The 138640-nt window shown below is 35.6% G+C and overlaps 2 protein-coding genes across 2 annotated transcripts; both read right to left on the reverse strand.

Annotated features, from left to right (window-relative positions):
* Positions 1–62019: 62019 nt before the first annotated feature.
* Positions 62020–80060, reverse strand: LOC137397087 (ryncolin-1-like). Its single transcript, XM_068083372.1, has 6 exons — positions 79922–80060; positions 72642–72887; positions 70814–71032; positions 69941–70077; positions 68332–68458; positions 62020–62153 (listed from the first exon to the last, which is right to left on the reverse strand). Exons 1-6 carry the CDS (start codon positions 80058–80060, stop codon positions 62020–62022), a joined length of 1002 nt encoding a protein of 333 aa, XP_067939473.1.
* A 613-nt stretch (positions 80061–80673) lies between these two features.
* LOC137397088 (uncharacterized) lies at positions 80674–105089 on the reverse strand. The gene is made up of 11 exons (XM_068083373.1): positions 104771–105089; positions 102168–102386; positions 101294–101430; positions 99640–99766; positions 97395–97517; positions 89528–89800; positions 87136–87354; positions 83980–83990; positions 82552–82678; positions 81172–81294; positions 80674–80837 (listed from the first exon to the last, which is right to left on the reverse strand). Exons 1-11 carry the CDS (start codon positions 105087–105089, stop codon positions 80674–80676), a joined length of 1842 nt encoding a protein of 613 aa, XP_067939474.1.
* Between the last annotated feature and the right edge of the window lie 33551 nt (positions 105090–138640).

A 138640-nucleotide genomic window follows, 5' to 3' on the forward strand; every position in this document is an offset into this window, starting at 1 on the left:
CGTGAGTAGCCGTAGTCAAAGCCAATGTAAGAGGTGCTAAAATACTCCCCATTTAAAGTACAACGGAATGAATGATTCTTTTCTGGCTATATTTAAAAACGTATCTTCGTTTAGCGAGTCTTCCAGACTTGTTGTTTAGATCATCTTCAGTTTTTATTTGAGGGACTACCAGTCGTTCTTTCTACATGTCTATACTCGATGTAGTATCTACAGTTTCTTCGGGATGTAATGTTACATTTTTCTCTGTCATTTTATTATACAAAAAAATATGAGACTATAGCCTTTGAATAAAAGGTAACTTGATGTTAAAAAGAACATTATTCCTAACAGATGAAATATTACATCGATCGTTTATTTAGATACCGATACTCTCCGGAATCGACATTGATAAACAACGTGATGTCATTAACCAAACCTTGTTTTATTTCGTCTTGTGCTTCTCGATGTATCACATCATTTCCGCTCATTAACAGTTCAAAGACTTTTTGCAAGTATTTTTAGTCACCAGAGTCTAATGTACTTTTTCTCTAAAATCTTTGGGTGCTGATATGTTGCGCTGCGTCAGATTGGTGTGCCCACCAGAAAATGCAATCTTGCTGAGTGATGTACTGATGTAGTGATGTTTGCTTAAATTATTTTCGGCACTACAATCATCAATAATAATTAAAGACTTTTTGCCACTGAGATCTCCTCCGCTCGAATGTCTTTTGATCAAGTTTTCTAGATTTTTGAATAGACTACCGTCAGTGATGACCTTGCATTTGTTAAACCAAAGATTGCAATTAGAGTCATAAGTTTTGTTGTCTCTAAAGGTAGAACAGATGATGAATATGTAATCTAAGTTGGATAAATACAATTCTTTTACAATGTTAAGAATGTGATAAGTTTTGCCAGAATTGGTTCTACCGTAATTATCACGTTTTGAGGATGTTTTAGTAGTTGTTTATTTATTTATTAAACTCGCGAATTTAATAAATTTATTGATCAATTTGACTTAGTTATTTCTTGACAAATGCTATTATTTTGTTGTTAGCTAAAAACACAAAGGCTTTGCAATCAGCAGTCGTAACCTTTTTGCTAATCTTTAGCTTGATGTAATCTTTAATTTCACGGCCAAACCCATCATCGATAGTTCTTAGGTCTATGACTAAACAATATTTTTCATCGCAAAAAGGTCTCTTGGTTTATTTGAATCTCAACACAACTGTCACTTACCTTAAAATACTTTTTAGCATTCTGATATGAATAAGGAGCTAGATAATCGGAAGTAAACAGCTGATAAGTCGCGTCGTCTATATCTATTTTGATTTTTTTATATTCAGATACTGATAATCGACGCTAAAAATGCTATGCTCTCAGACTATAAGAATGCTCTCAGACTCTCAAACGTCGCGACAACATTAATCTCTAATCTGATTCTTCTTTTGTTACATCTTTAGTCGTATGTGCTTTATAGTCGTTAATAATACGCCAGTAGTTTATGTATATTTGCGTGATACTCACGGCTATACTACACGGAAGAATATAGTCGTATTCCAAACAATTGTTTTAAGTTTGTATGTTCTACTAGCGAGCTTGAGGTGAAATTCTATATCATTATGAATAGCTTGCGGAGTAAAAGCTGCTTCAGTCAAGAAAGGTCTTAAAGGAAATGCATATCTCTCACTGTGAATTGATCCGAGAGTGTCAGTGGCAGCCTCAAGAATACTTTGACTCTTCTTTTTAGTAGCTACCAATTGGATACCTTTTATTGTTAACTCTTTGCTGTACTTGTTTTTAGGATACCAAAACTCGCGATATATAGCCAAATGATTATATTTACTAGTGTTCGTAATAGTGGTTCCATTTATGATCATTTTATTGTTTTCTATTATAGCTGATGTGAGATGATTGGAGATGCTGGTTTCATCTTTACCAGCATCAAATGTGAAACTATAAGTCAGGCCTAGTGATTGGGGATAAATGACGCTGTTCTGCGTTAGTTTTGGCATTTTAACAACCAGCTCATCGCCAGGACTCACTTCCGCTAGATTATGGTTTACTCTAGCATGTACTTTATGCTCTTTTATACCATGTCAATTTCTCGTAGACACTTGGTGATTTAACTCTCCTTCATGCATTCATTATATAATAAATATGGAAGCAGAAGGCAGAGTTTGATAAGGAAGAAATACCCAAAATGTCCGTTGCGCAACAGACGTTTAATAATTTGGCATTCGAATTGCCCGTAAACTTAGCCAATGATCTGGTAAATCTGGAAATCTGGTAGATCTGGAAAATAATGCCACTTCTATTTTAAAAGAAGCTGGATTGCCAGAATTAGACACCATTATTCCTGCAAAATATAATGGTAGAGTGAGTCTAGAATTCCAACGTTTGCTTTTGAACATAATCGTTGATGGAAAATCAAAAACAGAGGAAGAATTAAATCAAGCCATACAGCGAGCAGTTTCCGCTGTGAGATTACAACTTCCATTTCCTTCTAGATACGATCCTGCCAAAGATATGACTAAAAATCAAAGAATAGATTTAACGGCAGTTTATTATTATTCGCAAGAATTTGATCGCGTACCGTCGAAAGTTAGTCACGAAAAATGGAAGATGGAAAATGGTCATCTAAAATACTTGAGCAGTGATGGCAGCTGGAAAGATCTAATCAACAAGTGTGACCTTGAAAAGTTTGTTAAACCTAACATGTCCAAACTTAGGACTCAAGACCAACACGATTTAGGTTTGTTTAAACCGGTAACTAGTCAGCCAGAAAGCATTGAAATTGCCATTCTAGAAGGAGATTCCTTACAACAACTGCCTCCAATTACGGAAACGAATGTCGATGATATTGCAACGAGTTTAGACAATCAATCTAATACCATATCAAACTTCTACTAATCAGGAACTTTGGAGAGTGAGATACAAAGATTAGATCAAGTGGCGCAAACTCTTCGTGGAACCATCGCCATTCAGACATCAAAACTCCTAACGGTAGAGCCAGGCATTGAAGCAGAAAAACAAAAACTCAAACAAGATCCTGCAAACGCTGACGCCCGAGCTATGATCGAAAGAAAGGAAGAAGAAAAAACTGCAATTTTAAATAGTTTAAACGCCCTACCAGAGCAGGCAAATGGTCAAATCGAATCCATCAAAGAATCTATTTACAAGCTCAAAGATGATAGACTAACGATTTGGGAAAAGATTAAACTATTGTTTTCCGAGCAAAGGCTAAACATTGCCACGTTAGTAACAGCTATAGGTTTATTGATTGGATTAATAGTCAAACCTGGATGTAGTTCTGGTAGTGGTAGAGATGGTGGTGGAGATGGTGGTGGTAGAAATGACAACGTACTAAAATATTATTTGAAAAAAATGGCATATTTCTTAAAGGGATTGGCGGAAAAAGCAGCAGCAGTGTTACCTGGTATAATAGGGTCATTAGTATCAACTTTACTAAAAACTGGAAAGGAGGTAGTCTCATTCTTTGCTAGACACATCTGGGTTTTAAGGATGGGTATAGGATTAATAGTTTATCAAACATATATTAACTAGTGTTAAATATGTAAAAATGTTTTTTACATAAAAGCTGCAATCGCGCCAGCAACGCTAGCTGCTGTTCCCACTCCAACAAACACGATTTCATACTTTTGCTGTTCATCGCTAGGTGTATAATCTAATATCAGTTCTTTTAAATTTGGATGTGGAAGTTCTGTAGGTTTTTGTCTGTATAATTTTAGATATAGTCCAAAAGCCGAGTTTACCGAATATATCTCATTGTCGGCCTCTTGTTTTCTAGATAATTGGGTATTTAACCAATCCTGATTTTTAGCTCTTTTGATGTTGTAATCAGCTGGTACTTTATTGAGTTTTTATAGCGGCATTGTGTCTTTTTGCTTCTTTTTGGGCACTACTACTATCAATCGGGAAAAATAAGTAGTTGCGACCCGCAAAAGCGAGAGCGTTTATAATCGCCCCACTTATCATCATAACTATGGTTGCCATTTATATTGAATAAAATATAATGACTGTAGTCAAATTTGAACTCCCCACATAGCAAGGCGTCATCCCTGACACCATCAACTCAATAGAGTGTAGCTTGTTTGTCATTAATCTAGTTCGCCTGAGCATGAAATTAGAATCCTCATCAAAAAACTCAATTTCAAGGCTTTCACCATTTTGATATGGTCTATAAAATAACACATATTCTATTAGAGCATTTTTGGGAAAAACGGGAATAAACAAAATTTTACAAGATTGTTCTATAAACCTATTGATCTCCATTTTATACACAATTTTATGGTTACAATGGTGATGTTAATCCATTTATAATATCGAATTAGTTACGATACTGATATTAAAAGTAGCGTCTTTTTAAAGGAGGACCAAGTTCACCGGGTTCTATTTTTATTACATCATTAGGATGTATTATTATATGTAAATTTCATTTTGTGGCTCATATAGTAACTTTTACATCAAATCCCAACAAAGGATTAGTCTGTACATTTTTTTCTAATCTGCACAACAATGTGGTATGTGCCACGCTTGATCCTACATATTTGATTGTTCCCGCTATGGTACCGGAATTATCCACAAATATACCATCAGTTTCAATAATATGGAAAGTTTTTGGATCTTTTTCTAAAGTTCCCGTTATTGTTGCTAGCATACTGACTTTGTTACAATCGTGATGTCCGTTCATTTATTGTAATAAAATTTCTGCTACAAATTTGCCGAGATAATCATGACCCCATTCATCTTTTATAAAGATATTTAGTTATTGTATCATTGTACATACTTTTGCTATTGCAATCAGGGAGATATTTGAATATTTTACCCAAGCTCATTTTACCTACAGGAATTATTGATAACAAATTACTCTGTTTTCCATCTAGTAGGTTTTTGAAGTATCGATTCCATTTACGTACATATACAAAGTCAATGGAGTTGGATAAATAAAGTCATTTTTGATCAATTTGGTCAACCCACCAGTCAGAGATCTTCATATGTAACCTTCAAAGTGTTTGGATCAATTTTCAATTTACCATTCATAAGTCCTTTAAGATTTTGATAATTACAATATCTAGCTGGTATCATAATTTGGTTTCCGCTGACAGGTTCAAATTCTGTAGCCTCCATAATATTGTAGACATTGTGAGACAAATTAATGCTTCTTAAACTTATTTCACACGCATTTAAAGGGACATCCATCTCTAGTAGACCAGTTTTATGTAAAGATAGTGTCTTCATTTATTAAATAAATGAGACAATCTAGCAATTATCCTATTCATGTGTATGATTTGAGTATTGTCACAATGATTGATAAAAACAATAAAATATCTTATAGCTTTACAAGAAAATCTCTAGACATTACTTCGAGGCCCTTGTCTATAAAAGGTCTTGATGATGTTGATAAATGGTACAACGATAACATGTTATACTACTTTCAACAATACAAGTTTGTGTTATATTGCGCTACAGCTTTGTGTGGAGTGAGCAAAGATCAATTAACTAGAGGTTTAGATTTAACCAAAGCGGTCATGAACTTTCATGTCATGTACCAAACTAAAAAGATGTTGACACAAATGGAAATTAGAAATCCTGGTGACAATAATTTTGATCCTTATAAAAATCCTTACAATAAAACTGAATATTAAAACTTATTAAACTAGTTTAATGTTAGAGCTCAAGATTTTCCCGAGATTGATCAAACCGCCAGAGGTCTCAGATTTATCATCTTAGACGATGGTAGTAAACTAGGCTCTCTACAAAAACAACTGGCTGATTTTAGCCAGAGCCACAAACAGTATCCAAAATATCCATCTTGCAGTAAAGATAAAACAGATATAGATGTGCAAAGGAGTGGGGTGCATGGGGTAATTTTATCAGTTTCCGGAGTAGAATTCGAGTGTGGGTACTCAAATGGTTTCGGTAACTCAAGACCTATTAGATTATAACTGAGTTGTACCAGACCATAGTAAGTCATTTACATCACCCGGAATAGTTAGACTTAATGATACTATAAGAGCTTGCATTTATTGTTTATTGGGTGCGCAGGTACAGGCTAGACAAGCCAGTTCAGCTCTGGAATTGCAGAAAGAGTATTTAACATTGGTCAACAATCTCGTTCATTTACGAAAATCAGTCGATTCAATAAAAAACTTTGAAGATGCTTTGAGTAAAACGAGATCAAAAATTAAATATGTTATTGCTAAAGGCTTGTACATGATACCTTCTGATATGAATTTGAATTTGCTTGGCAACAGCGGGTTTTAATGATAAATTTCAAATAGTTAAATACTTTGATGGGATTGGTAGAAAACCTGATCCTTCGGCACCAAAACCCCAAGTTGTGGCTTTGAAACCCCAAGTTGTAGTTTCAAAACCTCAAGTTGTAGCAGCATAACCCTGAGTTGTAGCTCAAAAAGCTCAAGTTGTAGCTGCACCATGAAAATAAAAAGTTATTACTCATTAGGGGAATTGTGGCGGCTGGTATCGCCTACTCGATGTTAGCATAGTTTTATAATTTTTTAATTTTAAAACTACATTTTACCTGCAGCTATTAAAAAGTTCTTCCTCCTTTTTTTTGAAATACTGTATCTCTAGGTAATGCATTTTTACTAGCTTCTTTAATAAACTGATGTACTGCGTCTCTATCTTTCATAATCTCCGCAAATTCTTTTTCACTTATAACCCCATCATTTATAGCGCTAAAAACCCTAGAAAGCACTGAATTATATATAGCACTTGTTCCTTGATAGATGGCCAAATGTTTGTCTCATTTTTTTACCTTCTTTTTTGGGATTTCCATAGCTGCAGTTCCAGTCGCACATATAGCCCATACAATACCTAAGGGTATACCGGGTAATATCCCTATACCTGTACTGGCTAAAACAATACCAGCTGTTTAACTGCCTACAGATATTATACTAGATACAGTTGTAATTTCTCTAGATGCGTTGACCGCTTTGATATATTTTTTGTATGAAAACCTTCTCTCATTCGTTATAGTTTTTAATTCTCTTCGAAACGCTACTATTTCGTCCATTCTAAAGACGAGTGGGTCCGAAGGAGCCGTTCTTTGTAGAGTAGAATATAATTTATTTACCGCTTCTACCATTTATTATACATCCGCATCCACTCCCAACTCGCTCGAAAAGTTCACTTAGAGTTTCTTTTTTATGCATTAGCAAATGCGTTGTTATTAGCGCAAGTATCATCATTTATTATATTCCGCAACGTTCGTGAGCCCAACTGTTTATTCAGTCTGTATAATATATTTTATCCTCAAAGGCTGACACAGTCATTTTCGTTATAGTTTTGGTCGCAATAGAATGTAGTTTTTGTTGTATTAAAGTTATACAAGAGGAGCTACTGGGCATTCCAGAAACTAGGCAATCTTTATATTTGTTTAATTTCCAATTTTTGACAATGTACTTTTTTACTCCTTTATCCTTTTTATGTCTTGATCCCCATACTATTACGAATCTGTCGGTATCCGTATACAACAGGCTTGCTTTTGGATATCGCTTTTGAATATTGTTATAAAAATAATCGTACATTTACATTAGAGTTTTTGAAATGTGTAAGATTGCCTGACCAACGTATGCAGGCTTGTCTAATACTACAACAGATTATGTTGAGTAGTACAGATGTTAGTTTGTCATTAGCCTCATTGGTGCACTTGAACCGAGGGTTTTTAATCCATTTTTCTTTTTGTTTGATATCAGTCTCCAACTTTATCTCTATTCTCTTTCTAATATTTTCCTTAGATGTACCAAATACCGAATTATTCTTCAATTTAAAATAACCTTTTCAAAATCTGACTTGGCTTCTTTTCTAAGGTCTGTATTAAGTTTGATATATGGTTCCATCCACACCGATTCTTTCTTTAAACTTTAGTATTTTATGTATTTTTGTTATTTTAAACCCATGTCTGAATATGTTCTGAGAGCCTCGGGGTGTACCACATAATTATTTTTATTTGCTAGATTGGGTATAAGCTTTTTAATTTTACCCATTGGAATTTTATATTTTTCAGCTAGTGACATCATATAATTGGAATACTCTGGGGTAATGATCGTTTTGGGAGCCGCTGAAAAGTCAATGTGTTCATCGTGTAATTTTTTTGGATACTCCAAATCTACTTCAATGACATAACTTTCATCATCACCCATTTTTTCTAGTGACTCGAAGTATTTTAGACATTGCCCACTTGTACAAGCTGTTCATATCTTCGTACATTATATAGCTGTTCAACTGTGTTGTGTCATAGTCTTTAAGATAGGGATTATTGGCTTTGGCATATCTCAGAGATCCACAAGTTGATGCCCCTCCTTTAATACCCAAATCAAAAAAGTTGCACATCATTCAATTGCTCTAGTCGAATGCCAGTCCTTTTTAACAAAGCATCCCAGCTAATAAAAAGAGATGTAATGGAAAAAGTCAAATTTATAATTGTCTAATGCTAGCTTTTGAACGCTTTCAAACACATCTGTAAGCAACTATACGTCAGTTTTTAAATACAAGTCGTGATAATCACCCAAATCTTTAGCCTATAATTGTTGTCATACTTTTTAAGCGTGTTTATAATTGGATTGTTTAACGTCGGCGTATCCGTTGAGAGAGATTTAAAAGCTTTTTTTGGGAGATAGAGATGTTTATTTAAATCTATCAAAAGAGTTCATATACTTGTATGGATAAACACTTTTTCTAAATAAAAGCTCATGATCATCTGAATAAGCCGGTTTCAAATGGGGCAAGTCATTGAGATTAGCTACCAATCCTTCAAGACTATTGTTTAAAAATTTTAGTGAGTCGATAAACTTAAATATCTTACATGTATTAATAGTCATTGAGATATATTTTTCATCCGCATTGGCTATGATATCTACAGCCACTTTTCCATTATAACCTTTGATTATGAGATGAGAATCATAGCCTCTAAAAATGTGAAATACAACTACAATTTTATTCAAAATTCTAAGTTCCAGATTACATTTGGAATGAGCCGGGCCTCGGTACAGACCAGACACATGATCATGGTCTCTAACCTTATTAGCCTCATCTTTGTCAAAAAATGTTCTACATATCCAACACCGTGTAGCTTTTTGAAATAATTGTTCTTTTTGCCGAGTTATGATAATAAGTTTTTCTGGCATGGATTTTACTTGACGATCAACTTCATTTAGTTCTTTATAAAATTGTTCCATACAGTCTTTCCCTCTGTAAAGTTGAAATCTCAAAGGTTTACCTTGTGAGTTTACCAAGTGAGTCGCAAACCCGCAAGGTACGATAGCATCATCTTCTATAATACACTCAAAATCTGAATATACTACATAGGGAACTTTTTCCATGTTTTTATAATTTGAAATATTTGATATGGAATTTATTGGTGGCATTTTAGTTTTGCATTTACCGTCGTGTAGCTGTAAACATTTTGTTATACGATCTTGTAATGTTCTGTCACAAGTAAAGTGGTTTAAACATCTCAAACAGGAATATTGTTTTGCTTTGTGATTAGTTTTATTATAAAACAATGCTGATATCCTTTTAATCCACATACATGTATAATGCTCTCTATGCCATAAATGATTTACAACCGGTGATTCTACTTTATAAAGCTTTCTGTCAATATGCAAAACATTCAGTTCATTGTTTTCAGTCCACTCAAAGACATTTATAACTAAACCATTTGGTCTGAAAATCTTTGTATTTTATTAATTCCAAAGGGATATTCCAACTCTGGGAGATTTAAACTAGTTTTATAAAGTTTATATTTACTCACATGAGTATGATTGTCTTTTATACTATCGTGATACAAACATGATAATACAGCCCACAAAAAGCATTTGTTATCATCATTGTGTACCACATTTTACTAGCTAGTATTTCGGGTTTCGGAACATAAGAAGCATCTTTGAGAGGTTGATAATTATAAAATTCCATATGGATTTTCAAAATCTGTAAGATAGCCCAACCAAAGCCATTATTTGCATATGTGTCTACTTTGCGCTTAATCGAGTCTAATTGACAAATTATAAGCAAATTAATATCTAAATATTTTGGTAAGATTACTTCGGGACCTCCATTTATACCTCAAAAGTTCTAACCACTTTATGAACATTTTCTCAAATAGATTTGATTTCCATACTCATCCTAAAGTTTTTGCCTATGTCTATCCAATCTATTATAGTCATGATGAGTTGTGAGCGTATCGATTGTATTCATACATCAATGTCACTCGTACGAAAAGATCTCACATCTAGTGTTAACTTTGTACCGATATCTAATAACTTTCATTAATAACTACTCACTGTGGGTCTTAATAAAAACTATCAGTTGTTTGCAGAATAGCTTTTATTAACTCTTCTTTATTAATTTTATGTGGTTTGATATCAAAATCGCTAGCTATCAATTTTAACTCACGGACTGTTTTCTTTCTAATGTCGGAGGTACAAAATTATTATTAACAGTATCTTGTAGTTCAGCTTTCTTTAATCCACTGTATCCACGGATGCCCAAACTTTTATCCCTTTTCAGTAAATCTCTCGTGAGTACCATTGCATTGAATGCTGCCATTTATATAAGAGATTTATTTAATACACTAAAAATCACTTTTAGAAATTTTATATTTACCTCACTTTGAAGGCTTGTGGTGACAAAGGTAGCTAGTTTAGGAGTGAGTAACGAAAACATTAATCACAACACTCTAAACTGACCATCTCGGTACACCATGCTATCAAGCCGTCACTAGAGTTTGTAAAACTATTTTATAGAGCCGTTACAAAATGTCGTTTGCAACAAATCTAAATCTCGCGAAATGAGATTTTCAACAAATCTAAATCTCGCGAAGCGAGAATTTCAATATAGAATTAACGTGTCTATGTTTAATCTTTATTTGGTTTGTAGGATTAGTTCAGCGGTCATAAAAAGAAGCCAAGCCTGTGATCTAATCTGTGTTTATATAATCGATGCTTATCATATGACGTTTGTTTTTATATAAATGCAAGGCTAATTTGACAGGGCTCAGTCTTGAAGGTTATTATATCTGCGGATTGAAAATTATTGATCAGGTCATGAAGGTCATTGAATCGACCATTCTTCCATTCTACCTGTCAAGGACTAGCCACTAGACTACATATAAAGTGGATGTATTAAGTTTAAACAGTATCAGTTATCAGCGTACACATTGCTATGGTTATTGTAGCAATGCGATACCCTACGCAGGGACTTCATAATAAGATTGAACTAAACTAGTTGCTTACATATAATAATGCCCAGCTTATTTATCATTCATATTCAGCCCACAGTACGGAGTAATAGGTATCTCCACTGTTATGAGATTTTTATTGCAGCCGTTGTATACAAATCTCTTGCCAGACGTAGCGTTATCGGCTATATATATATTTTGGCATAAAAACTTTTAGTTCTTCATTAGTATCATCATTACAAATTGTGAATATATACGAGTTGTATTTAGTTGCCTTGGGGTTGACTGATACGATGCTATAAGGAGCTGTTTGATTTAATGTAGCTAGTTTGCTTATTGACTCGGTGGTTGCTTTAAATTCTGTACCATTTACAGTCTTTCTATCCATGCTTATTTATTACAAGATTCCTTTAATATAAAAATTAACTAGAGTAGTACATGCTATGTGGGGGTTGCTTACATTGCGGTTGGACCTCCATCTCGTATATCCCATATTTTATATTTCGTAACTTATATTTCAAACTTATAATTCAAACATATATTTCAAACTTTTATATTTCAATCTTTTATAAGTTTGAGGGTCAATGAGTGCAAAGGTCATGGAGTGCAAATTGCGCCAGAACCCCTACATAGCATACTACTCGAGAGGTGCTAGCAGAAGCTATATTACAATTAAAAATTTTGATCATCAAAAAGAATGTTTGTTTTTTACTTGAAGCTTCAAGATTAAAGATTATAATTTGCTTTGCGAATATAACCTAATCTTTGTAGAAAATTTTTTGGACAACACTTTCAACGTTTTACAAACACCAATGATTGTTGGTGTTTCTAAATATTAATGATTTGTTGTCACAAATCATTAATATTCAGTTACTACTCAAACACATTAAGTTTTGCAAAAATGCAATTACAACAGTCGATCAAAGTATTTGAATAAACTTGCGTAGAGAAGTGAAAGGTTTAATTTTATAAAAGTAACCCTCCCAATGTTGGTCTGCCATTTTGTAGCTGATTTTTCTCGGCAACGCATCTGCTGCTTTAAAACCTCATTGAAAAAACGCCATAACCAACACTAGTTTGTGGTTGTTAATACTAGTGTGACATTACCCATACTACATTTGAGGAAAGCTTGTAAGGGATAAGTTGATGGTGATTACATATAGGGGTGTGAGCTTGTGTGTGTGTGCGTGCGTGCGTGCATGCATGCAGTAAAGGTATGATTTGTTGTGTTGTGGTGTGATCGTGAGTGTGTGTGTGTGTGTGTGTGAGCGGGTGTGCGGATGTGTGAGTGCGCAACTGCGAAGGTGGATGGTTGCGCGAGTGCACGGGTGCACGGGTGCACGGGTGCACGGGTGCACGGCTGCGTGGGTTTACCCGGCGCATGGGTGTGCGAGTGTGTGTGCATGTGTATATGCGTGAGTGTGTGTGTGTGCATGTGTGTGTGCGTGCCTGTGTGTGTGCGTGTGTGTGTTTGTGTGCGTGTGTGCGTGTATGTGTGCATGTGCGTAAGTGTGCATGCGTGTGTGTGCATATGTGTATGTATATTTGCGTACATGGGTGTGTAGATGTAATGTGATGAGAAGTCTATGTGCATGTGTGTGTGTCTGTGTGTGTGCGTGTCTGTGTGTGTGCGTGTGTATGCGTGCGTATGTGTGTGTTTGTGTGTTTGAACACAAACACTTACCCACAAACACATGTGTATATGTTTTTTTGTTGTGTATGTGTGCATGTGCGTATGCAAGCATGCAATCTGCATTTATGAATGTCTGCATGTGTGAGCGTGTGTGAACATGTCAGCGCGTGTGAGTTTGCAAAAATGCTTTAAAAAAGTGTTAAAAATTTGAAACAAAAAAGTTCTCCAAACTTGTAACAGATTAAATTTAGTTTCTTTATTAAAATTGGAAAGCAATTTCAGTTTTAAAAAAGTCACATTTTCACCGACATCCTTGAATGTATTATAAGTAAAAACTATGGTTCAACCTTTTATCCAAAAAGAGTTTTTATTTACTTAGATTACTTATTTTAGATATTAATCAGAAAAGGCAGCAAGGAATGGTCATAAACTCATAAAGCCTGACAATGTTTATTTCTTTAATAGTTGATGTTTATGATGATACAAGTGTTGACGACTCATTATGGAGTATAACTCTGTATTATTGTGGTGGACGCCGGGCCATGGCATTGTAATTCCTGTAGGTATTTGTATATGTTATATCTTGCATGCTGTGTTGTTCGTTTTATTATTATATCATTATTAATTGGTCCATATACTATATCGCCATAATGTCTTTGTTTATTGCTGTATTATAACCATGCCAACGGATTAGTGATTCTGTTTATTAATAATTTTATACGGTTTTTGCTCGGTTCCGTTAACCGGAACGGGCGAGTTTATTGTATATAAAAGAGCCCGCTCATTCAGTTGGGCAGATCAGATAATCATATGCTCCTCGGCTAGTGGGATTTCCTTCTATAACAAAAACTGAAATGAAATCACACGCATTTTATTTCTTTATGAAATAGTCTAGACCGTGCCAAGTAAAAGCCAGCAAATTCTTTTACACTGGTGGCAACGGTGGAATTGGGCCAAACCCGGCAGGCACCATCTATAAATTAGAAAATCAAACCCCGGAAGACCTCCTGCTTTGCTTGCAAAAGCAGCCTCAGCAGAGGAAAACCGGAGTAGTACGGCAAACACCGGGGTTCCGAATCTGGCCAAGATAGCTGTACGGCTATCCCCCACATTTGTAGAAAAACCTGGTGTTTTAGAATTAGCAAGTTATCCAGCACTCCAGAGAATAGTTGATGACTGGCACTACGCCAACCACCCACCACTTTGTAAGGCGCTCAATACTGCCAAAAAGGCTTAGGCACTCTAAGTCAGGCCACGATCGTCTATAACGGTCCCACTGACTCGAAGAGAAGCTCAAGTTATGTCTCAAAGGATGGCAAGGAGTGTAGACCAGGACACGCATCGACTAGCTGAAGCCATTGGGCAACTTGTCAGATTAAGTCGGAACCCAGAATCGGCCTCCAAGTTCAAAACGCCCGAGTATAATGGCGTTGAAGACCCAGAATACTTTATTACCAGATTTAGAGAAATCGCAGCTGCAAATAGGTGGGCCGAGGAGGCCAGCACACTGCTCCTCAAAGAGGCTTTGAAGGGAAAAACAGTCCTGCGGAAGGGCAGTTGGGGTGGCAACCATCTTTGAAGCCATCCAAGCCCAATTTAGACTATCTCCCCAACAAGCCAGAGCAGAGTTGAGAAGTTTAAAAAAAGAAGCTCCTATCTCCCTGCAAGAGCACGCAACGGAAATTGAATGACTAGTCTAACTAGCCTACGCTGAACTGCCCAAACCATTCAGAAATAACATGACAAAGGAGTATTTCTCAAACTCCCTAAACCATACCACCGTACAGCGCCACCTCCTAGCGGTACCCACAAATACTCTCGCACATGCAGTACAGGCTGGAGGAGAACTTTTCCAGATCAATCTGGAGAATCGACTCTGGGCAGAGCCGTTTAGACTGTAGAAGACTCGAAGGCCTATACAGGACATGGTGCAGTATGAAGTGTCAAACAGGATACCTTGAATGTACTGCTATTCACAGTAAAGCAGCTGGCAGAGCAGGTCAAGCAGCTGCAAAACAAGCCAACAGAGCCTTCAGAAACTAGGCTTGTCATTTGTTGGTGATGTGGAGGATTGGGACATCTCTGAAAGGAGTGCCCCAGTCAAAAGAAAAAGGACTCGGGAAATGAAAGAAGGCTGCAGCAGTAGCACCCACTACTAGCCGCAATAAGGCCCCTTTGGAAACCAGGAAAAAAACAAAGTACCGATTCAGCCAAGGCTTCACCCGGATGGGCCTATCCAAGAAAGTCAGGCCAACTTGAAATTCTACCTCAAGCAACCCCCACAGCTACCCAGAACACGTTCCAACCACTAAACCTAGAAGAGTCAGGCATTAGTCCTTTTGAACTAAGCACTATGCCTTCCTCTCAGGTAAGTTGGTGCCCGGTCTTGCAGAAGACAGCTCCCCGCCATCCGCCTCCCCGGTTTACGGGTGCAACCCCCTGTTTCCACTGAAACAGTTAAGGTCAACCCAGGACCGGTCGAGGCTATTTTGGGATTCCCTGACATTGAGCGGGTGATGGCTTGAAGCAATACTAGTCACCACCAGTAACCACGTAAGATCTGGGCAGAGGTCACCAAGAACGCGCGTGAGATGACCGACTATACGGGTCGGCACCCTGCCTCCACGAGGCATGGGCTAGCTCGAGGTCGGTCGAGGCCATCCTGAGACCTGAGGCATCAGCTCAGCTAACTAACCAGTTAGCTCGGCTGCAGAGCGAGAGCAAAAGTGCCGTAACCATAATATACCGAGCACTTCGAAACCGCACTGAAGTGCTTTCAGAACAGTTGGAGTTGGAGAGTCAGGAACTCAGGGTCTTGCATCGCAAGAAGGAATCTCTGACAATCAGGCAGGATGGCGTGCTGAAAGCCAGAGTGGCCCCTCATGGTCAAACCCGGTGGTGTGTCGTGCACCCCCGGTCATGAGAGAGCCAGTTATCTCGCAGACACATGTCATGACCTACTCCAGGGTGAGGAGGACAGTAAGCCGCCTCTAGCTTACTTGGTACTGGCCCGGACTGACCGCCATTTCGAAGGCCACAGCTCCAGTGGGGGCCAGTGCTCTTGATGAAAAAGTGTTCTGCTACCTGGGGCTTCCAGAGCAAATCTATATAGACCAATGCGCTCAATTTGAAAGCTAATTGATGGAGCAACTCTGTCAGCTCTAGAAGGTGAGCAAGACACGGTCTACTCCTTACCATCCTTAGGCCAATGGGATTGTAGTGAAAAGCAATCAAGGCCTGGGCGACTCTATGAGGGTTATGTTGTTGGAACGAAGCCAAGAGAAATGGGATGAGCTTCTGCCCCCAGCTCATGCAAGCGCATCTAGGCACCCCCCACACCATGACAGGCGAGACAGTCAACTTTATGATGTTTGGCAAGGAGTTGCATCTGCCTGACCAGTTAGAATGTCACCCCTTTCCACGGAGATGCAATCTGCCACCAATTAGGTGCTGCGGAGACAGCAGAGGCTGGAAGAAGCGCATGAGGCCCTCAGGGAGGCCAAGAAGAGCTAGGCAGACCAAAAAGAGCCACCGCTCTTCGCACTTGGGGGTTGGATGTGGTTAGTAAACAGGTGGCGGCAAAGGGGGGCAAATGCTAAGCTACAAGCTAAGTTCGTGGGCCCCTACTAAGTCACAACTGCCTAGCCCAACTACACCTATGTGGTGGAAAGACAGAGCCAAACCTCGACTCGACACGAGTCCAGGTTGAAACCTTATCATGCCTGCCCAGGGAGCTCTGGCCGTGCTCTGGCCGTGCTCCGGCATTGCTTGAGCCTCGAAGAGAGCCAAATATGAAAGGAGCCAGGAGGGCTCGACCCTCACAAAGAAACTGCCCACAACCTGATAAAGAATTGATGTAGTTTACTTCCCAAATGAGTCCAGCTGATAAGCTTGACGAAATGGGAAAGGCGACTCTACAGACCAATGCCGAAAAAGAAAACTTGCACAAGGGTTCGGTACTCTGAACCTCGTGCAGCACCTCCCAAAAGCGAAGTTAGAAAGGAAATAAACCCTCCCTCTCTAAAAAGCCCCAATGATTTAGCTATGAACCTGGACTCCAGACACCTGGCGATGTCCCCCAGGCCATGGAAAACCCCATCACCGCTACAGAAGATCTAAGTCATCGTTCGTCCTGTACTAGAAAAAAGTCGGAATGATACGGTGATTGGATCTATCAGAAAAGGAGAGGATACAACAACCAAGCCACAAACCAGATGACCCGGAAGCATAGTTTAGACCGCCGGACTACTCTATTAAGACAGCCTCCAGCTGGTCACCCATATTCAGGCCATGCCGCTATAACTTCAAGAAGAAAAAAAAGTTCTAAAAGGCAGCCCACAGTACAAGAAAGAGGATACGCCAGCTACTGACGACACACATTTGATTGATCAAGAAATTCGCCGCCTTAAACACCATTTTAAGCGGCTAGAGACGTTGGCTCGGCTGGTTTCTTCCCCCTTTTTGTAGTAGCTAGACACGGTCTTTAATAGAGGGGAGTGTGTGGTAGATGCCGGGCCATGACATTTTAATTCGTGTAGGTATTTGTATATGCTATATCTTGCATGCTGTGTTGTTTGTTTTATTATTATATTGGTAGTAATTTGTCCATATATTATATCGCTATTATGTCTTTGTTTATAACTGTATTATCACCTGCCAGCGGACTAACGATTCTGTTTATTACTAGTGTTATACGGTTTTGGCTCGGTTCCGTTAGCCATAACGGGCAAGTTTATTGTATATAAAGGAGCGCGCTCACTCAGTTGGGCAGAGCAGATAGCTGTACGCTCTTTGGCTGGTGGAACTTCCTTTTATGATAAAAACTGGAACGAAATCACATGCATTTTATTTCTTTATGAAATAGTCTAGATCGTGCCAAATAAAGGCCGGCAAATTCCTTTACGTTGTCACATATAATAGCAACTGTCAGTGAAAAAGCTGCTGAAAAAAAAAACAAATTACATGTCTCCCTTTTTTAACAGCCATGCAGTTTGCTTTTACACCATATCGATAGCAGCAAGGCCCATTTTTGGGTGAAACCATCAAAGTGGATGATGTGCCATAGACCTTATTACGTGTAGTCATGGTGACGCATGACTACACTCCTGCTCTAGGACTGAATAAAGCAGATATTAAGACCAACAACATTTTTATCCGTTTCCTAATTTAAAAAATCTAGAAGTCTAGCGTGTACACTTCTATTCATTTGACACACTGAAATGAAACAAACAAAAGGATGACAACTCTTGTAAATCATCAGTAACTTTACAAGATTACGCAATCAACTCTTGTGTATGTGAGTAAATTATTTGTATCAGCTACCAGTTTAAAGTTATTTGATGAGTTCATGATTTGATACATCTGTTCATATCTGCTGGTTCTGCTGACCTTCTTACACTCATGTGTTGATGGTAATTCAATTATTATGATTATTACTCAAAGTCTTGTTATTATTATAATTATTACGATCTTTATTAATAATCATACCATTCCAAAAACTTTATTGCCAATTTTAACAAGGCCATGCTTCGCAAAAAGTACTAATTATAAAAGAAAATCAAAACTCCAAGAAGCAAAATACTAAAAGTGTAAATATAAATTTTTTAAATTTTCAAGTTGAAAATACACAATTTGTGTATCAAATGTAAAAATACTGAAGAGAATTATTACACAAAAGAGTTTATATTTACTTAATCATTCTAGTTTCTACTGACTCTCATAACTGTCTCTGTTAAATCATTTGAGAACTCATACCATTTTATTCCTGGCTCGCCACTCTCACCATACTTCCCATTAAGGTTGGACCAGTAACAGGACCTGTACCACCAAGCACCTGCAAAATATGTTCTAGTACAATTAGGTAGTAAATTGGCAAACAATTTTGCATAATTATCACACTGATCTAAGCTGTGGTAATTACCTCAAGAAAAGTCTAAATTTTATTAAAGGAAAAAACATTTTGAGCTTTCCAAAACTTATTTGAACTATTTTTAAACTAGTTTAAAAACCCAAAGTTGATGGTTTATTGGTATAGGTGCTTGTTGTAATTATTATTAAAAAAAAGGCAAAAAAATGATACAAAATATTTGAAAATGATGCTTTAGGTTGTCTGGAGCAATTTCAAATAAGGTATGTAGCAAAAAATTGTTTGCATACTTTCAAAAAACTTCTAAAATATGAATTTATGAAACTTCTGTGTTAAATAAATTGTTAATGAGTTGGTTATAAGCTTTATGACAAGCAAAGAACAAACGCCAATCAGCAACTCTAATCTCTTTAATCCATTACATCTGCATCTCAGTGATATAAGTTGGACACTTTTAAAATTAATAGTTCTTCGTGTTCTTGGTGAACCTTTAATTTTCAAAGAGTATAATACCAGATGCAAAATACTTTTTTGTAAGGGTGTTCCTTTGACCAGCATGAAATTTAATTTATTACCAAGTACAACATCAATTATTCACATTAGAAGTCTGCTATAAATGTATTATGTAGTTACAGTAACATAGATATTGTAAGTTTACAAAATAATCATAGCATTCATTAGCCTCTTGAAATTCTTATCATTACATGAAATAACTTGAAATATTGCTCTCGAAGCTTTTACTAAAAGGTAGAAGTTGATGGCTTTGATTTCTCCATAGATCAAACTGTTTACACTACCAGTTGTATGTAATCACATTCTTTACACTACCAGTTGTATGTAATCACATTCTTTACACGACCAGTTGTATGTGATCACATTCTTTACACGACCAGCTGTATGTAATCACATTCTTTACACCACCAGTTGTATGTAATCACATACTTTATACTATCAGTTGCATGTTGTCACATTCTATTGTGTTCACTATTCATTATAGACAGTTTATAGAAAGTTATAAATTTTAGAAGCTTATGCTCACCATGATACTTTACTGCGCAGTTTAGGCCGCTGGCATCATTGTCTTTGTCTTTAGTAGTGAATGTCGTGCCATTATGGTAAGAGAAAGAATAGTTGGGTAATGTTCCATTGTAGCCTGCATCGTCAACCTAACAAATATTGCTTCAATGTTTAAATAGTTAGTGGCTCTAAATAGTTGATCAAACACATGCTCACAACATTGCTTTAGTTACCATTTTAACTAAAACATTCCTATGTCATCCAAATACTTTCTGTCCTAACCTTTATATGGAGGGAGCAACATTTTTGTCATTTTGCGAAATTAAGCATAGTGGGTTTAGCCACAAAATTGTTGTTTCTAAGGGAGTCGTTTTGTAAGGAAGGCTGACTATGATTGATCGATTGTCCTTATCCGTTTGCATTTACATTTACAACCAATAGTAACATCTGATATGCTGGGTCTCAAAAAATGAAAATTTGAAAGATTATCATAAACATTCGGTTTAAATGTTTATGATTACCAAAAGCTCCAAATTTTTTCTTGTCATCAAACTTGAATAACTTTCTTTTAATACAAAAGTCTTTTTTTTGTCATAATTTGTGCTAAAGTTAGTATTTTTTGTTTTCTGATTGTGGTGTAGGACTTTTCAAAGAAAAATGATTCCAAAGGCATTTTACATAATGTGAAGAAAATCGAACTAACATTGGTTCTAGCACGACTACATTTGCAAATACTGTAATATACTGTATTTTAGAAACAGAATACTTGCAAATAAATTATTCAAAATGAAGGGTTTTAAAAATACCATCTAATAATGAACTAACTCACCTGGTAGCCTGAAATAGCCTAAAAAATTCACTTGCAAAGGGGACAAATTTAAAATCATTATGTTTTTATACAGGCATAAAGTTAGGCCACAATAAAAAATTATTTGAATTTTAGCATGAATTTGAATTTTATTAAGAATGTATTATTATTTATTATTAAAAACGTTTAAAAAATTATTATGGAAAATTTTTGAACAATAAATAATAATTTTAATAATTTTAATAATTTATAATAATAAATACTTTTTCTCAATAATGCAAAGTGAAAATTTTCAAATGTTTAAAGATGAAATTTTAGTAGATTGTGTCAATAGGTACCGGATTCTTTTACTTTTTGTTCTTTTTTTGTGTTTGAGGTGATCTGAATTCTTAAAAAAATGATGGTGATGCTTCATAAAAAATTGACAAAACTTCATCGTGATTAAACCACTCAGAAAAAATAGGTGCATAATGACATCACAAGTTGCTAGGGTTGATATCAGCTATTGTGTTCAAGTTGCGGCATTACGAGTCTCTATTCTGTCAGTCTCTGAGCAACTGTAGATATCATAATTGCACTTTCGCTAAACCTGAGTGTTTTAACCCTAATCAAACTTTGCTTATGTTAATTGTAAAACATCCTGGCAGTCAGATCATCCCAAACACCAAAAAATTGAAAGTGATAGAAAAACTACTGATACTTTTTGATAAAATTTACTTAAATTGTGTGCAAGTTTATTATTAAGCCAAATGGTTTGAGAATCAATATTTATATAATCACATTTTTATCAAAATGTGCCTTTTTATAAGCAAACTTGAGAGTCATCATTAAATATGTAAGACTTACAGTCAGGGTGTAGTTGTCTGTCTCATTACTAATTAAAAATGTTTGCCAAGTACCAGACTCGGTAGAGCCTTTAGAATTCTTTACGTAGATGTTCAGTAGTTGGTTTGATCTGGTCAGAGCATGAATCTTGTCAAGACCTGCATAATAAAAACACATTATAATAGATGTACTTTTGCTCTGTGTGAAGTTCGCAGGTTGAACAAACTTTCCTTGGAAGTACATTTCTTTGTATTACAAGCAAGTACATACAATGTATTATATTACAAGTTTCATATTAAAAGCAAATACAAAAATTTTCAACTAATCATCTTTACTGTTTATGGTTGAGTGACAAGAATCCTTCAAGCTGAAAATGCTATAAAAAGTAAATACAGCACTTTTTAGAACATATAAAATAAATAATTCATTCCAGCAGCCTTTCTAAGATCTTCTTAAAACCACTCCTTTGGCTCTTCCAAATGAAGAAACCTAAGCTCAAATTTTTTAGTTTAATGTACAGGAAATGCAGTATTATTGTTTTGTATCAGCACGTTTTTTAATTTTTCTTATCAATTTATGGTTGTGTTGTAAAACTTAATTTACTCGTTAACTTATCGCAGAATAAGGTAATTTTACAATAAGTTAACGAGAGCTCACACTTTCAATGGCAATTTACCTAAGTTGTTTTTGTTTTTTAAAGAACGTTGTCTATTCTCCAAAGGAAAACTGTTACAAAATATGATATATTTTTAAAATAAAGTAAAATAAAATGACAGCTTTACAATATAAATTATTGTCTGTCTATCAACCTCTCTTCTATTACTACTCGCATTAGGGTTTAAATGATATCCCACATTTTCATTTAATGAGCTCAGCCCAACTTACCTAGCCAATACTCTTTTGCTGCATTCCCAAATCCTGACTGATACTCTGCCCAGTTGCGGTAAAAGTCTAATGAACCATCGAATCTCTTTTGAAAGACAGTCCAGCCGTGGCCACCAAAAAAGTCACACCAGACAGGAAACGGCTGCATTTCTTGAGGAAGAGGGTCAATAGAGTATACACCAGAGACCCGCTCTCCACTTTCATAAAACTCCTGACAATCTAAAGAATATGAAGTTGTGCTGCCATACATTAAAATATCTTCTGATGATTCAACACTGTCTCTGATGACATTGTTTTTTAAGATGAAAATACACAAAACTTTAGTATGTTTTATCAGTAGTTTTCAAGTTTTATTAATTAAGATTGTTTTTGGTGTTTGGGATGATCTGACTGCCTGCCAGGATGTTTCAAAATTAAACTAAACACAACCTGATTGTAGTTTAAGAGCTCCAAAAAGAAATACATGGGAAATGATGTCACTAGTTGTTATAGTTGTTATCAGCTAATGAGTTCAAGTTGCACTTTTACACACCTCTATACTATTAGTCTGTTCACAACTATAGATGTGAAAATTGCATTTTCACTTGATTTGAGCATTTCACTGTGTTCAATTTTTGTTAATTTTAATCTTGAGACATCTTGGTAAACAGATAACCTCAAACATAAAAACATTCACAAATGATAGAAAAATACCCGATACTTCCTGACAAAATCTACTAAAATTTTTTGTAAAGTAGCTCTCACCTATATCCTAAAAATTGCATGCTATACAGCTTTTGGATAGCAAAAGAAGTCAGCCAAGTCTATTTGAACTATTATATACTTCATTCATATATTTTTTGCCATAAAACCTGTTTTTAATCTTTACCATGTTAAGAGCCCATCCATCTGTTCAAAGCATTGACCCGAATTTGGAAAAAAATTGCTTTGTTTTGGAAATTGACTGGATTCACAGCCTGAAACTTGTGCTATTGATCAGCCTTTAAGCATCTCAGATTATTTGTGCACACATTTATTATCTGTGCTTTATTGGCACACCTAATGACCTCTCTCAACACACTAGACTACCTGTTGTTATAATAACTTATAATGACATGTGATTTCATGTGTCCTTTTATGTCCTTGTCCTGTTTATCCTTTGCCTGTACTTATTGACCTATGAGTTAAGCCTTACTGTCTGAGTTCCCTTCGTGACGTTATGTTATGCCTTATGTTATGCTAGTCAGTCAGTTGTTCAGAATACAGTCAAACATGGATAACTCGGCCACGGATAGCTCGAAAACATGGTTAATTCGAACGGTTTCTTTGGTCCGTTCCCACGTAATGATAAATTGCTATAGATAACTCGAACTCAACACTGTTAATTCGAACTGTTTTTTTGCCCAACGGCTACCGAAACGGTTGTTATCGCTTTAGAAAATCACTTTATTCAAAGCCATAGAGGTAAACCTCATATTTTCGTAATTCATAAGCGTCGTTATTACCACAATCGGCAAAATAATTTTGTCAACGACTTTTCTAAAGGTTTGGTCAAATTTTATTTATACTGCTATACGATTAATAGCACGGGCTTGCCGGGTCACGCGCGCAAGGATTTTCGCCACGCACATACAAAACAAAAACAGCATGTTGTTTTGTATGTGCGTGGCGAAAATCCTTGAGTGCGTGACCCGGCTAGCCCGTGACGAATAGTTTTCCGACGTTGATTCCGTGTTGAATCAACGTCGGAATGTTGAATGTTTAAAACGTCTTAAAAATTGCTTTTATTAAACGTATACGTTGTCTTAGCTAAAAAAACTATTCATTGTTTGACCTAAACACAGAATACGTGTGCACATTCAATAAGTATCCATTCAAAAAGCGTGAGTGATATACAATGTACCGTTAAACCTCGTAAAACTTTTAATTGAACTGCCTCGGAGTGTTGCTCTTAACGAATCCCAGGTAAAGTAAGGGATTTTTCTTTGGTAACCTTTTCTTGAAGTTGCATAAACTTCAAGAAAAATTGGCAAAATTGATCGTGGGTAAAACGCTCAAAAGAAAAATATGTCTTTTCTTTTGAGCATTTCAACAACGATCAAGTTTTTCCAATGTCAATCTAAAAAAACGTCCTGGCAATAACATCACCTCAAACAACAAACCAATCTCAAGTGATAGAAAAATCTCAATACTTTTTCATGAAAACGTTTTAAACTTAACATTAGAAGCATTTAATTTGAAACAAGCCATTTGTGCTTTTGATTTATATTATAGTTTGTATATGTACATGTATCTACTAATAAATAAGTAAATATATGGACTTGTGACAGTGCTCTGATAACTTGAATGCTCTGATAATCCGAACACTTTTGCTCGGTCCCTTGAAGTTCGAGTTATCCATGTTTGACTGTATATGCAAGCAGCAACAACACAGTGCACTGAATTCACGTTTAAACACTACCAGAGTTCTAGTAATTTATAGCAGGTAGTGGAAGACTGATAGTGTAATATATTCCAAAAAGCTTTTCTGTTCTACCATCTTTTATAATATGTATTTGATAATATGTAGCTAATGTAACAGATTTAAGTAGCCGGGACTTGAAATAAACCTCGCCATATTTAAAACTTCCATTCTACTAGTTGGTACATACAATTCTGCTATAAATCTGTCAAAATCAATCAGAAATGGTTAGTTGCGCATTTTACAAAACTTTAGTCATTTTATGCCGAAATGAAAAAGAGTATATACTGATAGGCATAATTTATATATGTTTATATAAATCTCAAAGTTTATCAGTCGTCTTTCAAACTATAGCAATTTAAATCTAACGATTAAAAATATGTATTACAGAAGATTTGATCTCGGTACCTTCTGTTCACAAGGCAACAAGCTAACCCTTTAAGCTACAGGAATGCAATGGATTCATTGGGTAATGTGAGTAATTATCTGAGTTAAAACAGGTATGGTGACTCTGCTATACTGCAACCTCACCAAATCTTGCTCTCAGCTTTTATTAGTAAAGTCATCAATACGAATACTATCTTATTCTAATTACGCAAGTGCAACTACATTAGCTGCCACTGTTTATAAGCTGTTTTTAGTACCCATGCAACCCGAGAACTTGGCTAGTATTTACTATAATAAATTCTGTGTCTGTCAATCAAAAGTAACGTTAGGAATGTTAGAAAAAAAGATTGCTTTATATGCGAATCAAAATCACAGCTTCAATTTCCATCTAGGCGCTCTATCATTTTGCCACCCAATCACACTTCCAAATGCCAAAGTAATTGTGCCCATAGCTATAACACATGATGATCTTTTATGACCCTAGGACTGTCAAGGTGCTAAAAATCATAAAATGGTGATTTATAAACATCTTGCAAGTATACCTTGCAAGCGAGAATATAATCAAGTTTTATAACTGAGATTCAGCCATTTCTCAAGTCAAATTTACCAGTTTCTTTAGCAATATCGATAAGCAATAATGGTTGCTTTTTAATTTCACTTTTATTTAAGTGCTTTTAGAAGATTTATTCAAATTATTTCAATTTAAGCAGAAAAATCGAAGGGGTACTACGCCGTCTAGATTTTTTCTAAACAAATGGCCAAAGTTTTTGAAAGTGAGTTTGTTATGATATTGCTTGACATGCTTATGTGTACTATCAGTCTGCTAGTACACTAGTTGCTTTATCTGAAAGTAACTTAAGTATGCTCATGTGCAGTAATATGTTTTATATGAGTTATATGTCGAGTAAAATAGTCAACTTAGTTGATACAGTCAAACAGCCATGTATAACTAGTCAATTCATTCAGCATGTATAATAATCACTCTGGCATGGTGCAACTTAAGCTTCCAATATTAGAAACAATTAATACAGCAAACTTACTAAATAACACCAAAATTTAAAATTGTTCAAACGAAATTGGTTTCTTAAGCGCTGTATCGTGAGCTTCCATTACCTTTGGGTACGCTGGAGGAAACTGTGGTAGGTTTTTTTTCTGCACTCGTCTGTGATTCTCTGAGACGACATTTTCTTAGAGTTTCCATTAGATTGTCATAAACGATCTTCGTCACCTCTAAAGACATTGCTGTATCATCAGCAACTTGTCGCTTTGACCTGAGCAGGTCAGGACATTCTTTTTGTAGAAGGCGGTGGACGACAAAGATATGCTGTCGGTAAACGAATGATTCTTGTGCTTGATCGGCCGGACCAATAATGTCAGCATTTGTTACTGATATTAAAAATAAAAGCGCCGGTAGGAAAGAAAAATGTACCATGATGAAAGGGGACAGCATGAAATGACATACATGCTGGATTATTGAGTTATATACGGTGAGTAAGCAAGCACCACCCATCTGTAGCCTTAGTGATTATATACGGTTAGCAAGCGAGCAACACCCATTTATAGCCTTAGTGAGTATATACGATTAGCAAGCGAGCAACACCCATCTGTAGCCTTAGTGATTTAACTACTGATGCTTATCCAAGCTCTAGTTAGAATATTGGTTATTTATATCTAAGTTTTATTCCTAATTCAACTTTAGACAGTTGTTTACTTTGGTAGTTGTTTATCATGGGATTCTTTGTAGCTTCAGAATTCACCAATTAATACCTACTTGCTATTATGAGGCAGACAGGTATCATGAGCAATTAATGCATGAAATATTTAGGTACATAGGCTACATGGCTGACCAACTTTTCATCACGCCATATTCCATGTCCAATGAGACTTGAGAATCACAATAGCTATGGCCAAATCTAAAAATGTCTATGAGAATTGAGACAGGTGGTTGTTATCACTTATCAGCACTAACCTAAAAGCGTTGTGGGTGTTCAAATATTCCTTGTGTCAACATAAATTAACTTGTTATCTTTCAACAGAAATTGATTAGAGTTGCAAAAATTTTGCTGATGTAAAACCTTTCAAGGTCGCAACACACTAATTAGGAAGGTTTTCTATGGCAAAAACTAATCTATAATAACTATACAACACAGTACAAAATGTAATAAACATATAAGTTTAAATATTCATGCATGCTTCTATTATAGTTTTTATACAGGTCATAGACATTTATGTATAAATTGTTTTTGCACCCTTGTTAAACCAAATAGAGTGACAAGTTTGGGTCTCCTACCAGAAACTTGAGCAACCGAGCAGTTGCCTCAAGATATTCCTGTATTGGAAGCTCTGTAATTCTCCAGTAAAACTCAACAAAAGGTAACATATATGTTCTGGTCTTTTATCAATCTTAACACATTGTGCTGTCAAGCATATCAGTAAAATATACGTGTAAACTGACAGAACAGTTATAATTACAATAATTCTCCAAGTTTGATAAAAATAAAAAAGTTAATTTTTACTTGCAATAATTACTGGTCCTTTTAAAGTTTGATTTAATTAAGAAGACTGACTGACATCTACATGTACTTACTAAGGCTTGATTGCTTCAAAACTGAACAATGTGCGTAGGTTCCACTTTTCATCCTATTTTAGCATATTCTTGTTTCGATACAGACTTTCTATTCAAAATTTTGAGTTGCTGCACACAATGAAGTCCTTATCCAATAAAACTGCTTGCTAGCTTACTAGCAAATGGTGTTGCTAAGTGATGAGAACTCTGTCAATTGTAGATATGACTTGTGATAGATGTAGTGACGATTGTACGCTTTGTAATAGGTTACAGTGAACAAACTAAACAACGCCCATGTTTGCTTCGGGTAGTTAAAGTGGTAAGCCATCTGTTTGGCAACTGGGAGGTCCCGAGATCAAACTTCCTGAGATACCAATATTTTAATAGCTATTGCTGGGCAAACTAAACTACGCACGCATAGACTTTGAGATTTATATATATATAATGTATACATATATATTATATGTATATTATATGTATATTACATATTAGTATTTTAAGTATTGTTATGATTATTATAACATGTTTAGCTATTATCAGTGCCAGTTTTTAGACACTTCTATTGATCCCTTCCTGCTATGAATTTTTAAAAATCAAAGAATGTCAAAGTGGTTGCCAAATGGAAGTGGCGTTCAATTACAGGTGTGTTCCAATAAAGTTTTTACAGTAAATCTCTGTTCAAACCACAAATGCCTCAGGGCAACAACAAGCTACTGTAAGCGCACATCTGCAAATGCCCAGAGCAGCAACAGGCTCAGGAAATGCATATCAACAAATGACCAGGGCACTGACAAACTCATTGCCTAACTCATCCAAAGGAAAATTATTTAGTATACAATGGCCAATGGGTATATGTTTGCCTGACTTCTCAAAACTAGACAAGCGGTCACAGACGAACAATATTTGAGCCTCACACAAGATCCAACTGAGATGTGGCACCAAAATGGACTAAAGATGCTGTGTCATTGTCTGCAGAAAGCATGATTGACAAGAAAAGCCTATGATAGGCCCATCCAACAGGAATAGGTATAGAACTGCCACAAAAAGGACAGTTGATCCAGGCCAGTTCCACAAATGTAGGGCCGAAGTGCAAGCTTTGCCAACAAGCAATCTCTAATACATCTACAGGGTTGTAACAACTGCCAACCAAATTTGTAAATATGCCACAGGGATGGTACGATCGAGCTACATACTTTGTACAAGGAAAAAGAGGCATTATTCATTGAAATGCTATTAGACTGTACTTAGCTTGCATCATCATGATATACGCTCTTTGCATCAAGCATGTTGATGCCCGGGACTTTTAGCCAAATAGCCTGAAGCATACGTTTAGATTTTTATGCAATTTGCTAAACTGATTTTTTTGATGACAAGCTTCGAACACGATTGTATCGGGAGCATTGAAAGCATCCAGGAAAGATCAACGGATAGCATGATTAACATTGTATTTCTTTACGCATCGTGCTGTCAAACAAATTAGTAGAACATACATTGACAGAATTTTCAGATTTATAGGAGTTTCAGAAATTGACAAAACTAAGAAAATTTGTTTCAACTTCCAAACATTACCACTCATTTTAACTCCTTCGCAACCGACTAACTTTCATGCGATCTACCTCAAATACCACTCAATTTTTAGGAGAAAAAAATTCAATAATTTAACTTACTACTACAAGAAACTGAATTGAGATAAGTTACTCGTTCAATTTTCAAAATAATCAACTAAGTTTCCTCTTTCAAATGGTATAAATTTCAAATAAAGACTTCCTATTACTTACATGTAGACAGGTGTCTCAAAGAAAGTAGTTTTAGAAAATTTTTTGATTTTTAAAAACTTCACTCACTGAGACGAAGTTAGAATTTCACAATAAAAACTATAAAAATATGAGTAGTTTAGCTAAAATTATTGTTTGGCTACATAAAATACAGAGTTATAAACAATATTTTTATAAATCACAGTTAGTCATGAGCGTAAGGATCATGAAACTTTAATTTCGAACTTTTCCTCGCGAGTATCATCCTTCAAACCAATACAGAGCAAATCTACATGCCAATACAACACAAATAAACTGTCATCAACATTATCCAAATAATACAAAACATTCAATAACTCCATTCTTGACTTTTCAGACTTCATAGAACGCTCTAAGAATCAATATGATACTATCGAAAGTGAATGATAACTTTCGTTTGACTACGGCTAACTGCCTAAAACGGCATTTTTTTAGAGCATTATGCTTCAAATTGGCGAAGCTAAAAATTAATAAAAACTCTGAAACAATGAAAATAGTATTTTAATTTGATTTATGCAGTTTTTCACTGTCTTACCACCTCTGAGTCTGCATATTTTCTTTTTGAGTTGAAAGAAATTGATCGCGAATCATAAAATTTTCAGTGACAACGATAATTTCCGGTTTAGGTAAACGTCGATAAAAGTATAGTATTTTGGTTATAACATTTGCCAAATATATCTTTGAAACATATTTGTAAATTTTTCGGATTGGCTAAAAATTTCTTTTCCAAACCAGTCAAAAACTTTCTTCAATACCATAGAAACAACAGTAAATGGAGTGGTTAAAGTTCCAAGGCAAGATAACTCGCGTTCGTAGCCTAGCTTTGTTATAAATTCTCAAGTTTACTCACGATGGTTGCAAATGGGTTCAAGGTGATTTGCGCAAAAATTTTCCAGACTCCGATTGCGTTTATCTGAAAGCAGCTGTTGTTATAAGTTGGTAAAGGGAGCTTACAACATGGGTACAGCTTACAAGGGTAACAGCAGCTTACAACTTCTTGATTATTCAAAATCTTACATCATGTTTGTTTGATACGGCTTTCTCTACACAAATGCTTTTTATTTGCTTCACAATATGACAACGTCCTCCAATTCAACTTCCCTGCTCCCTGCACACAATAGAGTCCTTATCCAATCGGAATACTTGTTGGCCTCCAAATTAATGGTGTTGCTAGGAGATCAAATCTCATCAATTGTAGACATTGCCTGTGGTAGATGTAGTCAAAATAGTATGCTTTGTAATGGCTTAGAATGTGGTTTGCTAGATATTCGTTTATGTGAAAAACCGCAATATAAATTACAAGCTTGAAAATGATGGGCCATGTCTATTGCAAGAACAACAGTGTAGTAAGTCTAGCAAAGGGCAGTCAAAGATCATGGTGAACATAATGAAGGAATTGCTCTCAATACAACGCTGACGGAGTGCGACTGTGTCAATGTACTTGAAGGTGCCATTTTGGGTTTCCAATCGGATGGCAGTTCCCAAGGATAGACAGTTTTTAAGCCAAAATATTTTAGGGACGAGCAGAAGGCAGAACGTATGAGTGTGAAGTTTGAGTGAAATTGGCCTAAAATGTAGAAAAGCATAGCGCTTACGAAGACTAACAGACAGACAATGACAAATCAGGGGATATTAATAGAAATATTCTCTTGCCAAGTATTATAATGTGCAAACTATTGTCTTCGGACCAGGGATCGCTAAACATATTATGGAAATGTTTACTTTTCCATATCCATTTCCACAAACATAAATATTTAAATAATTTTAAAAAAATGGATATGGAAATTTTATTTCAGAAATTTGGAAATGTTATGGAAATGAAAATAATATGAAAATGAATTATGGAAATGTTATGGAAATGGAAATAATATGGAAATGAATTATGGAAATGTTATGGAAATGGAAATAATATGGAAATAAATCATGGAAATGGAAATAATATGGAAATAAATTATGGAAATGGGAATAATATGGAAATGAATTATGGAAATGTTATGGAAATAGAAATAATATGGAAACGAATTATAGAAATTTTATAGAAATGGAAATTGTGACATACACGTAATCCATGCTTCGGACTCGCCATGTCTATCATTTAGCAGTCTAACGTGTTGGTACGACTTGAATAAGCTTTCAACGTACCAATTTTTTTCAACTGGAAGCACACCACACCGGATAGAGGTGTCAGAAATTGATGACTTTTTAGTCAGTGCAAGTATCACCCCTTCAGGTACTGTGATGGAAACTTAGACTTTCTGTGTAATTTTCTGTTATGAAGGCCTCTTTTGTACATATACCATATCCAAAGCAGAGGTCATTTGATAGGTGATGATCTCTAATATAATTGGCAATGACTTCTAATATAACTATTGTTGAGGTGGATAATACACAATAAGCACAGTGACGCAATGTCTGCCAGTAAGTATCATCCTTCCCAATGTGACAAGGCCTGTAATACTGTTCACTCTACTTATTAACCTGCAAGAGTCATAAGTTGACACCTGTGCTGTAACCTGATTGGTCGTGGCTATTTCCATGAGCATGGATAGAAGGGCGTTTCCAAGAGTTCAAAGATCATATATTCTGATAAGGCCCCTGGCTACGATTGCTAATTCAGTCATGTAGTCAAAAATGACCAGCAATGCATCCAATCAGCTGTAACCTGTGTACGTGATGTACACGGCAAGCTGTTTTGAAGTCCACTTTCCCAAAAAAAAAAGTTAAATGTTGATGCTTCGGCGCTACTTTGGTGTGAGATCTAACATCATATGCAACCTAGACGGGTGCAGCCAGAGGTCTATCGTGTTACCCGCACTCGCGTCTCATACATACTGTGTCAACCACCCATCAAACAAGTGACCTGGTCATATAAAATGAAGTAAACAGATCTCATAAATTTAATTCTTCCTTGCCCTGAAATAGTTACCATCCATTGATGGTACTTCAAAATATATATGAAATATTTTTATATAGTGCATGTATAATACTTATACATGTACATGTATACATTAAATTCTTATGTCATATATGTTGTTATATATAAAATATACATAATATATATTATATATTTACTATATTTAATTTATGTAAAGAATAAATTTAGGAAAATGTCTGTATGTCTTTGAAAGAGGGATAAGACAGAGGAAAGTATCAATCACGCTAATGTGCTGCTAGGAGGTAGGTCCCATGCTAAAGGGATGCTGGGAGATAGATCTCACTCTAAAGTGCAACAGACCTTGCGCTAGAGTCCTGCCAAAACTTCTACAGAAAAACTGATGAGGATACAGGTAGCACTTGAAATAAGAGATTTTTCCTATACAGATTGTCTTTAGACTTGTAGTTAACAACCCTACTCTACATACAATGCATACATTCTAACAGATAACAAACATGCAGACCTCATTGTAACTTTTATTGGTGCTTTGCTAGACTAGATAATCGAAGAACACCTCACAATCATAGTGAATGTGTACTAAGTATAACAATAGCATTTATTAATGCTAGGATAGGAGAGGCTGATAAATTTGAGTGTTATCTAAGCATTTCATTTTTAATTAAAAACTTATTATACCTTTTAATAAAAGTGCAATCCAAATTTAAAACTGTCCAATTTTTCTAAACTTGGAACAGATTAAATTTTGTTTCTTTAAATATAATGGAAAAATAATTTTCAATTTTAAAAAAGTCACATTTTCTTTGACCTTCTTGAATATATTACAAGTAAAAACTCTTCTTTGACATTTTATTCAAAAAGGAATTTTATTCACTTTGTAGCAATTAGAAAAGGGAGCAAGGAATAGGTCACAAACCCACAACAGACAATGTTTATTAGTTCAATAGGCACCAGTTGATGTTTATGATGATACAGGTGTTGACGACTCCTCATAAAGTGTAAATCGGCATTGTCACATCTAATAGCTATTTTCAGTGAACAAGCTGCTGTTGAAGAACAAATTACTGAGGGAAAAGTAAAACAGATCCAAACAGAACAGAAAAATTCTTTATGGTGAAATATCTAACATAATTTTGCATTGTTGTATTTATAATTTTGTATGCTTGAAGAGCTTCCTCAAGTGCATCGGTGGACATTGTTTTAATTTTGTACTCCTGACTGCACTCAAATAATTGTGGAGTCAATCGGCTAAAAGAAGTTTATTTATATTAAAAAGATAAATTTCAAGAACATCATTCATTTACTGCATGTTAAGTCTGCTGGAATATTAAGTAATTTTACAAAACAGTACTAATGAAAGCTAACTTACCTCCACATTTGAAAGGTTCACTTTGATAGGAACTGAGATAGCAGCAGTGACCTATTTCTTTATTGGACAGTATTATTGTAGCAATAAAACACTAAAATAAAGTACACAATTCCTAATAATTGGATTGGCTTATGTATCTTATATGCCCATATATCCTACTTCTCCCCTAGTCTTTCGGGTTTAACAGCCATGCAGTTTGCTTTCACACCATATCGGAAGCGGCCAGGCTTATTCCAGGCGAGACCATAAAAGTGGATGATGTGCGATGAGACCTTATTACATGTCGTCATGATGACAGATGAAGTCTTCTGTTCTAAGACTGAATAATCAGAAGTTAAGGCCAGCAACAATTCTATTTGTTTCATTATTTAAAAAATTTTAAATTTACTGTGAACATTTTCATACATTTTACAGATTTCGTAAAATCAAAAAAGTTTTATTGCCAATGGTAAGTTTGACAATGCTATGGTTCGCAGAAGTACAAATTGTAAAAAAAAATTAAATTTCCAGGAAGCAGAATACAAAAAATGTAAAACAGCATTTTATTTGATTTTCATGCTAAAATTATACAATTCATGTATCAAATGTAATAATACTGAATATAATTATTACAAAAAAGAGTATATATTTACTCGATCATTTTAGTTTCTACTGACTCTCATAACAGTGTCTGTTAACTCATCTGAGAATCCAACCCATTGTATTCCTTGATCGCCACCCGTATTATACTTCCCATTAAGGTTGGACTTGTAACAGGATCTGTACCACCAAGCACCTGTAAGATATGTTATATGCAATTAGGGCATTAGTCAGTCAAATATTTCTGCATAATCATCAAACTGATTTAAGCTGTGGTAATTACCTCAACAAAAAGTCTACATTTTATTAAAGACAATAAACGTTTTGAGCTTTCCAAAACATATTAGAATGATTATTGTACAAATTTAAAAACAAAAACTTTATGGTTTATTAGTATAGGTGCTTGCTGTGAATATTATAAAGAAAAAGAGCAAGAATTTGACACAAAATATATTTAATTGCGCTTTAATCTGTTTGTAGCAATTTGAAATAAATAGCAAGACATTTTTTGAATAGCTTCTTAAAAGTTTCTAATATTTGAAATTATGAAGTATACAAATTAAGTAAATTTGTAATGAGTTTGTTGAAAGCTGTATGATGATCAAAGAACAAATTTCAGCTTTTAGATTGGAACCACCTCAGCAAGTCAGAGATATAACTTATAACTTTGGCACTCTTGAAATTAATAGCTCTTTATATTTTTGGTGAACCTTTAGTTTTCAAAAAAGTAAGACACCAGATGCAAAAATTAATTATTTAAGGGCATTCATTTGACCAGTATGAAACATAATTTATTACCAGGCACAACATCAGCTGTAGAGGTCTGCAATAAATGTATTAGGTCGTGTCACATAGTTAAAGTAGATTTATAAATTAAGCGAAGCGTTCACTTGCCTATCAAGTTTCTGATCTCTACTTCATGTAGTTTGAAAGATTGTTCTTGAAGCTTTAGCTAAAAGGTAGTAGTCGATGGCTATGATAATTTTTCATATATCGCACTCTTCACACCACCAGATGTATGTAATCACACTCTTTAGACAACCGGTTGTGGGTAATCACATTCTTTACACCACCAGCTACACGCAATCACGCTCTTTACCCAACCCGCTGTATGCAATCACACTATCTAAACAACTAGCTGTATGTAATCACACCTTTTACACAACCAGTTGTAAGTAATCACACTCTTTACCCAACCAGATGCACGCAAACACACCCTGTACACAACCAGCTGTACGTAATCACACTCTTTGCACAACCAGCTGTATGTAATCACATTCTTTACACCACCAGCTATATACGATCAAACTATTGGGTGTTCACTGTTCAGTATATACGAGTACATTATGTAGAAAATTAGAAATTTTAAAATCTTATGATTACCATGACTGTATATTGCACACTTGCTGCCATAGACATTATTGTCTTTGTCTTTAGTAGAGAACGGCATGCCATTATGGTAGGAGAACATAGAGCTGGCTAACATTCCATTGTAGCTTCCTTCGTTCACCTAATAAGTATTGTTTTAATGTGTAAATAGTTTCACTGAATAGGTAATCTTATCAAACACATTCTTGCAGCGTAGCTTTGCTCGCCACTTCACCTGCTCTTTTTATCAGATGTTGTTATACCATCCAAATAATTTCTATCTTAGCGTATTTAAAAAGGGAACAACAGATTGGTCATTTTGTGCAGTGGTCTCAAATGGGCAGTGAGTGCAAACTCAGAGAACATATTAGCATTTCTAAGGGCATAATAAAAAATTCTTTTAAGGCTAACTGTGGTGAATCCATTTTCTTCATTTGTTTGAGTTTGTAAAACTAACTGTGGTGGATCCATTGTCTTTATTTGTTTGAATTTGGAGGGCTAACTGTGGTGGATCAAATGTCTTTATTTGTTCGAGTTTGTAAGGCTAACTATGGTGAATCTATTTTCTTTATCTGTTTGAGTTTTTAAGGCTGAGGGTGGTGGATCCATTGTCTTTATTTGTTTGAATTTGTAGGGCTAACTGTGGTGGATCAAATGTATTTATTTAATCAAATTTGTAAGGCTAACTGTGGTGAATTTATTTTCTTAATTTGTTTGAGTTTTTAATGCTAACTGTAGTGGATCCATTTTTTATTTCTTTGAGTTTTTATTTAGTACTAACATCTAATATGTTGCCTTTCAAAAAATGCTAGTTTGGAAAGTTATCATGACGCTGAATATGCGGTTCGCCCGCTTATGATGCCCAAACGCTCTGCATTTTTGGTCACAAAACAAGACTACACTTCACTTGACAAAAAATTCGACTTTTCCGTCCACAGTTTTGGTACTATAGTCAGTATTTTTGTGTGCCCTGATTGCTGTGTGCCCTACAGGAAACGATAATTCTAAAACCATTATACATAAGGTAAAATTATTAAAGTAACATTGACCCTAGCATTCGACCCTAGCATTGATCCCTTCATTTGTAAATACGCTTTTGTAATGTGTTATATAATCATAGTACATACAATTAAATAAATTAACAAACATAAACCATTTTTAAATTTCATTTTAATGGATTAAGAACGACTGAAGCTTGTAGCCTGAATTAATCTAAAACCTCACCTGCAAAAGAGATAAATTCAAAATATATCATATTATTTTAGGAGTACAATTAAGTTACAATAGGAAAACATTTTTTCATTTTTGCGAGGGAGTATATATTTTTTTTTTAAGCAAATTTTTAAAAATTTTGAGGATTATTTCTCAACAATTCCAAGGGAAAATTCACAAAAACGTAAAGGTATGGCTTTGCTTAGTGACAGAATAATTCAATCAGTGATTACATTTCTTTTAGAGACAATACTCTACATACATGTACTTAAATTACCACCATAATTGAAAAGACTGCTTTCTCCACATTTAACAATATACCCTTTTGCCTATGCTCTCTTTTCAGAACAAATTTTCTCAAAAAGTTAAACTCACGCCATACTTGAAAGGATGTTGTATTTTTATTCCTATTTCTTTTTTTAAAGATGAACTCACATAATTTTAGTAGATTCCATTAAAAAGTATCAGTTTTATATTGTTTAGTGTTTATGAGTTGATCCGAATGTTAGGATATTTTTTTTAAATTGACTAAACTAGCTCAGGGTCAAATGCTCAGGTATGATGTTATGATCAACCTCAAAAATATCATGACGGTAAAATTTCTGTTTATCGAGATTTTTAAGATTCAATATTTATATATTCACGCTTTTACCTAAATGTGCTTTTTTACAAGCAGACTTGAGAGTGGCGCAATATTGTACAATACTTACTGTCAGGGTGTAGTTGTCTGTCTCATTACTAATAGAAAATTTTTGCCAAGTACCAGACCTGGTAGAGCCGTTTGAAGCCTTTACGTAGATGTTCAGTAGTTGGTTTGATCTGGTCAGAGCATGAATTTTGTCAAGTCTTGCATAGCATAAACAGGCTATATTTGTACTTTTGCTTTACATGTATGTGAAGTTATCAAGATGACAAAAATTTCTTTGGACGTACAAAGTACATTTCTTCGTATTAGAAGCAATATACAGTAGTCGCTCCTCTAACATATATTCCAGATGCCGTAAAAATTTGTGCGCAGTTTTTGTTTCGTACTTCGTAAAAAATTCTATATAATGTAAAGTTTTAACCCCATGAAAACACCCCAGTTAACATATCTTGCACACTTTAAACAAAAATGACATTTTGGTTTGCCATGATAGATTGTCAAGTGTGTCAACAAAACAGAGAGAATAAATACCTGCGCCATTGTCCATAATACCTAATACTTGTATCTTTTAAAAATGTGGTGAGATAAATTAACATTCCATTTGAATTTGAAAACTGGCCAATTTGACACTTAATGTTATATGAAAATTTTTACATAGTACGAAGGAACAACTTCATTAAAAATTTAAGTTATCTGGAATTCAGACAATTTTTTTTTAAATGTAGACGCTTCTATAATGTATACCTCATATAATGTAAATTCCATATAATTTAAAGAATTGTTATGAAGTTTATGCTTCCTAGTACATGAAAGATTCCATATAACGTAAAGTTTCAGGTCGGGTGAGTTCTCAGATTTGATTTGAGTGTTAGTTTATCTTGCCGCATTTGCGGAGAAAAAAATGCTGTGTGTTTATCATTATATTCATTATAAACAACTTTCGTGGTACTCTAGTTCATCATAACATATCATTAAATGTGTTGATAGAAAAATAATAGGAAAGCTGCGCAATTGTTCATAAATACTTAAAGGTGATTGATTAATGCAGGTCTCAGTCTACCATTCTGAATGTCTCGAGCTTGAGAATCGTTGAAAGTTTTCTTTTATCCTAACTTTGACCCCTAGATACAAATAGATGACAAATAGGTAGACGTTGTACTTTTTCAAGAAAAATATAGTTTGTCATGTTTTGTTGTAAACATATAAAATCTTTGTTATTAGTTTTATTTTGCAGAATAAACTCTGATTTCTAGGAAAATAAACAAATTGTAGTAAAGGGATGTCGAAGATGTGCACTTCTCATCCCCTTTTTGTAAAATTACATAGTCTATAAAATCAGTCTATAAAACCAGTGAGATTGAGCAGAAAAAGGAAACAAATTGTTGATGCAAACGAATAATACTGCAGCTACAGTACAGCACACCAGTTAAAACTTAAGTCTAGTTTTCCCCTTCTATATGCCCAAAGGATGAGTTCAGAAAAACCTTAGAACAGACTACGCGATTTACATGTATTTTACTGATCTTATACGGTAAAATCCCTATAACATAAACGTTCCTGGAACGAACTATTTACATTGTAGAAGTGTCTATTGTACAAAGGTTATTTAAATAACCATCCTCTCTGTTTATGGCTGGGTTATGGGAATCAATCAACTATGAAAATGCAATAAAAAATTTAAATACCATAGACGATCCTACAACAAAAATAGTCTGTTACAAAAGAATTTACGTTATAGGGAATTTGTTATACAAACAGTAAAGTACATGTAAATTGTCTAATTCGTTCTAATATTTGCCTAAGATCACTCTTTTAGCTCTTCCAAAGGGAACAAACTAAAGTTAATTTTTTTAATTTATAGACTATTCAGTTACTGCAGTATTATTGGTTTGTATACACACATGTAAGTTCTTTAACTTTCTTTTCAATTTCGTTCGATTCATGGTTCATGAACACAGTAATGTTACAATAAATTAAGAAAAGGGCACACTTTCAATGGCAATTCACGTCATTTCTTTTTTATTTTTTAGACAAAATGGTCTTTTTTGCAAAGGAAAAAAATGACAAAATGTTGTTTATTTCAAAACTAAAAAAAACAACAGTATGACTTTGAAACGTGTATTAAGAGAAATATTTGTCTGACCATTGCCGGGGTTTGAGGTTAGGAAAAAACATTTTTGGTGAGACAACAACTCAGTTTGGCATATCGACAATCCAAATCCTGCGCCAATAGATTAAGTTGAAGTATTTCAGAATAATTGCACTTGTTTTTGATGCTTTGTCGACGCCTAATGATCTCTAGATTGAATCAGATTGCCAAGGTATATAATAAAAAGAGAGCCACAAAGAAAGCCAGCAGCATTTTTCTCTCTCAAATGTGGCAAGAGAATTCAGGGCTAACTATAAAATTTTTGTTATTCAAATCAAATTTGAGAATACGTGCCGACTTGACACTTAATATTATATAGAATTTTTTACGGAGTATGATGCAAAAACTTTTCATAAATTGTTTACATTATGTAGAGTTTACGTTTTAGAAGTATCTGCTACCGTAAAACGCATAGAAAGCTCATGAATCACAAAATAATTTGATGTTTTTTCATCAGGTTTTATTATGACTTTGTGTAAGTTAAGGATTTATGTGTAAGTTGAAGATGTATGTGTAAGTTGAAGATGTATGTGTAAGTTGAAGATGTATATGTAAGTTAAAGATGTATGTGTAAGTTAAAGATATATGTGTAAGTTAAAGATGTATATGTAAGTTAAAGATGTATGTGTAAGTTAAAGATGTATATGTAAGTTAAAGATGTATGTGTAAGTTAAAGATGTATGTGTAAGTTGAAGATGTATGTGTAAGTTGAAGATGTATATGTAAGTTAAAGATGTATGTGTAAGTTAAAGATATATGTGTAAGTTAAAGATGTATATGTAAGTTAAAGATGTATGTGTAAGTTAAAGATGTATATGTAAGTTAAAGATGTATGTGTAAATTAAAGATGTATGTGTAAGTTAAAGATTTATGTGTAAGTTAAAGATGTATATGTAAGTTAAAGATGTATGTGTAAGTTAAAGATGTATATGTAAGTTAAAGATGTATGTGTAAGTTAAAGATGTATGTGTAAGTTAAAGATGTATGTGTAAGTTAAAGATGTATGTGTAAGTTAAAGATGTATGTGTAAGTTAAAGATGTATGTGTAAGTTAAAGATGTATGTGTAAGTTAAAGATGTATGTGTAAGTTAAAGATGTATATGTAAGTTAAAGATGTATGTGTAAGTTAAAGATGTATATGTAAGTTAAAGATGTATGTGTAAGTTAAAGATGTATGTGTAAGTTAAAGATGTATGTGTAAGTTAAAGATGTATGTGTAAGTTAAAGATGTATGTGTAAGTTAAAGATGTATGTGTAAGTTAAAGATGTATGTGTAAGTTAAAGATGTATGTGTAAGTTAAAGATGTATGTGTAAGTTAAAGATGTATGTGTAAGTTAAAGATGTATGTGTAAGTTAAAGATGTATGTGTAAGTTAAAGATGTATGTGTAAGTTAAAGATGTATGTGTAAGTTAAAGATGTTTGTGTAAGTTAAAGATGTATGTGTAAGTTAAAGATGTATGTGTAAGTTAAAGATATATGTGTAAGTTAAAGATGTATGTGTAAGTTAAAGATGTATGTGTAAGTTGAAGATGTATGTGTAAGTTAAAGATGTATGTGTAAGTTAAAGATGTATGTGTAAGTTAAAGATGTATGTGTAAGTTAAAGATGTTTGTGTAAGTTAAAGATGTATGTGTAAGTTAAAGATGTATGTGTAAGTTAAAGATATATGTGTAAGTTAAAGATGTATGTGTAAGTTAAAGATGTATGTGTAAGTTAAAGATGTATGTGTAAGTTAAAGATGTATGTGTAAGTTAAAGATGTATGTGTAAGTTAAAGATGTATGTGTAAGTTAAAGATGTATGTGTAAGTTAAAGATGTATGTGTAAGTTAAAGATGTTTGTGTAAGTTAAAGATGTATGTGTAAGTTAAAGATGTATGTGTAAGTTAAAGATGTATGTGTAAATTAAAGATGTATGTGTAAGTTAAAGATGTATGTGTAAGTTAAAGATGTATGTGTAAGTTAAAGATGTTTGTGTAAGTTAAAGATGTATGTGTAAGTTAAAGATGTATGTGTAAATTAAAGATGTATGTGTAAGTTAAAGATGTATGTGTAAATTAAAGATGTATGTGTAAGTTAAAGATGTATGTGTAAGTTGAAGATGTATGTGTAAGTTAAAGATTTATGTGTAAGTTAAAGATGTATGTGTAAGTTAAAGATGTATGTGTAAGTTAAAGATGTATATGTAAGTTAAAGATGTATGTGTAAGTTAAAGATGTATGTGTAAGTTAAAGATGTATGTGTAAGTTAAAGATGTATGTGTAAGTTAAAGATGTATGTGTAAGTTAAAGATGTATGTGTAAGTTAAAGATGTATGTGTAAGTTAAAGATGTATGTGTAAGTTAAAGATGTATGTGTAAGTTAAAGATGTTTGTGTAAGTTAAAGATGTATGTGTAAGTTAAAGATGTATGTGTAAGTTAAAGATATATGTGTAAGTTAAAGATGTATGTGTAAGTTAAAGATGTATGTGTAAGTTAAAGATGTATGTGTAAGTTGAAGAAGTATGTGTAAGTTAAAGATGTATGTGTAAGTTAAAGATGTATATGTAAGTTAAAGATGTATGTGTAAGTTAAAGATGTATGTGTAAGTTAAAGATGTATGTGTAAGTTAAAGATGTATATGTAAGTTAAAGATGTATGTGTAAGTTAAAGATGTATGTGTAAGTTAAAGATGTATGTGTAAGTTAAAGATGTATGTGTAAGTTAAAGATGTTTGTGTAAGTTAAAGATGTATGTGTAAGTTAAAGATGTATGTGTAAGTTAAAGATATATGTGTAAGTTAAAGATGTATGTGTAAGTTAAAGATGTATGTGTAAGTTAAAGATGTATGTGTAAGTTGAAGATGTATGTGTTAGTTAAAGATGTATGTGTAAGTTAAAGATGTATATGTAAGTTAAAGATGTATGTGTAAGTTAAAGATGTATGTGTAAGTTAAAGATGTATGTGTAAGTTAAAGATGTATATGTAAGTTAAAGATGTATGTGTAAGTTAAAGATGTATATGTAAGTTAAAGATGTATGTGTAAGTTAAAGATGTATGTGTAAGTTAAAGATGTATGTGTAAGTTAAAGATGTATGTGTAAGTTAAAGATGTATGTGTAAGTTAAAGATTTATGTGTAAGTTAAAGATGTATGTGTAAGTTAAAGATGTATGTGTAAGTTAAAGATGTATGTGTAAGTTAAAGATTTATGTGTAAGTTGAAGATGTATGTGTAAGTTAAAGATGTATGTGTAAGTTAAAAATAATTGTCAAAGTTGAACCTACACAAAATATCAGTAGATTTATAAAAAAGTACCTTTTCTATCATTTGTCATTTTTTTTATGTTTGAGATGATCTGACTGCCAGGATGTTTCAATATTAAAATGGACAAAACTTGATCACGGTTAAATTGGTCAGAAGAAAAAGACATGCAAAATGACATTCCTAGTTGTTATCCTTGCTATGGTTGATATCAGTTATTGTGGTCAACTTGTAGCATTATTCGTCTCTATAGATAGACATCATAATCACTTTTTCACTTGATCTGATTGTTTTAGATTCAATAATAATTAGTTGAGTTTAATTTACAAACCTATTGGTAGTCAGCTGACCTCAAACATCAAAAACTATTGCAAATGATAAAAAATACCGATACTTTGTGGTAAAATTTTGTGCAAGGTGATCTTTAGCTAAAATTCAGAGCGAGATAAGTCGCCGTGTGTAGCTTGTGTACTTGTTTTTTTTTCTCAGACGTTAATCATTTTCCTACACCTTCATTCTCATTTTTTTCAAATGTGTTTGACTAATTAAGAAATGCATTATTGCATTAAAATGCTGGCTGGCAAAAAATAACAACTTTTATGTATTGATGATAACAAAGAATCATAGCATCCAAGAAACTTTATCACAAAATATATTGCTAGCGAATAAACGAATTAACAAATAAAAGTAGTTTCATGCCATCACTCACTTTTTTTAATCGTAGTTGTCTCTGAATACCATTGAATAAATCCCACAGGAACAGTTTACTATATTTTATTACTTTATTGTTTTTGTTTGCATTAATTACGACCTAATCTAGAGTAATTATAAACATAGACACATGTGTTTCAAGTGCTCCTACATTGTTACTATGTACAAGAGTGTGTCTATAGTTTTCATTGAGCTTAGAACAAACTGGATAACTAATCGTATCACAAATCTCTCCATTAACAAAAATTCAAGTTTTCAAAAGATTTCTAAAACAAATTAACTCTGTAAACAATGGTAGCATTGTATTTTTCTTTTAAACTGATTTCGGGGAAAAATTACCAAGAATTTTTATGAATCAGTTTTTATTAATTTCAAATTGCATAATTTTGTTTCAAAATGCTGTTAATATCTAAAGATCTTTGCACAATATTTATATAAGCATATCTGTACTTGTGATTGAGATTGCCTATAGGCACCCTGTATCTTTGACTTCTTTTTGCTTTTGTGAACAATTTGATAAAAAATCTGTCAACAGTCATGAATTTTAGTAAATAGTGTTGCAGGATAGCTTTTATCCCCAGCTTGTTTTATTCATCTCCTGAGCAAAGCTCACCTTCCTAAAACCACTATTACCATGTATATTATGTGTTTAAATGATATCCCACAATTCCTTTAATAAGCTCAGCCCAACTTACCTAGCCAATACTCCTTAGCTGCATTCCCAAACCCTGACTGGTAATCTGCCCAGCTGCGGTAAAAGTCTAAGGAACCATCAAACCTCTTTTGAAAGACAGTCCAGCCATGGCCATCAAAAAAGTCACACCAGACAGGAAACGGCTGCATGCTTTGAGGAAGAGGGTCAATGGAGTATACACCAGAAACCCGCTTTCCACTTTCATAAAGCTGCTGACCATCTAAAAAACAGGAAGCTGCGCTGTCATACATTACAATATTCTCTGATCATTTATCAGCGTCTCTGATGACATGGTTATGTGGGAGACAAGAAAAAAGAGAAATTCGTGGAGCACGGCGTCACTAGTTGTTGTAGTTGTTATCAGCTGATGAGTTCAAGATGCACTGTTACACACCTCTATACTGTTGGTCTATTCACAACTATAGATGTGATAATCGCATTTTCACTTGATTTGAGCGTTTTAACCGCGATCAAGTTTTTAGTATTTTGTTCTTGAGACTTTCTAGCAACCAGATCACCTCAAATATATAAATATTTGCAAATGATAGAAAAATATGGGTACCTCCTTATAAAATCTACTAAAATTCTGAGTAACGTAACTTTTACTTATATTCTAAAAATAGTATGCTACACAGCATTTTGATAATAAAAGAAGTCAGCAGAGTTTACCTGAGCTATTTTATATTTCAATCATATATTATTAGCCAAAAAACTTTTTAGTAATCTTTACTATGTTAAAAGCCTCTCCTTCTGTATGAAACACGAACTCGAATTTAGAAAAAGATTGCATAGCGCTGGCTTTAAACTTGTAAAATTTGGCTTCACAGCCTTACGCTTGTGCTATTCACCCGCCTTCAAGCATCTCAGAATATTTGTGAACACAGTTATTCTCTGTGCTTTATTGGCACACCTAATGACTTCTCACAACACACTAGACTACTAGATTCCTAGTAATTTATAACATATAGTGGAAAACAGACAGTTTCCGTACTTTTCAGTCTGTTAGCCGCTACTTTTTTCCAATAATTTGAGCCATGCAGCTTATATTAGGATGCGGCTATTCTGTGGTTTTTTCTTTCATTGCTACGGCGCATTAACCAGAATCTCCGGTTAGTGTGTGTCTAGCAGTTAAAGAAAATACAAAACAATGCCTAACAGTACTGTTCCGTTAGGCACTAGGTTAAAAAGCGTTGGTTAATATGAAACAGTGTCACTAGACACTGTTCTGTTTTAAACCGGAAAGTTGCTGCCATGTTAAAAAGCACCGTCCTGAGTTCTGCGGCCTATTCAAAGGGGCGGGCTATGTATTGTTTTGTTACCATTTTTTGGAAAATAAAGCAGATGCGGCTTATATAGGGGTGCAGTTTATAGTCCGAAAAGTACAGTACTCTATTTTAGGCGCCATCTATATAAACCTAGGTAAAATATATTTATCTATTATAAACTGGATGTATAACATATTCCGAAACCAAGTTGTGTTCTATCATCTTTTATAACACATTGTAAGAGTGTAAGAGATTTTATCTAGGACATTCTGCCATTATTTCTTAATTTAAGTATTTTTCAAAATTGTATGTGTTTTTGCGAATAAATGGAAACTTAATCCTCAGTGCGCTAAAGTAGCATTTAATTCATGTGTGCAGTGTGTTAACCAATTTAAATTGTCAATATAAGCTCCTATTTGCTGACATTCGTTAAGAAAATGTCCTATGCGCTGATGAATTGCTGATTTTGCTGTAGGATAGGCTGCACTTTGATCCATTTAAAAAGATTATGCTGACTGCATATATCTGGAGTAATCAGGGCTTGCAAAGAATCTCGCCATATTTAGAACTCCCAGTTTACCAGTTATTATCTACAGCTCTGCTACAAATCTGTCAGAATCAGTCAAAATGATAAGTAGGTCATTTTAAAAGTTTTTAGTCACTTTGTGCTTAAATGAAACAGAATATAGGCTTATAATCTTAATCAAAATACATCTCAAAGTTTACCATTTGTCTCATCAGCTATAAAAATTGAAATCTAGCAATAAAGGATCCATATCGCAAAATAATTGGGTCTCGGAATATTTGATCTCAAAAGCTATTTTACAAGGCAACAAGCTAACCCATTAAATTACACGAGATGCAATGAATTCATTGGTCGATATGATTCATTATATGAGTTGAAGTAGGCATAGCCACTCTGCGTTATGCACAACCTCAACAAAGCATGTGCGCTCTCACAGCTTTTATAAGGTCAGCAATACGAATACTAGCTTATTCAAGTCAGCTAATTGCAACTATATTTTCCGCCACTGTTTATGAGCTGCGTTTTAATAGCATGCAACGCCGAGCATTTGACTAGTCTTTGCTATAATAAAAGTAGCCAATGTAGTCAAACAGTCAACAGTCGACGGTCAATGATCGATGGGCGACGATCAATGGCCATGTATAATAATCACTCAGGCGTGGTGCTACTTAAGCTTCCTACATTAGAGACAATCAATACAGGCAACTTACTAAATGACTAGCAGACTAAACTTATGTTGACTAGCAGTCTGCTCGTACACTAGTTGCTTTTCCGAAAGTAAATTGAGTTTGCTCATGAACAGTAATATCTTTTATATGAGTTATATCTCATGTAAAACAGCCAACGTCGATGCAGTCGACGCAGCCAACAGTTATGTACAATGTAGCCAATGCATTCAGCATGTATAATAGTTACTCAGGCATGGTACTACTTAAGCTTCCTACATTAGAGACAAACAATACAGTAAGCTTACTAAATGAAACAAAAATTTAAACTGGTTTTAACAAAATTTGATTCTTAATCCCTGTATCATAAGCTTCCATTACCTTTCAGTACGCTTGATGAAACCTCGATAGGTTTTTTCTCTGTACCCTTCTCTGATTCTCTTAGACGACATTTCTTTAGAGTTTCTATTAGATTGTCATAAACGATATTCATGACCTCTAAAGACATTCCGGTATCATCAGAAACTTCCCACTTTGACCTGGCCAAGTCTGGGTATTCATTTTGTAAAAGACGATGGATGGCAAATATTTGCTGTCGGTACATGAACAATTCTTGCACTTGATTGGCTGGACCAACAATGTCGGCGTTTTTTGCTGATATTAAAAATAAAAGTGCCAGTAGGAAAGAGAAATGTGTCATGATGAGAGTAGGCAGCATGAAATGACAGACATGTTGAACTGTTGAGTTATATATGGTAGCAAACAAGCTCCACCCTTTTGTAGACTTAGTGATGCAACTACCGATGTTTACCCAATTACTAGTTAGAATACTGGTTACTTCTATTTGAGTGTTATCCTTAATCCAACTTTGTACACAGACTTGTATTTGTTGTTTACCATGGAAATCTTTATAGCTTCCGAAGTGACAAATTAATACCTACGTGCAATGAAAAGGCAAAGACTGATATTGAGAGCAATTTATGCATGAAATATTTAGGTACGCGGGCTACATTGGCTATCATTTATTACCACCAACCTAAAAGCCTTTTGGCTGTTCAAATATTATTTGCGTCAACATAAACTAGTCTTATCATCTTTAAATAAAAATAGATTAGAATCGCAATATTTTGCTGATGTTAAACCTTTCAAGGTCGTAAGGCACTGATTCAGAAGTTTTCTCTAGTAAAAACTAATCTATAGTAATAATATAATATAGTACAAACATATAAACATGTAAATTTAAATATTTAATTTGACTTATTATATTATTTATACACGTTACAATTATTTTTTGTAGACGTATAAAATAAATGTAATTAGTTTTACCTTGAAAAATACACAATTCTGTTTAAATAGATAAACTAATCGGTTTTTTTAACGTCAAAAGTGTGCGCTTCACATCAACTTATTGTAGAAGCACCACAATTGCATTCTATAAAAACAAATGAGATTCATTATAAAAAACAGAAAAGTTGTCTGTGCAAACCATAGACCTATTAACTATACTATTAACTATATTAAATGTATACTTGCAACCAAATTCCGCATTATAGTTATTTGGTATCAAAAGATTCACCATGTCTTACTCTGCGGTGTTGTAAGTGCAAAATATGTGGAGATGTGATTTCAAACTCTTGAAAGCTCAAAAACGAACAACTGATCGCAGCCATCACAAGAACGCCGTAGATTGGAATCCAATTCCAAGACGGCTCAAATAGGACGTAGTGGAACACGATGGCTTCTGTTTACACTTTCATGCAACCTCATCCGTTGAATTATTTTCACAAATATACTTCACGCAATCAATAAAACCTCGTCTATTGTCCTTATGCATCTATTTAATCATCATTCTATTGCTGTCACTTTGAGCACTGATATCTCAAAACCTACTGCAAAAATCCAATTAATTTTTTAACCTTAGCTCGAATGAATGCATATCAGCCTCTGATAAACATGACAAGCTTGTTGATCAGTTGTGATAGTCACAAAATGCTGCAAAATATTTTCACACTGTGTGAATTTTGATGCAAGTCAACATTTAAGTATAGTTAATAGGTCTATGGTGCAAAGTAACACTGCTACAGTTACAATACAGCTCACAAATTAAAAAGGTTAAGTCAAATTTTCCTTTTTGCATTACCAAAGGGGTGAGTTTGGAAAGATCTCGGAACAAATTAGGCAACTTTAATGTATTTTACTGTTCTCATAATGACAAAACCCTAATAATGTAAACATTCCTTGAATGGATTATTCACATTGCAGGAGCGCGTACTGTACTTGGAACACATGCCTGATGTGTTAAACACTGTAGTTAGCTTTATGCGTAAATCAGTGGTTCCTAACTACCTTGGAGCCATGGACCCATTGGGCTCCTTATCCAAAAGTCATGGTCCCTTTTATAAACAACATAATATATGGTGTTTATAATAATGCATTGTGAATTGGCGTACATTATAAATTAGAATAATATAAGAGTCAGTAGATTTGACATGTTTCTATTCATTTACTTACATAAAGCAATGCTATACTAAATTGCTTTGACTTATAACTTTCAGTAGACAGTTTGTTGATGGGATGGAAATTGTGCTTCTTGTTTTTTACCAAATTCTCAATCTTTGGGAAAATTGTTGACAAAGCGCATCGCATGTCGTCTTCAAGCCCCAGTCAGTTTCGTTGTTTCAATTTGAGAACAACCATGGAGGAGAAAGCGGACTCGCATAAGTATGTAGAGTTGTAGACACAAATGGGAGTAGAGTTCAAAGGGCATGTTTGGCTGTCTGTGAATATAAATGAATCATGGAAGGTCAAAACTCTTCAATGGTTTTATCTTCATAAGCATCTTTGGCTGATGAGTCATTCTGCAAATCTATGACTTTTTTCTGCAGCTCATCAGGTACGCTTTTAGCAAAACAGCAGAAAATATTCCTGACATGGCTCAGTTCTGATTCACTCACCTCAGGAAAATAGTGCTGAAACTCTGACTCCAAAGAATCCAAGTAAGATATAGTATTACTTGGAATTATTCAGGCATTGAAATAGGCTCTTTATCTTTTGCTCTAGAATCAAGAAAAGCGATTCAAACATAGAAAAATTACCTTGTGCAACCTTTTTCTTCCATAATTCAAGTTTTCGTAGAAATGCTTTCAAAGCATCTGTGAACTTGACTATGTTTGTGTTTCTTCCTTGCATCTGACAATTAAGTTTGTTAATTGGGCCGAATATGTCTGCCAAGTAGGCCAGAACTTTTTTCTTTAGCTATGTTTCGAATTCTGCTTTGTTGTTCTGTTCACAAAGGATCTTAATTTCTTCTTGTAGTTTGAATGTCCTCGCAGTTACGTTTCCTTTGTTAAGCCAATTAACATTTGTGTGATATAAAAGAACTTCATGCTCTGCTTCCATATCTTCGCATCGTTCTTTAAACAATCTAGAATTCAGGGACCCACCTTTGATATAGTTTACTATGCGAATAACCTGATTGAGGATTGTTGAGAATGATTCAAGAAGGGTTTTAGCAGCCAAAACTTGTCTGTGTATCATACAATGTACGCTTTTGACATCTGAAACTAGCTGTTTCACTCTGGCTTGGAAGCCAGAGCTAGATCCTAACATTGATGGAACACCATCTGTGCAGCAGCCGCATAGGTTTCCTCATGATAGCTTTTCAGTCTCAAAGAATAGTGAAACCTTGCCAAGAATTTCAGAGGCTTGCGTAGTTGTTTTGAGTGCACTGCTTAAAAGAAACTCCTCTTTGATGTTTCCATTGTCAACTTATTTACATTAACAAAAGCCAACAACTGAGCACACGATTCCACATCTGTTGATTCATCAAGTTGAATAGAAAACAATCCAAAGGTGCATTTCAAATCTCCTCTTCCAACTGTTTTTTGATGTTTTTACTCATTTCAGTTACTCGCCTTTGAATAGTGTTATTTGACAATGATATCTCAGATATCATTCTTTCGGCCACTTTAACTAGCACAAGCTCCACCATCTGTTGAGCACAGTGCTTAATTAGCTGTTCCCCAAGTGTATAAGATTTTTTTTGGTTTTGCAATTTGTAATGCGACTGTATATGATGCTTCAACCACCTTTTCCCGGGCTACCTGAAAAGCTCCATCAGAAGAAAGTATCATCTTCTTCAAGGATGTTTCTTGTCGTTCAAAAAATGTTCTGCCATGATTTACTAAATCAGGGTGTTGGGAACTTAGATGTACTTTTAGCTTAGCAGACTTCATGGAATCGTTAGTCATCACCTTATGACCAATCACACTCTGAGGTTTCTCTTCTTTATCTTTTGTTGTTAAATCGGTGAAACTATGGCCTAAATATGAATTGTCATATTTTCTTTTCTTGCTGGCCATGCTAAAAATGTGTTAAAATCATATACATGTACATAGCAGCATAGAACAGCTTAAAATTTGAAATATCCATTATGCATTGCCATACTTTACTTACATTTACAGCTGAAACTGCCACTGTCTTTGTTCTCTCACTGCTTAGTAAAATTAAATTATAATTAAATTACCATAAGCTATTGATCACGTGATCAAAGTCAAAATAATTTTACAACTTTTACAATTTACAACTTTTTTGGACAATGGTGGTTATTTTACCGATCTGCTGGTTTCAATTTGTTGTCAAATAAATATAGTTGCCAAATATTGTCACAGTTAGGATTGGTCAGCTGCCATTAACAAGCATTCATGATATTAATTGTCGTCATTGTGAAATGATCCAAATTGGATTTTAGATTTAGATTTTCAGTATGAAAACTACACTGCACAGCTTTGCCCGCTGTCCCATTTTATTGGCCAGGTCGAACAAGGAGACAACAATGAAAGACTTTGTCGTTTTATATTAGACATGGAAAAATATTAATTAAAAACTAGGGAAAGAAGGCTGTTGTTCGGGTGGTTTCAGGTAAATTATATTTAACTTCAGGCATATACTAAGACCCGTGCCACTCTTAAAATTGGTAAAAATAGGTAAGTTGAAATGTTTTATTTTCCATGGATTTTAGAATATCACAGAAAATGAAGGAGAGAGAGAATTGTGTGTTTTCTGGTTACTGGTTTTGTAGTTTTGTACTACTAACTTGAAATCAGGTACTATCCAGCAATTGATGCACATACATGTAGGTGATAAAAGTGTAGACCCAAAAACCTAACAAGACAACGTGACCACCCCGCAGGATTTGCATTAGCCCTGAAACCCAGGCTAGCACAATCCCAACAGAGCTCGATCATTAAACCCCGCCCCTATGATAGCCGTCGCCTATCCTTTTAAGGTTTATATCATTGATCCAACCAGTATACTACAGAAATAGCTGTAAATAACTAGCTAGAAAAACCAATACTGGCACCAGCCTGTGGACCCCACAAAGCCTCCTGTGGACCCCTAGGAGTCTATGGACCACCGGTTGGGAACCACTAGTGTAAAGCTATACCAGAAGACGAATCTGTGAAGTCATACCAGAAGAAAAATGCATGCCCACAAAAGAAGAAAATTGCGTAAACTCATATGGCCAATAAGACTATTACAATCAGTATAGACCTGTAGCAGGAACTGAAGCCAGTACTGTATGAATTACACAAAAACCAGCACAGTAAACTAGAAATAAACCAACGATTTCATTTGAAAGTTAGAATGGTAAATTTTGATGTTGAATATGTTAATTATAAGTAAATTTTTTGTCCAATAACTTTTCTATGACCATCGCAACACCAGGAATCCAGCTTGTATAACTATAATGCTGAAATAGCCTCTCATGCTTAACAAGAAATGTTATATTCCTAGCTGTTGTCCATAAATAGGTTTCACTACATAAAGCAAGCCAGATTCATAGACATGGGTTGGCAAATTGTACAAACTAGTTTTTTGCCAACATCAACCAAGAGCCATAAAGCACATGGTATTTATCTCAACCTGAAAAAATTACCTATTGATATAGCTTCATGGTCGAGTGAATAATCCCTGATTAGCATCTATCTGCTCTTTCTGTAATAGCAGAAGATGCTGGTATGAATTATAGTAAATCACTATAGCTCAGGAATAGATCATACACATACATTCATTAGATTGCCAAGCTTGAAGTTCAGCACTTTTTTTGCAAGCTATCAATAAATACCAACACTTGAAAATAAGAAAGTGTTTAGCGTCCAATTCATTAATCTGTAGGAGTCATAATCCATAGAGTTTTGTTTCTATTATATCTATGACAGCAGGAGATTAACTCTGAAGTGTGGCTACCCGTCTAGATGAAATGACAAAACACTACTAGATGATGAACCTGCAGGCAAAATCTTCCTGAAATGCACTGTACAGGTGAAATTAAACATTTTCAAAACAGCATGGCAAGTGAACATTTTTATGCAATGATTTGCGATGCAGCTTCATGTAAACAGAAGCCGCCAAATCATCGCTGCAATTTTTTGCTGTGTGGGATCACTCCGGGATCTCGCCCTTAATTTGGGAATCAGGCTTAAGATTTTGCATGGACATACTAACCAATGCATGCAGGGTTGCCATACTGGAACCTTGAAGGAAGCCATGAAGATGCATTGTTGGAAGAAGCCACAGAAGTACACTAACAATATTTAATAGGACCTCAAAAGGTTGCTACAAGAACACAGCCGAGACATTAGGTGCTTGCTCAGTATTGCTAATAATTATTTCTATTTTCACAGTGATTGTGACTTGCACACCAAATGTAAAAGAAAACACTTCATAACTTTTCTCTAGAGCAGCATTTTTTTCTATCTGCTTTTACTTTTTATCTCACAGATAAATTTGTCTCAAATTGACACCCTGCTTCAGGAAACACAGTTATGAACTGTAAACCACACAGCCAGTTCATCAGGTCCCGCCCCGTCTCATAAAAAAACTTTAGTTCACAAAACAAATCATGTCCGAGGTTGTCTTGAAGCAGGCAAAATTAGTCCCCCTGCCCCAAATGTTTGAATCATATTTACCATAAAACTTCAATTTGAATGCCGATGAGGCTATATTTTTCAACCCAAAATGGCATTTTATTAGAGAAGACGTTCAAATGGAGAGTGGCATAGCATTTTTTGACGAGCTGATCAAAATTTGATTAGTTAAAAAGGATAAATTAATGCAGCGACGCTTGTCATTATTATGCAGTCTCTTTCAGGCAGAGCAACATAGACCAACATGCCCTGGGCCAAAGCGTTTTTTGTGAAATCATTTTTGATTTACAGTCAAACAGGGATAACTCGCCCACAGATAGCTCGAACACATGGTTAGCTTGAACGGATTTGTTTGGTCTGTTCTCACGCAATGATAAATTGCTTTAGATAACACAAACTCTGCATCATTGGGTCAAACAGTTTTTGCCCAATGGTTACCGAGACGATTGTTATCACTTTATTCCAAGCCATAAAGACAAACATCAACTTTTACTATTTCTTAGGCGTCATTATTACCACCATCGACAAAATAGTTCCGTTAATGACTTTTCTAAAGGTTTGCAATAAATAAAGTTTTACCAAACATCCACTTTTCGATAGCCCATCGAAAGCAAGGGAAAGCGTGGAAACCTCGGAGTAAACTTAAAGTAAAATCGGCAAAATTGACCTTGTTTAAATCGCTCAGAAGAGAAAGATGTATTTTTTCTCCGAGTGTTTTAACCGCGAGTAAGTTTTGCCAATTTTGTTCTTAAAACGTCCTGGCAGTCACAGCACCTAAAGCAACAAACAAATCTCAAGTGATAGAAAAATATCTATACTTTCTGATTAAAAATATTTAAAACTTCACACGAGAGACCCTTTAACTTGCAACAAGCAATCTATGCTTTTGATTGATATATAGTTTGCATATGTATACATATCTACTGATAAATACAAGCACTTGTGACAGTGCTCTGATAACTTGAATGATCTGATAACTTGAACACCTTTTCTTTGTCCTGTAAAATTTGACTTATGTTTGACTGTATGTCAACGTATCAGACCAATTTAAACAAGGAGCTAAATGTATATTAAATACTTTATAAAAGTTTTAAAGAAGCAACCATAAAGCTTTTACATAAAAAATGGACCTCTAACGTTGTTGCTGAAAAGCATTCTCATTGTTCATTAAAATGCTTTAAAGTCTTCATGACAGATTGTAAACCACATTATGAAGGAATCTTAATAAAATCTATTGGATTTAGACTTTTGGAATTTTGAACCAGAGTAAAGTTCTGTTGATTGTAACGTTTGGGTTTTTCAGGCACACGCCATTAAAACCGCGACGGCCACTACAACAACAACAAAAGATTTGTTATTGATGTAACATTATTAGTATTAGTAAAATTATTGTAAGTAGTGCTATTATTACAACATTATTAGTCATTATTAGTTCCATTTTGTGGATACTTTTCTACTGATCACTTTTTATTAGGTAATCGTAAAGATCAAAGAATATCAAAGTGGTTGCCAAATATAATTGGCATTCAATTACAGGGGGCGTTCAAATACTGTTTTTACTGTATCTCTCTGCTCAAACCACAAATGCCCAGGGCAACAACAAGCTACTATAAGCACAAAGCTGCGAATTCCGAAGGCATCAACAGGCTCAGAGCACATCTGCAAATTCCCAGGGCACTGACAAACTCATTGCCAAACTCATCCATAGAAAAATTACTTATTGTACAATAGCCAATGGGTATGTTTGCCTGGCTTACCAAAACTAGACAAGCGTTCAAACAAAAAACAATGCTTGAAGCTCACACAAGACCCAACTGAGATGCCGCACCTAAACAGACCAAAGATGTTGCTTCATTGTCTGCAGACAGCATGATTGGCAAGACAAGCCGTACAATAGTCCCATCTAGCAGGAAATGGTATAGAGTTATCATAACAAGGACAATTGATCAAGGCCAGCTCGACAAATGTGTGCCCAAAATGCAAGCTTTGCCAACAAGTGATGTCTAATACATGTAAAGGGTTGTAAAAACTGCCAACCTAGCTTTTAAAACATGCCACAGGTATATGGTTGGAACTAAATTAGTTGTATAAAAAACAGGATTTGGTCATTAAAATGCTATTAGGATATACTTTTTATTTGACATCATTATGATATACGCTACTAGCATTAGTCTGGGCTATGCCTGAGATTTTTAGCCAGATAGCCTGAAACACTTGAGTAGATTTTTTACGCAGTTTGCTAATCTGATTTTACGATGACAATCCATGAACACAGTTGTATTGGGAGCTCTGAAAAGTTCCAATAAATATCAACAGATAGCATGATCAAAGTAATATTACTCTATTAGGTATGATTAACTATGTATTTCTTTATGCATCATGCTGTCAGACAAATTAGTTGAACATACATTGACAGAATGTTTAGATTTATATGAGTTCTAAAATTTGACAGAACTAAGAAATATAGTTTAAACGTACAAAAGTTACTAGCCCTTTTAGAGTTGATTTGCGCAGGAAAGCACCAGACTAATCCGGTTGTGTTTATCTAAAAGCAATTGCTGGTAAAAGTTAGTAAAAGAAAACACAGAAAAATCGACAGCTTACAAATTCCTGATTATCTAAAATTTTATATCATGTTTGATCCATACAGGTTTCTCTACGCAAATACTTTTTGTTTGCTTTAGCTGATGATAATGTCTCACTATTCAAATCTTTGGCTCGCTGCGCATCATATAGTGTCCTCATCCAATCGGAATTCTCCCTAGCCTCCAAATTAACCGTGTTGCCATGCGAAGAAAAGCTCATCAATTGTAAATATCTCATGTGATAGATGTGGTCACATTCGTATGCTTTGTAATGGTTTAGAATGTGGTTTGCTAGGTAATTTTTAATGTGAAAAAACAGCGTGAAATACAATTTTGATAATGACGGTTATTGGCTAACACAAAAACAGCGGTGTAACATACTAAGAAAGTCCAGCAAAAAGCTGCGAAAGCCCGTGTTTGACATAATAAAGAAAATCCTTCCAAATCAAAGCTTGTGAAGGGCAACTGTTCTCAATGTATGTGAAGGTATTGTTGGGTCTCCAATCGGATGGCAGTTATTAAGAATAGAGAGATTTTTAAGTCAACTATTTTAGGGACAGGCAGAAGGTACCGAGCGTATGTGAGTGAAGTTTGGATGGAATTGGGCCTAAGATATAGAAAAGCACAGCATTTACGAAGACTAACAGACAGACAATGACAAATCAGGAGTTATTAATAGATATATTATCTTGTCAAGTATTATAATGTACAATTTATTGCCTTTAGACACTCTATTTCTATCATTTAGTAGTCTAACATGTTGGTACGACTCGGATAAGCTTTCAATGTACCAAATTTATTTCAACTGGAAACACACCACACCAGGAACAGATGTCAGAAATTGAAGACTTTTTCGTCAGTGCAAGTATCACCTCTTCAATTACTGTGATGGAAACTTAGGCTTCCTGCCAAATTTTCTGTCATGAAGGTCTTTTTTGTACATATACCATATTCAAAGCAGATTCCATTTGATGGACGATGACCCCTAATATAACTGGCAAGAATCTCTAATATAATTACTTTTGAAATCGATATTACACAAGAAGCGTGGTGACGCAATGCCTGCCTCAACGCCTGTCCCAAGGCCGTTCGTTACCCTACAGCAGGGGTAGGAACCTATGGCTCTCACTCAAGCCATATGTGGCTCTTTTGATGATTTTATCTGACTCTTTGATAAATCAGTGAAAAAAATAATCCATAATTTTGCTATTAATTTAAGTAACATAATAATAACTAGAAATTCCACTTTCATACAGCCCACGACCAAAGAGATATTGGAAAAAAAGAAAGGGTACTGATGGTTGAGAAATGCAATATTAGCAGTCAAATGGCACTGCAGTGCAATAGGATAACTGCAATGGTAGCTGTAATGTACTGGGTGTGGGTGTTATTATATACAACAAATAGCAATAATGAAAGGAAAAGACTATATGTTTATATCTCTCCCCCTGCAGTAGGAGAAATGCAATATTGGCCAATATTAGAAGTAAAATGCACTGATATTATTAGAATAACCTATATTATTAATATAGTAATAATATAAAACCAATACACAATTTTGTTTATATTTAAAAACGTCATAGTTTTTATAATCTCATAAGTATAATCTCATAATCTTAAAATCTCATAAGAATTGTTAGAAAAAAATATCATCGTCATTTCCTTTACTTACACTGCGTTGTACATCGGTTAGCATACCGAAGCACTCAAGATTCTAAAATGTCAGTTACTTAGAAATCGGCAAAAATGAAACGATTTCAGTACTCCCACGTTAATTACAGAAACCTTCGACAATGCTATAGACTGGTGAAATGTGCACGTTATTTTTTCGCGAAATGCGCACAACTTTATCGTTCTATTCACTGTCGCTCGGCGTTTCAATTTCCGGTCTTAACTTTTATTAAACCAAGCTTTTCAATTGTTTTGTGGCGATTTTCGTCCAAATTAATCTGTCTATTTGTGTATAATCCGATCAGATGGGTAAGTTTTAAGATAATGCCGACGGTTTAAAAAGACTTGGTAACATATTTAAATAGGCTTAAATGTGTTTTGTATCGTTATTATACTTTAACGACTCTACAAAACGATGGTAGAGTTTTTTGATGAAATTTTTAGACAAGGGTTCGTCTCATTGTTGATGAATAATTTTCGTAAGTTGTGTGCACATGCATTTATCATAAAAACTCCCAAACTTTGCATTCGCTCGTTTGGTCATATGAAAATAATGCTGAAATTACAGTAGCAATAGACAAGAAGAATTGTCTATTTAATCAAAATATTTTTTAATTTGCAACTTTTTGATGTGGCGCGGGCAACAAGGAGTTTCTAGTGCTTACTGTACTCTGCTGTATGTTTTTACCATGTTTGGTTCTACATATGCATGCGAGCAATCATCCTCACACATGAAGAACATTAAGATGAACCTGTGGCCACGTTTAACAGATGGAAGCGTAAATGCCTGCATAAAGCTGAACCTCACCCCGTATCAACCGGACTACAAAGCTACCAGTAAAAACATGCAGCATCAGAAGTCGCATTAATATTACAAAAGTAGTTTTCATAATACTTCTGTTATAACATTGTTGTTCAAAATAAATTCAGTATTCTTATACTCTAAAATTGCTCAAACATACTAAATTTGTAGGTCTATTTTCCATTTTATGTTTTCAAGATTTAAATTATACATATGGCTCTTCTAGAATTGAATTTCGAAAAATGTGGGTTTTGTGGCTTTCTCTTGATCAAAAAGGTTCCTGACCCCTGCTCTACAGGATGAAAATATTCGATAGATTTAATAATTCGCGAGTTCGCGTACAGTCAATTCCGCAAATTATTAAAACCCACGAACGATTAGCTTTATTTTTAACACAAGGGAGAACAACTGCTACCTCAAATTAAAAACAAGCTGCTAGGCAGAGATAGTAAACGTAGCTGAGTTCCAAAGTCTTTTGAAATCTTCGCCAGGGCTTTGAGTTAAGCCCATTTCCAATGCATCCCACTTCTTTACAAAAATTTTCTAAGTTACCAAAAGTTATTCAGAATTCGGCACGGCATCATCAAAAAAAATCTGCTGCAGTTCTTTACGTTGAAAAAACTCACAACCAACAACTTACAACAAGTGTTGGTTCACCAAAAGCCTCCAAATCGATGAACTTTCATGAAAACCTCTAGATGCAGCCAAAAAATAATAGCTTAGCATGATTGACATAAATCAAATTCTTAGTAAACAGAAACCTAAACACAGGGTATACGCACATGAAGGTTTTACTCTATTGCTAGCTGCTTTAACGGAATAACTTATTTGCGAATGCGTTCATCGGCAAACAATTTGGTCCGCGAATATGCTTGAAAAGACCGCTTTCGCGAAATTTATTTCTGCAAATAATTTCATCCTGCAGGGTATTACTGTTGGTCTACTTATCAACCTGCATGAGTCATGATTTGACACCTGTGCTGTAACCTGATTGGTTGTTTGCTATTTCTGCTTTTGTTTTACTCCGCTCCGTACTGCCAAAAGGTACGGCCACACTGATGATTTTTTTGCTGGTTTCGACCAAAATCACAAAATGAATGAAAAACAGAATTATTCAGCCAAAATTCACAGAATTGTCAGAGCTGTGCATTCACACCAAAATTGTCGACGAAACGCTTTTAATTGGCTAAACAAATGATTAGCGCGCACAATTTTAGCAGCTTTCGTGATTTATATAATCTGAGGCACATAACACAACACGCAAAAAAAATACTAAGGCAATTCACCATAGTAAATACATTGCAACTGACTTGATTGCGCTGATTATGGCAACTCTTTCTACAATGGTACGTTTGCTGCTAAAATTGAAATTATTCTTAAAAAAGAAACTATTCGTAGCCATGGTGCCCGAATGACACAAAACCAATAATAGTGCCATTTAGGCAGTTGCACCGTATGTACTATATCGAATTGCACTGGTACTTTTGTTGTGTGTCGTCATACGTGTCTTGGACTATAACAATTGCGGAAGATGCTAAAATCGCTCTCGCTAATAATTTTTTTAGCCAACTAAAAGCGTTTTGTCAACGATTTCAGTGTGCATGCAAAGCTCTGACAATTCTGTGAATTTCAGCCGAATCATTCTGTGTTTGTGTTCATTCCGTGATTTCAGTCGAAACCAACAAAAAAATTGGCCCACGTGGCTGCACCTTTATGCTGGTCTGGCAGTAACTAAGGTTCAAACTGACAAGTACTGAATAAAAAACTGAAAACTAACAACTGTTATCGGCTTTTATTGGTTTCACTGTCCGCAGTTGCTGCCAAACAAGCTTCTATAATGAAGGACTTTGATGCAGGTTGGAAGCCTGCACAGCAAACTCTTAAACCTATATCTGCTGTCTTGGGTCCCCCTTATCACTAGCGGTACTGATCGAGACTAACAAGGTCACTTGAACACTTTTAGCAAATATTAGGCAACGTAAACACTGGTTTTGCCTGTGTGAATTAGTGGGCACTTAACTACTATCCTTACTACCTAAAAGCATTAAAACACTGCTGGACATTACAGAAACAATGCCTTAGCCTTATAAATAACACATTTGGCAACACAGAAAACGAAAAAGACCAATTTGCAAAGTTTTCGGCAAAAACAACTTGAAAATCCAAATATAAACCAACATTAAATGCATTAACTTCTTGATTGTAACTTTAAACTTAAATACCAACTCATACAAACCTTACACAAAACCTAATAAGAATGTAAAATATGCTCACATGGGTGAGCAACCACCCAAGACACTGAGCAAGCCCTTGTGGGCACACATTGTGCCTTCTTTGTTTCTAATAATCACTATTATACCAAGTATTAATGCTCAATGAAACAAACAAACCAAAGGAAGACAACTCTTGTAAATCAGCAGTAGCTTTTCCAGATTACACAATCAACTTATGTTTATATTAGTAAATTATTAGTATGGCTACCAGTTTAAATTCATTTGATGAGTTCATGATTGTATACATCTGCGCATATCAGCTAGTTCTGCTGATCTTCGCAGGTGACTAATCTTACACTCATATGTTGATGATAATTAAATTATTATGATTATTACTCAATTTCTTCTTATTATTATTATAACTATCATTATTAATAATCCTACCACCTCAAAAACTTTATTGCCAACTGTAACTTTAGCAAAGTTATGCTTCGCAAAATTACTAATTATAAAACAAAATCAAAATTATAGTAAGCAAAAACCAAAGGTGTAAAATGGCATTTCTTTAGATTTTCAAGTTGAAAATACACAATTCATGTATCAAGTGTAGTAATAGCTAATAAAATTATTACACAAAATAGTTTATATTTACCCTAAGACACTTATATTTTGCTAGTATTTAGTTTCGATAGTAGCATACAGAGTAAAGTTTCGCTGCAACTTAATTTCGCAGCGCTGATGAGTGCAAAATTATAGTAATGTGAAAATAAATGCAGTGGAACAAACATAATTAGATTCCTCAGGTTCAGTTCACCGGTAAAAAAAATTTTCAGTTTGGGACTAGTTTGTAATTGTGAACCGCAGGTAGAATTGTGTGGCCGAGATCAATAATGCAATTTGACTGCTTGCTGCCATTTGTTTCTTGGACTATCAATGAACAAAGCTATTTTATTCCGTGTTTTCGCTCGTTCGCTATAATAGTTTAGTTTCACTCATGAAATTTTTGTGAGAGGATGACTCCGCAAAAAACGCAAAAGTCAGATGAAGCAAATATATAAGTGTCCTAGGGTAGTTAATCATTCTAGTTTCTACTGATTCTCATAACTGTCTCCATTAGCTCATCTGACAATCCAACCCATCGTATTCCTTGATCGTCATTTTTACCATACTCCCCATTAAGGTTGGACCTGTAACAGTCTGTGTACCACCAACCACCTGCAAGACATTTTATAGTACAATTAGGTAGTTATTTGGCCAAATTGATGCATAATTATTAGACTAATCTGAGCTGTGGTAATTACCGCAACAAAAATCAAAATTTTATTAGAAGGAAAACATTTTGAGCTTTCCAAAACATATTTGAAGTATTCTTAAACTAGTTTAAAAACACAAACTTGATAGTTTATTGGTATAAGTGCTTGTTGTAATTATTATAAAGAAAAAGAGCAAAAAATTGATACAAAATATTTTACAATTGCGCTTTAAATTGTTTGGAAAAATTTCAAATAAGGTTTGTAGCAAAACATTATTTGCATAAATTTTTGAAAAAAATTTTAATTTGAAGTTATGAAATTTGCGCTCCGAATAAATTTTTTGCCTGTTAAATAAAATTTTAATGAGTTTGTTAAAAGCTGAATGACGAGCAAAAAACAAATTTCAACCTATTGGATTCTTATGCTAGTTCAAAAATGCAAATTTGATAGTTTATTGGTAAACCATAATAATTTTTTATGCTTGTAAATAGCATTAGAAAGAGAGCAAAAATTTGATGATGAATATTTTTACTTGTGCTTTAAAACATTTGGAGCAATTTCAAATTAGGGTATGCAGAAAAACATTATTTGGAAAAAATTTTTAAAGTTTTAAAATTTGAAATTATGAAATACTTCGAATCAAGGAAATTTTATTGAGCTTTTGACAGATAAATGACAATCAAAAAACAAGTTCCAACTTATAGGTTGGTATTACGTCAGTGACTCAGCAATATATCTCATAACTTGGAGACTCTTGGAGTGCTTCAAGTTATAAGATGCTCCAAAAAATTTTAGAGTTTGAAGTTATGAAATTTGCTCGTAAACCAAACTTTTAGTAAGTTGGTTGAAATCTGTATGAAAAGCAAACAACAAACTCTAACCTATGGGTTGATATTACATCAGCAACTCAGAGATATAACTTATAACTTTGGGCGCTATAGAAATTAATAGCTCTGTATGTTCTCGGCGAACATATCATTTTCAAAGACTATACACCAGATGCAAAGTTATTATGTAACGGTGTTCATTTGACCAGTATAAAACATAATTTATTACCAGGTACCACGTCAGCTATTCACAATGGAGGCCTGCAATAGATGTATTATATCGTGTCATGTATAGTTATAGTCTATTTATATAATAAGCATAGCATTTTTTTGCTTATTAAATTTCTAATCTCTACTTGAAATCTTACTAATAATTTAAAAGATTGCTCTCAAAGGTTTTATTAAAGGTTGACTTGCAACAAAATTTACATTACAGTTATTTGGTATCAAAAGATTTGCCATGTCTTACTCTGTTGTGTGGTAGGTGCCAAATGTGTGGAAATGTGATTAAAAGCTCTTAAAAGCTCAAAAACAAAAAGCCGCCGTAGATTGGAATCTCTTGATTTCGATGACGTATCCGCGGATTTTGGTTATTGTCTTGTCACGTGATGTTCTCGCGTGAATTGAAAGGCCAATACAAAGCTCAATATCAAACTTACCGTAGCAATAGTTTATGACAAACACTTTGGGTTTTACCTAAGACCCCGTATCAAATATAGATGCTCGCTACTTTACAGTTTCAGCTTGGCCATTCCGTCCGACAATTCAACATACGTGTACATGTCCGAGTTGCGATCATAAAAAATTTTCAAATTCTGAAGAGTTAAGACCCTGGTGTTCGAGCCTGACGCTCTATCTGAAGAAGATCCTCAACAGAATCAAACCTCCCAGCAAGTAAGCACCGCCACTAGCCAGCTCTTATGTGCCAAGCTAGCTAGTAGTAATAGTTTTAGCTTGAGAGTGCTAGAACGAATATTATTATTATATACATGTATATGATTTTAATGATGATAATTATCGCTTCATATTGCGAAAAAATAATTACAGATTTTTCTCGAATGACAACATTAACAATTTTAATATTTAAATCTAGTGCTGCACTGGTATACTGTTGAACAACATCGACCTGATGTATTAGCTATGGTTGCACAGACATATCTGTTCATTTCTTTAGGAGCTAATACCACCGGCTACAGAGTGGTGTGTCTGCAAGCGCTGTCAAGACACGCCATCTCTTCCTGAATGTTTGTGCTGCCATGATGCTGAGTTTGCGCATCGTCTCTATGACCGCAGGGAGCATGAATGCCTGTGTATGCATCCTGGTGTGAACGAACTTGTGGTGCCTGCACCCCTTGAGTTGGGGTGGAATAATTACCTGCGATATCATAGTGAGTTGGATTTTCATTTAATGCCAATAACACCAAAGCTATGCTAATGTGTCATGTATTATCTACAATTCTTGTGTTACACATTTAATGCATCGGTTGAACACACATATTTTGAACTCGTGGAACACAAGGAGAATTGTTATATTTGGCTTGTACACTTACTACAGTAGAGAGTGTATTAGTTTTATGATTTTATTATATAAAGATCGAGATTATTTTGATGATCAGTAATTATTGTTTTTCAATAATTGTTTTGGTAGATAATCTATTCCCATTTGGAGAGCCATCGCCAAATGCTCGGAAAAGGTTGTGTGCATACCGCAATCTTGTGCTTTGGTTTATGCCGCAAATCTTGTTTGCAAGTCTGCAAACTCTTCTTCATCATCCGTTGGTGGAAAAAGAACCCGAATCTTAGACACCAAGCAGGCAGGTAGAGGCCGTCGCTCACCGCGACGAATTTGCGGCATAAGCCAAAACACAAGCTTGTGGTATGCACACAACCTTTGTAACAACATCCGTTGTAATGGACCTCACTCTCAGGCCGTGGGAAATTAGATCGGACTGGCATCGCTTGAAGCCTTCCAGCTCCATGGCGTTAGAGCTGGTGGTCTCCGTTGACTGCAGAGTAAAAAAATTACGACCAACAATCACTTTCACATTATTTGAATGAACTATTTAGCTAGATCAGCAACTTCATGTTTATGTATTAATAACTACTAAAAAATTTCGGTTTTTGTCAGGCTGTGAAGTAAAAACTGTCAAAGTTTTACCTTGACAAGATGGCTGCTGACTATTAAACCGCAGCTCTGATCCATCATAGTGTAGGCCCCGTATAGTGCGCAATGCCCCGGACTATCACATCTACTGTCACCTGCCAAATCAAGCTCCCAATCGATTGCTGCCGTCAGTCCCTCGTTATGCAGGGTGTACTGCTCAGCAATACACTGTAAAATATTGTAAAACTTCATTATACAGGATTAATTTGTATCATAATCATTAGTCTAAGAATGTAGAATCCTCTTCCCCCTTTATGTGTTATATTATGATGAAGAATCAGAATTTAAATTATAATATATTTCGCTTGAAGGATGACATATTTTCATTTCAAGAAAAAAATTGTTTCTAAATGTCGTTATTCAATTAGTGTGCCTAGCTTTTACTCACATTTTCCAATTTTATGGGTAAATATTAACACTCACACCATGTAAGTATTCTCTTTGTTGGTAGAGGCAAACGCTGTGGCTTGGTATCGCGATGTTCAGGAGCGACATAAAACGGAGGTTCTGCGTAAGGCATCCGCCAGAAAAGAGTGATGCAGCTGCCAGCAGGGGGTTGATGACGTGAGCTCTGTTCACCCTGGCAGTTGTTTCCCAAGTGTACGATTGGTGACAGGAGGCACATGTAACCTTGAACTCTACCCATCCGCCTTCTCGCACCATCGTGAATGAGCAGGGGAGGGCGCAGGCGTGACAGTGAAATAGTCGCTGTAGTGCTGTCAGACTTACTATTATTTTCTCCTTTTTGAAGGAGGATTCGGGTCTGAAATCACAACACAATAGTTGACTTGCAATGAGATTTGTACAACATCATTTCCTGTTATTATATCATATTTGCTTGATCAAAAAAAGAATGAATATATAGCCAAGCAATCATGACACAGATTTTACAAAACCTTATCAGAATCCATAATATTGTAAACATAAAAATGTGAGTAATAACTCTATGGATATTCTTTATATTTTGTCAAGTTTGGTTAAGTTCAGCTCTATCTTACATGTAATTGGAGAGTGTTTGACGCTGGCCAACATAGCGCTCAAACTCTTCCCAGTCTTCAGTGGTTGGCACAAACTCTTCATCATCTAATACTAATAATAATCGTCTAATATTACTAATATGCTATTAACGATGATACCAGAAAATGACAATAACTATTTTATATAACATATCTCTAAGTGAGTGGGGTTAACAAATTTGGCGAAATTAATCGTGAAACCTATAACAATATTTTATCAATTATAGATTAATATATTACGTTTTACAGATAGATATGCAGTATGAATTATTTTTGTTATTATAATAAAAATAATACACGTAATGAAAAAGATAAAATACTAATAATATTATATTACAATTAAATGACATTAATATTGTAATATTAAATATAGATTAATACAGTAGTATTAGGAGAATACTAGAAAATAACCCGAGTTACTACTACTAATACAAGTGGTTCATAAAATAAATTACTCACGTGCTTTGGTGGCATGTGGAGTATGCAAACAGGCTAGAAAACATGTCGTCTTTGAAATTGCGAAAACAAAGGTAAGAGTAAGCAGGCGAATAAATAAAGTTTGTCACATCCAGCTTCACCCAGTTGCTCCACGCCCGGTGAAGGTCTGGTCTTTTCTCTGCTCTTGGCTAAGAAAAAAGGTGCTTCTCAGCTTGCCAGCTGCACAAACACGATGTGGCGCGTTAGAGATTATGACGAATTGAAATTAACAAGTTTAATACGAGAAAGCGTATCTGTTATTTGCGATAGATCAAACTTGAACTGAAACTAACATTATCTGATCATGTGACTTACAATTCCCGCCATATGGCGCGAACAACTTCTACAGCATTTTTCGACCATCATAGCGGACCAAAAGGCTCATCATTTTTATCAGAAGATGATATGCAATCGTTCAAGCTAAGTTTAAAAAATTAAACATATTTTCGTGCTATATGTTTTGAGATATCAGTGCTCAAAGTTGCAGCATTACGATGCCGAAAAAATAGACGCGTAAGAACAATAGACATGGTTTTTATCGCAAGCATAAAGTATATTTGTGAAAATAGTTCGACAAATAAGGATGCATGAAAGTGTAAACATAAACCATCTCCCACACATACGTCACATTTTAGCCGTTTTGGAAAACGAATCCAAACTAGGGCGGTCTCGTGTCGCTGCGATTTTCTGTTCGTTTTTCAGCTTTAAAGAGCTTTTAATCACATTCCCACATATTTGGCACCTACTACACACCAGAGTAAGACATGGCAAATCTTTTGATACCAAATAACTGTAATGTGACTATTGTTGCAAGTCAACCTTTAAAATGTAGTAGTCATCGGCTATGAGGAGTTCTCCATAGACCACATACTTTGCACAACCAGTTGTATGTAATCACATACATGTACTTTACACAACCAATTGTATGTGATCACGTACTTTACACTACCAGTTGTATGTAATCACATACTTTACACCACCAGTTTTATGTAGTCACATACTTTACACTACTAGTTGTATGTAATCACATAATTTACACCACCAGTTGTATGTAATCACATACTTTACACTACCAGTTGTATGTAATCACATACTTTACACCACCAGTTGTATGTAATCACATACTTTACTCTACCAGTTGTATGTAATCACATACTTTACACCACCAGTTGTATGTAATCACATACTTTACACTACCAGTTGTATGTAATCATATACTTTACACTACCAGTTGTATGTAATCACATACTTTACACCACCAGTTGTATGTAATCACATATTTTACAGCACCAGTTACATGTAATCACATACATTATACCACCAGTTGTATGTAATCACGTACTTTATGCTACCAGCTGTATGTAATCACATACTTTACACCACCAGTTGTATGTAATCACATACTTTACTCTACCAGTTGTATGTAATCACATACTTTACACCACCAGCTGTGTGTAATCACATACTGTACACAACCAGCTGTATGTAATCCCACTCTTTACACCACCAGTTGCATGCAATCCCATTCTTTACACCACCAGTTGCATGTAATCACATAATTTACACCACCAGTTGCATGTAAGCACATTCTATTGTGTTCACTATTCAGTATAGACAGTTTATAGAAAGTTACAAATTTTACAAGCCTATGTTTACCATGATACTCTACTGCGCAGTTTCTGGCGTCGATATCGTTGTCTTTGTCTCTAGTAGAGAATGGCATGCCATTATGGTGAAAGAAAGAATAGCTGAGTAATGTTCCATTGTAGCCTGCATCATTGACCTAACAAATATTGCTTTAAAGTGTAAATAGTTAGTGGCTCTAAACAGTTAATCAAACACAGTCTTCCAACATCGCTTTAGTTACCATTTTAACTATTCATGTTGTCAGCTATTCCTACGTCATTCGAATAATTCCTGTCTTAACCAGTTTATGGGGAGAGCAGCATTTTTGTCATTTTGCGCATTTAAGCATAGTGGGTATATCCACAAAATTTTTAATTCTAAAGGAGTCGTTTTGTAAGGAAGGCTGACTATGATTAATTGATGGTCATTCGTTTGCATTTACATCCAATAGTAACATCTGATATGCTGGGTCTCGAAAAATGAAAATTTGAAAGATTATCATGATGGTAAATATTCGGTTTAAATGTTTATGATCACCAAAAGCTCCAAATTTTTTGTTGTCATATAAATTGAATAACTTTGTCGTAATACAAAAGTCCCTTTTTATCATAGTTTGTGTTAAAGTTAGTATTTTTTGTTCTCTGATTATGGTGTAAGACTTTGCAAGGAAAAATGCTTCCAAAGGCATTTTGCATCATGTGAAGAAAATCCAACTAACATTGATTCTAGCACGACCTCATTTGCAAATGCTGTAATATACTGTATCTTAGAAATACAATACATGCAAATGAATTATTCAAAATGAATAGTTTAAAAAAATACTATCTAATAATGAATTCTACCACGGCAGCCTAAAGTAGCCTTAAAAACTCACTTGCAAAGAGGATAAATTTAAACTTATTATATTGTAAAAAAGACATAAAATTAGGCCACAATAAAAAACTATTTTAATTTCAGCATGAATTTGAAATTTATTAAGGGATTATTATTATTCATTATTATAAATATTTAAAAAACTGTTATGGAAAGATTTTGAAAAATTATTCTCAATAATGCAAAGTTAAAAGTTCCAAAAGTTTGAAGATAAAATTTTAGTAGATTGCATCAAATGGTACCTAATTTTTTTCATTTTTTTGTTCTTTTTTTTGGTGTTTGAGGTTTTCTGACTTCCTAAAAATGATGGTGAGGCTTCTTTAAAATTTGACACTCCGAACAAATCAGAACACTCAAATCAGTTAAAACACTCAGAAAAAATATGTGCATAATGACATCACAAGTTGTTATGGTTGATATTGCTATTGTGTTCAAATTGCGGCATTACGAGTCTCAATTCTGTCAGTCTCTGAGCAACTGTAGACATCATAATTGCACTTTCACTAAACCTGAGTGTTTTAATCCCAATCAAACTTTGCTGTTGTTAATTGTAAAACATCTTGGCAGTCATATTATCCCAAACGCCAAAAAATTGAAAGTGATAGAAAAAATACTGATACTTTTTGATAGAATTTACTAAAGTTTTGTCCAGCTTAATTATAAAGCCAAATGATTTGAGATTCAATATTTATATATTCACATTTTTATCAAAATGAACCTTTTGATAAGCAAACTTGAGAGTTGTCTTAAAATATGTAAGACTTACAGTAAGGGTGTAGTTGTCTGTCTCATTTCTGATAAAAAATGTTTGCCAAGTACCAGACCTGGTAGCGCCGTTAGAAGCCTTTACGTAGATGTTCAGTAGTTGGTTTGATTTGGTCAGAGCATAAATCTTGTCAAGTCCTGCATAATAAAAACACACTATAGATGTACTTTTCCTCTGTGTGAAGTTCACAAGTTGACCAAACTTTCCTTGGAAGTACATTGTTTCACATTAAAAGCAAATACAAAAGTTTTCAACTAATCATCCTTCCTGTTTATGGTTGAGTGACAAGAATTATTCAAACTGAAAATGCTATAAAAAGTAAATACAACACTTTTTATAACATATAAAATAAATAATGCATTTCAGCAGCATTTACGTAACAGGGATTTTATGTTATACAAACAGTAAAGTATATGTTAATTGCCCAATCCTTTCTAAGATCTTCCTAAAACCACGCATTTGGCTCTTCCAAAAGAAAAAACCTAAGCTCAACTTTTTTAATTTAATGGACAGGAAATGCAGTATTATTGTTTTGTATCGGCAAGTTTTTTAATTTTCCTATCAATTTATGGTTGTGTTGTAAAACTTAATTTACTCGTTAACTTGTCGCAAAATAAGGTAATTTTACAACAGGTTAACGAGAGCTCGCACTTTCAATGGCAATTTACCTCACTTGGTTTTTTTTAAGAACGTTGTTTATTTTCCAAAGGAAAACTGTTACAAAATATGTTATATCTTTAAAATATAGTAAAATAAAATTACAGCTTTACAATATGTATTATTGTCTGTCTATCAACCTCTATTCTATTACCACGCCCATTAGGGTTTAAATGATATCCCACATTGTCATTTAATGAGCTCAGCCAAACTTACCTAGCCAGTACTCTTTTGCTGCATTCCCAAATCCTGACTGATACTCTGCCCAGTTGCGGTAAAAGTCTAATGAACCATCAAGCCTCTTTTGAAAGACAGTCCAGCCGTGGCCATCAAAAAAGTCACACCAGACAGAAAATGGCTGCATTTTTTCAGGAAAAGGGTCAATAGAGTATACACCAGAGACCCGCTCTCCACTTTCATAAAGCTGCTGGCAGTCTATAGAATAAAAAGCTGTGCTGCAATACATTAAAATATATTCTGATGATTCAACACTGTCTCTGATAACATTCTTTTAAAGATGAACTTACACAACATTTTAGTACATTTGTATGAGACTACCAGAGTTCTAGTAAATTATAGCAGGTAGTGGAAGACTGATAGTGTAATATATTCCAAAAAGCTTTTCTGTTCTACCATCTTTTGTAATATGCCGCTAATGTAACAGACTTACGTAGCTGGGGCATGAAAAAAACCTCGGCATATTTAAAACTTCCATTCTATTAGTTGGTACATACAATTCTGCTATAAATCCATCAAAATCAATCAAAAATGGTTAGTTGATCATCTTACAAATCTTTAGTCATTTTATACCGAAATGAAACAGAGTATATACCAATAAACATAATTTATATAAATGTTTATAGACTGTTTATAGAGAATGTTTATATAAATCTCAAAGTTTGTTAGTCGTCTTTCAGATGTGTATTGCAGCAGATTTGATCACAGAACCTTCTGTTCACAAGGCAACGAGCTAACCCTTTAAGCTACAGGGAATGCAATGGATTCATTGGGTGATGTGATTAATTATCTGAGTTAAAACAGGTACAGTGACTCTGCTATACTGCAACCGCACCAAATCTTGCTCTCAGCTTTTATTAGTATAGTCATCAATAGGATACTATCTTATTCTAATTACGCAAGTGCAACTACATTAGCAACCACTGTTTATAAGCTGTTTTTAGTACCCATGCAAACTGAGAACTTGGCTAGTATTTATTATAATAAAAACCGTGTCTGTCAATCAAAAGTAACGTTAAGAGTGTTAGGAAAAATATTGCTTCATATGCGAAGCAAAATAACAGCTTGAATTCCCATCTTGGCAATCTATCATTTTGCCACCCAATCACACTTCCAAATGCAAGAGTAATTGTGCCCATAGCTATAACACATGATGATCTTTTATGACCCCCTAGGACTGTCAAGGTGCTAATAATCATAAAATGGTGATTTATAAACATCTTGCAAGTATACCTTGCAAGCGAGAATATGTTCAAGTTTTATAACTGACATTCAGCCATTTCTCAAGTCACATGTTTTAGTTTCTTTAACAATGTCGATAAGCAATATTGATTGCTTTTTAATTTCACTTTTACTGAAATGCTTTTAGAAGATTAATTCAAATTATTTCAATTTAAGCAGAAAAATTGAAGGGATACTACGACGTCTAAATTTTTTCTAAACAAATGGCCAAAGTTTTTGAAAGTGAGTTTGTCATAATATTGCTTGACATGCTTATGTTGACTATCAGTCTGCTAGTACACTAGTTGCTTTACGTGAAAGTAACTTAAGTTTGCTAATGGACAGTAATATGTTTTATACGAGTTATATGTTGTGTAAAATAGTCAACTTAGTCGATGCAGTCAAACAGTCGTGTATAACTAGTCAGTTCATTCAGCATGTATAATAATAATCACGCTGGCATGGTGCAACTTAGGCTTCCAATATTAGAAACAATTAATACAGCAAACTTACTAAATAACACCAAAATTTAAAATTGTTTAAAAAAAATTTGGTTTTTAGGCGCTGTATCGTGAGCTTCCATTACCTTTGGGTACACTCGAGGAAAGTGTGGTAGGTGTTTTCTCTGTACTCTTCTGCGATTCTCTTAGACGACATTTTTTTAGAGTCTCCATTAGGTTGTCATAAACGGTCTTCATCACCTCTAAAGACATCGCTGTATCATCAGAAACTTGTCGCTTTGACCTGACAAGATCAGGACATTCATTTTGTAGAAAGCGGTGGATAACAAGGACTTGCTGTCGGTAAACGAATAATTCTTGCTCTTGATCGGCTGGACCAATAATGTCAGTTTTTGTTGCTGATATTAAAAATAAAATTGACAGTAGCAAAGAGAAATGTGCCATGATGAAAGTGGGCAGCATAAATTGACAGACATGTTGTACTATTGAGTTATATACGGTTAGCAAGCAAGCACCACCCATCTGTAGCCTTAGCGAGTATATACAATTAGCAAGCGAGCACCACCCATCCGTAGCCTTAGTGATTTGACTACTGATGTTTATTCAAGCTCTAGCTAGAATATTGGTTATTTATATCTAAGTTTTATCTTTAATTCAACTTCGGACAAAGACTTGTTTTAGTTGTTTATCATGGGATTCTTTGTAGCTTCAGAATTCACCAATTAATACCTACTTGCTATTACGAGGCAGGCAGGTATCATGAACAATTCAAGCATGAAATATTTAGGTACGTAGGCTACATGGGAAACAAACTTTTCATCACGCCACATTCTATGTCCAGTGAGACTTGAGAATCACCATAGCTATCGCCAAATTTGGAAATGCTTATGGGAACTGAGACAGGTGGGTGTTATCCCTTATCAGCACCAACCTAAAAGCATTTGGCTGTTCAAATATTCCTTGTGTCAACATAACCTAACTTCTTATCTTTAAACAGAAATAGATCACAGTTGCAAATATCTTGCTGATGTAAAACCTTTCAAGGTCGCGACGCACTAATTAGGAAAATTTTCTATGGTAAGAACCAATGTACATGTATAATAATTATACCATAGAGTACGAATATATAAACATCTAAGTTTAAATATTCAAGCATACTACTATTATAGTATTTATACTGACCATAGTCATTTATGCATAAATTGTTTCTACACCCTAGTTAAACCAAGTGCAGTGACAAGTTTGAACCTCTTACCAAAAACTTGAGCAACCGAGCAGTGGTCTCAAGATGTTACTGTATTGGAAGATCTGTCAGTCTCCAGTAAAACTCAAAATATGGTGAGATATATGTTCTGGTCTTTTATTAATCTAAACACATCGTGCTGTCAAACATATCAGTAGAATATACATGTAAACTGACAGAATAGTTAGAATTACAATAATTCATCAAGCTTGAAAAAAATATGAAAGTTAATTTTTACTTGCAAAAATTACTGGTCCTTTGAAAGTTTGATTTAATTAAGAAAACTGACTGACAACTACTTACTAAGGCTTAAATATTTAAAACTGAACAATGTGCGTATGTTGCACTTTTCATCCTACTTTAGCATATTCTTGTTTCGATACAGACTTTCTATTCAAACTTTTGAGTTGCTGCACACAATGAAGTCCTTATCCAACAAGACTGCTTGCTAGCCTTTAACTCAATGGGGTTGCTTGATGATGAGAACTACTTCAATTGTAGATATTACTCATGATAGGTGTAGTGACACTTTGTAATAGGTTACAGTGAACAAACTAAATAAAGCCCATGTTTGCTTCGCGTAGTTAAATTGGTAGCCATCGCGTAGCCATCTATTTGGCAAACGGGAAGTCCCAATGTCAAACTTCCTGAGATACCAATATTTTGATAGCTATAGCTGGACAAACTGAACTGCGTACACGTAGACTTTGAGATTTATATATATACTCGCTGTACTACCCGGCATTGCCTGGGTAATAAAAAAGTCTTTGAACAGAAAATTTATTTTTGTTTAACATTTACCATTCCAACTTTTAAACTTCATATCATGAGGAAATATTTTTGTGCAGTTCAAATGAATTAGGAGAAAAAAATAAACAACTCTAAAGATTTTCAAATTTTGTCAAACAACTCCAACTTTTAAATTTCGTATCATAAAAAAAATGCTTTGTTGTTGTCAAATGGAAGTGGCGTTCAATTACAGGCCGCGTTAAAATAAGGTTTTTACAGTAACTCTTTGTTCAAACCACAAATGCCCCAGGGCAACAACAAGCTACTGTAAGCGCACATCTGCAAATGCCCGAGAGCAGTAACAGGCTCAGGAAATGCACATCAGCAAATGACCAGGGTACTGACAAACTCATTGCCTAACTCATTCATAGGAAAATTACTTAGTGTACTAAATACTACTAATAGCCAATGAGTATGTTCTCCTGACTTCTCGAAACTAAACAAGCCCTCACACACGAGCAATGCTTGTGCTTCACACAACGTCCAACTGAGAAGCGATTAATACCAAAATGGACTAAAGATGCTGCTTCATTGTCTGCTGAAAGCATGATTGGCGAGAAAAATCTTATGATAGCCCCATCTAGCAGGAAAGGTATAGAACTGCCACAACAAGGACAGTTGACCCAGGCCAGTTGACAAATGCCCAAAGTGCCAGCTTTGCAAACAAGCAACTTTTAATACATTTCTAAGGTAGTAAAAACTGCCAACCGAGCTCCTAAATATGCCCCAGGGACGGTAGCAGCTACATACCTTGTATAAAAAAATGAGGCCTCAGTCCTTAAAATGCTATTGGAATGTACTTATCGTACATCATTATGATATACACTCCTAGCATCAGGCCTCAGCATGCGTTTAGATTTTTACGCAATTTGCTAAACTGCTCTTCCGATGACAAGTCTCGAACATGATTGTATCGGGAGCATTGAAGGCATCCAGTAAAGATCAACAGATAGCATGATTAACATTGTATTTATTTACGCATCGTGCTGTCAAACAAATTAGTAGAACATACATTGACAGAATTGTCAGATTTATATGAGTTCAAGTAATTGACAAATCTAAGAAAATTTGTTTCAATTTACAAACATTACCAGTCATTTTAACTCCTTCGCAACTGACTAACTTTCCTGCGATCTACTTCAAATAAAGTCAATTCTCAGAACAAAATGTTATAATTTAACTTACTACTACAAGAAACTGAATTGGGATAAGTTACTCGTTCAATTTTCAAAGTAACCATCCAAGCCTCTTCTTTCAAATAGTATAAAATTCAGATAAAGACTTTATATTACTTACATGTAGATAGGTGTCTTAAAGAAGGTAGTTTGATAAAATTTCTGGTTTTCAAACACCTCTACTCCCTGAGACGAAGTTAGAATTTCACAATCGAAACTTTAAAAATGTAAGTAGTTTAGGCAAAATTATTGTTTAGCTACAGTGTACATAAAATACAGTTATATATAATTTTTTAATAAATAACAGTTAGTCATGAAAATAAAAATCATGGAACTTTAATTTCTAACTTTTCCTCATGAGTATCATCCTTCAAACCAATACAGAGCAAATCTACATGCCAATACAACTCAAATAAACTGTCATCAACATGATCCAAATAATAAGAATATTTTCAACAACTCCGTTCTTGACTTTTCAGACTTCATAGACAGCTCTGTGAATCAATATGATTCTATTGAAAGTGAATGATAACTTTGGTTTGACTACGGCTGACTGCCTAAAAAGGCATTTTTTTAGAGCGTTATGCTTCAAATTGGCAAAGCTAAAAATTAATAAAACTCTGAAACAATAAAAATAGTATTTTAATTTGATTTATGCAGTTTTTCACTGTCTTACCACTTCTGAGTCTGCATATTTTCTTTTTGAGTTGAAAGAAATTGATCGCGAATCATAAAATTTTCAGTGACAACGATGATTTACGGTTTAGGTAAACGTCGATATAAGTCTAGTATTTTGGTTATAACTTTTGCCAAATATATCTTTGAAACATATTTGTAAATTTTTCGGATTGGCTAAAAAGTTCTCTTCCAAACCAGTCAAAAACTTTCTTCAATAACTTAGAAATAACAGTAAATGGATTGATTAAATTTCCAAGGCAAGATAACTTGCGTTCGTAGCCTAGTTTTGTTATAAATTCTCGAGTTTACTCACGATGGTTGCAAATGGGTTCAAGGTGAATTGCGCAAAAATTCACCGGACTACTCTGATTGTGTTTATCTGAAAGCAGCTGTTGTTAAAAGTTGGTAAAGGGAAAGACAGAAAATACAGCAGCTTACAACTTCTTGATTATTCAAAATCTTACATCATGTTTGTTTGATACGGCTTTCTCTACACAAATGCTTTTTATTTGTTTCACAATAATATTATGACAATGTCCTCTAATTCAACTTCCCTGCTCCCTGCACACAATAGAGTCCTTATCCAATCAGAATGCTTGCTGGCCTCCAAATTAATCGTGTTGCTAAGCGATCAAATCTCATCAATTGTAGACATTTCCCGTGGTAGATGTAGTCAGAATAGTACCCTTTGTAATGGCTTAGAATGTGGTTTGCTAGGCATTCGTTTATGTGAAAAACAACAATATAAGTTACAAGCTTGAAAATGATGGGCATTGTCTATTGCAAGAACAACAGTGTAGCAAGTTTAGCAAAGGGCAGTCAAAGTTCATGGTCAACATGATAAAGGAATTGCTCTCAATACAACGCTGACGGAGGGCAACTGTGTCAATGTACTTGAAGGTGCCATTTTGGGTCTCCAATCGGATGGCAGTTCCCAAGGATAGACAGTTTTTAAGCCAAAATATTTTAGAGACGGGCAGAAGGCAGAACATATGAGTGTGAAGTTTGAGTGAAATTGGCCTAAAATGTGGAAACACATAGCGCTTACGAAGACTAACAGACAGACAAGGACAAATCTGGGGATATTAATAGAAATATTCTCTTGCCAAGTATTATAATGTGCAAACTATTGTCTTCGGACCAGGGATCGCTAAACATATTATGGAAATGTTTACTTTTCCATATCCCTTTCCATGAACATAAATATTTTCATAATTTTAAGGAAACGGATATGGAAATTTTATTTCAGAAATTTGGAAATGTTATGGAAATGAAAATAATACGGAAATGAGTTATGGAAATGGTATGGAAATGAAAATAATATGGAAGTGAATTATGGAAATGTTATGGAAATGGGAATAATATGGAAATGAATTATGGATATGTTATGGAAATAGAAATAATATGGAAATGAATTATAGGAATTTTATAGAAATGGAAATTGTGACATACACTTAATCCATGCTTCGAACTCGCCATGTCTATCATTTAGCAGTCTAACGTGTTGGTACGACTTGAATAAGCTTTCAACGTACCAATTTTTTTCAACTGGAAGCACACCACACCAGATAGAGGTGTCAGAAATTGATGACTTTTTAGTCAGTGTAGGTATCACCCCTTCAGATACTGTGATGGAAACTTAGACTTTCTGTGTAATTTTCTGTTATGAAGGCCTCTTTTGTACATATACCATATCCAAAGCAGAGGTCATTTGATATGTGATGATCTCTAATATAATTGGCAATGACTTCTAATATAACTATTGTTGAGATGGATAATACACAATAAGCATGTGACGCAATGCGTGCCAGTAAGTAACATCCTTCCCAATGCAACAAGGCCTGTAATACTGTTCACTCTACTTATTAACCTGCAAGAGTCATAAGTTGACACCTGTGCTGTAACCTGATTGGTTGTGGCTATTTCCATGAGCATGGATAGAAGGGCCCATCCAAGAGTTCAAAGATCATACATTCTGATAAGGCCCCTGGCTACGATTGCTAATTCAGTCATGTAGTCAAAACTGACCAGCAATGCATCCAATCAGCTGTAACCTGTGTACATGATGTACAGGGCAAGCTGTTTTGAAGTCCACTTTCCCAAAAAAAAAAGTTAAATGTTGATGCTTCGGCGCTACTTTGGTGTGAGATCTAACATCATATGCAACCTACACGGGTGCAGCCAGAGGTCTATCGTGTTACCCGCACTCGCGTCTCATACATACTGTGTCAACCACCCATCAAACAAGTGACCTGGTCAACCACCCATCAAACAAGTGACCTGGTCATATAAAATGAAATAAACAGATCTCATAAATTTAATTCTTCCTTTTCCTGAAATAGTTACCATCCATTGATGGTACTTCAAAATATATATGCAATATTTTTATATAGTGCATGTATAATCCTTATACATGTATACATTATATTCTTATGTCATATATGTTGTTATATATAAAATATACATAATATATATTATATATTTACTCTATTTAATTTACGTAAAGAATAAATTTATGAAAATGTCTGTATGTCTTTGAAAGAAGGATAAGACAGAGGTAAGTATCAATCACGCTAATGTGCTGCTAGGAAGTAGGTCCCACACTAATGTGCTGCTGGGAGGTAGGTCCCATGCTAAAGGGATGCTGGGAGATAGATCTTACGCTAAAGTGCGGCAGACCTTGCGCTAAAGTACTGCCAAAACTTCTACAGAAAAACTGATGAGGATACAGGTAGCACTTGAAATAAGAGATTTTTCCTATACAGACTACCTTTACTACCTTTACATACAATATATACACTCTAACAAATAACAAACATGCAGACCTCATTGTAACTTTTATTGGTGCTTTGCTAAAATAGATAATCGAAGAACACCTCACAATCATAGTGAATGTGTACTAAGTATAACAATAGCATTTATTAATGCTAGGATAGGAGAGGCTGATAAATTTGAGTGTTATCTAAGCATTTCATTTTTAATTAAAGACTTATTATACCTTTTAATAAAAATGCAATCCAAATTTAAAACTGTACAAGTTTTCTAAACTTGGAACAGATTAAATTTTGTTTCTTTAAATATAATTGAAAATAATTTTCAATTTTAAAAAATTCACATTTTCACTGACCTTGAATATATTACAAGTAAAAACTCTTTTTTGACTTTTTATTCAAAAAAGAATTTTATTCACTAGGTAGCAATTAGAAATGGGGGCAAGGAGTAGGTCACAAACCCACACCAGACCATTTTTATCACTTCAATAGGCACTAGTTGATGTTTATGATGATACAGGTGTTGACGACTCATCATAGAGTGTAAATCTGCATTGTCACATCTAATAGCTATTTTCAGTGAACAAGCTGCTGTTGAAGAACAAATTACTGAGGGAAAAGTAAAACAGATCCAAACAAAACAGAAAAATTCTTTATGGTGAAATATCTAACATAATTTTGCATTGTTGTATTTATAATTTTGTATGCTTGAAGAGCTTGCTCAAGTGCATCTGTGGACATTGTTTTACTTTTGTACTCCTGACTGCACTCAAATAATTGTGGAGTAAATTCAATGACCCATATATCCTTGAAAAAGGATGCATGGGTGAGTATGAAGGATTCATGGGCCACCACTTGAGGATACTTGGGCATGAGGTCAAATCTCATGATCTTTGGCTACACGTCTAACTGACTGTTTTTCATCTATTACGTTATCTACAACAGTTCCCACAACATAATTTAACCAATACCTTTTTGCTGTTTTGTTTTATAAAATTGCGGCCTTGTGCAAAAAGAGTAAATTGAATGTTTTATGATAAATGGATGCTTGGGCTACTCGACCCATCTATCCTTTTATGCACTTGCATTGCAGTAGAACAGTTGGGCCCACTGGCCCAACTATCTTCATCCTTCATGGCCCATTAATTCCTAGCTTATGAGTTTTTTGAAGTGCCATAACACTCAAGTTATTTACAGATTTGTTTTAAAATTGGTCTTAAATCGGCTAAAATAAGTTTATTTATATTAAAAAGATAAATTTGGAGAACATCATTCATTTACTGCATGTTAAGTCTGCTGGAATATTAAGTAAATTTACAAAACAGTACTAATGAAAGCTAACTTACCTCCACATTTGAAAGGTTCACTTTGATAGGAACTGAGATAGCAGCAGTGACCTATTTCTTTATTGGACAGTATTATTCTAGCAATAGAAAACTAAAATAAAGTACACAATTCCTAATAATTGGATTGGCTTATTTATCATATTTTCCCATATATCCTACTTCTCCCCTAGTCTTTCGGGTTTAACAGCCATGCAGTTTGCTTTTACGCCATATCGGAAGCAGCCAGGCTTATTCCAGGCGAGACCATAAAAGTGGATGATGTGCCATGAGACCTTATTACATGTCGTCATGATGACAGATGAAGTCTTCTGTTCTAAGACTGAATAATCAGATGTTAAGGCCAGCAACAATTCTATCTGTTTCATTATTTAAAAATTTTAAAATTTACTGTGTGCATTTTCATACATTTTTACAGATTTCGTAAAATCAAAAAAGTTTTATTGCCAATGGTAAGTTTGACAATGCTACGCTTCGCAGAAGTACAAATTGTAAAAGAAAATTAAATTTCCAGGAAGCAGAATACAAAAAGTGTAAAACAGCAATTTATTTGATTTTCATGCTAAAATTATACAATTCATGTATCAAATGTAATAATACTGAATATAATTATTACAAAAAAGAGTATATATTTACTTAATCATTTTAGTTTCTACTGACTCTCATAACAGTGTCTGTTAACTCATCCGAGAATCCAACCCATTGTATTCCTTGATCGCCACCCGCATTATACTTCCCATTAAGGTTGGACCTGTAACAGGATCTGTACCACCAACCACCTGTAAGATATGTTATATGCAATTAGGGCATTAGTCGGTAAAATATTTCTGCATAATTATCAAACTGATTTAAGCTGCAGTAATTACATGTACCTCAACAAAAAGTCTACATTTTATTAAAGACAAAAAACGTTTTGAGCTTTCCAAAACATATTAAAATGATTATTGTACAAGTTTAAAAACAAAAACTTCATGGTTTATTAGTATAGGTGCTTGCTGTGAATATTATAAAAAAAGAAGCCAGAATTTGATACAAAATATATTTAATTGCGGTTTAAACTGTTTGTAGCAATTTGAAATAAGGTATATAGCAAGACATTTTTTGAATAGCTTTTTAAAAATTTCTAAAATTTGAAATTATGAAATATACAAAGTAAGTAAATTTGTAATGTGTTTGTTGAAAGCTGTATGATGATCAAAGAACAAATCCCAGTCTGTAGATTGGAACTACATCAGCAACTCAGAGATATAACTTATAACTTTGGCACTCTTGAAATTAATAGCTCTTTATATTTTTGGTGAACCTTTAGTTTTCAAAAAGTATGACACCAGATGCAAGTTTAATTGTTTAATGGCATTCCTTTGACCAGTATGAAACATAATTTATTACCAGGCACAACATCAGCTGTAGAAGTCAGCCATAAATGTCTTAGGTTGTGTCACATAGTTAAAGTAGATTTATAAATTAAGCGGAGCGTTCACTTGCCTATCAAATTTCTGATCTCTACTTCATGTAGTTTGAAAGATTGTCCTCGAAGCTTTAGCTAAAAGGTAGTAGTCGATGGCTATGATAATTTTTTCATAGATCGCACTCTTCACACCACCAGATGTATGTAATCACACTCTTTACACAACCGGCTGTGTGTAATCACATTTTTACACCACCAGCTATACGCAATCACGCTCTTTACCCAACCCGCTGTATGCAATCACACTATTTAAACAACCAGCCATATGTAATCACACCTTTTACACAACCAGCTGTAAGTAATCACACTCTTTACCCAACCAGATGCATGCAAACACACCCTGTACACAACCAGCTGTACGTAATCACACTCTTTGCACAACCGGCTGTATGGAATCGCACTCTTTACACAACTAGCTGCATATAATCACACTATTTACACAGCCAGCTGTATGTAATCACATTCTTTACACCACCAGCTATATACGATCAAACTATTGGGTGTTCACTGTTCAGTATATACGTGTACATTATGTAGAAAATTAGAAATTTTAAAATCTTATGATTACCATGACTGTATACTGCACACTTGCTGCCATAGACATCATTGTCTTTGTCTTTAGTAGAGAACGGCATGCCATTATGGTAGGAGAACATAGAGCTGGCTAACATTCCATTGTAGCTTCCTTCGTTCACCTACTGTAATAAGTATCATTTAATGTGTAAATAGTTTCTCTGAATAGGTAATCTTATCAAACACATTCTTGCAGCATAGCTTTGCTCGCGACTTCACCTACTCTTTTTATCAGATGTTGTTATACCATCCAAATAATTTCTATCTTAGCGTATTTAAAAAGGGGACAACAGATTGGTCATTTTGTGCAGTAGTCCCAAATGGGCAGTGAGTGCAAACTCAGTGAACATATTAGCATTTCTAAGGGCATATTTTAAGGCTAACTGAGGTGGATCCATTTTCTTTATTTGTTTGAGTTTGTAAGACTAACTGTGGTGAATCCATTTTCTTTATTTGTTTGAGTTTGTAAGGCTAAATGTGGTGGATCCATTGTCTTTATTTGTTTGAATTTGTAGGGCTAACTGTGGTGGATCAAATGTCTTTATTTGTTCGGGTTTGTAAGGCTAACTGTGGTGAATCTATTTTCTTTATTTGTTTGAGTTTGTAAGGCTAAATGTGGTGGATCCATTTTCTTTATTTGTTTGAATTTGTAGGGCTAACTGTGGTGGATCAAATGTCTTTATTTGATAAAAAAAATAATAGGAAAGCTGCGCAATTGTTCATGAATACAAAGGCAATTGATTCAGAAATACTTAAAGGTGATCGATTAATGCAGGTGTTACAGTGTTGGTCTACCATTCTGAATGTCTCGAGCTTGAGAATCATTGAAAGTTATCTTTTATCCTAACTTTGACCCCCTAGATACAAATAGATGACAAATAGGTAGACGTTGTACTTTTTCAAGAAAAATATAGTTTGTTATGTTTTGTTGTAAACATATAAAATATTAGTTATTAGTTTTATTTTGCAGAATAAACTCTGATTTCTAGAAAAATAAACAGTTTGTAGTAAAGGGATGTCAAAGATGTGCACTTCTCATCCCCTTTTTGTAAAATTACATAGTCTATAAAATCATAGTTTATAAAACCAGTGAGATTGAGCAGAAAAAGGAAACAAGTTGTTGATGCAAACGAATAATACTGCAGCTACAGTACAGCACACCAGTTAAAACTTATGTCTACTTTTTCCCTTCTATATGCCCAAAGGATGAGTTCAGAAAAACCTTAGAACAGACTACGAGATTTACATGTATTTTACTGATCTTATACAGTAAAATCCCTATAACGTAAACGTTCCTGGAATGAACTATTTACATTGTAGAAGTGTCTACTGTACAAAGGTTACTTAAATAATCATCCTCTCTGTTTATGGCTGGGTTATGGGAATCAATCAACTATGAAAATGCAATAAAAAAATTAAATACCATAGACGATCCTACAACAAAAATAGTCTGTTACAAAAGAATTTACGTTATAGGGAATTTGTTATACAAACAGTAAAGTACATGTAAATTGTCTAATTCGTTCTAATATCTTCCTAAGATCACTCCTTTAGCTCTTCCAAAAGGAGCAAACTAAAGTTAATTTTTTTAATTTATGATCTATACAGTTACTGCAGTATTATTGGTTTGTATACAAACATGCAGTAAGTTCTTTAACTTTCTTTTCAATTTCTCTCGATTCATGGTTCATGAACACAGTAATGTTACAATAAATTAAGAAAAGGGCACACTTTCAATGGCAATTCATGTCATTTCTTTTTTATTTTTTAAACAAAATGGTCTTTTTTGCAAAGGAAAAAAATGACAAAATGTTTTTTATTTCAAAACTAAAAAAAACAACAGTATGACTTTGAAACGTGTATTAAGAGAAATATTTGTCTGACCATTGCCAGGGTTTGAGGTTAGGAAAAAACATTTTTGGTGAAACAACAACTCAGTTTGACATATCGACAATCCAAATCCTGCGCCAATAGATTAAGTAGAAGTATTTCAGAATAATTGCACTTGTTTTTGATGCTTTGTCGACGCCTAAAGATCTCTAGATTGAATCAGATTGCCAAGGTATATAATAAAAAGAGAGCCAATACGTTCAGCATTTTTTCTCTCTCAAATGTGGCAAGAGAATTCAGGGCTAACTATAAATTTTTTGTTATTCAAATCAAATTTGAGAATACGTGCCGACTTGACACTTAACATTATATAGAATTTTTTACGGAGTATGATGCAAAAACTTTTCATAAATTGTTTACATTATGTAGAGTTTACGTTATAGAAGTATCTGCTACCGTAAAACGCATAGAAAGCTCATGAATCACAAAATAATTTGATGTTTTTACATCAGGTTTTATTATGGCTTTGTGTAAGTTAAAGATTTATGTGTAAGTTAAAGATGTATGTGTAAGTTAAAGATGTATGTGTAAGTTAAAGATGTATGTGTAAGTTAAAGATGTATGTGTAAGTTAAAGATGTATGTGTAAGTTAAAGATGTATGTGTAAGTTAAAGATGTATGTGTAAGTTAAAGATGTATGTGTAAGTTAAAGATGTATGTGTAAGTTAAAGATTTATGTGTAAGTTAAAGATGTATGTGTAAGTTGAAGATGTATATGTAAGTTAAAGATGTATGTGTAAGTTAAAGATGTATGTGTAAGTTAAAGATGTATGTGTAAGTTAAAGATGTATGTGTAAGTTAAAGATGTATGTGTAAGTTAAAGATTTATGTGTAAGTTAAAGATGTATGTGTAAGTTGAAGATGTATATGTAAGTAAAAGATGTATGTGTAAATTAAAGATGTATGTGTAAGTTAAAGATGTATGTGTAAGTTAAAGATTTTTGTGTAAGTTGAAGATGTATGTGTAAGTTAAAGATTTATGTGTAAGTTAAAGATGTATGTGTAAGTTGAAGATGTATATGTAAGTTAAAGATGTATGTGTAAATTAAAGATGTATGTGTAAGTTAAAGATGTATGTGTAAGTTAAAGATATATGTATAAGTTAAAGATGTATGTGTAAGTTAAAGATGTATGTGTAAGTTGAAGATGTATATGTAAGTTAAAGATGTATGTGTAAGTTAAAGATGTATGTGTAAGTTAAAGATGTATGTGTAAGTTAAAGATGTATGTGTAAGTTTAAGATGTATATGTAAGTTAAAGATGTATGTGTAAGTTAAAGATGTATGTGTAAGTTAAAGATGTATGTGTAAGTTAAAGATTTATGTGTAAGTTAAAGATGTATGTGTAAGTTAAAGATGTATGTGTAAGTTAAAGATGTATGTGTAAGTTAAAGATGTATGTGTAAGTTAAAGATGTATGTGTAAGTTAAAGATGTATGTGTAAGTTAAAGATGTATGTGTAAGTTAAAGATGTATGTGTAAGTTAAAGATGTATGTGTAAGCTAAAGATGTATGTGTAAGTTTAAGATGTATATGTAAGTTAAAGATGTATGTGTAAGTTAAAGATGTATGTGTAAGTTAAAGATGTATGTGTAAGTTAAAGATTTATGTGTAAGTTAAAGATGTATGTGTAAGTTAAAGATGTATGTGTAAGTTGAAGATGTATATGTAAGTTAAAGATGTATGTGTAAGTTAAAGATGTATGTGTAAGTTAAAGATGTATGTGTAAGTTGAAGATGTATGTGTAAGTTAAAGATATATGTGTAAGTTGAAGATGTATGTGTAAGTTAAAGATATATGTGTAAGTTAAAGATTTTTGTGTAAGTTGAAGATGTATGTGTAAGTTAAAAATAATTGTCAAAGTTGAACCTACACAAAATATCAGTAGATTTTTAAAAAAGTACTTTTTCTATAATTTGTCATTATTTTTTATGTTTGAGGTGATCTGATTGCCAGGATGTTTCAATATTAAAATGGGCAAAACTTGATCACAGTTAAATTGGTCAGAAGAAAAAGACATGCAAAATGACATTCCTAGTTGTTATCCTTGCTATGGTTGATATCAGTTATGTTTTTGTATGCATTAATTACGATCTGATCTAGGGTAATTATAAACATATACACATGTGTTTCAAGTGCTGCTACATTGTTACTATGTACAAGAGTGTGTCTATAGTTTTCAATTGAGCTCAGAACAAACTGGATAACTAATCATACCACAAATCTCTCCATTAACAAAAATTCAAGTTGTCAAAAGATTTCTAAAACAAATTAACTCTGTAAACAATGGTAGCATTGTATTTTCCTTTTAAACTGATTTCGGGAAAAAATTACCAAGAATTTTTATGAATCAGGTTTTATTAATTTCAAATTGCATAATTTTGTTTCAAAATGCTGTTAATATCTAAAGATCTTTGCACAAAATTTATGTAACCATATCTGTACTTGTGATCGAGATTGCCTATACGCGCCCTGTATCTTTGACTTCTTTTTGCTTTTGTGAACAATTTGATAAAAAATCTGTCAACAGTCATGAATTGTAGTAAATAGTGTTGCAGGATAGCTTTTATCCCCAGCTTGTTTTATTCATCTCCTGAGCAAAGCTCACCTTCCTAAAACCACTATTACCATGTATATTATGTGTTTAAATGATATCCCACAATTCATTTAATAAGCTCAGCCCAACTTACCTAGCCAATACTCCTTAGCTGCATTCCCAAACCCTGACTGGTAATCTGCCCAGCTGCAGTAAAAGTCTAAGGAACCATCAAACCTCTTTTGAAAGACAGTCCAGCCATGGCCATCAAAAAAGTCACACCAGACAGGAAACGGCTGCATGCTTTGAGGAAGAGGGTCAATGGAGTATACACCAGAGACCCGCTTTCCACTTTCATAAAGCTGCTGACAATCTAAAAAACAGGAAGCTGCGCTGTCATACATTACCATATTTTCAGATCATTTAATACTGTCTCTGATGACATGGTTATGTGGGAGACAAGAAAAAAGAGACATATGTGGAACACTGCGTCATTAGTTGTTGTAGTTGTTATCAGCTAATGAGTTCAAGATGCACTGTTACACACCTCTATACTGTTGGTCTATTCACCACTATATAGATGTCATAATCGTATTTTCACTTGATTTGAGCGTTTTAACCGCGATCAAGTTTTGTCGGATTTAATCTTGAGACGTCCTGGATGTCAGATCATCTCAAACATACAAAAGTTCGAAAATGGTAGAAAAGTATTGATACCTCCTAATAAAATCCCCTAAAATTTTGTTTTAAAGTTTTTCGTTTGAGAAATACGTGGAAAATGGCATCACTACTTGTTATAGTTGTTATAAGCTAATACACTCAAGTTGCACCATTACACCCCTCTATATTGTCAGTCTGCTCACAACTATAGATGTCATAACTGCATGTTCACTTGATCTGAGAGCTTTAACCGCAATCGAGTTTTTAGTATTTTGATCTTTGAGATTTTCTAGCAACCAGATCACCTCAAAAATGAAATTATTTGCAAATGATAAAAAAATACTCGTAACTCCTTATAAAATCTACTAAAATTTTGAGTAAAGTAACTTTTACTTATATTCTAAAAATAGCGTGCTGCACTACACAGCATTTTGATGATAAAAGGAGTCAGCGGAGTCTACCTGAGCTATTTTATATTTCAATCATATATTATTAGCCAAAAAACTTTTTTGTAATGCTCGCAATGTTAAAAGCCTCTGTGTCTGTATGAAGCACTGACTTGAATTTGGAAAAATATTGCATAGTGCCGGCTTTGGAAATTTAATGGATTCACAGCCTGACACTTGTACTATTCAACCGCCTTTAAGCATCTCAGAATATTTGTGCACGCAGTTATTCTCTGTGCTTTATTGGCACACCTACTGACCTCTCACAACACACTAGACTGCCAGAGTAATAGTAATTTATAGCATGTAGTGGAACACTGATAGTTAGTATAATATATTCCAAAACAAAGTTCTGTTCTATCATCTTTTATAACACATTGCTAGTGTAAGAGATTTTATATAGGACATTCTGCCATTAGCTCTTAATTTAAATATTTTTTCAAAATTGTATGTGTTTTTGAGAATAAATGGGAACTTGGTCCTCAGCACTCTAAAGTAGCACTTATTTTCTGTGCCAGCCACTTTAAATTGTCAAAATAAGCTCCTGTTTGCTGACATTTGTTAACAAATGCCCCATTTGCTGATAAGTGGCTGGTTTTTCTGCGGGACTGGCTGCTGTTTAATTCATCTAGAAAAATTAAGCCGACAACATATATCTGAAGTAACTGAGGCTTGAAAAGGTTTTCGGTTTATTCAAAACTGCCAGTTTACCAGGTGGTACATACAACTCTGCTACAAATCTGTCAAAATCAATCAAAATGATTATTAGGCCATTTTAAAAGTCTTTAGTCAATTTATGCTTAAATGAAACAGAATATAGCCCAATAATCTTAATCAATATACATCTTAAAGTTTGCCAATTGTCTCTACAGCTATAAAAATTGAAATCTAGCAATAAAGGATCTGTATCGCAAAATAATTTGGTCTCGGAATATTTGATCTCAAAAGCTATTTTACAAGGCAACAAGCTAACCAATTAAACTACACGAGATGCAATGAATTCATTGGTCGATATGATTCATTATATGAGTTGAAGTAGGCATAGCGACTCTGCGTTATGCACAACCTCAATAAAGCATGTGCGCTTTCACAGCTTTTATAAGGTCAGCAATACGAATACTAGCTTATTCAAATCAGCTAATTGCAACTATATTTTCCGCCACTGTGTATGAGCTGCGTTTTAATAGCATGCAACGCCGAGCATTTGACTAGTCTTTGCTATAAGAAAAGTAGCCAATGTAGTCAAACAGTCAACGGTCGATGATCGATGGACAACAGTCGACTGTCAATGGCCATGTATAATAATCACTCAGGCATGGTACTACTTAAGCTTCCAACATTAGAGACAAACAATACAGCAAACTTACTAAATGAAACCAAAATTTAAACTGGTTTTAACAAAACTTGGTTCATAACCACTATGTCATGAGTTTTCATTACCTTTTGGTACGCTTGATGAAACTTTGATAGGTTTTTTCTCTGCACCATTCTCTGATTCTCTCAGACGACATTTCTTTAGTGTTTCCATTAGACTGCCATAAACGATCTTCATGACCTCTAAAGACATTCCGGTATCATCAGAAACTTCCCGCTTTGACCTGGCCAAGTCTGGGCATTCATTTTGTAGAAGACGATGGATGGCAAATATTTGCTGTCGGTACATGAACAATTCTTGCACTTGATTGGCTGGACCAACAATGTCGGCGTTTTTTGCTGAAATTAAAAATAAAAGCACCAGTAGGAAAGAGAAATTTGCCATGATGAGAGTAGGCAGCATGAAATGACAGAAATGTTGAACTGTTGAGTTATATACTTGTATGGTAACAAACAAGCTCCACCCATTTGTAGCCTTAGTGATTCAACTACCGATGTTTACCCAATTACTAGTTAGAATACTGGTTACTTCTATTTGAGTGTTATCCTTAATCCAACTTTGTACAAAGACTTGTATTTGTTGTTTACCATGGAATTCTTTATAGCTTCCGAAGTGACAAATTAATGCCTACGTGCAATGAAAAGGCAAAGACTGATATTGAGAGCAATTTATGCATGAAATATTTAGGCACACGGGCTACATTGGCTAAGAAACTTCTCGTCATGCCACATTCTATGTCCAATGAGACTTGAGAATCACCATAGCTGTGACCAAACTTGGAAATGCCTAGGAGAACTGAGACAGGTGTGTGTTATCATTTATTATCACCAACGTAAAAGCATTGTGGCTGTTCAAATATTATTTGTGTAAACATGAACTAATCTTATCATCTTTAAATAGAAATAGATTAGAGTTGCAAATATTTTGTTGATGCTCAACCTTTCAAGGTTGTAAGGCACTGATTCAGAAGTTTTCTCTGGTAACAACTAATCTATAGTAATAATATAATATAGTACAAATATATAAACATATTAATTTAAATATTTAATTATACTTATTATAGTATTTATACATGCTATAAACATTTATGTATAATTTTTTTCTGCCCTCCTGTCAAACCAAATTTGGTGATAATGTCTACCGAAGTTTGGGTCTCCCACCAGAGACTTAGGCGTTTGAGCATAGTGCAATGTTAATGTCTTCCCAAGTTTGAGTCTCTTACCAGAGACTTGAGCGCTCAAGCTGTTTCCTCAAGATTGTACTGGTTCCAATAGTGCGTTGTATTTTTGCCGGTACTTTGGCATCAAACATTTGATTCGTAGAGGTTATCACACAGAATACTTCAATGACAATTGGAGTTGCATCGGTTATAATATGCCACCATTTTTAAGCTCCTCCCAAAGTGAGAGATATTTTCCACATTTCCTCATTGCAGGCTATGTTGTAGCCATTGGATACCACTCTACCTATTGCAGTAGCTCTTTTTCAAAGTTGGTCGGAGCATCGACTTTTGACCGTGCAGTCCTAAGTTTGATTCATACCAGCTGCTTGTTTTTTGCTGTCTCTGAACAAGAACGATGCTTTTATAACTCTTATAACCTCAATGATAATACATGCATACACTGAGCGGCATAACCATGTTACAGGTGTTGTGTATAGAAGTCTATGTGACGATTATGGCCTTAATAAACCACAACACTGGTGAGAAGCTCATGGTTAGGTGAATGAAAATGACCGCGCTAAGATCCTCTGGGACTTCTACATCCGGACTGACAAGCGTCTCCTAGCAAACCAACCAGATATAGTGGTGGTGGACAAGGAGAACAAGAGCGCTACTATAATAGATATAGCAGTACCCAATGACTACAATATAGCCAGCAAAGAAAAAGATAAGGTAGAGAAATATCTCCCTCTTGGAGAAGAGATTGAAAAATGCTGGAATGTAAGAACAACTTTAATCCCAGTAGTCATTGGGCACTGTGCGCAATAACACTGGCACGTAAAATGTGGCTTGCTGAAATACCAACAGCAATCAACTCAAGTGAGTTGCAGAAAAGTGCACTATTGGGAACAGCTAAGATCTTGAGGCAAGTGCTCAAAACTCCCAGGTCTCTGGTAGGAGACTCGAGTTAGTGCATAAATTGTCACCCATACGGGGTATCTGGAGTGAGGAAACTATTTATATATATACATGTACATATATATATACATGTATATATACATATATATATATATATATATATATATATATATATATATATATATTGTATATATATATATATATACAATAAAGTATAGGCTAAAAGTCAGCATAAAGTGCTCGATACTAAAGTAGAGCTTACTATAAATTTGGTAAGAAATTTATTAAAATTTGGCTAAGCAAAAAATTACTAAAAGTTTCATATTACACAAAAGGTGTGTAACACTCATCAGATAAAATGCTTAGTGAGGACTATACAGAAAATTCTGCAATAGCTGATAAACTGAAATAAAAGTTCAGGTATTAAAAGCTAGATGGATAGGGTCTATTATGTAATGCTATTTCGCAAAAGGTGTTTCTTAGAATTTCTACACGTAGATATTAGTTCACTACATTTGTTTAGCGTTGCCTTCTCATGTCTGTAAATGATGAAATATTTTTCCAAAGTACATAATTTGCAATTTCCGCTGTTTTTAGAGTATGGCTTGGTGTGTGATAAAGTCTTCTAGGCTATGTGGTAGTCAGTGCATCTTTCTTTGAGGTCCCATATGTAGCTGCTTAGCTCGGTTGAGTGGCGCAACTCTCACAATCAGAAGCTACTATCACTGAACAATCAAGAAACAACTAACCCTGGCTGCAATTGCAAAAATAAGAACACCTGCCCATTACCAGACAATTGCCTAGCAAAATCAGTGATATACCAGGCAAGCGTAACAACCACCTAAAAAAAAACCTGTAGCCATATATGTAGGGCTAACCGAAAACAGCTTCTAAACTAGATATAACCTTCACAAATCGACATTCAAGGACATATCTAAACGCCACTCTACCGAGCTAAGCAGCTACATATGGGACCTCTAAGAAAGCAGCACTGACCACCACATAACCTGGAAGGTTTTATCACACGCCAAGACTTACTCTAAAAACATCGGAAATTGCAAATTATGTACTTTGGAAAAATATTTCTTTTTATATAAATTTTGTACCAAATTTATATATATATATATATTTATATATATATATATATATATAAATGTCAAGGTTTGTCAGTCTGTCAGTCTGCCCATACTTCCATTTGACTAACTATAGCAATAATGCAATAGTGCTATAGCAATAACTATAGCGATAATGTTTTAAAAACAAGATATCCGCTGCGAATTGGATTTGAACTCACAACCTGCAGTTCTGTAGACATCCATTTATCTTATACACTACACTGTCCAATTGGATATACCTTGGCAAAGTTGTGCACATACAGTAGATGACCTATAACATGTACCTCTTATAATGTAAATTCCAGGCGATGTAAACAAGTTATGTTAAAGATGTGGTTGCGTCAAAATTGAGTTGGTTTTAAAAGAAAGTATTTTTCTTTTTCTATCAATTGATATGTTGTTTGTTGTGTTAGGCAATCTCATTGTTAAGATATTTGAAGATTAAAATCGAAAAAAATTGATCGCGGTAAAAAGGCTCCGGCCAAAAAAACATGCCCAGACTTGCCCAAAACAATGTAACGCGTGATGCAACCTGTCTATATCTCTCGTATTCACATCGGCTACAGTGGTAGAAGTCTAGTCTTACGCGGCTCTATTGGCATGTATTTTATCTTGTATTTGCTCATGTTAGCTAGAATAAAATTTTAAATACAGCTACAGATACATTATTATCAATGTCTCAAACAGCTCAAACAAAAGAAATTAAAAATTGGTCATATTAGCTTCCTCTAAATGCTGTGTAAACATCTTAGCACCGGCTACGAATTCTACCGGTCAATGGTAATTTTATCAAGCAAACTATGTAGAATAAGGTATTTGTATCAGCACAGTTCCGTCGCTACCCACACTGAAAACTAGTTTCTTAGTAAGTAAAATAAACAAGCTGTTTCTTTGAAAAGAATATGTGGCAAAACCAACTGCATCCCTAAAAGTCATGTTTATTGTATAGTCAACTGTCAACGTTATCGAGCCATTATCGGTATCAATTTGTAGAAAAAACTTTACTGGTCACATTTTATTAGTTGATTCAAGTACTAAACAAAGGGTCGAGCTGTGCAAAAGTACCTGTCCATACAGCTCTGATTACACTTCATAAATCAATCTATCAAACAAGATTTTAGTACAGGTGCCAGCACTATGATGTATTCAATGTTCTGCAAATCATGTTTTGCATTATCTTCAACAATATTATTTTATGATTTAATTTTTACAAGCAAAAAACTGTTTATCTCGGCATAAAGCTTTTATTAAAAATATCCAATCAAGTCGAGGCCATTCGCATAGTTTCAGCTCATACAATAGGACAAATTCAACTGCAGCAAACTCAAACAAAACATCATGGTTTATGCAGCACACATTCAAGCCTCTCTTTCCCATTTATGGCAGTTTCTACAATGACAAAGCTGGTTCGGCTGGTTGGACCACACAAGCATTCTGTAATCAATAAAGCAAATGCAATAAATATGTCATTCATAGATATCTCGATCTAACGCCTATCTACTGGAAGCTTTCATATTGGGAGTTAGATAGATTGCGAGTGTAATTTTAAAAATGATTAAATGTTTAACAAAGGTATAAGTATGCCAAGCCAATGATTTGAAGCTTTGGTTCTGGAAGTTAAAAATGTGCATTGATCAATCGATTTTCTTCACTTTCTACAAGTGAGAAGCAAACATCTAAAGTCTAATTATAAATCTAAATTACTAGCTAAAACTGCCAAATAAAATTTGAAGCAAATATAGCTAGGTGAAACGATGAAAAGTTATAAAACGATAAATGGTGATGGCAAAAAATTATAATTTTATTAATTTGTAAATGTACTCATGTGTTCTAAAATTATTACCTTTAGTATATTTATCAATCTAAGCAATTATATTGCTAGATGCTCTGGATTAAAAAGAAGCCGTCAAGAACTTGCTGTGCACCCCTGTCTCGCACGCGCGCACAGGAAATTACATTATAGCCTCAAACAGGGAAATATAATCTGAATGTAAACTCAACAGTATATATATAGAAGACTCAAAGTAAAAGATAAGTTTACCTCCATTCTCCTATCTTCCTCTGTAGCGTATGCTACAGAGGAAGATTGGAGATGGAGATAGGAGATGGTATGTAGATGGTATGTAGATACGATGGTAAGATAGGAGGACTCCTTCCTTACCTCTGTAGCTATAAGCTGTTTGTCCCAAACTTTAACCACCTGATGCTCAGAAAACTCGGAGTCACCTTTGCAGTAACTTTACAGTAATTTTTAAAATTCTGTTGTTTGTCAATAAAACGTGTCAATCGAGTAATTCATTAAAGTAACGATGTTAATTAATTTAGTAAATATCGATGTCGTTGCGATATAATAATAGAGTAAAATCCTTAAGTTTGAGATCACAGACAACGCGTTTTACGAGTGATAACATTTATTATTACCTAAATAAAAGATTTGTGCTGATGATTGGCTTATAAAGCGATATTATATTTATTGCTCCTGCACTCTTTTCAGATGTATCAATAGTTCTGTCACGAATGAAGCACCCGGTGGAATGTGAGCTTTTTAAAAGATGGCCTCATTCAAACGCATAATATGTCTCTGGACAGGATTGGTCTACAAAGGATTGGTCTATGAATTTCTCTGCTAAACAAAAGCCTAACAATGAATAGTTGTATATGCATATGAAGATTTTACTCTATTGCTAGCTGCTTTAATGGATTAATTTATTTGCAAATGTGTTCATCCGCAAATAATTTGGTCCGCGAATATGCTTGAAAAAACAGTTTTCGCGACATTTAACTCTGCGAATAACTTCACCCTGTAGGGTATTACTGTTGATCTACTTATTAACCTGCATGAGTCATGATTTGACATTTGTACTGTAATCTGATTGGTTGTGGATATTTCTGTTTTGCTTTACTCCGCTTTGTACTGCCAAAAGGTACGGCCACACATGCCGATTTGTTTGCTGGTTTTGACCAAAATCCCGAAATGAACGAAAAACAGAATAATTCACCCAAAATTCACAAAATCGTCAGAGCTGTGCATGCTCACAAAACTTGTCAACAAAACGCTTTTAATTGGTTAAACAAATTATTAGCGAGCACGATTCTAGCAGCTTTTACGATTTATATAGTCTGAGGCACATAACACCACACGCAAGAAAAACACTAAGGCAAATCGCCATAGTAAATACATTGCAACTGACTTGATTGCACTGAAGATGGCAACTCTTTCTACAATGGAACGTTTGCTGCTAAAATTGAAATTTTTATTAAAAAAGAAACAATTCGTAGCCATGGTTTCCAAATGACAAAAAAAACCAACAATATTGCAATTTAGGCAGTTGCTCTGTATGTACTATGTTAAATTGCACTAGTACTTTTATTGTGTGTATTCATACGTGTCTTGGACTATACCAATTGCAAAAGTTGCTAAAATCGCGCTCGATAATAATTTGTTTAGCCACTTAAAAGCGTTTTGTCGACGATTTTAGTGTGCATGCAAAGCTCTCACAATTCTGTGAATTTCGGCAGAATCAATCTGTGTTTGTGTTCATTCCTTGATTTTAGTCGAAACCAACAAAATAATCAACAAGTGTAGCCATACATTTAAACTGACAAGTACTGAATACAAAACTTCACTGTCTTCACGGTTTCACAAGTTTCACTGTCTGCAGTTGCTGCCAAACAAGCTTCCATAATAAAGGACTTTGATGCAGGGTGGAACCTTGCATCACAAAGCATTTAAACTTACATCTGTTGCTTTGTGTACCCATTATCATTTTTGGTACCAAATGAGGCTAACAAGGTCACTTTTACACTTTTAGCAAATATAAGCCAACGTAAACACTGGTTTTGCTTGTGTGAATTAGTGGGCACTTACTTACTATCCTTACTACTTAAAAACATCAAAAACACTCCTGGACATTACAGAAATAACGGTCTAGCCATATGAAAAGACACACCTGGTAGCACAGAACAAGAAGAAGACCAATTTGCAAATTTTTTCGACAAAAACAACTTGAAAATCAATATATAAACAAACATAAAATGCATTAACTTCTTAATTGTAACTCTAAACCTAAATACCAACTCATACAAACCTTATACAAAACCTAATAAGAACGTAAAATATGCTCACATGGGTGAGCAACCGCCCAAGACACTGAGCAAGCCGCAGGTACTACTGGCACCTTCTTTCTTTCTAATTATCACTGTACTGTGTACTAATGCTCAATGAAACAAACAAACCAAAGGAAGACAACTCTTGTAAACCATCAGAAGCTTTACAAGATTGCGCAATCAAATCATTTGTATGTGAGTAAATTATTAGTGCTGGCTACCAGATTAAAGTCATTTGATGAATTCATGATTTCATACATCTGGTAATATCTGCTGGTTCTGCTGACCTTTTCAAGTGACTCATCTTACACTCATGTGTTGATGGTAATTAAATTATTATGGTTATTACTCAAAGTGTTTTTATTATTATAATTATTACTATATTTATTGATAATCATGCCATTCCAAAAGCATTATTGCCAATAGTAACTTTAACAAGGCGATGCTTTGCAAAATTATAAAAGAAAATCAAAACTCCAAGAAGCAAAATCCCAAAAGTGTAAAACAGGAACTTTTTAGATTTTCAAGTTGAAATTACACAATTATCCAATTCGTGTACCAAATATAACAATACTAAATAGAATTATTACACAAAAGAGTTTATATTTACTTAATCATTCTAGTTTCTACTGACTCTCATAACTGTCTCTGTTAACTCATCTGAGAATTCATACCATCTTATTCCTGGCTTGTCACTCTCACCATACTTCCCATTAAGGTTGGACCTGTAACAGCCGCTGTACCACCAAGCACCTGCAAGACATGTTATAGTACAACTAGGTAGTAAATTGGCAAAATTTTATGCATAATTATCAGACTGATCTAAGGTGTGGTAATTACCTCAAGAAAAGTCTAAATTTTATTATAGGGAAAAACATTTTGAGCTTTCCAAAACTTATTTGAACTATTCTTAAACTAGTTTAAAAACACAAATTTGATGGTTTATTGGTATAAGTGTTTGTTGTAATTATTTAGAAAAAAGGCAAAAAATTGATACAAAATATTTTATAACGGTGCTTTAGACTGTTTGGAACAATTTCAAATAAGGTATGTAGCAAAACATTGTTTACATAATTTTAAAAAACTTCTAAAATACGAATTTATGAAACTTCTGCGTTAAATAAATTGTTAATGAGTTGGTTAAAAGCTCTATGACAAGCAAAGAACAAACTCCAATCAGCATCTCTAATCTCTCTAATCCATTACATCTACCACTCAGTGATATAAGTTGGACACTTTTGAAATTAATAGCTTCTTGTGTTCTCGGTGAACCTTTAATTTTCAAAGAGTATAACACCAGATCCAAAATTATTTCTGTAAGGGTGTTCCTTTGACCAGCATGAAAGGTAATTTATAACCAAGTAAAACATCAATTATTCACAATAGAAGTCTGCTATAGATGTATTATGTAGTTGCAGTAACGTAGATATTGTAAATTTACGAAATAATCATAGCGTTCATCATCCTCGTGAAATTCTGGTCATTAGATGAAATAATTTGAAAGATTGCTCTCGAAGCTTTTACTAAAAGATAGAAGTTGATGGCTTTGAATTCTCCATAGATCAAACTTTTACACTACCAGTTGTATGTAATCACATACTTTACACTACCAGTTGTATGTAATCATATACTTTACACAACCAGTTGTATGTAATTATATACTTTACACTACCAATTGTATGTAATCACATACTTCATACCACCAGTTGTATGTAATCACATACTTTACACTGCCAGTTGTATGTAATCACATACTTCACACCACCAGTTGTATGTAATCACATACTTCACACCACCAGTTGTATGTAATCACATACTTTACACTACCAGTTGTATGTAATCATATACTTTACATCACCAGTTGTATGTAATCACATACTTTACACAACCAGTTGTATGTAATCACATTTTTTACACTACCAGTTGTATGTAATCATATACTTTACACCACCAGTTGTATGTAATCACATACTTCATACCACCAGTTGTCTGTAATCACATACTTTACACCACTAGTTGTATGTAATCACATACTTCACACCACCAGTTGTATGTAATCACATACTTCACACCACCAGTTGTATGTAATCACATACTTTACACTACCAGTTGTATGTAATCCCATACTTTACACAACCAGTTGTATGTAATCATATACTTTACACCACCAGTTGTATGTAATCATATATTTTACACCACTCGTTGTATGTAATCATATACTTTACACTACCAGTTGTTTGTAATCACATACTTTACACCACCAGTTGTATGTAATCACATACTTCACACCACCAGTTGTATGTAATCACATACTTCACACCACCAGTTGTATGTAATCACATACTTTACACTACCAGTTGTATGTAATCACATACTTTACACAACCAGTTGTATGTAATCATATACTTTACACCACCAGTTGTATGTAATCATATATTTTACACCACTCATTGTATGTAATCATATACTTTACACTACCAGTTGTATGTAATCAAATACTATACACTACCAGTTGTATGTAATCATATACTTTACACAACCAGTTGTATATAATCAAATATTTTACACCACCAGTTGTATGTAATCAAATGTTTTACACCACCAGTTGTATGTAATCAGATACTTTACATCACCAGTTGTATGTAATCAAATACTTTACACAACCAGTTGTATGTAATCACATACTTTACACCACCAGTTGTATGTAATCATATACTTTACACCACCAGTTGTATGTAATCTTATACTTTACATCACCAGTTGTATGTAATCACATACTTTACACTACCAGTGGCATGTAATGCCATTATATTGTGTTCAATATTCAGTATAGGCAGTATATGGAAAGTTATAAATTTTAGAAGCATATGCTTACCATGAAAATTTACTGCACAGTTGCTGGGGTAGACATCATTGTCTTTGTCTTTAGTAGAGAAAGCCATACCATTATGGTGAGAGAAAGAATAGCTGGGTAATGTTCCATTGTAGCCCGCATCATTGACCTAACAAATATTGCTTTAAAGTGTAAATAGTTAGTGGCTCTGAACAGTTAATCAAACACATTCTTCCAACATCGCTTTAGTTACCATTTTAACTATTCATGTTGTCAGCTATTCCTACGTCATCCGAATAATTCCTGTCTTAACCAGTTTATGGGGAGAGCAACATTTTTGTCAGTTTGCGCAATTAAGCATAGTGGATATAGCCACAAAGTTTTTATTTCGAAAGAAGTCGTTTTGTAAGGAAGGCTGACTATGATTGATCGATTGATATTCGTTTTCATTTACATCTAATAGTAATATCTGATATGCTGGGTCTCGAAAAAGGAAATTTTGAAAGGTTATCATGATGGTAAATATTCAGTTAAATGTGTATGATCACCAAAAGCTCCAAATTTTTTGTTGTCATATATTTTGAATAACTATCTCGTAATACAAAAGTCCTTTTTTTATCGTAGTTCGTGCAAAAGTTAGTATTTTTGTTCTCTGATTGTGGTGTAAGACTTTGCAAGGAAAAATGCTTCCAAAGGCATTTTACGTAATGTGAAGAAAATCCAACTAACATTGATTCTAGCATGACCTCTTTTGCAAATAATGTAATATACTGTATCTTAGAAACACAATACATGCAAATGAATTATTCAAAATGAATAGTTTAAAAAATACTATCTAATAATGAATCTTACCCCGGTAACCTAAAAAAGCCTTAAAAACTCACTTGCAAAAAAGATAAATATAAAATTATTATATTGTAATAGAGACATAAAATTAGGCCACAATAAAAAACTATTTTAATTTCAGCATGAACTTGAATTTTATTAAGAGATTATTATTATTCATTATTATAAATATTTAAAAAACTATTATGGAAAGATTTTGAAAAATAATTCTCAATAATACAAAGTTAAAAGTTCCAAAAGTTTGAAGGTAAAATTTTGGTAGATTGTATCAAAAGGTACCTAAGTTTTTCATTTTTTTGTTCTTGTTTTTTTGTGTTTGAGGTTTTCTGACTTTCTAAAAAAATCTGGTGTTGCTTCATAAAAAATTGACACTCAGAACAAATTAGAACACTCAAATCAGTTAAAACACTCAGAAAAAATATGTGCATAATGACATCACAAGTTGTTATGGTTGATATCAGCTATTGTGTTCAAATTGCGGCATTACGAGTCTCTATTCTGTCAGTCTCTCCGCAACTGTAGACATCATAATTGCACTTTCGCTAAACCTGAGTGTTTTAACCACAATCAAACTTTGCTGTTGTTAATTGTAAAACATCTTGGCAGTCAGATTATCCCAAATGCCAAAAAATTGAAAGTGGTAGAAAAAATACTGATATTCTTTTATTATTAGATTCTTCTTTTATTATTATTACAGATTATTCTTTTTGATAAAATTTACTAAAATTTTGTGAAAATTTATTATTAAGCCAGATGATTTGAGATTCAATATTTGTATGATCACTTTTTTATCAAAATGAATCTTTTGATAAGCAAACTTGAGAATTGTCTTAAAATATGTAAGACTTACAGTAAGGGTGTAGTTGTCTGTCTCATTTCTGATAAAAAATGTTTGCCAAGTACCAGACCTGGTAGCGCCGTTAGAAGCCTTTACGTAGATGTTCAGTAGTTGGTTTGATTTGGTCAGAGCATAAATCTTGTCAAGTCCTGCATAATAAAAACACACTATAGATGTACTTTTCCTCTGTGTGAAGTTCACAAGTTGACCAAACTTTCCTTGGAAGTACATTGTTTCACAGTAAAAGCAAATACAAAAGTTTTCAACTAATCATCCTTCCTGTTTATGGTTGAGCGACAAGAATTATTCAAACTGAAAATGCTATAAAAAGTAAATACAGCACTTTTTATAACATATAAGATAAATAATGCATTCCAGCAGCATTTACGTAACAGGGATTTTATGTTATACAAACAGTAAAGTATATGTAAATTGCCCAATCCTTTCTAAGATTTTCCTAAAACCACTCCTTTGGCTCTTCCAAAAGAAAAAACCTAAGCTCAACTTTTTTTGTTTTAATGTACAGGAAATGCAGTATTATTGTTTTGTATTAGCGAGTTTTTTAATTTTTCTTATCAGTTTAGGGTTGTGTTGTAAAACTTAATTTACTCGTTAACTTATCGCAAAATAAGGTAATTTTACAACAGGTTAACGAGAGCTCGCACTTTCAACGGCAATTTACCTCACTTGGTTTTTTTAAGAATGTTGTCTATTCTCCAAAGGAAAACTGTTACAACATATGTTATATTTTTAAAATAAAGTAAAATAAAACTACATCTTTACAATATGTATTATTGTCTGTCTATCAACCTCTATTCTATTACCACGCGCATTAGGGTTTAAATGATATCCCACATTGTCATTTAATAAGCTCAGCCAAACTTACCTAGCCAATACTCTTTTGCTGCATTCCCAAATCCTGACTGATACTCTGCCCAGTTGCGGTAAAAGTCTAATGAACCATCAAACCTCTTTTGAAAGACAGTCCAGCCATGGCCATCAAAAAAGTCACACCAGACAGGAAATGGCTGCATTTCTTCAGGAAAAGGGTCAATAGAGTATACACCAGAGACCCGCTCTCCACTTTCATAAAGCTGCTGGCAGTCTATAGAATAAAAAGCTGTGCTGCCATACATTAAAACACTTCTGATGATTCAACACTGTCTCTGATAACAAAGATGGACATACCACAAATTTTAGTATATTTTATGAGAAAGTATGAAACGTTATCTATCAATTGCCAATTGCGATTGTTTGTGATGTTTGAGGTGATCTGATTGCCAGGATGTTTCAAGATTAAATTAGACAAAACCTGATTGCGGTTTAAAAACTCCAAAGAGAAATATAAGGGAAATGATGTCACTAGTTGTTATACATGTAGTTGTTAACAGCTAATGAGTTCAAGATGAACCGCTACACACCTCTATACTGTTGGTCTGTTCACAACTATAGATGTGATAATCGTATTTTCACTCAATCTGAGCGTTTCATTTGTGTTCAATTTTTGTGGATTTTAATTATGAGACATCTTGGTAAACAGATAACCTCAAACGTAAAAACATTCGCAAATGATAGAAAAATACCAGTCGATACCCTCTGATGAATTCTACTAAAGTTTGTGAAGTAGCTCTCACCTATAATATCCTAAAAACAGCATGCTATACAGTTTTTTGATAATAAAAGAAGTCAGCCAAGTCTATTTGAACTATTATATACTTCATTCATATATTTTTCGCCATAAAACCTGTTTTTAATCTTTACCATGTTAAAAGCCCATCCATCTGTTTGAAGCATTGACCCGAATTTGGAAAAAATTGCTTGGCTTTGGAAATTGACTGGATTCACAGCCTGACACTTGTGCTATTAATCAGCCTTTAAGCGTCTCAGAATATTTGTGCACACATTTATTTTCTGTACTTTATTGGCACACCTAATGACCTCTCTCAACACACTAGACTACCAGAGTTCTAGTAGTTTATAGCAGGTAGTGGAAGACTGATAGTTAGTGTAATACATTCCAAAAATATTTTCTGTTCTACCATCTTTTATAATATGTATTTTAGAATATGTATTTTATAATATGTATTTTATAATATGTAACAGATTTAAGTAGCCGGGGCTTGAAAAAACCTCGGCATATTTGAAACTTCCATTCTATTAGTTGGTACATACAATTCTGCTATAAATCTGTCAAAATCAATCAGAAATGGTTAGTTGGTCATCTTAACAATCTTTAGTCATTTTATACCGAAATGAAACAGAGTATGTACTGATAAGCATAATTTATATATGTTTGTATAAATCTCAAAGTTTGTCAGTCGTCTTTCGAACTATAGCAATTTAACTCTAACAATAAAAAATATGTATTACAGAAGATTTGATCTCAGAACCTTCTGTTCACAAGGCAACAAGCTAACCCTTTAAGCAACAGGGAATGCAATGGATTCATTGGGTAATGTGAGTAATTATCTGAGTTAAAACAGGTATAGTGACTCAGCTATACTGCAACCGCACCAAATCTTGCTCTCAGCTTTTATTAGTAAAGTCATCAATATGGATACTATCTTATTCTAATTACGCAAGTGCAACTAAATCAGCAACCACTGTTTATAAGCTGTTTTTAGTACCCATGCAACCCAGGCACTCGGTTACTATTTACTATAATAAAAGCCATGTCTGTCAATCAAAAGTAACGTTAAGAGTGTTACAAAAAAGATTGCTTTATATGTGAATCAAAATCACAGCTTGAATTTCCATCTAGGCACTCTATCATTTTGCCACCCAATCACACTTCCAAATGCAAGAGTAATTGTGCCTTTAACTATAACACATGATGATATTTTATGACTCCTAGGACTGTCAAGGTGCTAATACTTATAAAACAGTGATTTATAAACATCTTACAAGTATACCTTGCAAGCGAGAATATAATCAAGTTTTATAACTGAGATTTAACTATTTCTCAAATCACATTTGCCAGTTTCTTTAGCAATATCGATAAACAATATTGATTGCCTTTTAATTTCACTTTTATTGAAGTGTTTTTAGAAGATTTATTCAAATTATTTCAATTTAAGCAGAGAAATCGAAGAGATACTACGCCGTCTAGATTTTTTCTAAACAAATGGCCAAAGTTTTAGAAAGTGAGTTTGTCATGATATTGCTTGAGATGCATATGTTGACTGTCAGTCTGCTAGTACACTAGTTGCTTTACCTGAAAGTAACTTAAGTATGCTCATAGACAGTAATATGTTTTATATGAGTTATATGTTGTGTAAAATAGTCATCTTAGTCGATGCAGTCAAACAGTCATGTATAACTAGTCAATGCATTCAGTATGTACATGTATAATAGTCACTCAGGCAGGGTGCTACTTAAGCTTCCAACATTAGAGACAATCAATACAGTAAACTTACTAAATGAAACCAAAATTTAAACTGGCTTTAACAAGATTTGGTTCCTAACTACTTTATCGTGAGCTTCCATTACCTTTGGGTACGCTCGAGGAAACTGTGGTAGGTTTTTTCTCTGCACTCTTCTGTGATTCTCTGAGACGACATTTTCTTAGAGTTTCCATTAGATTGTCATAAACGATCTTCGTGACCTCTAAAGACATCGCTGTATCATCAGCAACTTGTCGCTTCGACCTGAGCAGGTCAGGACATTCCTTTTGTAGAAGGCGGTGGATGACAAAGATATGCTGTCGATAAACAAATGATTCTTGTGCTTTATCGGCTGGACCAACAATGTCAGCATTTGTTACTGATATTAAAAATAAAAGCACCAGTAGGAAAGAAAAATGTACCATGATGAAAGGGGACAGCATGAAATGACATACACGCTGGATTATTGAGTTATATACGGTTAGAAGGCAAGCACCACACATCTGTAGCCTTAGTGATTATATATGGTTAGCAAGCAAGCAACACCCATCCGTAGCCTTAGTGATTCAACTACCGATTTTTATCTAAGCCCTAGTAGGGCTATTGGTTACTTCTATCTAAGTTTTATCCTTAATTCAACTTTGGACAAAAACCTGTATTACCTGTTTACCATAGGATTCTTTATAGCTTTACAATTCGCAAATTGATACCTACTTGCTATGACAAGGCAAAGACCGATATCGTCAGCAATTCAGGCATGAAATATTAAGGTACGTAGGCTACATGGGCTGACCAACTTTTCATCACACCACATTCCATGTCCAATGAGACTTGAGAATGCCATAGATATGGCCAAATTTGGAAATGTCTATGAGAATTGAGACAGGTGTGTTGTCACTTATTATCACCATCATAAATGCGTTGTGGCTGTTTAAATATTATTTGTGTCAACATTACCTAACTTGCTATCTTTGAACAGAAATAGATTAGAGTTGCAAATATTATGCAGATGTCAAAAATTTCAAAGTCACAACGCACTGATTAGGAAATTTTTCTTTGGTAACAAATAATCTATAGTAATTATACAATAGTGTACAAAATATATAAACAAATAAGTTTAAATATCCATGCATACGACTATTATAGTATTTATACATGTTATAGACATTTATTGACAAATTGTTTCTGCATCCTGTTACACCAAATAGGGTGATAACGTCTACCCTAGTTTGGGTCTCCTACCAGAGACTTGAGTGATTGAGCAGTTGCCTCAAGACGTTACCCATTTCAAATTGTGTGTGTATTTTCGCTGGTATTTGGGCAACCAGCATTTGATTCATAGGTCATCACATAGAATACTCCAAAGACTACAAGAGTAGCAGTTGTTTTATATGCCTGCTTTTTTCACGCTCCTCTTTAAGGGAGAAATATTTGTCTATAATTTCCTTTTTGGTGGCTATGTTGTAGCCATTGGATACCACTATACTTATTATGGTAGCTCTTTTGGAAAGTTGGTAAGAGCATCTACTGGTGGCTGCGCAGCTCTTGGTTTGATTCCCGCCAGCTGCTTGGTTTTTTGCTGTCTCTGAACAAGAACGTTGCTTTTATAATGTTTATGACTTCCATGATGATTGCAAATACTATACTATATGGGCTAGGACATTTCTCTGTTCAGGAAGGTCTAAGCTGCTTGTAGATAAACCAGGAAAGAGCAGTGATAAAAGGCTCAAAATTAATTAAATGAACTCAGTCCATTATATATAAATACGTATCCAAGCGCTATAGTATATATAAATACTATACATAAACGTATATAATATATATATATATATATTACTAAAAGAATGTGTGACCTTCCAGCTATAGATCTTAAAATCTTGGAATTAAAATTCTGCTTTCTGATGGATTTGAGCTCTCTACAAATGCATCATCAAGATTTTATGCGGATGCTCTACCACTGAGCCACCATGACTTAGTGATCAGATGCACTATCATATACTAAATATCCCATGTGCGTGCTAATTATTTTAGCCTTGCATTCCCATGCCTCTTAGCAAAGATTTTATTGGAGGTTAGTATATGCAATGCAATGCCTTTTCATCTTTTTTCGTTAAAGCTAATAATTTATCATAATAAATAATAAAATTAAGCTACAATGCAATTGCTGGGAAATTCGCAAATATGCGCATACATCAGTCAACCATAGATTTTGCATTAATGCGCATACAACAGTCAGAGGGTTAAATATGGACAAAAGTTTTGTTCGTTTGAAAAATCTTAATAATTTATTTCTTTTAGTTCAAATTAAAAGATCTTGGTTTGTATGAATATTTTTCAATTTGTTATTGAACGTTCTTTGTTGATAGCGATATACATGTAGTATATTAACAAGCGCGACTTCTTCAACAGACGAACATTGCGTTCGTCAAACACGCGTTTCACAAAAGTTCCTATCAGTGCTTGCTTTGTGTATTAGCTTACATATCTTTTCTTCTAAACCTAATCAATTAAAAATTCGAAATTAATTTTACATGTTACAACAAACATTTGTAAGATTATTGTGAAATTATCTGTTAGATTACCTGTAAGGTTTACTGTACAATTTATCGTGTATTACAAGTATTAGTTATTCCTCGCTTTCTTATAGTTACGTACATTTACATACTTTGAGAAATATATGTAAAGATTTACATTCTCTCATTACATCTATAAACTTAGACCTTTTGAAGTTTATAATATACTTTTCTACAGCTTGTTTCATTGTCATTATTATTTCAACTTGCATTTTTTTTAACATAATTTGAGTATTGCATTCGAAGTTTAAATATTATTCATTTTCCAACACTGTTATTATTACTCACATGTAATTAGTTTTCAATATTTATTAATATTATTAAATTTTCATTCAACCATTTTTTTGCCAGCATTGTTCTAATAAAATTTCAACTGCGAAATACTACCATATTCTGTCATATATTTTTTATCAATTTGCTAAATACATGTATTCTAATAAGTTACCCATTTTCTAATGCTTCCAAAGAAAAGAACCTGCTATGATTCATCAGAGGAAAAAGAAGAAAGACTTAGAAAATACAGGCTGAGGAAAGCCGCCGCTAAAGCCTGGGAAACTGAACAACAAAGAAACAAACGCTTAGCACAGGCTAGAAAAAGAAAAGCACAACTTCGAGCATCACAGATTGGCAAACAATGTGCACAAAGACAAGCGTGTAATCAAGAGAGGATTGCAACTGTAAGGTTGTTGTATACTGATGAACAACGGACACAAAGACAAGCGCGTAATCAATAGAGGATTGCTGCAAGAAGATGTACATCTTGGCAAAAAAGTTTAACGCAGCATTTTCCTATGACTGCTCCTTTAACTATGAGAGTAATTATTTTTGCTTGATAAGAAATATGAATAAAAATTATCACCATTTTTAAGCACTCAAGTAAAAGAATGAAGCTCCAGGCATGTGTTACGCTAACGGAAAAGTCAAAATACCAGTCATTACTGCACCCCCTGAACTATTTCAAAGTTTAAAGATTGGAGATAGTGCACACTCTCGCCACTTTCTATCGAATATTCACAAATATAACAATTGTTTTCAGATAAAATCTTTTGATGCTTCCAGAAAAATTCACGAGCAAGGTTTTATGCCCATTTTCAAAAGTGCAAAGACAGATTTATCATTTGCACGGCTCGCTTCTGCCAGCTGTTAACAGCTGTAAACAAAAGCACGAAGTTTTTGCAAAAATTCTTCATGGGCATTTCTGATGACAAAGTAATTCAAAGAGGTTGAAATGTCTCAAATGTCAGGTGTAGCATCATCCAGGATTTGCGAGACTTTTTTACCATTACAACAACTACGTTCAGCAATTTAAAACATCCATGGAAAATCTAACAGATGACAGTTTGAAAATTGTAATTCGTGCAGATAGGCGGCTAGCTGGAGAACATGAATGAAGATATAACGCACCCAAATTAGACAAACCAGCGATTGTTATTGTAGGACAGGACTTTGATAAGAGAGATATCGTGTTGCACAAGCGACAATCAGGACTTACAAGAGTTTCTGAAACGCATATATCCTATGATTCGCTACAGTACCCAATCATATACTGGCAAGGACAAATGGATATCATCTTACAGTTAGACAGGTGGACTCAAACACAGGCAATGAAGTACAAAAGAAGACAGTATCTGCCACGGATCTTTACGCTTTTAAATGATACGAAACGCAGGATCAAAAGACTTACACAGATTCAGACACCTGCTCCATAGATTTCTGACAGACATGTATGCAAAAAGTGAAAGTGAAAGATTGTTTTATATTAGACATAACCAAAGAAGGATTAGAGCTGACAGTTACATTCTCCTAAGAGACACTATGCTAAATGATGATGTGCAGAACATTGGCCAATTAGTGATTGTTCCTTCTTTCTTTACTGGTAGCCCTTGATACATGCATGAGTATGTTCAGGATGCTATGACCTATGTCAGACAACATGGAAGATCAGAACTCTTTATAACATTAATAGTGCACTCCAAAACGGATGAATATAAAAGAAGCTCTCATAGATAGACAAGCAGCTTATGACAGACATGACATTTTAGCTAGAGTGTTTGGGCTAAAAGTTAAACAACTGCTGAACTTGCTAACAAAGGGAACCATTTTTTAGCGATTCTCAATGTTTCCTCCTACCCGCGAGCACTTATTCATGACACTCTGACTGCTGATAATGGATACCCACAGTAAAGAAGATGAATCCCAAGGATGGGAGGACATTTTGCAAGAATTCAACATGGTGGCACAGAAATAGAAATCCACAACAAGTGGATTGTGCCATACTGTCCTCTTCTATCGAGAATTTTCAACACCCATCTGAATGTGGGATAATGTCATTCGGATAAATCCATAAAATACATTTACAAATATATTCACAAAGGTAGTGATCAAGCAGCAGCTTTTGTAATAAAAAATAACAAGGATGAAGTGACTACCTTTCAAGCTAGTAGATATATTTCCAGTAATGAGGCTGTTTGGAGAATTTTAGGTTTGCCAATTTATCAGAGACATCCTGCAGTAACACAATTTAGCATACATCTGGAAAATGGACAGCCAGTGTACTTCAATGAGGACAACATCGAACAACGTGCACAGGAACCACCAAGACCTACTTTAACAGAATTTTTTAATGCATGCGAAAGCGATGAGTTTGCTCAAACTCTGCTATATCATCAAATGCCTACTTATTACACGTGAACAGCACAGAAAAAGTGGTAAAATGGAAAACAAAGGAAATTGGTTGAAAACTGGCCTCACATACGTGCATCAGATGTGCTGGGAAAAGTATATACCGTTCATCCAACCAACGCAAAGTGTTTTCCTTGCGCATTCTACCACACAAAGTTACAGGACCTACTTCATTTTAACAGCTTTGAATTGTTGACTGAATCGTTTGCTCAACCTTTAAGGAGGCATGTCTCAAACAAGGATTACTAGAATATGACAGACATTGACACAACACTCTTCAGGAAGCTTCAGTTTCAGATTCACCTTTTTATTTGCGTAATATTTTTACTGTTATTCTTATTAGCTGCAATTCATCTGATCCTAAACAATTATGGTTAGATCATAGAGAAAGTATGAGTGAAGATGTTATTGTAATAATAGCAGCTTAATGGTTTTAAAAGCTATCTCGTTGTGCTTTCTGAAAGCTTTCTGCTTTTTGTTACAATAGCCTTTTCATAATACCTTCTCTTTGTTCACAACTGTCAAGATAAACCCAGCTAATAAAGTTTCTGTCAATAAACTGAATGTTCAAAGTATCTAAACAACAGGTTATGGGCCCAGTCAACCCATTAAATATTATCAAAGAACTATGGATGAGAAAGGCTGGACTATAGATAAGCTGAACACTGATAACTATGCCACATGGAAGTTCAAACTCAAACACCTACTCATAGCTAAGGACTTATTTGGATATGTGGATGGAACCATTACTCTGGAGGATGATGCTAACGCTGCCGCTAAAGCCGAGTACAAAAAGAAGTCAAGCAAAGCTTTTTTCCACATGGTGCTTTCTGTGAGTGATAGTCTTATTTATCTCATCAGTGAATCTGAGGACCCAGATGTTGCGTAAAACAAGCTCAGAGCTCACTTTGAACGAGGTCATGGATATTACAACAGTAACTCAAATCCACACCAGGCCAAAATATCTACATACAATGATAATAGCAAAGATGATGAATCGGCATTTACTGTATTGGAGACAGATGTTGACTTTCGAAAATGGCTGATCGACAGCGGTGCTACCAGTCACATGGCGAAAAATAAAGCTGTATTTTGTGATTATTTTAAGCTAGATTCACCTGAGTACGTTGTTGTTGCCGATGGGTCTCAAGTTCAAGTAGTCGGAAAAGGTATTGTTCAGCTGCAAATAAAAATTCATGGAAATAAAACTAGACGTGCTACACTTTACAATGTACTACACATACCTGACCTACACGGAAATCTATTTTCTGTAAAAGCGGCTACACAAAAAGGATATATAGTACAGTTTGGACATTCGAGATGCTGGATTAAGAATCAAAGAAAGATGTTGATAGCATCAGGATCTGTAGTAAACAGGCTATATTATCTTGATGTCGAGTTGGCTATTCATTCTGCTAATGCTGCCGCGTCCTCCTCCCTACTGTGGCATCAATGTCTTGCTCATGTAAACGTAAATAGCCTCAAAAACATGAATCAATGGTGTGAAAATGGTTGTAATGTTACCGGCGAAATAGGTGTCTGTGAAGCTTGCGTGAAAGGTAAAATGTCTCGATGTCCATTTCAAACTGACCGTGGCATTAAATCAAGTACGGTTCTTGAATTGGTACATACGGATGTGTGTGGCCCTATGCAGAATGAATCTTTAGGTGGTAGCAAGTATTTTGTTTCATTTATTGATGATTTTAGTAGGCATGTGCAGATATATTTTTTACGCTACAAATCTAGCGTGTTCCAGGCGTTTAAAACTTACGAATCATTAGTGACAAATCAAACTGGTTAGACTATAGGTACACTTAAAAGCGATGGTGGTGGAGAATATACATCTAATGAGTTTGAGAGTTACCTTTCAGCCCAAGGTATACATCACCAAGTCACCACTCGCTATTCTCCACAACAAAACGGCTGTGCTGAGAGATTTAATCGTACTGTTTGTGAGGCCGCTTGCTCGTTAATTTCTGAATTTCACCTTCCAAAGTCATTCTGGGCAGAGGCAATATCGACCGCGGTATACATTCGTAATCGCCTCCCCACACGAGCACTTGAATGGAATACAACTCCTTATAAAAAATGGAACAACAGAAAACCTGATCTTGGACACGTGAAAATTTTTGGATGTATAGCCTATGCTCACATACCCAATCAGCTGAGACGTAAACTCGATGAGAAAGCAGAATCAATGGTGTTTGTGGGGTATAGCCTTAGGTCTAAAGCCTACAGACCCTACGATCCGATCACTAAAAAAATAGAGGTATTATAAAACGTGATGTCACCTTTGATGAAACTAAGCTCGGTTTACCAGATCAGTCGTCAAAACCAAGTGTAGACAACTCTGAAGCGGTGAATATTGACCTGTCAGAAAATGAAAAGGCTCCTCCAACACCGACGGTTACACATAGGCGATCACCACATTCCACTCAGCCCATGCATTGTTCGGTTTGGTATTGATGATTTCACAAACCTTGGTCACACTGCTCACTCAGCAATCAACATTGTGGAACCTCTTAGTTTGTCGCAAGCACAGGCTAGCACAAATCGTGATGCCTGGATGAAAGCCAGCAATGATGAGTATCAATCACTGATCAAAAATGGTACATGGGAACTAGTTGATCTTCCGCCCGAGCGCAAAGCGATTGGCTCTAAGTGGGTTTTCAAGGCTAAACACTCGTCTGATGGGTCTATAAGTAGATTCAAAGCTCGACTTGTGGTAAAGGGATATGCACAAAAAGCTGGGGTGGATTGCGATGAAACATACGCCCCCGTGATTCACAGAACATCTCTGCGAGCACTCTTATCGGATGCTGTTGAGAGAGATATGATGATACACCAAATGGATGTACAAACGGCTTTTTTGAATGAAAAACTGTCAAAAGATGTACAGGTGTATATGGAACAGCCAGAGGGTTTTGTTGTGCCGGGTAAAGAAAATTTAGTCTGCAAACTTAATCGCTCGCTGTATGGACTTAAACAGTCGCCTAAATGTTGAAACATGGTATTAGATGAATTTCTTAAATCATTAGGTTTCATGCAGTCCTCCGCTGACAACTGTGTGTATATTCGCTAGAAAAATGACCAGAAAGTGATGATTGGTGTCTACGCAGATGACTTGTGTATAATGTCAGACACTGGTGCTCAGATGACCGAATTAAAATCAGCTCTCTCGCTCATTTCAAAATGACGGATCTCGGACCGCTTCATCATTGTCTGGGATTACTTATTGAGAGAGGAAAAAATTCTATGCGTCTAAGTCAGAAGCCTTACATTCAACAAATAATTCAAAAGTTCAACATGGAAAACTGTAAGCCTGTTGCAACTCCGGCAGCATATGATGTAAAGCTGAGTCACAAGGATGGAAGCAATTTAGCAGATCCCAATCTCTATCAATCGATGGTAGGAAGTCTACTATATGCTGCCGTATCTACTCGTCCAGATATTGCTGAAGCAGTGGGAGCTTTAGCCAAGTTCAACGCTTGCCCTACCCAGACTCACTTGACCGCAGCCAAACGAGTAATACCCTACTTGAAGGGCACCAAGGATTTATGCCTGAATTTTAGAAAGCAAGGTAAACCAATGGTTGGATACACAGATGCAGATTATGCGAGCGACGCTGACCGACACTCGAAATCGGGTGCAGTCTTCATTAATGCTGGTTGTCTAATCAGCTGGTCCAGCAAGCGTCAGTCAGTCGTTGCTCTCTCTACTATGGAATCAGAATATATTGCATTGTTTGATGGTGTTGTTGAGTGCATGTGGTTACGTCAGCTATTCTCAGATATTGGAACCGCGCAACTTAATTCTACAATCATCTTTGTAGATAATCAATCAGCTGCAGCAATCGCAAACAGCCAGAAAACTAGCAAGCGTACAAAACACATAGATGTAAAATACCACTACGTTCGTGAGGTGATTGAAGCTGGTGATGTCTGTACCGATTTTTGTTCGACAAATGATAATATCGCTGACATATTCACGAAGCCGCTGCCACGTGATCGATTTGTCAAATTTAGAGACATGTTGGGTTTGAGTTAATTAATTGTCTGACCACTGAACACAAGACTGTTATATTTTTGCTTTTTCGTTGATTACGATCATTGTATTTTTTTGTATCACAAACTGGCTGTTGGTGCAACCATGTAACTGAGTGGGAGTATTGTAATAATAGCAGCTTCATGGTTTTAAAAGCTAACTCGTTGTGCTTTCTGAAAGCTTTCTGCTTTTTGTTACAATAGCCTTTTCATAATACCTTCTCTTTGTTCACAACTGTCAAGATGAACACAGCTAATAAAGTTTCTGTCAATAAACTGAATGTTCAAAGTATTTAAACAACAGATGTAAGTTGACAATTGAATCAACTTCAACTGCAGATCTCTTTAGACTTTACAGCCGAAATTTTCAACAAAGCTTTGATTTTGTTAGAAGACAGAGCAATTAACATTTTAGGTAAGAGATCAGAGCAACTCGGATTCACATCGCCATGCAGAGATTTTGACCTGCTTCCACAGACAGAATTGCTACAAGAAACCAACTATGACATGGCAAATTTAGATAGATTTGTTAGCAGCGCAGAACCAAACTTTACATTTGATAAGACTTTAGTTTGTGAAAAAGTTTTACAAGCTGTGGATGGTGAGCGTGAAGCAATCTTTTTCTTGGACGCTTTCGGTGGAGCTGGTAAAACTTTCTTACTCAATCTTTTGCTTACTAAGATCAGGTCTAACCGACAAGTTGCATTGGTGTTCGCATCTTCAGGTATAGCCGCTACATAGCTGAAAGGTGGAAGAACGTCTCGTTCTATTTTTAAACTACCATTAGAAATAGGACGCCTGAAGATTGTTGTTTGCAACATCCGTTAAGGTACTGGATTGGCTCAATTTCTACAGACCACAAAATTAATTGTTTAGGATAAATGCACAATGGCACATAAAGCAACATTGGAAGCTCTGGATCGCACGCTTAAAGACCTTTATAACAGTGAAAAACTTATGGGTGGTGTATGTGTACTTCTTACTGGCGATTTTCGTCAAACTTTTCCGGTCATACCTAAAGGAACTCCAGCTGAGGAACTCAAAGCTTGCTTAAAGGATTTGTATATACGGCACTGTGTGAAAGTTTTTAAATTATTGACAAATATGAGAGTACATCTGTGAAGGGATGACGCTTCGGGGGAGTTTTCTGCACAACTTTAAATATCGGTTATTGAAAGCTACCAGTTAACAATGGGCTAATCTCTCTTTATGAAAATTGTGGATTTATGGTAGACACAGAAAACAATTTACTACATAAAGTGTACCCCAATATTGTGAGGGTGTGTTGTCCTCACACTTATGGGTTCGGCGTAAAACAAGGCATTCACTCTAAGCGTTAAGCAAGATATTGTATCTGAGACAGATACAGTGTGTACATAGCAATCGCATGTAAAGAACTGCTCATATGTAACTAAAAATGGTTCCTTTATACAAAAACTGTGACAGCATTATTGATGTCAGTATATAAACTTTGCCAAACACGACTTGGTATATGAGATGCACAACATTAGCCAAAATATACATTTAATGTTTTAGACACCGATGGCACGGCTAAAGTTCACAGGAAAATATATCATTAAGTGTGATGAAATTTATCAAGAATAAACTTTGAAGGCAGAGACAGGATGAGATTTTTGGTCTTAGACATTGTTCATAGTAATTAATATCAGCAATGATTGTCGATATACATGTAAATAAACCAGTAAGCATTGCCTAGCTTGCGTAAGCGAATGAAAGTTGTTCTTGGAATGTTACTGCGTTGTTATTATAATGAGATAATGATTGTCGTATAAGGCTGACATATTTAAGTCAACTCCTGCGGTCTTCTTCTTTGAGATATTATGATATCTTACAATATTCACAAAAACTATATTCAGCACCAATGGCTGAAAGAAAGGGTAATTCTGGCCCCTAAAATTGACACTGATGACCACATCGATCAACTACCTCTTGAAAAAAAATTTGTGACTACAACTTCATTTTTTAGCATAGACTGTGTTGTTGAAGAGGACTCTGCCAATTATCTTACAAAATTCTTAAACAGTTTACAGCCTGCCAGTATACCTCCTCATAATTTTCCACTACGAGTTAGTGCGTGCCCCAGTTCTGCTTCTTCAAAATTTGGATTCACCTAGACTTTGTAATGAAACAAGATTGATCATCGAAAATCTCTCACCAAATCTTATTTGTGTTACAGTGCTTACTGGAGCAGCGATGGGTGAAAAGGTTTTTATCCCTAGAATACCACTAGTTCCCACAAATGTGCCGTTTCAACTTAAACGTATTCAATTTCCTGTTCAGCTGTCATTTGATTTTACTATCAACAATACCTATGGTCAAACATTAAAAACTGTCGGCATTCACCTCCTAACACCTTGCTTCTCACATGGACAGTTGTATGTTGCGCTATCCCAAGTAGGCTGTAAAAATAGCATATACATTCTTTTGTCATTCGGTCAGACAAAGAACATTGTTTACCCTCAAGAGCTTCAGTGATACAGCAGTATGCTCTGCAAATTTTAAAAAATATATTTTGCAGCAACAGTAACCTTTCATTGTTATTATTTATGATTTTTTGTTTTTTTCATTTTGTATCCCTACGAAGCCCAGTTATTACGCAAGTGAAAAATTTTTCCTGCTAGTTTTGATTTGTTTATAAGGTCAGAAAGAAATATTCAATTGTAATTTTTTTTAATTTTAGATTTTTAATGACTTTTCAAAATGTGTCAATTTTAACACGCTGGGCTAAAAAAGATGCACTTAAAAATATTTTAATAATATATTGACGAACTTAGCAAGAATGTAATAAACATAATGTAGTAACTATCAGAGCAGAGTTAACAATCTTGTTCAAATAAAATTATTCAAAAAGTTACAAATGATCATCAAAGTCACATATAGAACCACTCAAAGCAGTTTCTTTCTTTGTTTTGACATAAACGAACATCACATTTTTCTCACTGAATGTTGCTTTGCCTTCAGTACACAGGTTGCGCTGTCCTCATTTCTCCGCCATTGTAAGTCAGTGATGATAGCCATCTTGCTTTATGTCTTTGCATGGTGCTTTGTTGTACGCTTACGTAGAACACCTACAGATGGCTCATCATCTGTGGCACCTCCAATAGTAGGAAGCCACTCTCTACCTCTCTCTCCGACTTTAGCTTTGATGATGCTGCTGGTGACAATTGACTGGAAACGAGATCGGCCCATAACCTGATTTTTTGGTACTGCTATTAATGGGCAATCACGGCGGCAGATTAGTCAAGCATTGATGATAGCAACTGTTACAAAATTCCAAAAGATGTACATGTATGTGTATCACCTCCGTAATCTTATGAGAAATCTATGTCTTCCCAAAAAAATCAAGCTAATCCACAATTTCCATATTATCATTTTAGTTTTTGATGATTGCTGGCATTGCTACAGGCGTGTGTTCTTTTCTTTCTTGTCCCAGCGCATTGCTTCAGTAAGTGGCTCGATTCCAGTCATGGTAAAAAGCATAGAAACAGCCCGGTTGTCAAAAAAAGCATACTGCCACTATGTTTTGGGTATAGATATTTGATGCTCATTTGTGCTTTAATCTTTAAAAAAGAATTTCAAAAATAAACTACCGTACTTTTTGAACTATAAACCGCACTCCTATATAAGCTGCATCTGCTTTATTTTCTGAAAAATGATAATAAAACATTACATACGCCGCACCTTTGTATAGGCCGCAGAACTCATGATAGTGCTTTTTAACGTGGCAGCAGCTTTGCTGTTTAAAACGAAACAGTGCCTGACGGCACTGTTTCGTATTAACTGACACTTGTTAACCTAGTGTTTAACGGATTAGTATCGTTAGGCACTGTTTCATATTTTATTTCACCGCTAGAGGCACTAACCAGAGATTCTGGTTAATGCACCTTAGCAGTGAAAAAAAAGCCACAGAATAGCCGCACTCTTTTATAAGCTACATGGTAAATCATGTCAGAAAAAAAGTAGCGGCTAATAGTCCGAAAAGTATGGTAGTTGGTGGCCACCTAATATATTATTAGTAAAGCATTATTATTACCTTTCTCAAAAAATCCTGTTCCCAACTCTATGAAAATAATATTCCACTGAGACCCATTGCACTATAATTTATAACACACAAATATACTGAGTTGAATATGTGTGCTGTTCAAGTACTTGCCACCAATCTGTTAGCAATAATGTAAAAATTGAATGTTCTGTTTGTGCAATTCCAAAATTGTTCAACTTCTACTAAACTTGTAACCTTCCCAAATTTGGCACATATTAAGCTATTTTACACCATACATGCCATACAGTTTGAAGCCATGTGAGAATAGACAGGAAACCAGAATTCGCAATCAACCTTTTTGGCTTTTGTGGTAAAGATAACACTTTGGGCTTCGAGAGACAATAAAGAATTAGCAAATTCGTGCGTATTGTAAACCATTTATGATTTCAGCAAGTTTGATGTGTTAAATTTAACACAAGGGACTCCTCAGGGTTTTGTATATTATATTTCAATCAATTCATATTTTTTCTATTCATTGTAGTAGAACAGAGTATATTTAACAATTGCTTGCTAATTATTTAACGCTTAAACACCTTTAATGGTGTTCCATTTCTTTTGTAAATTTTTTTGATTGGCACAAACTGCCTTGCTTATGAAATGTCTTAGAGAATTTATATTTTCTTTGTCATGTAATCAACTTTGTGTACAACAATAAAATTTTTGAGGTATTGAATATTGTATATATTTTTGATGGTTTACATGTATATGCCTACTGGGGAACCCGCCACTTTAAAAAATGGGTACTGCACCATTTGTCTACCTCTTGGGTGGTGTAGAAATGACTTATGTCAAAAAAAATTTTAAAAATTTTATTTCTCGAGCAACGCCGGGTAGTACAGCTAGTATATATACAGTCAAACATGGATAACTCGAACTTCACGGGACCGAGCGAAAGTGTTCGAATTATCAGAGCGTTCATGCTATCAGAGCACTGTCACAAGTCCATGTATTCACTTATTTATTAGTAGATACATGTACATATACAAACTATAATATAAATCAAAAGCACAAATGGATTGTTTCAAATTAAATGCTTCTAATGTAAAGTTTAAAACGTTTTTATCAAAAAGTATAGAGATTTTTTTATCACTTGAGATTGGTTTGTTGTTTGAATTGATGTTACTGCCAGGACGTTTTTTTAGATTGACATTGGCAAAACTTGATCGTTGTTGAAATGCTCAAAAGAAAAGACATCTTTTTCTTTTGAGCGTTTTACCCACGATCAATTTTGCCGATTTTTCTTGAAGTTTATGCAAAGATTACCTCACTTTACCTTGCTTCCAAAGGGCGATCGCTAAGCGGATGTTTGGTATAAATCAAATTTTACAAAACCTTTAGAAAAGTCGTTGACAAAAATATTTTGCCGATGGTGGTAATAACGACGCTTATGAATTACGAAAAATTGAGGTTTACCTCTATGGCTTGGAATAAAGGGATTTTCTAAAGCGATAACAACCGTTTCGGTAGCCGTTGGGCAAAAAACAGTTCAAGTTATCTATAGCAATTTATCATTACGTGGGAACGGACCAAAGAAACCGTTCAAGTTAACCATGTGTTCGAGCTATCCGTAGGCGAGTTATCCATGTTTGACTGTATATATTTATATATTGTTAAGGTCAAGCGCCTTCCCTTAGCGGGCTACTGCAATCCACCCCTGTTTCAGGCAGAGAAAGAGTGTATGAGTTCAAAGTGAATAAGTTTGTATTTGACTGTAAGCGCCACAATCAATGTACAACAGAGGCATTCGCAACTCCACCGGGAGCCTGGCCCATCTTGCCAAGTCACCCAATTTACTACCATATAAAAGGAAGGTGGATATGTACAAAAATAATTAAAAACATAGCACACAGTCGAAACTGAATATAATAATAATATGAAAAGAAGTATAAGTATGATTAAATAATTATTAGCGTTGCCGATTAAAAACGTACAGAGTAATAAGAAATAAGCATATACAACAGACAGGGGAGACGAATAACGGTATTTAAAAGGACAAGACAGTATAAGGCATATAGGAGTAAATAAAGTAAATGCAATGTCCGCCACATTCTCCCCCCATTAGAGACACCGGCCTTCAATTCTCTTTCTCAGGGGACGCCGTCATAAACTGTCTTAAGCCTTCATAGCAACTCGCCCATTGCTCTAGTCGCCGAATCTCGGACGTGAGTCGCCTCTTTTCGGTAGCTGTCCACTGGCCCTCGTCTCTTGTCTGACGTATAGTACCACGGCCCTCCTCCAATCCGCCGCATTTTCCTTCAGCTGGCGTCGGCGGCACTCGTGCCGCTCGAGTAGTTCTGAGATGGGTGGCCGCTTCCCTAGCATTTCGCCCAGGATCCGGGGCTCCTTCTTTCTGGCAGCATCCTGGTGCAGCGGGCCTGCCTGGGTCTCCTGGATTTTCCCTAAGCGTAAGTAAGGTTTGCGATTGCGGGAATGCTGCCATCCCGGGGGTTTTTGCTGTAGGTGGGAGGTGGATGTTCGCGCCGGCCCCAAGCGATCGCGTATAGGGCGCTCACTGGCAGGGCCATACTTTTCCATTTGGAGCTCTGGCCAGCCTTTCTCCTGGCAAAATCTGCTCCACTCCTCCTGGTCAACCAGGTATACCACCGGCTCCTGCTCCCCTCGGTGTCTGTGTTTGTAGTGCAGCATCAGCTGGTCCCTAGACTCATGTTGATAGCGGCATGGACACACATAAATGGAATGATGTTGCAGCATGTGAATCCGTACTCGCTTCCTTGTGGCTGTGTAGTGGCAGAGGTCGCATCTACCCTTTTCCACCGCGTCCTCCACATGCCTGCGGGTAGCGTCAGATATATATCTAACTGTACGCACCACTCTTTCCTGTTGAGTTCTACGTGGTGTCTCCCTATCTCTGACACTCCTTATGTGTGGCGTCTCTCCTTCCGAGACAGTCTCTGCTTCTGGCAGGATGTCTGCCAGATCGTCGTGAGCGGCATGGACTTCCAGTGGTTGTTCAGGATGGATCTCCTTCGAAGCTATCGTCAGGCGGGGTCTCTCTATCGGCTGCGCAGGCTGTACTCTCTGCATCTCGATCAGCAGCTCCTGGAGAGATGTATCTAGCTGAGGAGGAGATGACATGGTGTTGACAGCAGCATGTCTAATCACCAAATGTGGTTCTTCTTCGCGTGTGCTGCCGCGGTTATGTAAGTCTCATTGTCTCTCTTGATCTTGTGGTGGCTGCGCGTGTCTGGTACATGGAATCCCCGTACCTGTGAGGTTGTGCCGTGACTCTCGCAGGTCGGGGATTATGCCGTACGTCCTTTTTCCCTAGTGCCGACCGTTCTGGAAGGGGGAGTGGCTCAACGCAGACAGTGCTAGGGCGCGGGTTCGAATCCTGGCCCGAGCAAATGTCTTTTTCCGCTGTTTTCTCCCCTTTTTCGGCCTCGGTGGCCCATGACTGCCCTTCCTGTGTTACTGCCTGGGGTGGTAACACGAGTGGTGGCCACTCCGAATTTGTTACTGCTGATGGGAGGCGCAGGGCTCTGGCCCCCTTGATGTTGGGCCCTCTTCTGGGCTCCAAGGTCGCAGGGGCACGGCCCCATGGCTCCTCGCATGCACATTAGAGTTTCAAACGTGCCTCATTCGGGACTGTCTCTTGGCCTTGTCTCTCCACCAGGTAAGTATGGTTTGGCCAGACTGTCTTGACTAGGTAGGACCCCAAGAATTTGGCCGGTAACATCGGGTTTTCACCTCGCCGCCTTCTCTTATTTACCAGCCACACCAGCTCCCCGGAGGCGTACAGTAGGAGTTCCTCGTGGTTCTCCTGGCGCACCTCCATCTGTCATTTCCTGAGCAGGTCGTGGGCCACGGCCAGTCATCTGTCCAGCTCTAGCACATACCCGGAGGAGGGCTTCGGGTCGAAAGACGGCTGACGACTTAGGAGCTGGTCCGGTAGCCTCAGCTCCCGTCCCAACATCATCAGGGTGGCGGTCTCTCCCGTCGCCGAGTGGGGGGTACCCCTGTGGGCCCGCATGAGTTGGGGCAGCAGCTCGTCCCACTCGTCCTGTCCCCGGCTCAACAGCATGGCGCGTAGGGAGTCGCCCAACCCTCGGTTGGCCCTCTACACGACTTCATTCGACTGAGGGTGGTAGGGGGTGGCGTGGGTCTCTCGAACTGGGCCCCCTGGTTCATATGGATCTGCCTGGGCAACCCAAAATAGCAAAAGACTCTTTCGTCCAGGGTCTTGGCCACCTCTAGGGCTGTGGCATCCGGTATGGCGATGGCGTCCTGCCATCTCGTGAAGTGGTCCAACAAGACCAGGATCCATCTGTTCCCCTGCGGGGTCGTGGGTAGGGATCCCACCAGATCTACCGTGACCTTCTGCCAGGGTCGCCCGGCGAACAATTGCTGGCGCTCTCCCGCAGACTTGACTCCTCCCCTCTTTGCCGCTTGGCAAATCTTGCAGTTCCTAACCAGCCGTCTGACCATGCTGGTCAGCCCGGACGAGTACCAGGTGAGCTGCAGACGGCCGGCCATCCTTCCTATGCTGGAGTGGGCTAGGTCGTGCATTTGCCAGACCGTGGTTTCCAGGAGGACCGGTGGACAGACAGCCCACCCCCTTGCTTTGCCCTGGGGAGCCACCCTGGCCTCCAAAACGCCATCGCGCCTGATCCTCAGGGATCCGCGCATAGCGCAGAGTACCCTGGGTTCCTGGCATCCCAACTCCAACTCGCTCGCGGGTACCGCCTCACAGCGTGAACCGCACTGCAGATGGTGGCCACGGCTCCCTTGCCTTCGGCCTGGAGTCGTGCTAATGATCTAGGGTCTGTGGCCGCTCCGGCGGGTCCCAGCGTGGCCCCAGCCGGCCCCGGGTCAACGGGACTAGCCGGAGCGCTGGCTGTCTCGGGTCCCAGCAGGCCGACTGCCTCACGTGCGGTCCTGGCGACTTCATCCCAGCTCATTTTCGTTGGAGGGTATCCTCCGGCATCCCAGGAGGTCACTCGCTCTGCGTCCGGGAAGCCCAGGGTGGTCTCGGCCGGCTCCGGTTTGACCAAGCCTGCTTGGGAAAAAGCAGACCTTGGTCCCTGAGAGCCAGCCGTCTCGCACGCGGTCCTGGCGCCTCCGGATGGAGCTTCGTGTTCTCTGGAACCGTAGACTACTTCTTTTTCCACCTGCCTGCGTGTGGGTCCTCCATCTCTCTGTTCTATTTGGCTGCACTGGCGGCAATCTTGGCACGTCTGTCGACTTAGCCCATCAGCGCTTTCATGCCTCTGCCCGGCTCGGTGAAACGGAACTCCGCCAAGAATTCCAAACAGCGGGCTACCTGATGGGATGGCTCCTTCCGCCGGCACAGCCATCGCTAGGAGGCGTGGTCAGTGCGGAGCAAAAACTCTCAGCCATAGAGGTAGTGTCGGAAGTGCTTGATGGCCTTGACCACCGCCAACAGTTCCCATCGAGTGACGCAGTAGTTTCTTCCTGCCGAAGCAAGAGTCTTGCTGTAGTACGCGATCACTCGCTCCTTCCCTTCTTGGACCTGAGAGAGCACCGCCCCGACTCCGCTCTCACTGGCGTCGGTGTCCAGCACGTACCGACTCCGGGGGTCAGGATACCCCAACACGGGTGCTTAGGTCAGGCTGGCTTTGAGCTTGTCAAACGCAGCCTGCTCCTCTTCTGTCCATCTCCAAGGTGTCTCTTTCCCCACCAGCCGATGAAGGGGACGTGCCGTGGTGGCGAAGTCTGGGACGTACTGCCGATAGTACCCGACAGTACCCGGAAAGCCTTGCAACTCCCGTACCCCGTAGAGAACCGGCCACCGCGCCACGTCCTCCACCTTCCTGGGATCCGTAGCCACTCCGCCCTGGCTTACCACATGTCCCAAGTATCGGACACTGGACTGGAGTAGCTCGCATTTCTTTGGCTTCAATTTCAGTTCAGCCTTCCTCAGACGCCGGAGCACTTCTTCCAGGCGTTGCAGGTGTGTGGGAAAGTCCGGAGCAATGAGGATTATATCATCAATATATAGAAGGAGGGTCTTCCAATGGAGTCCTTGCAGTACCCGCTCCATCAAACACTGAAAGGTGGCCGGGGCCGACGTCAGGCCGAAGGGCAGCACCTTCCATTTCCAGAGGCCAGTCCTGGTTGTGAAGGCCGACTTCTCTCGGGCTTCGGCATCCAGCGGCACCTGCCAGTACCCACCAACGAGATCCAGGGTACTGAAGATCTTATTGCCAGACAGGGCGTCCAGGCTGTTGTCGATCCTTGGCAGGACATATGCGTCCTGTTCCATCACGGCGTTGAACCGCCTATAGTCGATACAGAACCGCCACTTGCCGTCCTTTTTCCTAACCAGGACGATGGGCGAATTCCACGCCCCTCCAGCGGGTTCAATCAAGCCCTTGTCCAACAGCTCCTTCACCAGTCTTTCTGCTTCGGTTTCCTTCTCTGGACCTAACCGGTGCGGAGGCTGTCGCATCGGCCGAGTGCCAGCGGCCACTGGGATGGAGTGCTCCACTAGCGTGGTTCGCCCCACATCCCCATTTTTCTTGCTGAACATGGCCTCATACCGAATTAACAGGTCAGCCAACTGGCGGCCTTGTTCCTGGAAGGTGCATTGCTTCTCGGCCTCTTTATACAGCCCTTGCAGGTGAGGGGGCACTACCGTCATGGCATCCACCCCTGTGACCGGGGCCGCCACTTGCCTCTCTCCTTCCTGTAGCATCTTCACGGGGCTCCTTCACACAGGTATACCACTCCACCGTGGTTCCCAACCGAAGAGTCAGGGTCTGTGCTGCTGGATTAAGACACCACACAAGGACTTGTCCGTCCGCTCGTGGCTCGTTGAGGCTTGTGGTTATGGGCGGTCCCTCGGCTTGTCCCTCTATTATCCCTAGCGGACAAAAGTTGCGGGTCGTCACCCTGCACTGCACAGTAGCCTCTGTCTAAGCGGGGATGGTCGCTCCCCTCACCAACTGCACCTTGCTCTGGAGTAGTCGGCTGTGGCGATCCATACAGGCCAGGGCCCGGCCATCCACCTTTACCACCGGCCGGTCAAACTCCAGAGTGCACCGGTGAGTCATCAGGAAGGGCATTCCCAGTATGGCGTCTTCACTAATCTGGCTGACGATGAACGTTTCCTCCGTCTTCACATCGTGCAGCCGGATGGGTAGGTGCACCACCCCATAGAAGGGCAGGCGGGTTCCGTCAGCCAGGAGCCCGTGGCTGTGGCTGGCCTTTAGCCGACTCCTCACGACCTCTGGGAGACGATCAAACACTCGCCTGTTCAGTAGGTTGGTGGTGCAACCTGTATCCACTAGGAACTGCAGCGCACGGCCCTCCACTTTCCCAGGCAGGAAGTAGCTGGTGCTGTGTGGCCTATCCAAGGCCTGTCCGCAGGTTGCTTCCTGTGTCCTCTGGGTTGGAGTCGTCTGCACTGCCCCTCTGGCCATGCTTTCTGCAGTGGCCTCGGCTTCCCTCTCGCCTTTCATAGGCGAGGGCGGCCTCTGTTTTTGTGGTGAGTTCTGCTCCGCCCCTTACGGGTGCAGGGCACCCGGGGAGAGTGAGTCCGAATAATTCTTGGTCCGAGCTCCATGTAATCCCCCCGTTCCATGGGTTCCAGGCCGGCCACTTCTCCTTCTAACCCGGCCGTGAGTATTCCGTACCAATTCTGCGTCGGCACTATCTTTGCTGTTGACCGCTCTCGCGGCGCCCTAGTCTGTTTGGGATAGTTCCATCCCTTGTCAGGGCCTTTGGTCTGGGACGACCTCTTCTGGGTAGCTTTGCCATGTTGTTTTTCCGGGGCCTTGTCGCAACTAGTAGTGGGCATTACTGCCGCGGCCCGTCCAAGTTTCTCGGCACCCTTTTTCTCAGGTTGGGGCACTCCTTCCGGGGGTGTCCTTTAACCCCCACACTCCCAGCAGACCGGGGGTGACCTCTCTTTCTCCGGATTAGGTGGCGTGCCTGTCAGCGCCACCTTCCACTCGGCTCGCATGGCCGTGAGCAGCTCTGTAATTTTCTGCAGCACGGTCAACACCGGTCCCGCCTGGGCTTCTGACTTGGCTGTGGCCTGCACTGGCCGAGCTTCCTCTACCTCGCCGTCCTCCTTGTCTTGTAGAGCCCGGATGGGTCGTTTTTGTGGGAGGCGTGCCGGTTGTACTTGCAGGAACTCCTGCCCTGCTCGCACGGCGGCTGCCAGTGTGGGAGTGGGCACGGCCAGGAGGTGGCGTTGCAGAGCCACATTGCCTAGGGAGTTCACAAACTGCTCCCGGGGTAAGTTTCGCTGGAACGGCTCTGGCAGTTCCCCGTACGCAATGCGTATCAGCCTTTTCACTTCCGTGGCGTGCTCGTGGAGAGTCGTGCCTGTGGCTTTCCTCAGATTGCTCAGACGAGCCTGAGCCTGTCGAGGGGGGGTGCCGAACTGGCTGCGTACAGCCTCCATGATGGCCTCCATCTCCTCGGCGCGCTCGCAGTCCTCGGCTTCTTCCTTGAGCGCCTCTCTCAGATGCAGGGTAGCCATGGCCTCAGTCCATGCGTTGGCCCAGCCTACCTCCCCGAACCGGGCTATGAAGTACTCGGGGTCCCCCTTCCCCGAGTACTGCGGTGCCTTGAATTGCTCCGCCGGGCTCTGGGAGCCACCGGCAGGTGTTCTAGCACAACGGCTAGCCGGTCGGTATCTCTGTCAGCACTCCTAGCTCGCCTCATTCCATGTCTTCGTCGCTCTTCCACGGCTTAGGGGTCGAGCCCAGGCTTTACAGACTTATAGGGCCGTCTTGGCAATGACTCTTGCCTTTCTTGAGAACCCTGCGCAGTTTGCGATTTTTCTCAGGCCCCCACCCTTGGCGGTTGAAGAGTCCACTCCTCCTCCTCCGATCACAGTAGCTTCGGATCCGCTGCGGATCCGAAGTGTTAAGTGCTGCCACCAGCTAAGTTAAGCTGCCTCCAGTGTTAAGGTCAAGCGCCTTCCCTTAGTGGGCTACTGCAATCCACCCCTGTTTCAGGCAAAGCAAGAGTGTATGAGTTCAAAGTGAATAAGTTTGTATTTGACTGTAAGCGTCACAATCAATGTACAAGGGAGGCATTCACAACTCCAACTGGGAGCCTGGCCCATCTTGCCAAGTCACCCAATTTACTACCATATAAAAGGAGGGTGGATATGTACAAAACAAGTAAAAACATAGCACACGATCGAAACTGAATATAGTAATAATATAAAAAGAAGTATAAGTATGATTAAATAATTATTGGCGTTGCCGATTAAAAACGTACAGAGTAATAAAAAATAAGCATATACAACAGAAAGAGGAGACGAATCACGATATTTAAAAGGACAAGACAGTATAAGGCATATAGGAGTAAATAAAGTAAATGCAAGGTCCGCCACAATATATATATATACATGTATATATATATATATATATATATATATATATATACATGTATATATATATATATATATATATATATATATATATATATATATATATATATATATATATATATATATATATATATATATATATATACATGTATATATATATATATATTGTGGCGGACGTTGCATTTACTTTATTTACTCCTATATGCCTTATACTGTCTTGTCCTTTTAAATATCGTGATTCGTCTCCTGTATATATATATATATATATAGGGTAGATACTTTATTCACTATGTAGCAATTAGAAAAGGGAGCAAGGAATTGGTCATAAACCCACGCCAGACAGCGTTTATCACTTCAATAGACCAGTTGACGATGTTGATGATACAGGTGTTGACGACTTCTCATAGAGTGTAAATCTGCATTGTCACACATAAAAGTAATTTACAGAGAACAAGCTGCTGTAAAAGAACAAATTACGTGTTTTTTTGGTTTAACAGCCAGGCAGTTTGCTTTTATACCATTTCTGAAGCAGTCAGGGTTATTTCAGGTGAAACTATAAAAGTAGATGGTGTGCCATAAAACCCATTACATGTAGTCATGGTGACGCATGATGTCTTCTGTTCTATGATTGAATAAGCAGATGTTAAGACCAGGAACCATTCTATCCATATTATTATTTAAAAAATTTATGAATATATCATGCTCCATTGTCTACATTTTACAAGTTTTGTAATTCTCTCTTAGCCTTCCATACTTTTAAAAACACCAACCTACTGTTTACATATAACACACGCCCTTTCTTAATAGCTTTACCGCATCTACCTTCCTCTGCATCAGACTATAGGTGGGTCATGTTGCTAGGTGCTGGCAGTATGGGATTTTTAGTCAGCTAACTTCCAACAAATAAATAATTTTAATTAAATCAAGTCTCAAGCAAAACCTTGATTCACTCAAATAGTCGTTGTGTATGTTTTCGTTTAGATAAATTAACTAGCTGTTAACTAGAGATCCACATCATGACTAGCTATGCTACTGCTTATGTGGGTCCTCATTGAACCTTCTTTTTTTTTATTTTCACTGTTATATGTACTAATGCTCAATGAAGCAAACAAACCAAAGGAAGACAACTCTTGTAAATCATCAGTAGAATCACAAGATTACGCAATCAACTTATTTTTAAGTAAGTAAATTATTTGGACTGGCCACCAGTTTAAATTCATTTGATGAGTTAATAATTTTATACCTCTGGTCATATCTGCTGATTTCGCTGATTTTTGCCAGTGACTCATCTTACACTCATGTGTTGATGATAATTAAACTATTATGATTATTCTTCGAACTCTTGTTATTATTATAATTATTACTATCATTTATAAATAATCATACCATCTCAAAAACTTTATTGGCAATAGTAACTTTAACACTGCTATGTTTCACAAAAGTATAAAATTATAAAAGAAAATTAAATTTAAAGGAAGCAAAATATCAAAATAGTAAAATAGCCATTTTTTTAGATTTTTGTGCTTAAACTACACAATTCATGTATCAAATGTAATAATACTGAAAAGAATTATTACACAAAATAGTTTTTATTTACCTAATAATTTTGGTTTCGACTGACTCTCATAACTGTCTTTGTTAACTCATTTGAGAATCCAACCCATTCCATTCCTTTGCCACTTGTACCATACCTCCCATTAAGGTCCACCCTGTAACAGTTCTTGTACCACCAAGCACCTGCAAAATATATTTTATAGTACAATTAGGTAGTTATTGGCTAGATTTTATGCATAATTATCACTAACCTCAGCTGAGGCACTTACCTCAACAAAAATCAAAATTTTAATGGAGGGAAAAACATTTTGAGCTTTCCAAAACAAATGGTTCTCGTACCAGTTTAAAAACAAAATATTGATGATTTGTTGGTATGTTATGAAAACAAGTGCAAAAAAATTGATACAAACATTTTATAATTGTGCTTCAAAATGATTAAAGGAATTTCAAATAGGTATCAAGCAAAACATTTTTTTAACAATTTTTTTAAAAAATTCTAAAATTTGAAATCGTGTAACTCTATGACAAACAAAGAACAAACTCCAACCTATGGGTCAGTGTTACTAGCAACTCAGAGATATAAGTTGTAACTTGAGCACTTTTAAAATTAATAGCTCTTTGTTCTCAGTAAAAGGTGGTAGTTGTTGGCTATGAGGAGTTTTTCATAGATCACATACTTTACACTACCAGTTGTATGTAATCATATACTTTACAACACCAGTTGTATGTAATCACATACTTTACACCACCAGTTGTATGAAATCATATACTTTACACTACCAGTTGTATGTAATCACATACTTCACACAACCAGCTGTATGTAATCATATACTTTACACTACCAGTTGTATGTAATCACATACTTTACACTACCAGTTGTATGTAATCACATACTTTACACCACTAGTTGTATGAAATCATATACTTTACACTACCAGTTGTATGTAATCACATACTTCACACAACCAGCTGTATGTAATTATATACTTTACACTACCAGTTGTATGTAATCACATACTTTACACTACCAGTTGTATGTAATCACATACTTTACACCACTAGTTGTATGAAATCATATACTTTACACTACCAGTTGTATGTAATCACATACTTCACACAACCAGCTGTATGTAATCATATACTTTACACTACCAGTTGTATGTAATCACATACTTTACACTACCATTTGTATGTAATCACATACTTCACACCACTAGTTGTATGAAATCATATACTTTACACTACCAGTTGTATGTAATCACATACTTCACACAACCAGCTGTATGTAATCATATACTTTACACTACCAGTTGTATGTAATCACATACTTTACACTACCATTTGTATGTAATCACATACTTTACACCACTAGTTGTATGTAATCATATACTTTACACTACCAGCTGCATGCAATCACATACTTTTCACAACCAGCTGTATGTAATCACATACTTTACACCACCAGTTGTATGTAATCACATACTTTACACTCCCAGTTGTATGTAATCACATACTTTACACCACCAGTTTTATGTAATCATATACTTTACACTACCAGTTGCATGTAATCACATACTTTACACTACCAGCTGTATGTAATCACATACTTTTCACAACCAGCTGTATGTAATCACATACTTTTCACCACCAGCTGTATGTAATCATATACTTTACACTACCAGTTGTATGTAATCACATACTTTACACTACCAGCTGTGTGTAATCACATACTTTTCACAACCAGCTGTATGTAATCACATACTTTACACCACCAGCTGTATGTAGTCACATACTTTTCACAACCAGTTGTATGTAATCACATACTTTACACTACCAGTTGCATGTAATCACATACTTTACACTACCAGTTGTATGTAATCATATACTTTACATCACCAGTTGTATGTAATCACATACTTTACACCACCAGTTGTATGTAATCATATACTTTACAATACCAGATGTATGTAATCACATACTTTACACCACCAGTTGTATGTAATCACATACTTTACACTACCAGTTGTATGTAATCACATAGTTTACACTACCAGTTGTATGTAATCATATACTTTACACTACCAGTTGTATGTAATCACATACTTTACACCACTAGTTGTATGTAATCATATACTTTACACTACCAGTTGTATGTAATCACATACTTTACGCTACCAGCTATATGTAATCACACATTTTACACAACCAGCTGTATGTGATCACATTCTTTACTCCACCATCTGTATGTAATCACATACTTTACGCTACCAGTTGTATGTAATCACACTCTATTATGTTCACTATTCAGTATAGACAGTGTATAGAAAGTTATAAGTTTTAGAATCTTGTGCTTACTATGTAAGTAATCTGCGCAGTTCATGAGGAAGGTGGCACCGTGGTCCTTGTCTTCAGTAGTAAATGCCACACCATTATGGTATAACATTGAAGAGTTAGGTAATGTTCCATTGTAGCCTGCATCATCAACCTAACAAATATTGCATCAAGGTGTAAATATGTGGGAGCTATAAATAATTGTCCTAACCTTTTTACAGAAGGAGCAACATTCTGGTCCTTTGTCCAATTACGCTTCAAATATCAATATATTTGAAGCGTAATTGGTCAAAGGATAATATTTGAATATCAATAACAAATATCGCTTCAATGAGTAAGCAGGTAGTAGCTCTACATAGTTGATCAAACACATTCTTCCAACATCGCTTTAGTTACCATTTTAACTATTCATTTCATCAGCTTTTCTTACTTCATCTAAATAATTTCTGTCCTAACCCTTTTACAGAGGGAGCAAACTATTTGTCTTTTTGCTGCATTACGCATAGTGGCTATAGTCACAATATTATTGTTTCTAAGGGAGCTTTTTGTAAGGCTGACTATGATTGTTCAATTGTTTTCATCTGTTTGCATTTACCTCGAAGAGTAACATCTGATATGGGTGGTCTCGAAAAATGGTAGTTTGGAAGTTGTCATGATGATAATTATTCGGTTTAAATGTTTATGATCACCAAAAAATCCAAATTGTTTGTTTTCATAAAACTGGAATAACCCTCACGTAATCCAAAAGTCCCTTCTTCTTATAGTTCTTTGTGCTAAAGTTAGAATTTTTGTTTTCTGATTGTGGTGTAGGACTGTGCAATAAAAAATGCTTCCAAAAGCATCATATGAGAGTATATTGTGAAAAAATCTAACTAACATTGATTCTAGCATGACTTCATTTGCAAATACAGTGATATACTGTATTTTACAATCATATTACATGCATTAAAATAAATGATTCAACATGAATCTTTGTAAAACTTACTATCTTATATTTGATTAACTTACATCAGTAGCCTGAAGTAGCCTCAAAAACTCACATGAAATGAGCATAATCTTAAAAAATATTGTGTTGTAATGGGAGCTTAAGTTTAAGCAACACAGAAAAAAAAACATTCTAATTTTAGCAAGAGAATAAGGACCTAAAAAAGATTTTCGCAAAGTTTTCGAAAAATAATTCTGATTTTTATTTGAAATGAAATGAAATTTTTTACTAATGAATAAATACTAAAATGAATAACACTTTCGTAGATCATATCAAAAGGTATCTAGTTTTTTTATTATTTGTTATTGTTTTTATGTTTGAGGTGATCTGACTGGATGTTTGAAAAAAATATTACAAATTTACAGTTCCCAGAAAAAAACCCGCAAAATGACATCATAGGTTGCTATTGTAGCTATGGTTGATATTGCCTATTGCATTCAAGTTGCAGTGTCACGTGTCTCTGTTCTGTCGGTCTCTTTGCAACTATAATCATCATTATTGCACTTTTTCTTGACCTGAAAATTTCAAAACTAATCAGCAATCAAGTTTTGCTGATGTTAATCTTGAAAAATTTTGGCAATCAGACTACCTCAAATATCAAAAAAAACTAAATGTGTAAAATATACCGATGATTTTTGATAAAATCTACTAAAATTTTGTGCAAGTTCACTATTAAGCCAAATGATTTGAGATTCAATATTTATATAATCACATGTTTATCAAAATTTACTTTTTTTAAGCAAACATAGGAGTCATCATTAAATATGTAAGACTTACATTCAGGGTATAGTCGTCTGTCTCATTACTAATAAAAAATGTTTGCCAAGTACCAGACTTGGTGGAGCCATTAGAAGCCTTTAGGTAGATGTTCAGTAGATGGTTTGATCTGGTCAGAGCATGAATCTTATCAAGTCCTGCATAACATGAACACACTATAGTTGCAGTGCTGCTCTGGGAGAAGTTCACAAGTTGACCAAAAATGCTTTGGAAGTACATTGCTTCATTGTAAAAGCGAATCCAAAAGTTTTTCAACTGATCATCATTTCTGTTTATGGTTGAGTAACAAGAATCATTCAAGCTAAAATTGCTATAAAAAGTAAATACAACACTTACAACAATACTTTATACAACAAAAATAGTCTATTCCAGAAGCGTTTACCTTATAGAGATTTTATGTTATGCAAACAGTTAAGTATATGTAAATTGCCCAATCCTTTCTAAGATTTTCCTAAAATCCCTCCTTGTCTCTTCCAAAAGAAGAAACCTAGACTTCACTTTTTTTAATTTAAAGACTACAGTAAATGCAGTATTATTGTTATGTACTTCCAAATTTCTTAATTTTTCTTATCATTTTTCCTCAATTTATTTTTGTATTGTAAAGCTTACAGGCTTTTTATTAAAGGTTGACTTGCAAAAAAATTTACATTACAGTTATTTGGTATCAAAAGATTCACCATGTCTTACTCTGCTGTGTGGTAGGTGCCAAATATGTGGAAATGTGATTACAAGCTCTTAAAAGCTCAAAAACAAAAAGCCGCCAGAGATTGGAATATATTTATTTCTCTGACGTAGTCATGACAGTTTGGATATTGTCTTGTCACGTGATGTTCTCACGTGAATTGAAAGGCCAATAAAAGCTCAATATAAAACATAGTTTTATTAATTGCGCGAAGTATATTTGTGAAAATATTTCGACGAATAAGGTTGCAAGAAAGTGTAAACAGAAACCATCTCTCACAACTACGTCACATTTGAGCCGTTTTGGAAAGGGAATCCAAACTACGGTGGTCTCGTGTGGCTGTGATTTTCTGTTCGTTTTTAAGCTTTTAAGAGTTTGCAATCACCTTTCCACATATTTTGCATTTACAACACAACAGAGTGAGACATGGTGAATCTTTTTTATACCAAATAATTGTAATGTGAATTTTCTTGCAAGTTAACCTTTAAGTTACTCCTTAACTTATTGCAATTTTGTTAAATAATTTTTATTGACACATTTACAATAAGTTAATGAAAGCTTAACTTACTTCTTAACTAGAATTGTTGTAAAATATGGTCATTTTACAACCAGATTAACGAGAGCGCACACATTCAATGGCAATTTAAATCGGTTATATTTATTCTTTGAACAGCTTTTTCTATTGTACAAAGGAAAAATGTTACAAAATATTTTGCATCTATCAAATAAAGTAAAACAAATCACAGCTTTACAATATATATTATTGTCTGTATTTCGACCTCCCATCTATCCGTCGCCAGTGTCAGGTGTCAGTATATAGCCTAAATTTGATTTCAACCTAAAAAGGATATGGATAGGACACAGAGAGCTGAAATTTTGCATCCAAATCATAGCATCGAAAAAACTGTGTCATAAAATATAATTGTTATTGTTAAGAATTGTTAACACAAAATATAACTCTAGCAATGCTGTGCTTTACAAATTATTATTAAAAAAATTAAAGTGGTTTCATGTCATCACTCACTAATGACAGTTTTCCCCTATTGACTAAACCCCATGGGGACAGTTTACCATCTTTCCTTACTTACTTTATTGTTTTTGTTTATGCTTCAGCTACGCCCTAATCTACAATAATTATAAACATAAACGCATGTGTTTTATGTTCTCCTATACATCCTTACTACATGAGTATGTATATAGTGGTTAATCAAGTTCAGAGTAAATTGAGTAACTAATCATGCCACAAAAGTCTCTATTGACAAAAATCCAAGTTGTCAAAGGATTTCTAGAACAAGTTAACTTGGTAAACAATGGTACAATTTGTTGGTGCAATCATAGTTTCTTTTTAATCTCATTTTTTGGAAAAGTTACCAAGCTTTTTTATGAATCAGTTTTTATTATTTATATTATTTTATTTTATTCTTTAGTTTTTATTAATTTCAAATTTTATTCTTCTGTTTCATAATACTATAGAAATATCTAAACATCTTTGCACAATATTTTCTATGTATAACTGTACTTGTGATCAAGATAACCTATACGCCTACGTATTGCATTTTTGTCAGTCTTTGCTTTTTTGAATAACTTGATGAAAAACTGCCAACAGTTATGAATGGAAATGGTGATACGAGATAGCTTTTATTCTCAGATTGTTTTTTACATCTCCGGAGCAAATCTCACATCCTATTACCATGTAAAATGATATCCCACAATTCATTTAATGTGCTCAGTCCAACTTACCTAGCCAATACTCCTTAGCCGCATTTCCAAATCCTGACTGATACTCCGCCCAGCGGCGGTAGAAGTCTAAGGAACCATCAAACCTCTTTTGAAAGACAGTCCAGCCATGACCACCAAAAAAGTCACACCAGACAGGAAATGGCAGCATTTCTTGAGGAACAGGGTCAATAGTGAATACACCAGAGACCCGCTCTCCTCTTTCATAAAGCTCCTGGCAATCTAAAGAATAAGAAGCTCTGCTGCCATACTTTAAAATATCTTCTGATGATTCAACACTGTCTCTGATGAAACTGCTTTTAAAGACGAACTTACACAAAATTTTAGTATATTTTACAAAAAAATATTGGTAGTTTTTTATCAAATACAATTGTTTGTTGTGTTTGAGATAATCTGATTGCCAGGATGTTTTAAAATGAAATTTGAAAAAAAACCGATTGCGGTTTATGAGCTCCAAAGAAAAGTTTATGAGGTAACTGATGTCACTAGTTGCTGTAGTTGTTATCAGCTGACGAGTTTAAGATGCACTGTTACACACCTCTATACTGTTGGTCTATTCACAACTATAGATGTGATAATTGCATTTTTTTAGATCTGAGCATTTTAACTAGAATCAAGTTTTGTGGATTTTAATCTTGAGACATTCTGGCAGTCCACTAACCTCAAACATAAAAGCAATCGCAAATGAAAAAATATTGTTACAATTTGATAAAATCTGCTAAAATGTTCTGCAAATTAATCTTTATTTATACCCTAGAGTTAACACGTAATACACCATTCTGATGGTAAGAAAGGTCGGGTGAGTTTATCTGAGCTATTATATTTTTCTATTATATGTATATATATTTCATTCATATATTATTAGTCATACAACCTTTTTGTAATCTTTATATTGCTAAGAGCCCATCCGTCTGTATACGAAGTATATATGAAGCAATGACCTAAATTTAGAAAAAGATTGCATATCCTTAACTTTATAGCCTGACCCTTGTGCTATTCATCCACCTTCAAGTATCTCAGAATATTTGTGCACACATTTATTCTCTGTGATTTTTGGTACACCTAAATGACCTCTCACAACACACTAGACTACCAGAGTACTAGTTATCTATAACATGTAGTGGAAAATTGATAGTGTAATATATTCAGAAATAGCTTTCTGTTCTATCAAATTTTATAATTCATAGCTAGTGTGCTAGATTGTCTCTAGGGTATGCTCTTATTGGTTCCAAATTTGAAATTTTTTCAAATGTTATGTATTTATGAGAGTAAATGGAAACTTAGTCATCCGCAGGCTGAAGTAACAGTCAATTGCAATGAGCGATGTGTTAGCCAATTTAAATTGTCAATATAATATCCTATTTGCTGACATACATTAATAAAACTTCCTATTTGCTGACAAATTGCTGATTTTGCTGAAGGATGGGCTGCGCTTTGATTTATTTAGAAAATTTAAGCCAAATGCAAATATCTGAAATAACCGGCGCTTGAAAATATTGTCGCCATATTTAGAACTGCCAGTTTACCATTTGGTAAATTTCTGCTACAAATCTGTCAAAATCAGTCAAAAATGATTAGTAGGCCATTTTACAAGTCTTTCATCATTTTATGCCCAAATCAAACAGAATATAGACCTATCTTCTTAATCAATATTAGTCAATATATACCTCGAGGTTTCTCACTTTTCATCTGTCTATTTTCAACTATAGCAATTGAAATCTAGCAACAAAGATTTCATATCGCAGAAGACTTCATCTCGGAAACTTTTGTTCACAAGCCAACAAGCTAACCCATTAAATTACACAAGATGCAAAGAATTCATCGGTCGATATGATTCATTATATGAGTTGAAGTAGGCATAGCGACTCTGTGTTATGCACAACCTCAATAAAGCATGCGCGCTCTCACAGCTTTTATTATGTGAGCAATACGGATACTAGCTTATTCAAATCAGCTAATTGCAACTACATTATCTGCTACTGTTTATAAGCTGCTTTTTATAGTCTAAAGTTTATAGTTTATTTTTTATGGTCTACATGAGTTAAAATTTGGGCGAAAAATCTGGGATGCAATACTCATAGCAACTATGCGTTACACGCAACCTCACTAAAGCTTGCTTGCTCTCACAGCTTTTATTGGTAGCGCCAGCAGTACGGATGCTAGCTTATTCAAATTAGGCAATTGCAACTACATTATTTGCCACTGTTTGTAAGCTACTTGATAATGCCTCTGCATGCCAGGCATTTGACTAGTATACAATATAATAAGAGCCGGTTCTGTCTGCCAATCAAAATGCACGCCAAGGGTGTTAGGAAAAAAATTGTTTCATATGCGAATCGAACCCACAGCTTGAATTCCCATCTAGTCGCTCTATCATCTTGCCATTTAATCATAGTTCCAAATGCAAGAATATTTTTGCCTAGAGTTACACCTGATGATTATTCTCATTACCGCAGGACTGCAACGGTACAAACAATCATGAAGCAGTTTACAAGTGAGAAATTGTTTTAATTTTATAACTAGATTTTCAGCTATTTTAAGGCGTTATTTCCAGTTTCCTTAGCAAAATCGATCAATGTTTTGTGCAACTTTTACTGGAGTGCCTTTACAAGATTAATTCAAATTATTTCAATTTAAGCAGAAACACAAAATAATATTACGTTGTCTAGAATTTTTCTATTAAATTGCCAAAGTTTTTGTAAACTATTTTTTTATGATATTAAGACATAAGACGTGTCAAGACATAAGCATGTCTTGACATGTTTTATGTTGACTGTCAGTCTGCTAGTACGATAGTTGCGTTATCTGAAAGTAAATTAACTTTGCTCATGCGCAGTAATATGTTTTACGTGATTTATATGTCATGTAAAACAGTCAACATAGTCGATGCAGTCCAAACGTCAACAGTCAACAGTTAACAGTCAACAGTCATGTACAACTAGTCAATGCATTCAGAATGTATAATAATCACTTAGGCATGATAGTACTACCTAAGCTTCCAACATTGGGAACAATCTAGCAATTGCAACTACATTTTCTGCCACTGTTTATAAGCTGTTTTTTAATGTCTGTGTAACACCAAGCAGTTGATTAGTCTTTACTATTATGACAGTACACGATGTAGCAGACAGTCAACAATCAACAGTCGACGATTGACGCTCGGTGGGCAACAATCGTTGGTCAACCGTCATGTATAATAGTCACTCAGGCATGGTAGA

The sequence above is a fragment of the Watersipora subatra genome, chromosome 5, assembly GCF_963576615.1.
Source record: "Watersipora subatra chromosome 5, tzWatSuba1.1, whole genome shotgun sequence".
Taxonomy (NCBI): Eukaryota; Metazoa; Bryozoa; class Gymnolaemata; order Cheilostomatida; family Watersiporidae; genus Watersipora; species Watersipora subatra.

Coding starts and splice junctions, on each gene's coding strand:
- LOC137397088 (XM_068083373.1), bottom strand. CDS start 105,089: ATGGTACATTTTTCTTTCCTACTGGTGCTTTTATTTTTAATATCAGTA. Junction 97,518..99,639: donor CTGTGCAGTAAATTTTCATG/GTAAGCATATGC, acceptor CATGTCTTGCAG/GTGCTTGGTGGTACAGCGGC. Junction 80,838..81,171: donor AGACACTGTTATGAGAGTCA/GTAGAAACTAAA, acceptor CTGATTATTCAG/TCTTAGAACAGAAGACTTCA.
- LOC137397087 (XM_068083372.1), bottom strand. CDS start 80,060: ATGAGATTTGACCTCATGCCCAAGTATCCTCAAGTGGTGGCCCATGAA. Junction 68,459..69,940: donor CAGACAACTACACCCTTACT/GTAAGTCTTACA, acceptor AATATTTGTTAG/GTCAATGATGCAGGCTACAA. Junction 62,154..68,331: donor CTGCGCAGTAGAGTATCATG/GTAAACATAGGC, acceptor AATGTCTTGCAG/GTGGTTGGTGGTACACAGAC.